Below are 141324 nucleotides of genomic sequence, written 5' to 3' on the forward strand. Positions count from 1 at the left end.
TTTTGAGACTAGTCCCCATTATCTGCCTGCTGTCTGTTTGGAATTAGGTCCGTGTGTCCACTCTTTGTATATATATATATTATATTATATTATATTATATTATATTATATTATATTATATTATATTATATTATATTATATTATATTATATTATTTATCGTCAAATTGGTTTCCATACAACACCCAGTGCACATCCCAAAAGGTGCCCTCCTCAATACTCATCACCCACCCTCCCCTCTCCCGCATCCCTCCATCAACCCTCCGTTTGTTCTCAGTATTTAAGAGTCTCTTATCGTTTGCCTCCCTCCCTCTCTAATTTTTTTTTCTTCCCCTCCCCCATGGTCTTCTGGTAAGTTTCTCAGGATCCACATAAGAGTGAAAACATATGGTATCTGTCTTTCTCTGTATGGCTTATTTCACTTCACATAATACTCTCCAGTTCCATCCACATTGCTAAAAAAGGCCATATTTCATTCTTTCTCATTGCCACATAGTATTCCATTGTGTATATAAACCACAACTTCTTTATCCATTCGTCAGCTGATGGACATTTAGGCTCTTTCCATAATTTGGCTATTGTTGAGAGTGCTGCTATAAACATTGGGGTACAAGTGCCCCTATGCATCAGCACTCCTGTATCCCTTGGGTAAATTCCTAGTAGTGCTATTACTGGGTCACAGGGTAGATCTATTTCTAATTTTTTGAGGAACCTCCACACTGTTTTCCAGAGCGGCTGCACCAGTTTGCATTCCCACCAACAGTGCAAGAGGGTTCCGTTTCTCCACATCCTCACCAGCATCTATAGTCTCCTGATTTGTTCATTTTAGCCACTCTGACTGGCGTGAGGTGGTATCTGAGTGTGGTTTTGATTTGTATTTCCCTGATGAGGAGCGACATTGAGCTTCTTTTCATGTGCCTGTTGGCCATCTGGATGTCTTCTTTGGAAAAGTGCTTGTTTATGTCTTCCGCCCATTTCTTCACTGGATTATTTGTTTTTCGGGTGTGGAGTTTGGTGAATTCTTTATAGATTTTGGATACTATCCCTTTGTCTGATATGTCACTTGCAAATATCTTTTCTCATTCTGTCGGTTGCCTTTTAGTTTTGTCGATTGTTTTCTTTGCAGTGCAGAAGCTTTTTATCTTCATGAGGCCCCAATAGTTCATTTTTGCTTCTCATTTCCTTGCCTTTGGGGATGTGTCAAGCAAGAAATTCCTGCAGCTGAGGTCAGAGAGGTGTTTTCCTGCTTTCTCCTCTAGTGTTTTGATGGTTTCCTGTCTCACACTCTGAACCTTCATCCATTTTGAGTTTATTTTTGTGAATAGTATAAGAAAGTGGTCTAGTTTCATCCATTTGCATGTTGCTCTCCAGTTCTCCCAGCACCATTGGTTAAAGAGACTGTCTTTTTTCCATTGGATATTCTTTCCTGCTTTGTCAAAGATTAGTAGGCCATACATTTGTGGGTCCAATTCTGGGTTCTCTGTTCTATTCCATCGGTCTATGTGTCTGTTTTTGTGCCAATACTGTACTGTCTTGATTATTACAGCTTAGTAGTAGAGCTAAAGTCTGGGATTGTGATGCCTCCCGCTTTGGTCTTCTTCTTCAATATTACTTTGGCTATTTAGGGTCTTTTGTGGCTCCATACAAATTTTAGGATTGCTTGTTCTAGCTTCAAGAAGAATGCTGGTGCAATTTTGATTGGGGTTGCATTGAATGTATAGATTGCTTTGGGTAGTATTGACATTTTGACAATATTTATTCTTCCAATCCATGAGCATGGAATGTTTTTCCATTTCTTTGTACCTTCTTCAATGTCCTTCATAAGCTTTGTATAGTTGTCAGCATACGGATCTTTTACATCTTTGGTCAGGTTTATTCCTAGGTATTTTATGCTTCTTGGTGCAATTGTGAATGGGATCAGTTTCTTTATTTCTCTTTCTTTTGCTTCATTATTGGTATATAAAAATGCAACCGATTTCTGTACATGAATTTTGTATCCTGCGACTTTGCTGAATTCATGTATCATTTCTAGCAGACTTTTGGTGAGTCTGTCGGGTTTTTCATGTAAAGTATCATGTCATCTGCAAAAAGCGAAAGTTTGACTTCATCTTTGCCAATTTGGATGCCTTTTATTTCATTTTGTTGTATGATTGCTGAGGCTAGGACTTCCAACACTATGTCAAACCACAGTGGTGAGAGTGGACATCCCTGTCGTGTTGCTGATCTCAGAAGGAAAGCTCTCAGTTTTTTCCCATCAGGGATAATATTACCTATGGGCTTTTGGGGCACCTGGGTGGCTCAGTCGGTTGAGCATCCGACTTCGGCTCAGGTCATGATCTCGCGGTTCATGAGTTCAAGCCCCGCGCCGGGCTCTGGGCTGACAGCTCAGAGCCTGGAGCCTGTTTCAGATTCTGTGTCTCCCTCTCTCTCTCTGACCCTCCCCCATTCATGCTCTGTCTCTCTCTGTCTCAAAAATAAATAAATGTTAAAAAATTTAAAAATATATATACTACCTATGGGCTTTTTATAAATGGCTTTTACGATGTTTAAGTATGTTCCTTCTATCCCGACTTTCTCGAAGGTTTTTTTAAGAAAGGATACTGAATTTTGTCAAATGCTTTTTCTGCATCAATTGACAGGATCATATGGTTCTTATCTTTTCTTTTATTAATGTGATGTATCCCATTGACTGATTTGCGAATATTGAACCAGGCCTGCAGCCCAGGAATTAATCCCACTTGATCATGGTGAATAACATCCTTTCTTGATAAAAACCCTCAGGAATGTAGGGATAGAAGGATCACACCTCAAGATTATAAAATCCATATATGAAAGACCCACCGCTAATATCATCTCAATGGAGGGAAATTGAGAACTTTCCCCTAAGGTCAGGAAAAGACAGGCATGTCCACTCTCACCACTGTTATTCAACACAGTATTGGAAGTCTTAGCCTCAGCAATCAGACAACACAAAGGAATAAAAGGCATCCAAATTGGCCAGCAGGAAGTCAAACTTTCACTCTTCACAGATGACATGACACTCGATATGGAAACGCCAAAAGATTCCACCAAAACACTTCTAGAACGGATCCGTGAATTCAGCAAAGTCGCAGGATACAAAATCAATGCACAGAAATCAGACGCATTCCTATACACCAATAATGAAGCAACAGTAGGAGCAATCAAGGAATCGATCCCATTTACAATTGCACCAAAAACCATAAAATACCTAGGAATAAACCTAACCAAAGAGGTGAAAAATCTATGCACTGAAAACCATAGAAAGCTTATAAAGATTTGAAGAAGACACAAAGAAATGGAAAAACATTCCACGCTCATGGATTGAAAGAACAATTGTTGTTAAACTGTGGATACTACCCAAAGCAATCTACATATTCAATGCAATCGCTATCAAAATAACACCATCATTCTTTACAGAGCTAGAACAAACAATCCTAAAATTTGTATGGAACCACAAAAGACCCCAAATAGCCAAAGCAATCCTGAAAAAGAAAACCAAAGCTTGAGGCATCATAACCCCAAACTTCAAGATGTATTACAATGTTGTAACCCTCAAGACAGTACGGTACTAGCACAAAAACAGACACTCAGATCAATGGAACAGAATAGAGACCAGAAAAGGACCCACAAAAATATGACCAACTAATCTTTGTCAAAGCAGGAAAGAACATTGAATGGAAAACATGACAGTCTCTTCAGCAAATGGTGCTGGAAAAACTGGACAGTCTCATGCAGAAAAATGAACCTGGACCACTTTCTTACATCATACACAAAAATAAACTCAAAATGGATGAAAGACCTAAACATAAGACAGGAAGCCATCAAAATCCTAGAGGAGAAAGCAGGCAAAAACCTCTTTGACCTTGGCCGGAGCAACATCTTACTCAACACCTCTCCGGAGGCAATGGAAACTAAATGAAGAAAGCAAAAATGAACTATTTGGACCTCATCAAAACAAAAAGCTTCTGCACAGCAAAAGAAACAATCAACAAAGCTAAAAGGCAACCAACGATATGGGAGAAGATATTTGCAAATGACATATCAGATAGAGGATTAGTATCCAAAATTTATAAAGAACTTCTCAAACTCTACACCCCAAAAATAAATAATCCAGTGAAAAAATGCGCAAAAGACATGAATAGACACTTCTCCAAAGAAGACATCCAGATGGTTAACAGAAACATGAACAAATGCTCAGCATCAGTCATCATCAGGGAAATACAAATCCAAACCACAATGAGATACTACCTCACACCTGTCAGAGTGGCTAAAATTAACAATTCAGGCAACAACAGATGCTGACGAGGATGTGGAGAAAGAGGATCTCTTTTATACTGCTGGTGGTAATATAAACTGGTGCAGCCAATCTGGAAAAAAGTATGGAGGCTCCTCAAAAAATTAAAAATAGAACTATCTTACAACCCAGCAATTGCACTACTAGGTATTTATCCAAGGGATACAGCTGTGCTGTTTTGAAGGGGCACATGTACCCCAATGTTTATAGCAGTACTATCAGCAATAGCCAAAGTATGGAAAGAGTCCAAATTTCCATCAACAGATGAATGCATAAAGAAGATGTGAGACACACAATGGAATACTACTTGGTGATTAAAAAGAATGAAATATTTCCATTTGCAATTACATGGATGGAAGTAGAGTATATTATGCTAAGCAAAATTAGTCAGAGAAAAACAAATATATGATTTTGCTCATATGAGGAATTTAAGATACAAAACAGATTAACACAAAGGAAGAGATGCAAAAATAATATAAAAACAAGGAGGGAACAAAACATAAGAGACTCTTAAATACAGAAAAGAAACTGAGGGTTGCTGGAGGGGTTGTGGGTAGGGGGGTGGGCTACATGGGTAAAGGGCATTAAGGACGACACTTGTTGGGATGATCAATGGGTGTTATACACAGGGGACGAATCACTGGAATCTACTCCTGAAATCATTATTGCACTATATGCTAACTAACTTGAATGTAAATTAAAATATAAACAAACAAAAGAATTCCCTATTTTCCTGTCACCTCTTCCACTAATTTACTAAATGTGGCTTCACTATCTTTATATTTTCTTTCACATGGCCTAAAACTATCCTGAACAGACAGTAAAAGTCACCCGTTGCATGTGAAGGGTGGGGAAACATTCCAAAAAGGGACAATGCTGGATGTCAGTCTCTCACATGAAGCCAGAGGGTGCCCCAAAGTAAGCACATGATGAATCTGATTGACAAAATTAATTTTATGCTTCCTGACTCCAGTATTACAAATAAAAATGGAAGACCATATACATAACCAAGGTTCATAGCTCTTTATCAGTTTGGAAAAACAACATTGCATAATATGAGAACATCCAGCCCCAAACCTGAGTGCTAAGTTACTTAGCACTAATAAGTGCAACAAAGAAGGACTCCTCCAAAAAGTAATGAGTAAGTCTGATTTGGAGGAAATAGAAACGTATTCATGAAGTACATGGCACTTGAGCTGAACTTTTCTCTAAATCTGAATTTTGCAGACAATATCCAGGTAGAAAGCCTGTTGCAAAGCCAGGGACATTAAAAAACCAGCATGGATGGTTTCTAGAACAAAGAGTATAAATAAATAGATCCAGGGAATGAAAGAGTGTTGCTACAGGGAGGCAAGATAGAACAATAAATAAATAAATATGTAGGAAATGCCTGCTGTGTGGATGGCGCTATGCAAAAATCATCTCATGCGTTAGAATCTTGTATGGTTAACATTTGGGAAACATTGTTTTTGCTTTATCAAAGAAAGAAATATATTCAACAATATTCTTTCTACTAGAATCTTTCACTAATCAACTAGCTATGGCTGAAAATGAGTACAAACCAGAAAAAAGTAAATCAATGGCCTTTCAATACCACCGAACCCAAACATATATGTGAAACACATTTTATGTAACTTGACATTATATAGTCAGATTGACATGAATTTTCAGGTGTATCTACTTTTTGTTTCTGCAAAGAAAGACAAATATATCTGGTTAGTAGATATATTTCTTAGAAACAGTGTACCACAATAATCATCAGCATACTTAGATAAATGTCAATTAAATTGCTTTAAGTACCAAATATTGAACATGTCAGAAATTTTGACAGATTGGAAATATAAATTTTAAGAAAATTTTCTTCTAAATAATTCCCAACTTGTAGAAGACTTAAATATATGAAGAAATCTGTTAATTTTTTCACTCTGGTCTCACATATATGTCAAAAGATAAATGAGGCTCTTCTCTTCATAAATGAGGAGTATGAAATCTAAAAATTTTTGAAATGGCAATATATTTGGTGTTCAACATAGAGACTGTAGTTGTCCTAAGAAGAATTCTTTCCTATGGAGTGATTTGCAAGAACTTCTCAGTTCCCTACTACAGACCCCTCAGTGATTCATCAAGTTAATTTTTTGTCATTAAGACAGCTTGGAAAGGAAGACAGGTAGATATGTTATCACATATACTGAGCTACCAATGAATAATAAAATGTAAATTTGGGGGAGGAGTTAAATGGAAGAGAAGTAGGGGAACCCTGGGCATCCCACCTCCCTCAAACACAGCTGTAATGGAGTCAGATCACTTGGAACACCCAGGAAACTGATCTGAGGACTCGCAGAAGGATCTCGACAGCTGGAGGGAAACAGCTTGGCATGTGTGAGGTGTGTGGATGTGAGATGGGGAAGAGAATACAGTGGCGTGAAGGAGGGGAGGGAACCTTTTCCAGGTTCCCTGGAAAAGGGAGAGAAAGAGAGGGGTTGAGATAGTGTGGCATCGAGTTAGCACAAGAGGAAAACCTGTCTTGACCACAGACTGGGGAGCAGGAAGTACTGAGTGTCCCAGTTCTTTTTTGCAAACAAGAACTGGAGCTCAAACTCCGAAGTTTTGGAAGTGCATGACTTTCTCTGGAGCAGAGCTATGGCACGCACTCCTGGGGAGGAGGGAGCTGGCTCCAGAATGTATAGCGTGGTGTGACAATCTCCATGGAGCACTGGGAAAGAACAGTCTCCCACCTGGAGTACTTTTGGAAGAGGGTTTATTGTCTCCCCAAGGACAAAAGACCCAGCAGGTGCCAGCCCAATGCCTTTCATCAGCAGGGTGGAGAGGCTCTAATCCAGAGCAGGAGAGCAGAGCTATGCCCTGCCAGGTCCTTTAGGACTTCCGGTTTTAATCCCAGCTGAGAACCAAGAAGGCACAGGATCACTGAGGCCCAGGACAAGCTGACCTCCCTCACTATTCTGTGAGGGCTGATTGAACAGCAAGGGTTGAGATCCCTGTTGTGAGGAGGAGAGATGGGGTGTCGCCATTTTCCCCCCAACATCAACACGGTGGGACTTTAGAGACAACACAGCGGCCCCCAGTGGAGGCAGGACATGCTTACATTGAATCCCTCCCCTCGGAGTCTGGCAACTGCTTTTTTACTGGGGCAAGACTGAAGCTGCCCAAACCAGCCAGTCTCTATCCAGACCCGCCTGGCCACAACCCCCAGGCACCAGTAGACAACACTCTTTTACCTCACTCTTGTTTTTTCCTTTTGGAATCAGGCTCATACTTTCTGATTTGTATTTTGTCATATCATTTTATCCTTTTTTTTAATCAAGCTGTTTTATTCTTTTCTTTTTCCTTCTTTCCTCTTTTCTTCTGCTTTGCCTTTTTTTTTTTTTTTTCATTTCTCTTTTCTGTGAATCAGCCTTACAGTTTTTTTTTTATTGTTTGTTTTTTTTTGTGTTCCCTTTCCTTTTTCTCTTTTTATGGGATGCAGTTTCTTCTGCCCCTCTTTTTTTTTCTCCCCAGGGTTGCTTCAACAAACAAATCAGGCAAACCTAGTTAAGGTCCAAACACTCCATCACTGCAAGCAACAAGGGGCTTTGCAGAGGACTGACCAGTGGGAAAGAGAGGCCAAAATGCAACAGCAGAGGGCACAGTACACCAGAAACACTTCCAGGAGTGCCAGTTCTGGACAGTGTATGACCTCTTTTTAATATAGTAGTACGCTCAGGTGAAGGACACATAACAAGCTTTTGACACACACAAAAGACACAAACTTAGCCAATATGACAAGATGGAGGAATTTTCCCCAAATGAAAATTCAGGAAGAAATCACAGCCAGAGCCTTGTTAAAAACAAATATAAACAATATATCTGATCAAGAATTTAGAGCTACAGCCATAAGTCTACTTGCTGGGCTTAAGAAAAGCTAGAAGATGGGAATGCAAGCTGGTGCAGCCATTCTGGAAAACAGTATGGAGGTTCCTCAAAAAAACTAAAAATAGAACTACCCTATGACCCAGCAATTGCATTACTAGGTATTTATCCAAGGGATACAGGTGTGCTGTTTCGAAGGGACACATGCACCTCCATGTTTATAGCAGCACTATCAACATAGCCAAAGTATGGAAAGAGCCAAAATGTCCATCAAAGGATGAATGAATAAAGAAGATGTGATATGTGTGTGTGTATATATATATATACATATATGTGTGTGTGTGTGTATACACACACACACACACACACACACACACACAACGGGGTATTACTTGGCAATCAAAAGGAATGAAATCTTGCCATTTGCAACTACATGGGTGGAACTGGAGGGTATTGTGCTAAGTGAAATTAGTCAGAGAAAGACAAATATCATTATGACTTCACTCATATGAGGACTTTAAGAGACAAAACAGATGAACATAAGGGAAGGGAAACAAAAATAATATAAAAACAGGGAGGGGGACAAAATAGAAGAGACTTATAAATATGGAGAACAAACAGAGGGTTACTGGAGGGGGAGTGGGCTAAATGGGTAAGGGGCACTAAGGAATCTACTCTTGAAATCATTGTTGCATTATATGCTAACTAATTTGGATGTAAATCTAAAAAAATAATAAAATTATTTCAAAAAAGAAAAGAAAAGCTAGAAGATACCAGAGAAACCCTTGCTACAAAGATCAAAGACCTAAGAAATAGTCAGGACGAATTAAAAATGCTATAACTGAGATGCAAAATAAATTAGATATAGTGACAGCAAGTATTGAAGAAGCAGAGGAGAAAACAGGTGAAATAAAACATAAGATCATGGAAAATAATGAAGCCGACAAGGGAAAAATAATACTAGATCACAAGAGGAGACTTAGAGAACTAAGTGAATCCAGGAAACAAAACAATATCCATATCATAGGCATCCCAGAAGAGTGAGGAAAAGGGGCAGAAGGTTTATTTGCACAAATTATAGCTGAGAATTTACCTAATCTGGGGGAGGAAATGCATCCAAGTCCAAGAGGCCAAAGGAACTCCCTTCAAAATCATCAAAAACATATCACATATGATAGTGAAACTGGCAAAGTACAAATATAATGAGAATTGTATGATGCGAATTCTAAAAAGCAGCTAGGGACAAAAGAACCTTAACCTACAAGGGAGACACATAAGATTGGTAGTAGACGTATCCATTGATCTTGGAAGACCAGAAGGAAGTGGCAGGAAATATTCTATGTGCTGAATAGGAAAACCATGCAGCCCAGAATCTTTTACCCAGCAAGGCTGTCATTCAGAATAGAAGGAAAGATACAGACTCCCAAACAAAAACTAAAGGAGTTCATGACCACTAAACCAGCCCTGAAGAAAATTCTACAGAGAGGACGATCTGAGCAGAGAAAAAAAATAAAGGCCACGGCAGCAAAGACTACAAAGGATCAGAGAACATCACCAGAAACACAAAATCCACAGAGAACATAATGGCTATAAATTCATATCTTTCAATAAACCTCTGAATGTAAATGGACAGAATACCCCAATCAAAAGATACAGCGAGTCAGAACAGATTAAAAAACAAACAAAAACAAAAAACAAAAAACAGGATCTATCTATTTGCTGCCGACAAGAGACTCATTTTTGACCTGAGGACACCTGCAGATTGAAAGTGAAGGGATAGAGAACCATCCATCACGCTAATGGGCATCAAAGAAAGCTGGGGTAGCCATACTTATATCAGACAAACTGGATATTATTTTTTTAATGTTTACTTATTTTGGAGAGAGAGAGAGAGACTCAGAGCATGAGTGGGGAGGGGCAGAGAGAGAGAGGGAGACACAGAAGCCAAACCAGACTCCAGGCTCTGAGCTGTGAGCATAGAGCCCAACATGGGGCTCGAACTCACAAACCATGAGATTGTGACCTGAGCCGAAGTAGACAGCCCAGGCGCCCTGAGACAAACTGGATTTTAAAACAAAGACTGTAATGAGAGATGAAAAAGGGCATTATATCATAATTAAGGGGTTTATGCATCCAGAAGAACTAACAATTGTAAATATTTACGCCCCCAGCTTGAGAGATTTCAAATATAAATATCAATTAACCACAAAATTAAACTCATTGACAATAATACCATTATAGTAGAAAACTTTAACACCCCACTTACAACAATGGACAGATCACCTAAGCAGAAAATCAACAAGGAAATAATGCCTTTGAATGACACACTGACCGGATGGACTTAACAGATATATTCAGAATATTTCATCCTAAGAGGCAAAATGCACATTCTTCTCGAGTGCACATGGAACATTCTCCAGAATACATTACATACTGGGTCACAAAGCAGCCCTCAACAGGTACAAAAAGATAGAGATCATGCCATGCACATTTTCAGATCACAACACTATGAAGCTTGAAATCAACCACAAGAAAAAATTTGGAAAGCCCTCAAATATACAGAGGCTAAAGACATCCTACTAAAGAATGAACAGGCTAACCACAAAAGTAAAGAAGAAATTTAAAAATACATGAAAGCAAATGAAAATGAAAACCCAACAATCCAAACCCTTTGGGATGCAGCAAAGGCAATCCTAAGAGGAAAATACATTACAATTCAGGACTATCTCAAGAAGCAAGAAAGATCCCAAATACACAACCTAGCCTTACACCTAAAGGAGTTAGAAAAGCAGCACCAAATAAATCCCAAAGCCAGCAGAAGGGAAATAATGAAGATTAGAGCAGAAATAAATGATATAGGATCCAAAAAAATAAACGTAGATCAATGAATATAAGAGCTGCTTTTTAAATTCTTTTAACATTTATTTATTATTGAGAGACAGAGACAGAGCATGAGCATGGGAGGGGCAGAGAAAGAGGGGGAGACACAGAATCTGAAGCAGGCTTCAGGCTCTGAGCTGTCAGCACAGAGCCCAACACAGGGCTTGAACTCACGAACTGTGAGATTATGACCTGAGCTGAAGTTGGACGCTTAACTGACTGAGCCACCCAGGTGTCCCTAAGAGGTGCTTTTTAGAAATAATAAACAAAATTGATAAACCTCTAGCCAGAGTTCTCAAAAAGAAAAGAGAGAGGGCACAAACAGATAAAATCATGAATGAAAGAAGAGAAATCACAACCAACACCACACAAATACAAACAATTATAAGACAATTCTATGAAAAATTATATGCCAACAAACTAGACAATCTGGAAGAAATGGACAAATTCCCAGACACCCACACAATTCCAAAACTCAAACAGGAAGAACTAGAAAGTTTGAACAGACCATAACCAAAGAAGAAATTGAATCACTTATCAAAAACCCTCCAACAAATAAGAGTCCTGGGACAGATGGCTTCCCAGGGGAATTCTACTACACATTTAAAGCAGATTTAATACCTGTCCTTCTCAAGCTGTTCCAAAAAACAGAAATGGAAGGAAAGCTTCTGGACTCATTCTATGAAGCAAGCATTACATTGATTCCCAAACCAGACAGAGACTCCACTAAAAAGGAGAATTATAGGCCAATATTCGTGATGAAAATGGATGCAAAATTATCAACAAGATACTACCAAATCTAATTCAACAGTATATTAAAATAATTATTCACCATGACCAACTGGGATTCATTCCTGGGCTGCAGGGATGCTCAATATTTGCAAATCAATCAATGTAATATATCACATTAATAGAAGAAAAAATAAGAACCATATGATCCTGTCAATAGATGCAGAAAAAGCATTTGACAAAATACAGCATCCTTTCTTAATAAAAAAAAAAAAAAACCCTCGAGAAAGTCAGGATACAAGGAACATACCTAAACATCATAAAAGCCATTTATGTAAAGCCCACAGCTAATATCATCCTCAATGGGAAAAAACTGAGAGCTTTCACCCTGAGATCAGGAACACGACAGGGATGTCCACTGTCACCACTGTTGTTTAACATAGGTTGGAAGTCCTACCTTCAGCAATCAGACAACAACATGGAATAAAAGGCATCCAAACTGGCAAAGAAGAAGTCAAACTTTCACTTTTCGCAGATGACATGATACTCTACATGGAAAACCCAAAACCAAAAAGCTACTAGGACTGATAGGTGAATTCAGCAAGATACAAACTCAATGAACAGAAATTAGTTGCATTTCTATATACCAATAATGAAGCAACAGAAAGAGAAATCAAGAAATCAATCCCATTTACAATTACACCAAGAACTATAACATACCAAAGATAAGCCTAACCAAAGATTTAAAAGATCTGTACGTGAAAACTATAGAAAAACTATGAGAGAAATTGAAGAAGACACAAAGAAATGAAAAAACATTCCATGCTGTTAGATTGGAAGAACAAATATTGTTAAAATGTTGATATTACCCAAAAGGTCTACCCATTCAATGAAATCCGAATCAAAATTGTACCAGATTCTTCTCAAAGCTAGAATAAACAATCCTAAAATTTCTATGGAACTGCAAAATACATCGAATAGCCAAAGTAATATTGAAGAAGAAAACCAAAGTGGGAGGCATGACAATCCCAGACTTTAGCCTCTACTACAAAGCTGTAATCATCTAGACAATATGGTACTGTCTCAAAAACAGACACATAAAGCAATGAAACAGAATAAAGAACCCAGAATTGAACCCACAAATGTATGGCCAACTAATCTCTGACGAAGCAGGAAAGAGTATCCAACAGAAAAAAAGATCTTTATCAAATGGTGGTTGGAGAACTGTACAGCAACACACAGAAGAATGAACCCGGACCATTTTCTTACACCATAACACAAAAAAAAACCCAAAACATATGAAAGACCTAAATGTGAGACAAGAAACCATCAAAACCCTAGAGGAGAAAACAGGCAGCAACCTCTTTGACCTCAGTTGTAGCAACTTCTTACTCGACAAGTCTCTGAAGGCAAGGGAAATAAAAGCAAAAATGAACAATTAGGACGTCATCAAGATAAAAAAGGCTTCTGCACTGCAAGAAACAATCAACAAAACTAAAAGGCAACCAATGGAATGGGAGAAGATATTTGCAAATGACATATCAGATAAAGGGTTACTATCCAAAATCTATAAAGAACTTACCAAACTCAACACCCAAAAAACAAATAATCCAGTCAAGAAATGAACAGAAGACATAAATAGACGCTTTTCTAAAGAAGACATCCAGATGGCCAACAGACACATGAAAAGATTCTCAACATCACTCATCATCAGGGAAATACAAATCAAAACCACAATGAGATACCACCTCACACCAGTCAGAGTGGCTAAAATGAACAACTCAGAAAACAACAGATGCTGGGAAGATGTGGAGAAATAGGAATCCTCTTGCACTGTTGGTGAGAATGCAAACTGGTGCAGGCACTCTAGAAAACAGTATGGAGGTTTCTCAAAAAATCAAAAATAGAATCACTCTACAACCCAGCAATAGCACCACTAGGAATTTGTCCAAAGGATACAGGAGTGCTGATCCATAGGGGCACATGTATCCCAATGTGTATAGTATAGTATAGTATAGTATAGTATAGTATAGTATAGTATAGTAAAGTATAGTAGTGCTTTCAACAACAGCCAAATTATGGCAAGAGCCCAAATTTCCACCTACTGATGAAAGGATAAAGATGTGGTTTTTATATACAATGGTATACTACTTGACAATGAGAACAAATGAAATACTGCCATTTGCAACAACATGGATGGAACTGGAAGTATCATGCCCAGTGAAATAAGTCAGTCAGAGAGAGATAACATATGTTTTCACTCATATGTGGAACTTGAGAAACTTAACAGAAGACCATGGGAAGGGGAAGGGGAAAAATAATTTCAAACAGAGAGGGAGGAAAACCATAAGAGACTCTTAAATACAGATAACAAACTGAGGGTTGAAAAACAGGGGTCAGGGAGAGGGGGAAATGGGTGATGGGCATTGACGAGGGCACTTGATGTGATGAGCACTGGGCATTGTATGTAAGTGATGAACTACAGGAATCTACCCCCGAAGCCAAGAGCACAGTGTATACACTGTATGTTAGCCAACTTGACAATAAATCAAATCTTTTTTTTTTCATTTTTTTTTAACATTTATTAATTTATGAGACAGAGAGCACAAGCAGGGTAGAGACAGAGAGAGAGGGAGACACAGAATTGAAGCAGGCTCTAGGCTCCGAGATGTCGGCACAGAGCCTGATGCGGGGCCCAAACTCACAAGCTGTGAGATGATGACCTGAGACGAAGTCGGATGCTCAACCAACTGAGCCACCCAGGCGCCCCTAAATCATATTTTTTTAAAAATTCTAAATAAATTAAAAAGCACTTCCCCAAAACCAATGACTGGGGAGTCATGAGGAACTGACTATTGAAAGTTTTTGCACAGTGGAGCTGAAATTATGAGTTTTTGGAAGTCTGTACAATTTGCTGAAGTAGATCTGGGCAAATGGTGGTGTTCCAGGGGAGAAGTGGGGGTAAGCCCATGGACAGTGGACAGTGAGGTGTGGGGATCCACTGAGTTTCACTGGTAGAGAATGTTCCCCTTCCTGGAGTGCATTTGGAGGAGGTTATATTGCCTCTCCAAGGATAAAAGACCCACTGGCAACATTGAGTGGTCATTCAATAGCAGGGGACAGAGGTGCACACAGGGGCAAATAATGTGGTCGCAGCTTTTCTTGTGCTTCACCACAAACCCCAGGAGCCTGCGTGGTTGTGCAACTGCTCTTCTGGGATAGAACAGTACCAGGCACAGTGCCCTGAGGCTCTCTTCCAGACGGGAACAGGTCTGTGCCTTGCCAGATCCTTTAAGGTTTGGAGTTTTGAATCCCAGTCTTGCACCAGAGAAAAAACACTGGAAGGCTGTCAATGGCTCAGGAACAGAATGGTTGAGAGCAGGGATCTTATGAAACCCTGGGACACAGGAAGAGAGATTGCTTGCTTGTCTGTGAAGGCTACCTGAGCAGTGGTGGGTGTGAGCTACCTTATATGGAACAAGAGTGGGTGATGCCATCTTCCCAATGCAACCCCATGCCCACCAGCACAGTTGGACTTCAATGAGCAACACAGCACCCCCAGTCAAGGCTGAGGCCACTTACTACAACCTCCACTCCCCCTGCACCCTGCAGGAGCACCTTTACTAGGGCCAACACAGTGGGCCTCTCCTCCAGAGGACCAACACAAGCCCCCTCAATGCATGAACCATGTCTACCAATCATAGAGTGTTCCAAAGCATCAGCTTCAGTTTTGGTGGAAATAGGACCAGGATTTGTGGGGTTTTGTTTTGGGGGGAATCAGGCTTAAAGGTTTTTTCAATTTTTTAAAGCTTATTTATTTGTTTTTGAGAGAGACAGAGACCATGTGAGTGGGGGAGAGGCAGAGAGAGAGAGAAAGATTCCCCACCAGGCTCTGTGCTATCAGTGCAGAGCCCAATGTTGGGCTTAAACACACGAAACTATGAGATCATGAAGTTTAACTGACTGAGCCAGCCAGGTGCCCCATGGCTTATAGTTTTGTTTTTTATATATCTTTTAACGTTTATTTATTATTGAGAGACAGAGAGACACAGAGCATGAGCAGGGGATGGGCAGAGAGAGAGGGAGACACAGAATCTGAAGCAGCCTCCAGGCTCTGAGCTGTCAGCACAGAGCCTGATGCGGGGCTTGAACTCACAAACTGTGAGATCATGACCTGAGCTAAAGTGGGACACTTAACTGACTGAGCCACCCAGGTGCCCCATATAGTTTTTTATTCATTTGTTTCTTCATTTCTATTTCTCGTTTTTTGGGATCAACCACCTCCTTCTCCCTGTCTCCCTCCCCCTCCCCCTCTCCTCCTCCTCCTCCCCTTCCTCCTCCTCCTCTTCTTCCTCTTCCTTTTCAGTTTCTTTTTCTTTGAAATCACGCTTATAGTTTTTTGTTTGTCTATTGGTTTTGGGTTTTTTGTTCCTTTTCCTTTTCTCTCTCTTTTTTTTTTTTTTTCAGATTAGCCCTTTTTTAAATCAGGCTTATTTTAACAAACAAATCAAAGCACATCTAGTTAAAGGTCCAAACACTCCCCACTGCAAGGAACTCTGTTGAGGACTGGTCTGGGGAAAAGAACAGCCAAACACAACAGCAGAGTTAAGCATACATCAGAAACACTTCCTGAAGTACCAGGCCTTGGACAGTATATGGCCCCTTTCTAATATAGCAATACTCTCAGGAGCAGGAAACATAAACTAACACTCAACATAACATAACATAACATAACATAACATAACTCAAAAACAGAAACCTAGATAAAATGACAAGATGCAGCAATTCTCCTGCAAAGAAAGATCAAGAAGAAACAGCCAGGGATTTGCTCAAAATAGATATAAGCAATATATCTGAACAAGAATTTAGAACAATAGTCATAAGAATACTAGCTGGGTTTGAAAAAAAAATAGAAGACACCAGAGAAACCCTTGCTGCAGAGATGAAAAAAAAAAAAAAAAAAAAAAAACCTAAAAACTAGTCAGGACATAGTTAAAAAAACATGCTATAAGTGAGATGCAAAACTGACTGGATGTAATCACAATGAGGATGGAAGAAGCAAAGGATCAAATAGGAGATAGAGAAGATAAAATTAAGGAAAATAATAAAGCTGAAAAGGAGAGGTGGGGGGAAGCTATTAGATCATAATATACACTTAGGGAACTTAGTGATACCATACAGCACAACAATATCCATACTATAGCAATCCCAGAAGAAGAAGAGCAGGAAAAGGGGACAGGAGGTTTATTTGAACAAATTATAGCTGAGAACATCCTTAATCTGGGAAAGGAAACAGGCATTCAAGTCCAAAAGGCACAGAAAACTCCCTTCAAAATCAACAAAAACAGGTCAACACTAAGACATATCATAGTGAAACTTGCAAAATACAAAGATAAAAAGAGAATTCTAAAAAGTAGCTTGGAACAAAAGGTCCTTAAACCACAAGGGGACACATATAAGGTTAGCAGCAGACCTGTCCACTGAAACTTGGAAGGTCAAAGGGAGTGGCAGGAAACACTCAATGTGCTGAATAGGAAAAATACACAGCCAAGAATCCTTTATCCAGCAAGGCTGTCATTCAGAACAGAAGGAGAGATAGAGAGTTTCCAAGACAAGCAAAAACTAAAGGAGTTCATGATCACTAAACCAGCCCTTCAAGAATTATTAAAGGGGACCCCTTGAGTGGGAAAAAGAAACCAAATACAACAAAAACTAAAAAGGAATAGAGACAATCTATAGGAACAGCAAATGTGCATGTAATACAATGACACTAAATCCATATCTCTCAACAATTACTCTGAATGTAAATGGACTAAATGCTCCAACCAAAAGACACAGGGTTTTGGAATAGATTAAAAAAAAAAAAAAAAAAAAAAAAAAACAAGGTCCATCAATACACTGCTTACAAAAGACTCATTTTAGACCCAAAGACACCGCCAGATTGTAAGTGAGAGGGTGGAGAACCATTTATCATCCTAATGGACTTCAAACAGAAACTGGAGTAGCCATAGTTATATTAGACAAATTCGATTTTCAACCAAAGACTGTAATAAAAGATGAAAAAGGGCACTATATAAAGGGGATCCATCTAAAAAGAAGATTAACAATTGTAAATATTTATGCCTGCAATTTAGGAGCAGCCAAATATATTAATTAAAAACAAACTTAAAGAGAAGAAGGAAGATGGTGGCATAGGAGGACGCTGGGCTCACCACGTCCTGCTGATTACTTAGATTCCACCCACATCTGCCTAAATAACCCAGAAAACCACCAGAAGACTACCACAATGGATTCTCCAGAGCCAAGCATAGACAAGAGGCCCACAGAAGAGAGTAGGAAGGGCAGAGAGGCGATGCGTGCTACACGGACTGACGGGAGGGAGCCAGGGCAGAGGGGCAGCCCACCGGCCAAGCAGAGCCCCCAAGTCTGGCTTGCAAAAGTGGAGGGGCCAGATGGAGTGTGTTTGGACAGCAAGCGGGACTCAACATCTGGAAGGTTATACGCTAACAGCATTGCACGGAGAGTGGGAGGGCTGGAGGACAACGCGAGGGAGAGTTGTTGAGCCCCGGATGACAGAGCTCAGCTTGGCGGGGAACAAAGGCGCTCACCAGCGCCATCTCCCTTGCCCATCCCCCAGCCAAAATCCCAAAGGGAACCAGTTCCTGTCAGGGAACTTGCTTGCACCACCCAAACACCCAACACTGTGCTTCTGCGGATCCATCCCTCCGGTGGCAAGTGGGACTCCCTCCCGGTCCCGCAGGGCCCCTCCTGAAGCAGATCACTGAAGGAAAAGCAAGCTGAGCCTGCCCCTCCCGCCCCTGTGCACCTTGCCGATCCACCCCAGCTAATACGCCAGATCCCCAGCACCACAAGCCTGGCAGTGTGCAAATAGCCCAGACAGGGGCCACACCACTCCACAGTGAGTCCTGGCCCTGGGAGAGGGGAAGAGGAGGTACACACCAGTCTGACCATGGCCCCAGCAGTGGGCTGGGGGCAGACATCAGGTCTGACTGCGGCCCCGCCCACCAACACAAGTTATTCAAGACAGCACAGGGGAAGTACCCTGCAGCTCCAAACCACTGAGCGACTACCCAAAATGATGAAATGGAAGAATTCCCCTCAAAAGAATCTCCAGGAAATAACAACAGCTAATGAACTTATCAAAAAGGATTTAAACAATATAACAGAAAGTGAATTTAGAATAATAGTCATAAAATTAATCGCTGGGCTTGAAAACAGTATAGAGGACAGCAGAGAATCTATTGCTACAGAGATCAAGGGACTAAGGAACAGCCAGGAGGAGCTTAAAAAATGCTATAAATGAGCTGCAAAATAAAATGGAGATGACCACAGCTCGGATTGAAGAAGCAGAGGAGATTATAGGTGAACTAGAAGATAAAATTATGGAAAAAGAGGAAGCTGAGAAAAAGAAAGATAAAAAAAATCCAGGAGTAAGAAGGAAAAATCAGAGAACTAAGTGATGAACTAAAGAGAAATAGTCTACGCACAATTGGTATTCCAGAGGAGGAAGAAAGAGGGAAAGGTGCTGAAGGTGTACTTGAAGAAATAACAGCTGAGAACTTCCCTGATCGGGGGAAGAAAAAAGGCATTGAAATCCAAGAGGCACAGAGAACTACCTTCAAACGTAACTTGAATCGATCTTCTGAGCAACATATCATAGTGAAACTGGCAAAATACAAGGATAAAGAGAAAATTCTGAAAGCAGCTAGGGATAAACGTACTCTAACATATAAAGGGAGACCGATAAGACTCGTGACGGATCTCTCTACTGAAACTTGGCAGGCCAGAAAGGAATGGCAAAAATCTTCAATGTGATGAACAGAAAAAATATGCAGCTGAGAATCCTTTATCCAGCAAATCTGTCATTTAGAATAAAAGCAGAGATAAAGGTCTTCCCAAACAAACAAAAACTGAAGGAATTCATCACCACTAAACCAGCCCTACAAGAGATCCTAAGGGGGATCCTGTGAGACAAATACCAGAGACATCACTACAAGCATGAAACCTACAGACATCACAATCACTCTAAACTCATCTTTCTACAATAACACTGAACGTAAATGGACTAAATTCGCCAACCAAAAGACATAGGGTATCAGAATGGATAAAAAAACAAGACCCATCTATTTGCTGTCTACAAGAGACTCATTTTAGACCTGAGGACACCTTCAGATTGAAAGTGAGGAGATGGAGAACTATTTATCATGCTACTGGAAATAAAAAGAGAGGTGGAGTAGCCATACTTATATGAGACAAACTGGACTTTAAATTAAAGGCTGTAACAAGAGATGAAGAAGGGCATTATATAATAATTACAGACTCTATCCATCAGGAAGAGCTAACAATTATAAATGTCTATGCGCTGAATATGGGAGCCCCCAAATATATAAAACAGTTAATCACAAACATAAGCAACCTTATTGATAAGAATGTGATAATTGCAGGGGACTTTCATACTCTACTTACAACAATGGATAGATCATCTAGACACAGGATCAATACAGAAACAAGGGCCCTGAATGATACACTGGATCAGGTGGACTTGACAGATATATTTAGAACTCTGCATCCCAAAGCAATAGAATATACTTTCTTCTCGAGTGCACATGGAACATTCTCCAAGATAGATCACATACTGGGTTACAAAACAGCCCTTCATAAGTATACAAGAACTGAGATCATACCATGCATACTTTCAGACCACAATGCTATGAAGCTTGAAATCAGCCACGGGAAAAGTCTGGAAAACCTCCAAAAGCATGGAGGTTAAAGAACATCCTACTAAAGAATGAATGGGTCAACCAGGCAATTAAAGAAGAAATTAAAAAATATATGGAAACAAACAAAAATGAAAATACAACAATCCAAACGCTTTGGGATGTATCAAGGGCAGTCCTGAGAGGAAAATACATTGCAATCCAGGCCTAACTCAAGAAACAAGAAAAATCACAAATACAAAATCTAACACCACACCTAAAGGAAATAGAAGCATGAAACAGCAAAGACACCCCAAACCCAGCAGAAGAAGAGAAATAATAAAGATAAGAGCAGAAATAAACAATACTGAATCTAAAAACCTGTGGAGCAGATCAATGAAACCAAAAGTCTATTTTTTGAAAAATAAACAAAATTGATAAACCTCTAGCCATCTTTCTCAAAAAGAAAAGGGAGATGACCCAAATAGATAAAATCATGAATGAAAATGGAATTATTGCAACCAATCCCTCAGAAATACAAGCAATTATCAGGGAATACTATGAAAAACTATATGCAAACAAACTGGACAACCTGGAAGAAATGGACAAATTCCTAAACACCCACACACTTCCAAAACGCAATCAGGAGGAAATAAAAAGCTTGAACAGACCCATAACCAGCGAAGAAATTGAATCTGTCATCAAAAAATCTCCCAACAATAAAGACTCCAGGACCAGATGGCTTCCCAGGGGAGATCTACCAGACGTTTAAAGCAGAGATAATACCTATCCTTCTCAAGCTATTCCAAAAAATAGAAAGGGAAGGAAAACTTCCAGACTCATTCTATGAAGCCAGTATTACTTTGATTCCCAAACCAGACAGAGACCCAGTAAAAAAAGAGAACTACAGGCCAATATCCCTGATGTATATGGATGCAAAAATTCTCAGTAAGTTACTAGCAAATCGAATTCAACAGCATATAAAAAGAATTATTCACCATGATCAAGTGGGATTCATTCCTGGGATGCAGGGCTGGTTCAACATTCGCAAATCAATCAACATGATACATCACATTAATAAAAGAAAAGATAAGAACCATATGATCCTTTCAATCCATGCAGAAAAATCACTTGACAAAATTCAGCATCCTTTCATAATAAAAACCCTCAACACACTCGGGATACAAGGAACATACTTAAAAATCATAAAAGCCATTTATGAAAAGCCCACAGCTACCATCATCCTCAATGGGGAAAAACTGAGAGCTTTTTCCCTGAGATCAGGAACACGACAGGGATGTCCACTCACACCACTATTGTTTGACATAGTGTTGGAAGTTCTAGCATCAGCAATCAGACAAGAAAAGGAAATCAAAGGCATCCCAATTGGCAAAGATGAAGTCAAGCTTTCACTTTTTGCAGATGACATATTATACATGGAAAACCCAATAGACTCCACCAAAAGTCTGCTAGAACTGATACACGAATTCAGCAAAGTTGCAGGATACAAAATCAATGTACATAAATCAGTTGCATTCTTATACACGAATAATGAAGCAACAGAAAGACAAATAAATAAACTGATCCCATTCACAATTGCACCAAGAAGCATAAAATACCTAGGAATAAATCCAACCAAAGATGTACAAGATCTGTATGCTGAAAACTATAGAAAGCTTATGAAGGAAATTGAAGAAGATATAAACAAATGGAAAAATATTCCGTGCTCATGGGTTGGAAGAATATTGTCAAAATGTCAATACTACCCAACGTATCTACACATTCAATGCAATCCCAATCAAAATTGTACCAGCATTCTTCTCGAAGCTAGAACAAGCAATCCTAAAATTCATATGGAACCACAAAAGGTCCCGAATAGCCAAAGTAATTTTGAAGAAGAAGACCAAAGCGGGAGGCATCACAATCTCAGGCTTTAGCCTCGACTACAAAGCTGTAATCATCAAGACAGCATGGTATTGGCACAAAATCAGACACATAGACCAATGGAATAGAACAGAAACCCCAGAACTAGACCCACAAAAGTATGGCCAACTAATCTTTGACAAAGCAGGAAAGAATATCCAATGGAAAAATACAGTCTTTTTAACAAATGGTGCTGGGAGAACTGGACAGCAACATGCAGAAGGTTGAAACTAGACCACTTTCTTATACTATTCACAAAAATAAACTCAAGATGGATAAAGGACCTGTGTGTGAGACAGGAAACCATAAAAACCCTAGAGGAGAAAACAGGAAAAGACCTCTCTGACCTCAGCCGTAGCAATTTCTTACTTGACACATCCCCAAAGGCAAGGGAATTAAAAGCAAAAATGAATATTGGGACCTCATGAAGATAAAACGCTTCTGCACAGCAAGGAAACAATCAACAAAACTAAAAGGCAACCAACGGAATGGGAAAAGATATTTTGCAAGTGACATATCGGACAAAGGGCTAGTATCCAAAATCTATAAAGAGCTCACCAAACTCCACACCCAAAAAACAAATAATCCAGTGAAGAAATGGGCAGAAAACATGAATAGACACATCTCTAAAGACATCCGGATGACCAACAGGCACATGAAAAGATGCTCAACGTCGCTCCTCATCAGGGAAATACAAATCAAAACCACACTCAGTTATACCTCATGCCAGTCAGAGTGGCCAAAATGAATAAATCAGGAGACTATAGATGCTGGAGAGGATGTGGAGAAACGGGAACCCTCTTGCACTGTTGGTGGGAATGCAAACTGGTGCAGCCGCTCTGGAAAACAGTGTGGAGGTTCCTCACAAAAATTAAAAATAGACCTACCCTATGACCCAGCAGTAGCACTGCTAGGAATTTACCCTAGGGATACAGGAGTACTGATGCATAGGGGCATTTGTACCCCAATGTTTATAGCAGCACTCTCAACAATAGCCAAATTATGGAAAGAGCCTAAATGTCCATCAACTGATGAATGGATAAAGAAATTGTGGTTTATATACACAATGGAGTACTACGTGGCAATGAGAAAGAATGAAATATGGCCCTTTGTAGCAAGGTGGACGGAACTGGAGAGTGTTATGCTAAGTGAAATAAGTCATACAGAGAAATACAGATACCGTATGTTTTCACTCTTATGTGGATCCCGAGAAACTTAACAGGAACCCATGGGGGTGGGGAAGGAAAAAAAAACAAAGAGAGAGAGGTTAGAGTGGGAGAGAGCCAAAGAATAAGAGACTCTTAAAAACTGAGAACAAACTGAGGGCTGATGGGGGGTGGGAAGGAGAGGAGGGTGGGTGATGGGTATTGAAGAGGGCATCTTTTGGGATGAGCACTGGGTGTTGTATGGAAACCAATTTGACAATAAATTTCATATGTTTAAAAAAAAACTTAAAGAAATTCATTGACAATAATATAATAATAGTAAGGCAGAGGTGCCTGGGTGTCTCAGCCACTTAAGTGCCTGAGTCTTGATTTTGGCTAAGGTCATGATCTCATGGTACATGAGATCAAGCCCCACATCAAGATCTGCACTGACCGCATGGAGCGTACTTGAGATTCTCTCTCCCTCTCTTTCTGCCTCTCTCTCTCTCTCTCTCTCTCTCTCTCTCTCTCTCTCTCAGATAAATAAATAAACTTAGAATTTTAAAAATGGTAGGGGACATTAACACCCATCTTACAGCAATGAACAGATTATTAAAAACAGAAGATCAACAAGGAAACGATGGCTCTGAATGACATACTGGACCTGATGGACTTAACAGATCTATTTAGAACATTCCACCCTACAGCAACAGAATATACATTCTTCTCAAATACACATGGAAGATTCTCCAGAATAGATCACATACTGGGTCACAAATCAGGCCTCAACAAGTATAAATAGATTGATATCATACCATGCATATTTTCAGATCACAACACTATGAATGTTAAAGTAAACCAGAAGAAAAAAATTGGAAAGACCTCAAATACATGGAAGTTAAAGAACATCCTACTGAAGAATCAATTGATTAACCAGGAAATTAAAAAGAAATTTAAAAATACATGGAAGCAAGTGAAAATGATATCACGACAGTCCAAAGTCTTTGGGATGCAGCAAAGGCAGTCATAACAGGAAAGTATATACAATACAGGTCTTCCTCAAAAAGCAAGGAAAGGGGGCGCCTGGGTGGTTCAGTCGGTTAAGCATCCAACTTCGGCTTAGGTCATGATCTCACGGTCCGTGAGTTCGAGCCCCGCATCGGGCTCTGTGCTGACAGCTCAGAGCCTGGAGCCTGCCTCAGATTCTGTGTGTCCCTCTCTCTCTGACCCTCTCCCATTCATGCTCTGTCTCTCTCTGTCTCAAAAATAAATAAACATTAAAAAAATTTTTTTTTAAAAAAAGCAAGGAAAGCCTCAAATACACAACCTAACCTTTCACTTGAAGGAGCTGGAAAAAGAACATCAAATGAAGTCCAGCAGAAGAAAGGAAATAATAATATTAGAGCAGAAATAAATGATATAGAAATTAAAAAAAAAAAACCAGAATAGATCAATGAAACTAGAAGCTGATTCTTGAAAATAATTAACAAAATTGATAAGCCCTAGCCAGACTTATCAAAAATAAAAGAGAAAGGAACCAAATAAATAAAATCATGAATCAAAGAGGAGAGATCACAATTGACACCAGATAAATACAATTATAAGAGAATATCATGAGCAATTACATGCCAATAAGTTGGGCAATCTGGAAGAAATGGACAAATTCCTAGAAACATACACTACCAAAACTGAAACAGAAATAGAAAATTTAAACAGACCCATAACCAAAAAATAAATTAAATCATTAGTTTAAAAAAAAACAACAACAAAGGGGGTTCCTGGGTGCTCAGTTGGTTGAGCAGCTCGCTCTTGATTTTGGCTCAGGTCATGATCTCACAGTTTGTGAGTTCAAGCTCTACATCAGGATTGGTGCTATGCGGAGGCTGCTAGGGTCTCTCTCTTTCTCTCACTCTCTCTCTCTGCCCCTCCCCTGCTTGCTCTCTCTCTCTCTCTCTCTCTCAAAATAAATAAACATTAAAGAAAATCTCCCAGGGCATCTGGGTGGCTCAATCAGTTAAGCATCCAACATCAGCTCAGGTCATGATCTCACAGGTTCATGAGTCTCAGCCCTGCCTCAGGCTTTGTGCTGACAGCTTAGAGATTGGAGCCTGCTTCAGATTCTGTGTCTCCCTCTCTCTATGCACCTCCCCTGCTCATACTCTCTCTCTCTGTCTCTCTCTCTCAGTAATAAAACATTTAAAAAAATTAAAGAAAATCTCCCAACAAAGAAGAGTCCAGGGCCTGATGGCTTCCCAGGATAATTCTACCAACCATTTAAAGAATAATTAATAATTATTATAATATACCTATACTATTCAATACCTATTATGCTGAAACTGCTCCAAAAATAACAGAAATGGAAGGAAAACTTCAAAACTCACTCTACAAGGCCAGCATTACCTTCATTTCAAAACCAGACAAAGACCCCTCTAAAAAGAATTACAGACCTATATCCCTGATAAACCTGGATACAAAAATTCTCAACAAGACATTAGCAAACTGAATCCAACAGTATATTAAAAGAATTATTCACCATGATCAGGTGGGATTTATTCCTGTGATGCAGGGCTAGTTCAATATCCACAAATCAATCAACGTGATATACCACATTAATGAAAGGATAAGAACTATATGTTCCTCTCAACAGATGCAGAAAAAGCATTTGACAAAACATGGCATTGTTTTTTTGATAAAACCCTCAAGAAAGTAGGCATAGAAGGAACATATCTTAACATCACATAGGCCATATATGAAAGACCCACAGCTAATACCATCCTCAATGGGGAAAAACTGAGAGCTTTCTCAGTAAGGTCAGAAACATGACAGGATGTCCACTCTTGTCACTGTTGTTCAACATAGTACTGGAAGTCCTAGCCTAAGCAATCCTACAAGAAAAAGAAATAAAAGGCATCCATATCAGTAAGGAAAAACTCAAATGTTCACTCTTGGCAGACGACATGATACTCTATGTGGAAAACCAGAAAGACTCCACCAAAAAATTGCTAGAACTCATACATGAGTTCAGCAAAGTGACAGGATACAAAATCAATGTACAGAAATTGGTTGCATTTCTATACACCAATAATGGAGCAGCAGAAAAAGAAATCAAGGTATCAACCCATTTACAATTACACCAAAAACCCTAAGATATCTAGGAATAAACCTAGCCAAAAAAGGTAAATAATATGTAAATTTATGAAATAAATTGAAGAAAACTCAAAGAAATGGAAAAAAGGGGGCTCCTGGGTGGTTTACTCAGCTGAATGTCCAACTCTTGATTTTGGCTCAGATCATGATCCCAGGATCATGAGATCAAGCCCTGCGTCGGGCTCCATGCTGAGTGTGAAGCCTGCTTGGGACTCTCTCTCTCTCTGCCCCTCTCCCCCACTCACTTTGAAAGAGAGAAAGAAAGAAAGAAAGAAAGAAAGAAAGAAAGAAAGAAAGAAAGAAAGAAAGAAAGAAAGAGAAAAACATCCCATGCTCATCGATTGGAAGAACAAACATTGTTAAAATGTCTATACTACCCAAAGCAATCTACACATTCAACTGAATCTCCACCAAAATACCACCAGCATTCTTCACAGAGCTGGAACAAACAATTATAAAAAAAAAAAAAAAAAACTGTATGGAACCAGAAAAGATCCTGAATAACCAAAGTAATGTTGAAAAAGAAAAGCAAAGTGAGAGGCATCACAACTCCAGACTTCAAGTTATCTTACAAAGCTGTAAGCATCAAGACAGTATGGTATTGGCACAAAAACAGACATACAGATCAGTGGAACAGAATACAGAACCCCGAAATGGACCCACATCTATATGATCAACTCATCTTCAACAAAGCAGGAGAGACTATTCGATGGAAAAAAGACAGTCTCTTCAACAAATGGGTGTTGGGAAAACTGGAAAAGCATGCAGAAGGATGAAACTAGACCACTTTCTTGTATCATTCACAAAAATAAAATTTAAAATGAAGGACTTAAATGTGAGACAGGAAACCACCAAAATCCTAGAGGAGAAAACAGGCAACAACCTGTTTGACCTCAGCCACAGCAACTTCTTACTTGACATGTCTCTGGAGGGAAGGGAAACAGAAGCAAAAATGAACTATTGGTACCTCAGCAAGATTAAAAAAGAAAAAGAAAAAAGAAACCTGCACAGCGAAGGAAACAATCAATAAAAGATATATGCAAATGACATATCAGATAAAGGGTTTCTGTTCTCTCCCTATTCCCCCCCCCCCCGCTAAGTAGAAGCTGGGACAATCTCTCCACACCTTCACCCAGAGGCTTAGATTTTCCCCTGTGCCAGAGTCCTAAGTAGGGGACCCCTGCCTAAGCTAACCTGACAAGCCCAGTAAGGGCCAGCCCTTCCCAGGCCTTTTATGGGGAGAAGGGCTTTAGGGATGATGTCCTGGACAGAGGGCCCCTGCCCTATTTATTGCAAGTAGAAACCAGTCTGCAGGTCCACATACAGGCTCTCCTACCTACGGTCCATGAATAGTTCCAGGTTTTGGGATTTAAGCAAGTTCTGAGGACTCAGGGACTGTGACCCAGGAAGCACCCAAACACTGACCCAAGCTGCAGACTCAAGAGACTGGCCTGCTTGTCCCGCTCTTGACTGATCGTGATGTCCAGAGAGAGCTTTGGGAGTGGGGGAGGGTAAAGACAGAACTATGAAGCCTGGAACTGCTGAGAACAGGAAGTTCAATCTCCATAGCAACTTTTAAGAATGAGGTGTGAAGGGGCACGTGGGTGGCTCAGTCAGGTAAGCGTCCAACTTTGGCTCAGGTCATGATCTCACGGTTCGAGCCCTGTGTGGGGCGCTGTGCTGAGCCTGGAACCTGCTTCAGATTCTGTGTCTCCGTCTCTCTCTGCCCCTCCCCTGCTCATGCTCTTTGTCTCTCAAAAATAAATAAAACATTTAAAAATTAAAAAAAAAAAAAAGAGCGAGGTATGAATCACCCAAAACTGTGAATCACCCAAAAGCCAACACTGATAGTCTGCTAACATTTTCTGTTAAAGAGCCAGATAGCAAATATTTAGAGCACTGCAGGCCATACGGTCTCAAGTCCTACGCATGTGCTCAATCCTGCTGTAGCATGAGAGCAATGCATAAACAAATGAGCCTGGCTATGTTCCAGTGACATTTATGGGCACTGAAATTAGAATTTTCAGGGTGCCTGAGTGGCTCAGTCGGTGGAGCGTCCCACCCTCGGTTTCAGCTCAGGTCATGATCTCACGGTTGTGTGGGTTCGAACCCCAGGTCGGGCTCTGCACTGACAGCACTGCAGAGTCTGCTTGGGATTCTCTCTCCCTCTCTCTCTGACCCTCCCCGACATGCACTGTCTCTGTCTCTCTCAAAATACATAAATAAACTTTAAAAAAAATTTAAGAGCTTTATCATTTTCACATGTCACAAAATACCGTAATTCCTTGGATTTTTGCTCAACCATGTCTACGTCTTTAAGACGCAGAAACCATTCTTAGTTTGGAGACCATATAAAAACAAGCAATGTTTTTCCTGCCCTAGGGAATAGGGCGGCTAGTGTCCAGGTCACAGCAGAGTGGGGGTCCTTCAGGAACAGCGAAGGAGTGGTTTCCAGTCACTTGAGGACAACGCGATGTTCATTCGGGTCTGTTTTTAAACATTTAACGTACAACATCTAAAAATCAGTTCTCGCTGCCATCCTTTGGAAGACTTGCTCTAGCTTCTTTTCTACTAGATTTCCAGAACTCTCCTCATTGGCAGGAGGTTCACCGCCCTCGCCGGACCCAAGGAAATGGGATGACATTTTCAGGCTGGATAACTGGAGAATCCGAGGCTGATGCCAAAATCTGCGGCAGCCCGCTCCACCCGTCCTGGGCGCTGGGGGCACCCGGATGTAGGCACAGCATCACGGGAGAAGAGACTTAGAATTAAAATCCCAGGAGAGATATGAAGGCGCCATCTCACTGGACTAGGGAGGGAAAATCCAATTCTGTTCCATTTGAGCCGAGGACTGTACAGTCCTTCCTACAAACGCAGGCAGCTCCAAGGGCTGTATCAGCACAGTCAGCAGCGGGATTCGGGAAGAACCTCAGCTGGGGGGCTTTGTCACTACCCCCACCCCCACCCCAGGACCACTACCCATTTCACGGTTGGCCTCCTCTCGCCGATTCTTCCCCAAGAAGATCAAGCGGGGGGGAGCCAGGATCCCACATCCAGCCCGGCTCTGTCCAGGCAGCACATCGGGGACCACTTCTCAGGACAGGCCTCCCAGAAGGACCCGAATCTCCGTGAACACCCATCTGAGCCCCGGGGCGGGGGCTGCCCTGCGTGTTCTGCCCACTGGCAGCGTGGCTCTGGACAGCCCTGCAACCCGAGGCTCCGCCTGCATGTCAGGCCGTGGGCCTGCCGGGACCAGCAGGAAGAGGGCCACGTCCACAGGTGCGCGTCACTAAGGAGCGCGTGGCCCCAGGGGAAGCAAAGTGGCAGCGAAAAGGCTAGCTGAGGCTCGGGTCGGAATTGGGGAGGTGAGAACGGCCAGGTGCGGGCGGAGTCGGTCCTGGGGCGACACGGCAGCGCCCACCTGCCCGCTAGGCAGTCTCCTCACCTGTCGGCCAAGAACCGTATTGGGACTGAGGGGCAGGGACGGAGGAAGAGCAGAAGAGGAGCGGCCACACGCACCTGCCACAAGCACCTGCCTCTGGCCCCACGCACCTGCCGCCGGCCTCACGCACCTGCTGCCTGGCCTCACGCACCTGCTGCCTCCAGCGCTTCCCACCCTCACGCACCCGCTGCACCCACGCACCTGCCATAGGCCACACAGCCCGGCCGCCGGCAGCTCCTCCCGCCGCTCCCCACCCCCACCCGAGGCGCCTGCCGCAGAAGTTCGCGCCCATGTCTCCATGGCAACATGGAGCCAGCACTTCCAGGACCACTGGGAGGACCCTGCCAGGTGCTCCCGCACTACAGACCGAGCGGTGCACCGGCTGCGTCCTGCTTGCTGATTTGGGGCTGTCACCGCTCTGAGAACAGATTAGCTGGAGTCTGAAATTTGTCTTCTTCGGTGTGGGAAGAGAGAGAACAAAGAAAGAAAACGGAAGCACGACTTAATCACAATTACTTGAATGTCGCTCCAAACGCAGAGGTCTTGAAATGTTCACTCCTGCATCCCAAGCTCTGGGAACAGGTGCTGAAGAAACACTTGTAAAAGAATGAATTGAAATGGGTCTGAAACAAATTGCTGGAAAGCATCTTTGACTAATATCTGCATTTCCCTCTTCTCAGTAGCTTTATTTAAGAGAACCAGTGTTTCATACATTTAAATGTGCTATCATTCTTAGGATTACGAAGATCCACAGCATACATTATAAGTATGCTGTATTTTCCAAAATATTACATTTCCAGCATATGGTATTTTTCTATATTTTCATTATGTTCTGTTTCAGTGTGATCAGCAGCAGAAACTTGAACAGAACATATTCCACGTATGTAATAAAGTTAAGCCCAAAAGATAAAAGTTTGAGGAAGTAGTAATACTTTATAGATTTTTCTTTCCCACACTAGAATATGAACTTTCTAACATATAAATTATGAGATATTCTATTTTTAGAAGGGGAAATAAAGAAATGTATTTCTAAGTGCCAATATAAACAAAAGAAATCCATAAAATCAAAGCTAAACAAATACTTACCAAAGCTCTGAGTTGAACTGTAAAAGTAATAAGGACAATTAAGAGAATTATTAGAAGGAAAATGAAAAAAGCCTGTGACGGTTGTTAAAATCAAAAACAAACTGGCCAACCTTGAAAATTCCCTGTTCAGATAAAACCAGTTTAGTCACACAAGCAATTACTAGCTTGGCCTGCATCATTTCTTGCTTATGCCTCTGGGAATATAAGCAAAACGTAAACTGTTTCCCAAGGTTGATGTCAGGTAACCACTAACCAATTACCTATCATTTAAGAAAATTATAATATTATAACCAATCCCTGTGAAAAATAATCACTGCTTTCTCACTATGTAAGCTGCTTCATAGCAATGTACCCCTGAGCCTCATTCCATGCTTTCATTTAAGTGCTTCTGGTTTGTAACATGTCTTTTTAACAAACTTTTACTAATTTCTACTGTGGTGATTCATTGGTTTTACTTTGGCTATTTCTTTCCATTTTTTTAAGGTTTATTTATTTTTGAGAGAGAGAGAGACAGAGCACGAGCGGGGAGGGGCAGAGAGAGAGAGAGACACAGAATCCAAAGTAGGCTCCAGGCTCTGAGCTGTCAGCACAGAGCCCAATGCGGGGCTCGAACTCACGGACCGCAAGATAATGACCTGAGCCAAAGTCGGACGCTTAACTGACTGGGCCACCCAGGCGCCCCTACTTTGGCTATTTCTGAACTCTTGCCACAGTTAAAAAGGATGAGCTGAAGCTATATTTCATTAAGGATAAATCTAAAAACCATAAAGTTGAGTACAAAGTATATAGTTACCCCTATGAAGTATTCTTGCCAAAAACATTGAACCTAAATCAAATTCAGCCCTTCAAACTTAAAAGATATGTACAGAGTGAAACTATTTGTATAAACTTTGTAAAACATGTAAATTATACTATATGACATTTGTGGCTATGCACATATGTACTAAAAATATACAAACATGCATGGGAATAATATCAAAATCAGGATAGGAGTTTACCTGAGAAGGAAAGAGGGAGTAACCATGAAGGAGCAGACAAAGGGATTTAATTGTATTTGTAATATTTATAACTTAAGCTGGATGTTGATTATTCCTAATATTATTTTTTGTATGCCTGAAATATTTGTTTTACCCCAAAAGCCCCAAAAGGAAATGAATTTGATAATTTCAACAGATGGCAAATGAGCCATAGAATTACTTAACATCAATCAGGCTTCTATTTCTCCATCAAAGAGCATGACCTTGAAATTGGGAATGGTAAGACAAACATTAATATAAGGAAATTAAATATCAGATAGTAAAGGTATAACTATTTGCCTTGAATGAGTGCAAGTCTTCATACTGAGATAAAATCACTGGAAGGATCCTGAATGTCAGACAGATTGGCAAAGGGACCCCTGGAGGCCACTGTTAAGAAGTTTCACTGATGCGCGACTCAAAGGGGAGGAGCCAAGATAGCAGAACAGCATGGAAGCGTTTTGTGTGTCTCACGTCCATGAAATACAGCCAGACCAACACTACACCATCCTACACACCTAGAAAAATGATTGGAAGATTAACACAACAATGTGCACAACCTGAACCACAGAATTCAGCAGGTACGTGACACAAAGAGCTGAACTTGGGGAGCAAGAAGCCGTGAAAGGTAGGGAACGCCTTTTGTGGGCAGAGAGAGGATGGAGACTGCAGAGAGGGGGAGCATACAGGAAAAGCACCCCTTCCCAAAAGCAGTTGGAGAGAAAGTGGAAAATTGGAAACAGCTGCAGGGACTAAAAGGGAGAAAGGAGAAAGGAGAGGGTTTAAATTCCATTAAGACTGTAAACAAGGGGGGCGCAAAGGCTGCAACTCCACAGCTCCATACCTGGCAGTGCTCTGGTGGGAAAGGTGAATCCCCAGGAACAGAGTGGGGTCCAGGAGGTCCGTGGGCCACATGGGGAAAAGCGGTTCCACTGCTAGAAGGACATTTGGTAGAGACTATTGAAGCCACCTGATCCCAGCAGACCTCACAAGGCGGCCATATTCACTGGTGCTGGGGCAAGGTTGTTGAGGGTGAAGCCTGGTGCCAGATGTGTGTGGTGATTTTCCATAATCCCTGAAACGCTGATGCTACACTGTCTTGTGATCTTTTTCTGGGGCGGGCTGGCACCTGGCCACAGTCTTGGGACACCAGCAACAACAGGGTCCAGCAGGTGTACCTGGGTGCAGCTGACATTCAGCCATTGCTCAGTGAGACCCTCCCGCTGAGGGGCAGAACAGATCAAATCCACAGTCCTTTGGAAGTAAGGGGCTGGGGAAAACAGCCACATCTGAGACAAAACTTGGGAAAGAGGTACTGCCTGGGGCCTGGTCACGGAGAGTGGAAAAGCGGGGAGTGGAAGAGAGCTGAAGACAGAGGACGGGTGCGTGATTGCTGCTCCGGGGGAACAGACTGGGTAGCTGGGTGGCGCCATTTTCACCGTTCCCACGCATGCGCATATGCACCTACCAGCCCCTCAACAATCCACCCCAGTAGGCTAGCAGTGCCATCTAGTGGCAAGCAGAACTGTTACACCGAGCCCCACCCAACTGGGCCAACTTCACTCTTCAAAAACACAAACCTCACCGCCAGCTTAATTTATGGACTATAAAGAACTACATGGACTGACCTCTAGGGGAAAACAAAGCAATTTCAGTCCTACTTCAATCTGCTAGCAGGTTCATCTATTCAATTTTTTCTTTTTTTTTCTTTTTCATTTTTCTCTTTTACAATTCTTTTCTTTTTCATGAATACAGGAAGAGAAAAAACTCATTTTTATTTTCAATTCTTATTAAAAATATGTCTTTAATTTTTATTACTATATTTTTTACTTTTGTGTAAATTTTTTCAAATTCTACTTTAACTTCCATCATTTTTTTAGTCTACTTCAGTGTACTCACCTTTCCAAATTTTCAAACAATTTCCTTTTTTTTCTTTCTTTTCCTTTTTTCTTTTTTTCATTTCTTTTATTTTCCTTGAATGCAGAAAGAGAAAAACTTCATTTTTACTTTCAATTTCTTTTCAAAATATTTTTATTTAATTGTTATTACTATATTTTTTGCTTTTATGTAATTTTTTTCAAATTCTGTCATACTCCCATCATTTTATTTGTCTACTACAGTGTATTCACTTTTTCAAATTTTCAAACGATTTTTTTTCTTTTTTCTTTTTTTATCTTCTTTTTTCATTTCTTTTCTTTCTTCTTACATACAGAAAATGAAAAAATTCATATTTCGTTTTAATTTTTATTAAAAAATATTTCTATAATTTTTTTCTACTATATTCTGTATTTTTGTGTATATTTTTTCAAATTCCATTTTACCCACATCATTTTAGTCTACTTTAGTGTATTAATTTTTTCAAATTTTCAAATGATTTCCTTCACCCCCCCCCTTTTTTTTTCATTTCTCTAATCTGTCAAACAATTTTCAACACCCAGACCAAAACACACCTAGGATCTAGCATCATCTATTCAATTTTTGTCTGTGTGTGTTTTTAATTTTTAATTTTTAATTTTAATATTTTTTTAATTTCAATTTTTCTACCTCATTAATTCCTTTTCTCCCTTCAAAATGACAAAACGAAGGAATTCACCCCAAAAGAAAGAGCACAAAGAAACAACAGCCAGGGATTTAACCAACACAGATACAAGCAAGATGTCTGAACCAGAATTTAGAATCACGATAATAAGAATACTAGCTGGAGTCGAAAATAGATTAGAATCCCTTTCTGCAGAGATAAAAGAAGTAAAAAATAGCCAGAATGAAATGAAAAATGTTATAACTCAGCTGCAATCATGGATGGATGCAGCAGTGGCAAGGATGGACAAGGCAGAACAGAGAATCAGCAATATAGTGGACAAACTTATAGAGAATAACAAAGCAGAAAAAAAGAGGGAGATTAAGGCAAAAGAGCACGATTTAAGAATTAGAGAAATCAGTGATTCATTAAAAAGGAACAACATCAGAATCATAGGGGTCCCAAAGGAGGAAGAGAAGAGAAACAGGGGTAGAAGGATTATGTGAGCAAATCATAGCGGAAAACTTTCCTAACCTCAGGAAGGACACAGACATCAAAATCCAGGAAACACAGAGGACTCCCATTAGATTCAACAAAAACCGACCATCAACAAGGCATATCATAGTCAAATTCACAAAATACTCAGGCAAGGAGAGAATCATGAAAGCAGCAAGGGAAAAAAAGTCCCTAACCTACAAGGGAAGACAGATCAGGTTTGCAGCAGACCTACCCACAGAAACTTGGCAGTCCAGAAAGGAGTGGCAGGATATATTCAGTGTGCTGAATCAGAAAAATATGCAGCCAAGGATTCTTTATTCAGCAAGGCTGTCATGCAAAATATAAAGAGTGATAAAAAGTTTCCCAGACAAACAAAAATTAAAGGAGTTTGTGACCACCAAACCAGCCCTGCAAGAAATTTTGAAGGGGACTCTCTGAGGGAAGAAAACATGAAAATATATATATATAAATAAATAAATACCAAAAGCAACAAAAGATTAGAAAGGACCAGAGAACACCACCAGAAACTCCAAATCTACAAGTATCATAATGGCAATAAATTCATATCTTTCAGTACTCACTCTAAACATCAATGGACTCAATTTGACAATAAACTTCATATATTGAAAAAAATAAAAATAAAAAAAATAAACATCAATGGACTCAATGCTCCAATCAAAAGACATAGGGTAACAGAATGGATAAGAAAACAAGATCCATCTGTATGCTGATTACAAGAGACCAACTTTAGACCTAAAGATGCCTACAGATTGAAAATAAGGGGATGGAGAACCATCTATCATGTTAATGGTCAACAAAAGAAAGCCACAGTAGCCATACTTATATCAGACAATCTAGACTTTAAAATAAAGACTGTATCAAGAGACACAGAAGGGCATTATATCATAATCAAGGGGTCTATCCACCAAGAAGACCTAACAATTATAAACATTTATGCGCCAAATGTGGCAGTTCCCAAATATATAAATCAACTTATCACAAACATAAAGAAACTCATCATAGTTGCCATTTGCAACTACGTGCATGGAACTGGAGGGTGTTATGCTAAGTGAAATTAGTCAGTCAGAGAAAGACAAAAATCATGTGACTTTACTCATATGAGGACTTTAAGAGACAAAACAGATGAACATACAGGAAGGGAAACAAAAGTAATATAAAAACAGGGAGGGGACAAAACATAAGAGACTCATAAATATGGAGAACAAACTGAGGGTTGCTGAAGGGGTGGTGGCAGGGGGGATGGGCTAAATGGGTAAGGGGCATTAAGGAATCTACACCTGAAATAATTGCTTCACTATATGCTAACTAATTTGGATGTAAATTTTAAAAAAGAAAAAAGAAAATTAAAAAAAATAAGTTTCACTGATGCGCAAGACTGGCAAATATCCAAATTTTCAAAAAGTAAAAAAGGTGAACTGTGGAATTAACAGGCTGAAAAGTTTGAAATGAATCCCTGACAAAGTTGTCCTAATTATTTCAGATCATTTATGATCAGTTGGGTTAACCAAGAACAGATAGTGTATATAAACTCTATTTCAATTGCACTATGTTATTAGAGTCCTGTACTAAGGGTCTGCTGTAGAAGTAAAGTATCTTCACATCAGCAAAGGCCATGGCAAATGTACCCTGCTAATATATGTGAATTGGACGTTTAGGACTCTTAAGTAGATTACTATTGGGAAGAATGGACATTCAGCCTGGAGGTTAATAGGCCTCTTAACTATATTACTATCATTAGGAAGAATGGACACTCAGCCTGGAGGTTAACAGGACTGTTAACTAGATTACTATCATCAGGAAGAATGGACACTCAGCCTAGAGTTAAACAGGACTCTTTTTTTTTTTTTAAACAGGACTCTTAACTAGATTACTATCATCAAGAAGAATGGACACTCAGCCTGGAGGTTAATAGGACTGTTAAGTAGATTACTATCATTAGGAAGATTGGACACTCAGCCTGGAGGTTAATAGGACTCTTAACTAGATTACTATCATTAGGAAGAATGGACACTCAGCCTGGAGGTTAACAGGACTGTTAAGTAGATTACTATCATTAGGAAGAATGGACACTCAGCCTGGAGGTTAGTAGGACTGTTAAGTAGATTACTATCATCAGGAAGAATGGACACTCAGCCTAGAGTTAAACAGGACTCTTTTTTTTTTTTTTAAACAGGACTCTTAACTAGATTACTATCATCAAGAAGAATGGACACTCAGCCTGGAGGTTAATAGGACTGTTAAGTAGATTACTATCATTAGGAAGATTGGACACTCAGCCTGGAGGTTAATAGGACTCTTAACTAGATTACTATCATCAGGAAGAATGGACACTCAGCCTGGAGGTCAATAGGACTCTTAAATAGATTACAATAGAGAAGAATGGACACTCAGCCTGGAGGTTAAGTGACCATACAGAGCATCTTTCCTGCACCTCTTACTCAGTACCTTTGTACAGAAGGCCCTGAACTCAATTACAGAATTAGGGACTTCGTCTCTTTAGGAATAAGTCTAATCAAACTCAATTTCCTTTAGAGAAAGAGGATAAAATGTTACTAAATTGGAGGAATCAAGGAAATATTTTTGTACAATGATCTTTATTTAGCAATTATTATGAGCCAGGCATTTTCCTATACAATATATTGCATTTTCATCCTCACAATGAACTTGTGAGTGAAGGGTTTATTGTCACTATTTTATAGATGCAGTAATTGCAATGCTAAGGAGTTAAGTGGCTTGCCAAAAATATCAAGCTAGTGAGTAGCAAAGCCATTAATCAGGTCTTCTAAGATGGTACCATTTCTACAATTTCACTTTATAACCAATATGTCAATTATTTCTAACCTCCTTTGGCTTTAAATAAACAGAAGGTCTGATTGGGCAGGAGAGGCTGTGTTTACATTCAAAATAACCCAGGTTTGAGATCCAAGACTCTGGAGTCATGAGTTTCTTTTCTCTTCTTTATCCTCCTTTGTAGTTTTAAACAAATTGTTGATCTCTTGGGCCCCAGTTTTCTTTTTCTTTTTTTTTATTTTTTTTAATGTTTTATTTTACTTTTGAGAGAGAGAGAGAGAGGGTGCAAGCAGGGGAGGGGCAGACAGAGGGAGACACAGAATCCAAAGCAGGTTCCAGGCTCTGAGCTGTCAGCACAGACCCTGATGCGGGGCCCAAACTCACGAACAGCAAGATCATGACCTGAGCCAAAGTCAGACACTTAACTGACTGAGCCACCCAGGCGCCCCTGGCCTCAGTTTTCTTAAGTGTGAAATGAAGGCATTGTACCCAGTGATAACTATGATATCATCCAGGCTTGCAAATCTATTATCCTAATCATGAAATTTGAGGCCAATGTGTTAAATTATTTCAATATAGTATCTCAGTTAATCATCACAACAACTCCAAAAACTAGGTACTTACACTGGATCTATTTTGCAGATGAGGAAACTGAGGCATGAGGTATAATTGGTTGGGATGTCACACACACATACCAAGTGGATTAACCTGAATTCAATCCCATAATTAAAAAAATTTGATTTCATTTTAATATGCTTTAAATGAAGCTAATTGTAACCATTCACAAAGATATGCAATCATTCACCCCACCAAAAGGAACCAAGACTCTTGGAGTAATGACTGATACCTTGGAGAAATGAAGCAGGAAATATACAAAATAAGCCTGAAGTATCTTGTCCTGCCAGAAAGTAAAAAAATTATCAAAGACTCTTAGAGTTAAATGAAAAGGACACAGGAGACAAAATAAAGGCACTCCCACCTGCCAAATATGGAATGATCTGAACATCAAAAATAAAGACTGCAAATGATTAAAACTCCTTCAGTATTTTTTTTAAAAATTGATGCATTTGTGGCAGGGTGCCAAGATGGCAGAACAGCATGGAAGTTCCTTTTGCATCTCTCATCCCTGAAATTCAGCCAGATCAACACTAAACTATCCTGCACGTAGAAAACTCATATGGAGATTAACACAACAATCTGCATAACCTGAACCACAGAATTTAGCAGGTACACAGTGTGGAGAGGTGAACTAGGGGAGAGAAAAGCCGCAGAGGGTAGGGAGCTGTTTTTGCTTGTGAAGAGAGGACACAGACTAGGGGGAGAATACAGGAAAAGCACCCCCCCAAAGTAGCTGGAGAGAAAATGGAAAAGTGGAAACAGCTGCAGGGAATGAACTAAAAAGGGAGAAAGGAGAAAGGAGAGGGTTTAAATTCCATAAGACTCTATAAATGGGGGAAGCACAGAGTCTGAAATTCTGACGCTCGATACCTGGCGTTGCTCTGGTGGGAAGGGTGGATCCCCAGGAACAGAGTGCTATGGGAGAGGTCCTCAGGCCACAGGGGGAGAGGTGGTTTCACTGCTGGAAGGACACCTGGTAGAGGCTGTGTGGCCTCCCCATACCCAAAGGCCCCAGTGGACCCCAGAGAACAACCATGTTCACTGGTGCTGGAACAAAGATGTTAAGGGGAAGGCTGGTGCCAGATGTATGTTGTGATTTTCCACAATCCCTGAAACACTGCTGCTACACAATTGCATGATCTTTTTCTGGGGCGGGCTGACACCTGGCTTCAGTCTCTGGGCAACATCAGCACGATGGTCCTGCAAACGTTCCTGGGTATGGGCGGGCACCCAGCCATTGTTCAGTGAGACCCTCCCACAGAGGGTCAAAATGGGTTAAAGCTGCAGTCCCTCAGAAGTGAGGGGTTGGGAACCAGCCCATCTGAGATAAAACTCAGGACGGAGGTGCCACCTGGCAACCTGATGGATTGGTCACTGACGGTGTAAAAGCAGAGTAGACAGAAGCCGGACACAAAGGAGGGGTGCGCGATTGCTGATCGGAGAGAACACAGTTCCGATACTAGAGACTGGGTAGCTGGGTGACGCCATTTTCATCCCTCCTGCACATGCGCATACGCACCTACAAGCACCACAACAATCCACCGCAGTAAGCTAAGCAGCGCCATCTAGTGGAGAACGGAGCTGTTACAGTAAACCCTGCCATACTGGGCCAACAGCCCTCTTGGGGAACACCACAAGTCTCTCCACCTACTTACTTTACAGACTATCAATTGCTTCATAGTTTGACAACTAGGGAAAACAGGATGTAATCTCAATCATCTTTCAGTCTGTTCACTGGTCCATCCATTCACTTTTGTTTCCTTTTTCTTTTCCTTTCTTATTCTTGATTATAGAAAAAAAACAAATTTATTTTTATTTTTATTTAATAAAAAACATTTTTCTTTCATTTTTTACCATATTTGTTCACCTTTTTCTAAGCTTTTAAAATTTTATTCTACTTTTATGATTTCATTTTATTCTAATTATACTATTCATTTTTTCCAATTTCCAAATGTTTTCTCTTTTTTTCTTTTTCTTTCTTTACCTTTTTTCTCTATTGTAACAAGCTTTTTTCAACAACCAGACCCAAACACACCTACGATCTAGCATCATTTATTTCATTTTTTTGTGTTGTTTTTAATTTTTTAATTTTTTTTTACTTTAGTAATTCCTTTTCTTCTTTCAAAATGATGAAACGAAGAAATCCACCACAAAAGAAAGAACAGAAAGAAGTGACAGCTAGGGACTCATCACAGACAGCAGCAAGATGTTCTGAATCAGAATTTAGAATCACGAACTAGCTAGAGTTGAAAATAGATTAGAATTCCTTTCTGCAGAGATAAAAGAAGTAAAAGCTAGTCAGGATGAAATTAAAAATACTATAACTGAGCTGCAATCTCGAATGGATGCCACAGCGGAAAGGATGGATGAGGCAGAGCAGCAAATCAGTGATATAGAGCACTAACTTATGGAGAATAATGAAGCAGAAAAACAGAGGGAGACTAAGGCAAAAGAGCATGATATAAGAATTAGAGAAATCAGTGACTCATTAAAAAGGAACAACATCAGAATCATAGGGGTCCCAGATGATGAAGAGAGAGAAAAGGTATAGAAGGTTTATGTGGGCATACATAGCAAAAAACTTTCCTAACCTGAGGAAAGACACAGACATCAAAATCCAGGAATCACGGAGAATTCCCATTAGATTTAACAAAAAAAACCAACCATCAACAAGGCATATCACAGTAAAATTCACAAAATACTCAGGTAAGGGAAGAATCATGAAAGCAGCCAAGGGGAAAAGAGTCCTTAACTTACAAGGGAAGACAGATCAGGTTTGCAGCAGACCTATCCACAGAAACTTGGCTGGCCAGAAAGGAGTGGCAGGATATATTCAATGTGCTGAATCAGAAAAATATGCAGCCAAGAATTCTTTATCCAGCAAGCCTGTCATTCAAAATAGAAGGAGAGATAAAAAGTTTCAAATACAAACAAAAATTAAAGGAGTTTGTGACCACTAAACCAGCCCTGCAAGAAATTTTAAGGGGGACTCTCTGAGAGGAGAAAATACACAAAGAAAAAAAAAGCAACAAAGCCTAGAAAGTACCAGAAAACACCACCAAAAACTCAAACTCTACAGGCAACATAATGGCAATAAATTCATATTTTTCAGTACTCACTCTAAATGTCAATGTACTAAATGCTCCAATCAAAAGACATATGGTAACAGAATGGGTAAGAAAACAAGATCCACCTATATTCTGTTTACAAGAGACTTATTTTAGACCTAAAGACACCTTCAGATTGAAAGTAATAGGATGGAGAACCATCTATCATGCTAATGGTCACCAAAAGAAAGTTGGCATAGTCATACTTATGTCAGACAGCCTAGATTTTAAAATAAAGACTGTAACAAGAGATGAAGAAGGGCATTACATCGTAATTAAGAGGTCTATCCACCAAGATCTAACAATTGTAAACATTTATGCTCCAAAAGTGGGAGTACCCAAATATATAAATCAATTAATAACAAACATAAAGAAACTCATCGATAATAATACCATAATCATAGGGGACTTCAACACCCCACTTACAACAATGGACAGATCATCTAAACAGAATACCAACAAGGAAACAATGGCTTTGAATGACACTCTGAACCAGATGGACTTCACAGATATATTCAGAACATTTCATCCTAAAGCAGCAGAGTACACATTCTTCTCCAGTGCACATGGAACATTCTCCACAATAGATCACATACTGGGACATAAATCAGCCCTCAACAAGTACAAAAAGATCGAGATCAAACCATGCATATTTTCAGACCACAACGTTATGAAAATCAAAATCAACCACAAGAAAAAAATTGGAAAGGTAACAAATACTTGGAGACTAAAGACCATCCTACTAAAGAATAGGGCTATCCACAAAGTTAAAGAGGAAATTTATGGGGCGCCTGGCTGGCTCAGTTGGTTAAGTATCCTACTTAAGCTCAGGTTACGATCTCATGGTCCGTGAGTTCGAGCCCCGCGTCGGGCTCTGGACTGATGGCTCAGAGCCTGGAGCCTGCTTCCAATTCTGTGTCTCCCACTCTCTCTGCCCCTTCCCTGTTCATGCTCTGTCTCTCTCTGTCTCAAAAATAAATAAACATTAAAAAAAAATTTAAAAGGTCATGGAATCCAATGAAAATGATAACACCACAACACAAAACTTCCTGGACACAGGAAAGGTGCTCATAAGAGGAAAGTATATAGCAATCCAGGCCTTCCTAAAGAAGGAATAAAGATCTCAGATACACAACCTAACCTTATGCCTTAAAGAGCTGGAAAAAAAAAACAGCAAAAAAACTCCAAAACCATCAGAAGACAAGAAATAATAAAGATTAGAGAAGAAATCAATGCTACTGAAACCAAAAAAAAAAAAAAAAAAAAAACAGTAGAACAGATCAATGAAACCAGAAGCTGGTTTTTTTAAAGAATTAACAAAATTGATAAACCCCTAGCCAGTTTGATCAAAAAGAAAAGGGAAAGGACCCAAATAAAATCAAGAATGAAAGAAGAGAGATCACAACCAACACAGCAGAAATACAAACAATAATAAGAGAATATTATGAGCAATTATATGCCAATAAAATGGGCAATCTGGAAGAAATGGACAAATTCCTAGAAACATACAAACTACCAAAACTGAAACAAGAAGAAATAGGAAATGTGAACAGACCCATAACCAGTAGAGAAATTAAATCAGTAATCAAAAATCTCCCAACAAACAAGAGTCCAGGGTTGGATGGCTTTCCAGGGGAATTCTACCAAAATTTAAATAGTTAACACCTATTTTTCTGAAGCTATTCCAAAAAATAGAAATGGAAGGAAAACTTCCAAACTAATTCTACAAAGCCAGCATTATCTTGATTCCAAAACTATACAAAGACCCCACTAAAAAGGAGAACTACAGACCAATTTCCATGATGAATATGGATGCAAAAATCCTAAACAAGATACTAGCCAACCAGATCCAACAATACATTAAAAGAATTATTCACCACGACCAAGTGGGATTTATATCTGGGATGCAGGGCTGGTTCAATACCCACAAAACAATTAATGTGATATATGACATCAATAAAAGAAAGGACAAGAACCACATGATCCTCTCAACAGATGCAGAGAAAGCATTGGACAAAATATAGCATCCTTTCTTGATAAAAAAAATGCCCTCAAGAAAGTAGAGATAGAAGAATCATACCTCAAGATCATAAAAGCCATATATGAAAGACCCAACACTAATATCATCCTCAGTGGGGAAAAACTGAGAGCTTCCCCCTAAGATCAGGAACATGACAGGCCTGTCCACTCTCACCACTGTTATTCAACACAGTATTGGAAGTCTTAGCCTAAGCAATCAGAAAACACAAAGGAATAAAAGACATCCAAATTGGCCAGCAGCAAGATTCCACGAAAAACTGCTAGAAGTAATCCATGAATTCAGCAAAGTTACAGGATACAAAATCAATGCACAGAAATCAGTTGCATTCCTATACACCAATAATGAAGCAACAGAAATGACAATCAAGGAATTGATCCCATTTACAATTGCACCAAAAATCATAAAATCCCTAGGAATAAACCTAACCAAAAGGGTGAAAAGCTATACACTGAAAACTATAGAAAGCTTATGAAAGAAATTGAAGAAGACACAAAAAAATGGAAAAACATTCCACACTCATGGATTTGAAGAACAAATGTTAAACTGTCAATACTACCCAAAGCAATCTACATATTCAATGAAATCCCTATCAAAATAACACCAGCATTGTTCACAGAACTAAACCAAACAATCCTAAAATTTGTATGGAACCACAAAAGACCCTGAATAGCCAAAGCAATCTTGAAAAAGAAAACCAAAGCAGGAGGCATCACAATCCCAGACTTCAAGCTATACTACAAAGCTGTAATCATCAAGACATTATGGCACTGGCACAAAAACAGACACTCAGATCAACGGACAGAATAGAGAACCCAGAAATGGACCCACAAATGTATGGCTAACTAATCTCGGACAAAGCAGGAAAGAATACCCAGTGGAATAAAGACAGTTTCTTCTACAGATGGTGCTGGGAAAACTGGACAGCCAAGTGCAGAAAAATGAACCTGGACCACTTTCTTAAACCATACACAAAAATAAACTCAAAATGGATCAAAGTCCTATACATAAGACAGAAAGCTATCAAAATCTGGAGAAGAAAGCAGGCAAAAACATCTTTGAGCTCGATCGCAGCAACTTCTTACTCAACACGTCTCTGGAGGCAAGGGTAACAAAAGCAAAAATGAACTATTGGGACCTCATCAAAATAAAAAGCTTCTCCACATCGAAGGAAACAATCAGCAAAACTAAAAGGCAACCAATGGAATGGGTGAAGATATTTGCATATGACATATCAGATAAAGGGTTAGTATTCAAAATCTGTAAAGAACATCTCAAACTCAACACCCATAAAATAAATAATCCAGTGAAGAAATGGGTAAAAGACATGAATAGACACTTCTCCAAAGAAGACATCCAGATGGGTAACAGACACATGAAAAAATGCTCAACATCACTCATCATCAGGCAAATACAAATCAAAACCACAATGAGATACCACCTGACACCTGTCAGAATGACTAATATTAACAACTCAGGCAACAACACATGTTGGCAAGGATGTGGAGAAAGAGGATCTCTTTTGCACTGCTGGTGGGGACACAAACTGGTGCAGCCACTCTGGAAAACAGTATGAAGTTTCCTCAAAAAACTAAAAATAGAACTGCCTTAGGTAGTTCTATTGCAATTGCACTCCTAGGTATTTATCCAAGGGATACAGGTGTGCTGATTCGAAGGGGCACATGCACCGCAATGTTTATAGCAGCACTATCGACAATAGCCAAAGTATGGAAGGAGCCCAAATGTCCATCAACTGATGATGGATAAAGAAGATGTGGTATATATGTACAACGGAGTATTACTAAGCAATCAAAAAGAATGAAATCCTGCCATTGGCAACTGCGTGGATGGAACTAGAGTGTATTATGCTAAGCGAAATTAGAGAAAGACAAATATCATATGAATTCACTCATATGAGGACTTTAAGACACAGAACAGATGAACACAAGGGAAGGGAAGCAAAAAAAATATAAAAACAGGGAGGGGGACAAAACATAAGAGACTCTTAAATACAGAGAACAAATTGAGGGTTGCTGGAGGGGTTGTGGGAGGGGGGATGGGCTAAATGGGTAAGGGGCATTAAGGAAGACACTTGTTGGGATGAGCACTGGGTGTTATACATAGGGGATGAATCACTGAAATCTACTGCTGAATCCATTATTGCACTATATGCTAACTAACCTGGATGTAAATAATTAACTAATTAATTATGAAGAAAAAAAGAAGAGAAAAAAACCAATGCATTTGTAATGATATTCAAAAAGAGAGAACCAAAAAAAAAAGTAGTTATCAATTGCTGCATAAAGTACCCCCAAAATTCAGAATCAAACATCAAATGTTTATTACCTCACACAGTTTCTGCAGATCAGGAATCTGAGAGCAGCTCAGCTGTTGGCTTTGGGTCTGTGACCTGGGCTGTAGTCATCTGATGGCTAGACTGGGGGCTGGAGGATGCACTTCTAAACTCATTCAAATGGCTGTTGGCAGGGGTTTCATTTCCTCACGACATGGGCCACTCCTCACAATGTGACAGCTGGCCTCCCTCAGAGTGAGTGATCTGAGAGAGAGGGAGAGAGAGATCAAGTTGGAAGCCACAGTCTCTTTTATAACTTAACAAAACATTAGAAGCAACATAACATCACTTCTGCCATATTCAACTGGTAACACAAACCAGTTCTGGTACAATAAGCACGGGAGCTACACAGGAAAAGAATCCTGGAAAGGTTCACTGATAGCCATTTCAAAGGATGGCCAACACATGGTCATGGCACCTAGGGCAAACAACTATTTACTCTGAATACTAGCAGTTAAATTAAAAAGAAAGTATTTATTTTTATTCCTGTATGGTTATTTCAGAATAATCAAATCACCCTGAATTGATAGGCTAATGAGAGAAAATCCTTCTTTTTAAAGAAATTTCTGTTCATAAATGTTGACAAGACCTCTGGACTTAGAAAAATCACAATTCTGCAACCCCTGATGAAATGGTTGATTTAGGAAAAGATCGGTAGGTGAAACCACCAAACGAAAGATTGATAGGGAACTACACATGGACAGACACAACAATCAAGAGCTGCACTCAGTGAACAATCTTAGCATCACAGAGTGTGGAACAAGTCGGACATTATACACCTCCCAATATAAAGCAAAAAGAAGTACATAGCCCCACCTAAAAATAATTCTTACCCATAAAAGTAAACCAAACTTGAACCAAACTTTTAGAGCTAACAGGAAATACAAGGCTAGAGTAATAAATGAAGATACAAATAGACAAAACCAGCAGCATGTGAAACATTTAGGACAAATACCCAATTTGTTCAGGGGGCGGGGGGGAATAGAAAATGGAAGAAGGTACTATTCTAGATCTAAATTAAAAGAAAATTAAAAGAACCAAAAAAAAAAAAAAAGCATGTAGACTTTGGATCTTGATTAAAAAATAAGCATGCTTTACGTATTTGGACAAGTTTAGCATGGACTCAGTATTAAATGGAAACCAGGAACTTGTTAGGTGGGATAATGGCATTGTAGTTGTCAGAAAATGTCCATATTTTTTAAGAAATGCATTCTGAAAGAGAGGGAAACAAACCATAAGAGACTCTTAACCACAGAAAACAAAGAGTTGACGGAGGGAGGTGGGGGATGGGCTAGATGGAGATGGGCATTAAGAAGGGCACTTGTGATGAGCACTGGGTGTGTATGTAAGTAAGTGATTAATCACTGAATTCTCCTGAAACCAATACTACACTGTATATTAACTAACTAGAATTTTAAAATTTGGGGGAGAAATGTATTCTGAAAAGCACAAAATTGAAAAAGCATCTTTGGGTTTTGCTTTAAAATATTTTCGCATGGAAAACGGCAGGGAAACAGACCAAACCAGAATCCGAATCTTATTAAGTCTGAGTGATGAGCCCATTCGGGTTCATTAGTCTTCTCCCAACCTTCTCCAAACTTCCAACTAGGCTTAAATTTTCACAAGGAAGTTTTTAAGTTTTGAAAAAGGGCATTCCATTATTTATCTCGTGATCTGGGTTCCTAATTAAGTGACTTTTTCACCTATTTCTGTCTCCAAATTCCTGCGAAATCACCGCTGTGCGGACGCGCCGGCCACCGCCCAGGTCGCGGCCTCTGAACGCGCGAGGCTCGGGGACGCATGCGCGAGGGGCCCCGCGGGACTCGGAGCCGACTTCCCACCAGCGAGTGGCGCTTCCTAGAAAGTCGCCGGAAGTGGTTCCGGAGGACCAGAAAGCGGAGTTAGCGCAGGTGCCCGGGTCTCTGGGCGCCCGGAGACACCTGGGCGGGGAGAGTGGTGCCTCCACCCCGCGCGGGGCGGGGACGCAGCGGCGGGCTTTCGATCCGCCCCAGGGGCGGCCCCAGGGTTGTGGCCGGGTCGGCGAGTCTCTCCCACACACACCTGCCCCGCCCCGCCCCGCCCCTGGCTCCTGTGGCCCCAGCCGCCCGGCGCTCGTCTTTGTCGCCCGCGCCCCTGCCTGTATTCACTCTCTGAGCCGCGGGCGCGGGTGTAGACCGGGATTCTGCGAGCACGGTGGGCAGAGCTCAGGTGTTAGCGGGGCACGTGGTGTGCGCATCCTAGCCCCGCGCGTCGCGGCGGGATGAAGAGCTGCTGAGCAGGCGAAGACACAGCGAGTGCGGCGTAGGGATCCGGGGAGCACAGGGCTCCGGGGTGTGTCTTCTCGGGATACCTTGGGAAGCTGGGGGGGGGGGGCGGGGGGGGGAGAGGGGGGCGGAGCGCCAGTGCAAAGGCCCTGCGGTGGGAGAGGGTGGACCTGGGAGGGGAGTCGTGAGACCGTGTAGATTACACCGCTTTGTGCGCCGCTGTGTATGAGCAAGGCGGACACTGGACACCAGGGGTTTTAGGCGGAGCGGAACTCAGCCGCCCAGGTTGTAGACAGGCCTCTCTGACTGCGGTACTGAGAAGAGACAGGCGGGAGACCCCGAGAGGCGATGCGGACCAGGCGGGAAGGGAGGAGGCTGGATTCCCGGGCACGCGACATCCCCAGCTGGCCTCCCCGTCCTGAACCCTCAGTGGCTCCCCCTTTTTGCGGTGTTCAGCTTCCTCCCTGTCCCTTGCCCTCGAATACGCAGGGAAACAAGGTACGAGATGACAGCGAGGTCAGTGCTGCTGATAGGCCCCGAGTCCAGGGCAGGTTTTGACGCATGAAGCCCAATAGCAGCTGCCCTGGGGGTCCGCGGGGGCCTCTGGCGGGCACCACCAACACGTGTGTCCCAGAAGGCCGCTGGCGTCCCCCAGGCCACGTCAAACCGTGACGTCCGGGCAAGGCCAGAACTGACGGCGGGAGCCTCGCCCAGCCAGCGAACGACCTGGCCAGCGGTGGAAGACCACAGAAAGCCAGGGAAGGATGCTGGGGGTGAGAAAAGGAGGGTCTGCAGCATGCGGGGGGGGGGGGGGGGGGGTAAGGTTTTCTGCTGTGAAGTATTGCGTTTCCTGGATGGCCTGGCGACCACCTAGGCTTTCCAGTAACAGACAGTAATGGGATGCCCTTTCTGTCTCTCCTCAGGGACGAGTCCCTGAATTCCTCGCCCCTCTTGATATTTCTGGGAGTTGACGTCCACGGACAAACCTTCATAGCTGGCCAGAGCTTTTTCCCCTCCCTCCTAACCTCCCGGAGTGTTTCTGTGCCTTGTGACAGGTGATGCTGTCAGACGGGAGTTCCGGACCACACCAGCGGGCCCCTGATGCCGAGCTCCTGCAGGAAGGAGGTGAGGCGCACAGGAGGCTGTGCCAGGAGCCCTGGCAGCTGAAACGGAGCAGGGGCGTGGTGGGTAGGGTGCTTCCTGGGGCCTGGAAATCTCCTTATTGAGCATTTATTGGAAGCCTTCTATTTTTTCTATACTAGGCTTGGATCCGTATTGAGAGAAACTAAATTATTCAGTTTCTGCCCTCATCTTAAATCAAATTTGGAAAAAATAATAAAAGACTCTACAAAGCCGGAGATGCCTGGGTGGCTCAGTCGGTTAAGTGTCCAACTCTTGATTTCAGCTCAGGTCATGCGTGAGCTCATGGTTTGTGGGATCGAGCCCCACATCGGGCTCTGTGCTGACAGTACTATGGAGCCTGCTTGGGATTGACTCTTTCTCCCTCTCTCTCTGCCCCTCCCCTTCTGTCTCTGTCTCTCTCAAAATAAATAAACTTTTAAAAAAAGTTTTTTAAGGTACTTCAGAGCAGTTTATCAAGGAAATGGAATGCATTCAATCACTTGTTTTATGTACAACTTGACACATATGATAAATAGCATATATGTGTGCATAAAACTTAAATAATTCAGTAACTCCTACCCCACCCACCAGTTTTACCAACGTTTAAATTTTGAGTGTATGTAATTTTACTTCTGTAACCTTTTTGGAACCCTGAGATTTTAAAGGTATAGAATGAGTACCTGGAAACAACTGGCCAAGAAGGAGCAAAGGTCTTGTCGTGAAGCTTTGGGAAAATGCGAGGCTGGGTTTAGAAATGCTCTTTGATGGGACATGTGCAGAGGAAGGTGGACAAAACTGTATAGACGTGGCTGCTGGAAGTAAAACCCAGGGCCTGGCGTTTAGCAATTCTGGAGTCCTACAGGCAGACCCTGAATGGCACCGACTTTTGGACAGAGGACGAGGCACCAGGCACCTCAAAAGTAGGCTTTTAGTATTTATTATCTACAAGGAAAAAAAAAGTATGTTATTGGCACTTCCAAAGGAGAAATCCTGACATTTCTACTGTATAAGGAATCATAAATGAATCAGTCTCATCCCAGATACTATCTGTGCCCAGCTTTAACAAATAGTTTTGTTATGGACTGAACGTGTCCCCTCAAAATGCACATGTCCCTGAACCCCTGTGTGATGATATTGAGAGGTGGGTGGGGCCTTGGGAAGAAATGAGGTTTAGATAAAGTCATAAGGATGGCAATGAAGAGAGTAGTGTCCTTATATGAGGAGGGGCCCAGAACTCTGTCTCCCCCATGTGAGAGGAGAGGGACGGAAGCCAGGAGGGGCCGACACCTGGATCTGAATGTCCAGCCTCCAGAACTGAGAGAAGTGAGCCAGCCAGCCTGGGGTATTTTGTTAGGGCAGCCTGAGCTGACCAAGGTAGTTTCATGTCGTGAGCACACAGCCTGTGTCCCAGATTCATTTTTAACTTGAGGGCAGAAACTGACCTTTCAAAATCTAAAGCTAAAAAAGCCTAAGAATCACTGTGGTGACCAGGGACTGGGGAGGGAGAGACACAGGCAGGTTGTGTGATGCACAGAGAGTTTAAGTTTTGCAGGATGAAAATGTTGTGGAGATGACTCACATTGTGTGTTTTCAACACTGCTGAACCATACACTTAAGAATGCTTACGATGGTAAATTTTGTCACATATTCTTTGCCACAGTTCAAAAAACTTTGGGGGCACCTGGCTGGCCCAGTTGGTGGAGCACATGACTTGGTCTCAGGGTCGTGAGTTCAAGCCTCCCATGGGGCACGGAATCTACTTTTTAAAAAAAACAGCATGATGAACACTTTTTTAAAAGAAGAACCACTATGACTTAATGACTTTCCCAATCTGTGAAGAAGATATAGTCAAAATCCAACGGGGACGTTTCCGGAGAGGACTTTGGGCTAAATAGGGCTGTGCTTTGTCAAAACTCAGCCAATGGTACACTTACGACTTGTGTATCTTACTGTATGTAAATTTACTCAAAAGCAAGAATGTAAACACATACTGAACCCCAGTTAATGATATGTGAGAGAAAGTGTTTTGGGGTAAAGTTGCTCATGTCTTCATTACTTTGAAACTCAGCAAAGACGAGTGGATTAGTAGAGACAGGGCTAGTTAGACAGACAGAGGTTTATTGCAAACATTAATTGTGGAACCTGAGTGGGGAGTATGTGGATGTTTACCAAACAGTTCTTTCAGCTTTTCTGTATATTTGAAAACATTTCACAATAAAATGTGAATTGAGGGGCACCTGGGTGGCTCAGTCGGTTAAGTGTCTGACTGCAGCTCAGGTCATGATCTCACAGGTCATGGGTTTGAGCCCCAAGTCGGACTCTGTGCTGACAGCTCAGAGCCTAGAGCCTGCTTCAGATCCTCTCCGCCCCGCCCCCATTCACGTCCAATCTCTCTCTCTCTCAAAAATAAACATTAAAAAAAAGAAGAAAATAAATAAAATGTGGATTGAACAAAAAACCGAGCTGGGAGGTTACATTTTTGATGTCATGACGATCCTTGCAGAGCAGACCTGCCTCTGCTGTGAGCCCAATGGGTGTGGGACCATGTGCGACCAACAGTCACAGAATGCGTGGGCTTGTAGGTGAGACATGGAACAAGAGAGCAGGACCCATGAGGACTGAGACACAGCCCAGGTCTAAACCAAAGAACAATGTTCTTGGGAAATTTCTCTGGGAAGAAACCAGTTTGCTCCTAAATTGAAGTTTTGGTAAAATTGGAATGAAATTTTGGGGACCTAAGTCCACAGGGTGATCCTAGAGTCTTATCAGTTGGTGACCAATCTCCCTGGTATCTTCTGAAAGAGACTGCTCAGACTCGGATTGGGGATGTGTTGAAGAACTTTCTAGAAAGGTTAGTCACTGCAAACACAAGCTAAGGAAAGGTGGAGCTGGTCCCTGAGGAGTGAATTCAGGCTCCCTAGCCAGCTATGTGGGCCGGCCGAGGTGGAGGGCCGAGGTGACCTACGGGCTGCCCCAGACACCTGGACACCCATGCTGCATACGCTGTGTGCACTGCAGCACGGTGAGGGGACGGTGGCTCCGTGCCAGGAGCTAATGGGAGACTCAGAGTCGGGACACGTGATGCTTCTCTAATAAGAACAAGGGAAAATGGCCCGAGGTAGGCCAGCTAGTAAGTTACCTAAAGGAACAAGCTGTGGGCCAATCCCCATCCATCCCCATCCCTAGTCCTTCTGGAGGAAGTGACCTCAACACTCAGATCCTGGAAGAAGGTCATCGAACCAGCCAGGAGTCAGTGATGTGGGCTTGGGGACAGGCGAGGTTATTCTAGGATGAAGAGCGACCACAGAAAACCATGTTGTAGGTGAGGGAGAGCAAGCATTTACCGTCAGCATGGCTGTGTGCCACGGCCTGCTGCCCAAACTGGAAACAGGCTGGAGAAATGAGGGGAAGGTGTGGTCTGAGACTTGCACGTTAGGGAAGAGGAGGAAAGCACAGGGTCTCGCCAATACCGTGCCAAGTTGACTCATTTCTCTTCCCTCAGCCCTGCGGGCTCCTCAGCATCCTGCCTTTGCCAACGACGGAAGCCATGGAGACCGGCCAAGAGCAAATACCACACCGGTGAGTGGGGCCCAGGTGAGCTGAGGCCCCTCCATCCTTCCTGGAAATACAGCACCATGTCCTGAATACGGCCTCGTTTTCACTCGCTCCCTGACCACCCCCCCCCCATCCAGGCATTCCACTCACAAGGAACATTTTGTTGGATGACACCATTCGTGGATTGTTCCCGGTCATGATTTTCGCTGTGCACAGCCTATGCCCCCTTCCACCGCAACCCCAAATATATGTGGAACAGTAACCACCTTTGATTTCTAGAAACCTCCTGAGAATCCTTTCTTCTGCGTCTGTTTCCTGGGGACTGGGGTTTCCTCCGGGTCAGCGGGAGCGTATCCTTGCAGGACGCGGTGACGTTTGAGGATGTGGCCGTGTGCTTCAGTAGTGGAGAGTGGCAGTGTCTGACCCGCGCCCAGAGGCACCTGTACACCGACGTGATGCTGGAGAACTATGGCAACATGCTGTCGGCTGGTGAGGACACCCCGTGCTTGGCTTAGTCCTTTTTCCTGTCCTTACTCTTTACTTGCTGTCTATTGACGTCTCCGGGCCTCCCAGTGAAAGTCAGAGCCCTCATTCTTGCCTCGCAGCCACAACGGGGAACATACAACCAAGTGACTGCTTCCTGGGGTCTCCTCCTCTGCCCTTCTGAGCGTGACCTTTCTGAGGTCATCCCTACCTGCTTGCTTACACCTTGGCAGACCCCCCCCCCCCGAGTACACCCTTTTCTCCCCACTGCTCACACTCTCCTCTGCGGTGTGAGCAGGAGGGTCAAGGCCGGGTGTTGGGACAGAGGTGATCTGCTATGCACACTGACTTCCCTTCTCCACGAGCAGGCCTTGCCTGCCCTAAGCCACCCCTCATCTCCCATCTGGAGCAAGGGGCCGTGCCCTGCGCTGAGGACCTGCAGGACTGGGGGTTCCTGACCTGCTCCTTCCCAGGTGAGTGACGGGGAAGCTCCAGTCACCAGCCGTGTGCCGTGTGACAGCTGGTTCTGGTACGTTCTTAGTGCTGCGTCATCCATCCTCACCCTCCTGGAGGAAGTCCACTTAGAAAACCCTCATGGAGAGAAAACAAACAGCAGCAAATCGGACAATTATCCTGTCATTAATCGCTTCTGTGCACCCTATCCAACAGGCCCCTGTGCGATGTGGTCCTCTGAAAAGCTCCAAGAATTCGGCTCCCTTCTGTGGATCAGTTACTCCAGGGCCCAGCTTTCCTTCAGGACCTTCCCCGTGTTGGGCTTCTGACCCTTCCTTTCCCTGTCCCCCTCACGCTTCAGCTCTGAGCCCTGAGGTGGATGCACACGGTGCTCACCTGGGTGGTCCGGCCACAGACACATGCAACACCTCCCTTAGGTGTCGGGGGGGGGGGGGGGGGGGGGGGGGGGGGGGGGCCAGGATTTCAGCCCAGGTGCTCCCACTCCAGAGCTGCAGACTCCACCCCCCCCACCCCCCCACCCCCCACCCCCCACCCCCGTCTGTCTGGTTCACTGTGGAGCGCCCCGAATGGAGCTAGGATTTCAGGCTAGATGCTCCCACTCCAGAGCTGCAGGCTTTACCCCCGTCTGTCTGGTTCACTGTGGAGCGCCCCCGAACTATTTTATGCGGAGCAGTGGCGTGATAAGACCTTATTTTCTGAAAGAAGATTTGGGAAGCAGAGTAGAACACAGATGGTGGGGCTGCAGTGAGCAACCCGGAATGAGCTGATGACCCGGCACTAGAAGTAGAGGGCACAGGTCAGGGCGGGGGTCATGGGAAGACTGACCGCAGGAAGAGTTAACCCCTGCTGGCTTCTGTAAACACACACCTACTATCGTACTACTCACACTACTCGTGCTACTTGGGCATGTCAGCCCCCTGTGGGTCTGCCTGCCTCTGTCCCTCCGCCCCTCCCTCCCTGGCCCACTTTCCTTCCCAGTGGCTCAGTCCATGTGCCCACGCCTTCCCTCCCCTGAGCGGCTGGGGCTCTGGATAGAAGTGCGAGCCCAGAGGCTAGGGAGCAGTCCAGGGAGGAGTCCAGGGAGCGCTAGCCCAGAGTCCAGGGAGGAATCCAGGGAGCCCGGCCCAGACGCAAGGGAGGAGTCCAAGGAGCACGGTCCGGAGGCCAGAGAGCAGGCCAGGAGTCCAGGGAGGAGTCCAGGGAGCACGAGCCCGGAGTCCAGGGAGCGGGGGTCCGGCTTGGGTCGGCGCCGGCCCAGACCCCCCCCCCCCTTCCCCGCCCTACCCCAGCAGCAGTCATACCGCAGACAGGCCCCACGGGGGTAACTTGTACAATGTCCGGGAGGGACAGGGTTGAAGGCTGCGTCTCCTGCCTGAGGTGGGCAGGCGTTTGGATTTGCCACTCGCTTCCCTGGAGAGTCTGGGGAGCGAGCAGGTGTGCAAGGATCTTCATCAGGTTTATTCAGTGTGAACAGCGCGGTACTTGGGAACCTGCCACTACCGAACCCGCCCCAGCCTTTGGCGGTCAGATCACCCGGTCCTGACCCGGCTCCACTCGCCCCGGTGTTTGCTTCCTCTTTTCAGTGTCGGCGGACCACACGCGGCCTGAGAACGGGGACCGCCGCGGGCCGGAGGCGAAGCGTGTCCTGGAGCGCGGAGGGGTCTGGGTCCCGGAGCCTGGGTCCCCGAGGAGGTCGCCAGGAGCGGACGCGGGGACTGGCAGGCCCGCAGCGCGCAGCGCCCGCCCAGTCCAGGGCCCCCGGCCATGCGCCCAGTGCGGGAAGAGCTTCCGCGGCCGCTCGGACCTCGTCCTGCACCAGCGCGTGCACTCCGGGGAGAGGCCGCACGCGTGCGCCCAGTGCGGGAAGGCCTTCAGGACCGGCGGACAGCTGGCGGCGCACCTGCTCACGCACACGGGCCAGAAGCCTTTCGGCTGCGCGCAGTGCGGGAAGGCCTTCGGCAGCAGGGCGGCCGCGTGCCGGCACAGGAGGGAGCACGGCGGGGACAGGCCGCACGCGTGCGCGCAGTGCGGGAAGGCCTTCGGCAGCAGGGGCCGCCTGCGCCGGCACGGGCTGGTCCACAGCGCGGAGCGGCCGCACCGGTGCGGCGTGTGCGGGAAGGCCTTCGGCCTCAAGCACTGCCTGACCGCGCACGGCCGGACCCACACCGGGGAGAGGCCGTTCGGCTGCGCGCAGTGCGGCCGCGCCTTCCGCGGGAGCTCCGACCTGGCCAAGCACGCGCGCGTGCACTCAGCTGAGCGCCCGTATACATGCGGCCAGTGCGGCCGGGCCTTCCGCCGCCGCTCGGACCTCCGCAAGCACGCGGGGGTGCACGCGCGCGCGGGGCCGGCCGGGTCCCGGGGGGCCCCCGCCCCGGAGAAGCCCTTCCGGTGCGGCGAGTGCGGCAGGGCCTTCCGGCACGAGTGCCGGCGCCGCGCCCACGAGCGGGGACACCGCGGGGACAGGCCGTACCCGTGCGGGCTGTGCGGAAAGGCCTTCCAGGACCGGCACTGCCTCACCGTGCACCAGCGGGTCCACACCGGGGAGAAGCCGTTCGCCTGCCCCCAGTGCGGGAAGGCCTTCAGCGGCAAGTCCAACCTGACCGCCCACCAGCGGGTCCACACCGGGGAGAAGCCGTTCGCCTGCGACGTGTGCGGGAAGGCCTTCCCCCAGAGCTCCGTGCTCACCCAGCACAGGCGGATCCACACGGGCGAGAGGCCCTACCCCTGCAGCCAGTGCGGCCTAGCTTTCCGCCAGCGCGCGGCCCTGCTCGGGCACCAGCGCGTCCACACCGGCGAGAGGCCCTACGAGTGCGAGCAGTGTGGGAAAGCGTTCCGGGTGAGCGCCAATCTGACCGGACACAAGAAAAGAATCCACCCGGCGCGCAGAACCCACGAGCTGGACGGCACCTTGGGGGCAGCCCTCGCCCCAGGATCGGCCTCGCAGACCCTGTCGGTCGTCGGGGACTGACCACCAGCACCCGGGGTTCCGCGCACTGGTGCCTCCCGGTTCTCGGGGCCCTTCCCTGACTGGGATCCCCGGAGCCCATCCTGACCCGGCTGCTCAGGGACTCGCTTCCAGGGCGTTGCCCAGTAGCCCAAGGCTTTGCCGCGTCAACTCACTTAACCACAGAACTGCCCTGTGGGACGAGGAAGCGAAGGCATGAAAAGAGGACACTCGCTCAGGATCACTTCACCGGGCGGTTCTGCACCAACGCCCCCCCACCCCTCCACGCTCAGACTCGCCCGCACCACGTCTTAGATGCGAAGCCACAACTCAGCTCAGCACCCACCGTGTTCTACCTGATGAAACACTGACCATTTTTTAGCAAGGTTTTTCTGTGTTGTTTTAACTTAAGGGCTGAATGGTACTTCCCATGTGGGGTCAGGATGGGAAAGGAAGGCAGATTTAGAAATCTGACGTAAGCGGGATGCACTGCTCAAGTAACAGTTTACATGGGAAAGAGCACAAAGCCCATCTCACTTTCCTATAAATACATCAAGATGTCAACGTGTTCATTTCTTACAGATTTGCTATATTTATTTGTGATGGATGAAATGCTCTTTCAAGTGTCTTAGAAATTTGTGGCTATTGTTTCACATTTTTCAATATCTCTTTATACTTTTGCCCTTCAAATGCCACAAGTACTTTCTACAAACAGAATTAAGACCCACGGTGAATAAGGCTGTCAGAGACTGAAAATCCTAGAAGATGCTCATGTCAACATAATTAGCATAATGACCATAACTGAGAATTAAATGTAGTTCTAAGTTCCTCAGCTCCTGGGGCGGGCGGGGGGAGGGGACAAGATGAGCAAAGGGCTATCCAACATTTCTCAAAGGTGTTTTACACGTTAAAGTTTTCCAAGTGTATTTTTGAGAGAGACAGCGTGAGTGGGGGAGGGGCAGGGAGCGAGGGAGACAAAATCCCAAGCAGGCTCTGCACTGTCAGCACAGAGCCCAATGTGGGGCTCGAACCCAGGAAACCGTGAGATCATGACCTGAGCCGAAACCAAGAGTCCGACACCTAGGTGACTGAGCCACCCAGGCGCCCCTAAGTTTTTTATTTTTTTTTTTTTATTTTTTTTTAAATTTTTTTTTTTAACGTTTATTTATTTTTGAGACAGAGACAGAGCATGAACAGGGGACAGGCAGAGAGAGAGGGAGACACAGAATCTGAAACAGGCTCCAGGCTCTGAGCGGTCAGCACAGAGCCCGACGCGGGGCTCGAACTCACGGACCGTGAGATCATGACCTGAGCCGAAGTCGGACGCTTAACCAACCAAGCCACCCAGGCGCCCCAGTTTTTTAAAAGAACGACTTTAGGAAAGGCTGGCTAGGGGTGGCTTTTTTAATTAAAGACGTCTCAGTTTATGATATGCTAATATCTTTTCTAAACCTTGAAAGAACAATAAAAAAATTGCTTTCCAAAACTGACCACAGTCCTGTTTGAAGCATTTAGTGGGCTCCTGTATCACAGAAAACGTTTTGGGAAATGGTTACAGGTTATCTAATACTGAAGGACAAAGTGTCCAAGAGATCCAATTTTCTAGTAACGATATGGTTTATTTTTAAAAAGGATGGATTGAAACATTGTTCCTTAGGTTCAGTTTCAACAAAAAATTTCTTTTTATTTGTGTGGCCATTTCTTACATAGTTTATTAGTGAAAGCCAAGATGAAAACATTAAAGACATAACTCAATGACATTGTCTCTATGGAGGAGAAAATTCTGGATACGTGGCTTCTGGGTGAGAAAACATGACCTAAGGACAGAATTCACGGTATGTCTGGAGCACTGGCAGTGGTTTTCCAATAATTTTTTGAGTCTGAGGACCGCTGTTTGATGGTCAACAAATACCAGCAGCACTCTCCCCCACATGTGCACACATGTTGTACTTTAATGCTCGATGGCAAAATATCGTGCTTTCCTAGAAAATCTGAGGTTTTGTTTTTCACAGCAGGTACCTGCTCTTGGAAAATGCATATACATGTTCATAACATTTATTTCTGCAGCCACACGCTACGGTGTACGTTGGGATTTGGGGCTCAAAGTCCTCAGCCCAACTTGAGAACCTGACGGTAACTCCTTCATCTCCCTTCTCCAATGAGTTTTAACAGAATCTGGCAACAGGACAAATCCCGTTTAAGTTCTGGACCGTCCTCGAGCGTGGACGTTTTGTGTTGTTGACTGGAGGGCTACATTTCAGACACCAGTTAACCACAGGGCATGGCCAGCCTGACAATCTGTTGTGAGATTCAGAGGACTCTGTATTGATGAGCCCAAATAGCAGCCTTCTAGACTCACCCTCACCCATCCATCTTCATCATGACTATGTTTTCCTAGAATTCCGCTATGATCCTGACACCTGCTGGAAAGACTCTCAGTCCTGCAGTGAGAAGCTCCCATTACTGGCTTAAACTCCAGGAATCTCCTGGTGTTTCCTGAGCATCAAAATGAATATAGTGAAGAAACACTGAAGAAAGTTCAGATATTTTACCTTTGGGAAAAGTCTGTACATTTAAAAGAGGTCTGCCATAAGGTAGTAGGTTTGGCCTGAATGATGTGGAAGGAATTCAAAGGTGAGCAGCATAGTTGAATAACAAAACATGTTAGTGTTAAAACCCTAAGATTCTTGTAAGCAATTCTGAGGAGTTACCAAAACTAGAGTTATTGATTTAGTTATAATTTACTTAAAAACTCACCAGGTAATAGTTTTTTTAACCTAATTACATTCTAAATGCAAAATCTGAGAAAAATTTCACACTAAACATTGATACAACGAGATTGTTTTCACTTGACCTTCACAAAGGAAGTAGAGAATGCCCACTTCACTCATTTTTCAAAAGGAGTAAGATACAGGTTTCAGATTTAAAATCACCCATGTACAGAAATGTCTTTCTGAAGCTTCTCTTTTTTTTTTTTTTTTTTTTTTTTAGAGAGAGTGAGAATCTTAAGCAGGTTCCACATTGACATGGGGCTCAATCCCACAACCCTGGGATCACGACCTGAGTGAAAATCAAGAGTCAGATGTTCAATCAACTGAGTCTACTCCCAGACACCCCCTCTTTCTGTAGCTTCTACGTGTGGGTGCGGTTCGATGCCCTGGGATCATTACAGAGCAATGTTAACCCACTTCTCACAAGATACCCTTTCAAAATTTTCTTTTTTTGTTAAAAAAATTTTTTTAACGTTTATTTATTTTTGAGACAGAGAGAGACAGAGCATGAACGGGGAGGGTCAGAGAGAGGGAGACACAGAATCTGAAACAGACTCCAGGCTCTGAGCTGTCAGCACAGAGCCCGACGCGGGGCTTAGACTCACGGACCGCGAGATCATGACCTGAGCCGAAGTCGGCCGCTTAACCGACTGAGCCACCCAGGCGCCCCTCAAAGTTTCCAAGACAAATCAAACACTTCTTTTTCCACCAGACAAAATACCTGAAATTTCTTTAGTGCTTTCTCACGAAGTTTATTTTTAAATGTTCAAGAAACCTCAAAAGATTCCTGGAGTTCAAGCCTGGAAGCAGGGTTTCTCACTGCGGGACTGAGAGTCAGCAAAGGATCTTTCAAGCAGGTGGCAGGACCCTAGCAGAATTCTAGGAAGACACAGTCACACTGAAGAGGGGTTTGGGAGGGTTAGGGTCTGGAAGTCTTAGCCTCCCCTTCTGTTCCATTGGTCGACTGCCTATCCTTACACCAATGCCAAACTGGTTAATTACCACAGCTTTATAATATCTTTTCATCTCGTAGACGAAGTCCTATTTCTTTTTCTTCAAGACTGATTTGACTGTTCTTGGCCAAGACTATACTTGTTCATGCATTGGAAGACTCGGTGTTATTAAAATGTCAGTTCCCAAAATTGACCAACACATTCACTGCAACCTAAATAAAAATCCCAAGAGTGCATTTTTGTGGAAAATGGCAAACTGATTCTATAATTTATATTGCAATGTAATTCTCAGCCAAGAATTTGCCTTAGGAAAGGCAAATTTTTATCCTTTTACAAGTAAATTTTGGATAATATTTGTATACCCTCAGGTCAAGAAAAGATTTCTCAAACAAGACACCAAAAAGGTTACTTTTAAAGAAAAATTTCTGATAAATTCAACTAGATTAAAATGAATTTCTTTCATCAAATTCACCATAAAGAAAAGGAAAGTACAATTTTCTCATGAATTGAAAAAACATTTTGAACTCACATACTTGGGCAAATAATTGTCATCCAAAATATTTTAGGGTTAGTCACATGAACTGCCATATTTAGAGGTTGAATAGTGGCAGTTTAATATGGTTTGACCTTATATAAAAACTCCTTTAAATCAATAAGCAAAAGACAACCTCAAAACAGGCAGAAGGCACGAAGAAGTGTTTCACAGGAAACAGAGTGATGACCACACACAAAGGGTGTACAGTCTCGTAACCAGGGACTCTGAGCACAGTGACGGCTGTGAGACTCCGCTAGGTTGAGAAAGATAAAACGGACCTGACCAAGTTTTGGCAAGGACGCGGAGTTGTGGTACTCACTGGCCGCGCTGAAAACTGATGCAGGCACACTGGGAAACAAGCAGGCTCTCCTGTAAAGCTGAACCATGCCCTACAACTCTGTGGTTCCATTCCTAGGAACGCGCCCCAAGAGGGTCCTGCGCGTAAGCACCGAGAGCCACGTGCAAGGATCTTCACAGCACATCTGCTCATAGTAGCAAAACCCCGGGAGCAACCCAGTGTTCACCAACAGTAAGTAGGAAAACAAACGTTGCCAGATTTAAATAATGAGTATGTCACAGAGGTGAACGTGCCCACGAACATGGGTAGAGAGCGGACGTTCTTGTCGAACGGGAAAGGCAAGTCCCATAAGACAACGTGCAGTTTGGTACCATTTTCACAAGGTTCAAAAACATGGAAAACAAAATAATACTCTGATTAGTGATCTATTCATAAGTGTAGATTGTTTGTTTAAGTAAAGGAATGATAAGGAGTCAGTGACAAAAGGAATCAGTGATAGGGTAAGAGAGAGGTTCATAGTTGATGTGAACATCTTAGTAATGTTCTAGCCTGGGCCGGTCCGACAGAGACAATGTGCCAGATCTGTGCTCGCATTCCTAAAACTTACAGTTGAGAAATAAATTCACAAAGCCAAGTTGTCCCAAACATACTTAAAAGTTTTCCAGTAACAGAATGCAGAATTGTCTTTTAAATTTAACTTTTAAATAGTTAGAATTAAAAATTCAGTTCCTCAGTTACACTAGCCACATTTGAAGTGCTCCGTAGCCATAGGTGGCCAGTTGATACTGTGTTGGATGGTTCAATTCTAGATTTTGAGTGACAAGTTCAAAAGTGCTCATTTTAATATTGCACTTCAAAATTTTTATACTTGGGTATCTTTTCTAATGTATAAAATATAATAAAAAGAAAGCACAAAAACCTAGAGGAGCAGTCTGGGGATCCCAGTTAGTAGAAGTTCCAAAACAACAATAAAAACAGACAGGAAATTATCAACATAATCACGTAAGAAAGTTAGTTCCTAGAGAGAAAGCCCTGCCTAGCACACAATTCACTGAACGGCAAAACATCTACACCAGACACACCAATGAGAAATCACAAAATCCTGTGCATAAAAGAAAGACTTCCAGAGTTTTCAGGCAGGAAAAAAAAAAGTCAAATACAAAGGACAAGAAAATAAATTAGCTTGGGAATAAACAAGAGTAGCACTTGAAGATGACAGACCATAGAGCAATGCCTTCAAAATCCTAATGGAACATGTTTTTAACTTCAATTTCTATACTCAAAGGATTAACCCACTAGGAGGTAAAATAGGTATCTTAAAGACAGGAAAGGTCTCAAAAACTTTACCTCACATGCTTATTTTATCATACACTCCACCCAAACAAATCAATAAAATAAATCCATCAATCAAATAAATAAATATCCAAAAAGCAAACTTTGCAAAAGGAAGCAGCCAAGGCAAACCACTGACCCCGGCAGCAGCCGATCCAGATCAGCGAGGCAGAGAAGGCTAAGAGAAAGATCTCCAGGGAAAAATAATAACTGATGCATTGGCTACTTGGGAAAGAATATTTAGGAGTGTCACTGCTATTTTGAAGAATTAGGGGGAAATATCCAATAGTGGCAGGAAACGAATCAGGTGAAAACATAAGGTAACTAACAAATCCAGTATGATCAAATTGCGCGAGATGGCAAATATCAGCTATCTCATCAATGGCATCATCATTTCATACCTGTTTCAGTAGGAGAAAGTGCACAGTACAGAGAGGAAGGAAGACAGAAATCAGCTGTGGGATAGGTGCACAAATTCCAAAGCAGGAAGAAAAGACAAGTGTTTAAAAGGACAAGGATGGAAACAGCAATAGGAGGATGATGACTGTTTGGCTGACCCCTGATGTACTCCTCACATCTGGGTCCTTTCGCAGAACTGTAATCCCTGGATTTGACCTGCAGCTTGTACTTATGTGGTACAATCTAAACACTAACATGTAAAAGTGAAAGCACTAATTTCTCTTTTCTCTGTCGGCTGACAACATGCATCTATCAAGTCTGATAAAGACACAGATTAGCCTGTCGGAGCATCAAGGGTGCGGGCAGAGCACAAGAGATGCAAGAGATGTAAGTTGGGCAAAACTCTACCTCCACTCTCTCGGGATCCTTACCTGGCCCGACATAGGGCAGGAACCAGACAAAAACACACAAACTGACCTCATGGAAGTTTTACACAACACATGAACCCTCCTAAGGAAACGAATATGCAACCAGTGGCAAAACTGAAATGCCTTTACATTAGGTTGAACAGAGAAGCAATTGTGGAGAGGAAACTAAAATAGGTGAGGCTAAAGGAAAAATTATTTTAAGGAGGTCTGTGCAGAATTCTCTCAACTTCAGCCTCCTGCCCTCCATGATAAGAATGCTACTTTTGTGTTGGGATGTAAGGTGGACATCTTCCACATACGGGTTTTATCTGCTTTCCAGAAGAAAAAAGAGAGGGTCAGAACACCACTCTTGCAGCTGTATTTGTAAGTGCCTTTAGCTCAAAATAATTCTCATGGCAAAGAATTATTCTACCACCCTACAGAGGCAAAGGACATTTTATTTCTCACCGTAACAGCAAGAGCCAGGCTCTCAGCCTCTACAGATTCCTCAAGCACCAGCTCCCACACGGGTGACTCAGATGGGCTGAGATGGATGCCTGCACACACAGTGGGTAGCCACCCTGAGCACAGGGAGCTCAGTATGGACGTCTATCCTTTGCACCAGATGGAGACACTATCTCTATCTTCCCAGGCCGTTCTTTATATGAGTATCCTTGAAAGACAGTGCGGGAGAGAGGGCAGTTACTGCTCTGGGGGATAATAAGAAATATATAATTGGTCTTTGCCCCATTTCCTGACATAGGTCCTAAGTCCCTTGGAATTTCCTGGGTGCCAGGAGCCTCTTTTGTTCTAACAAGGCCGTGTTGGTAGGTTTCAGAATGGGACTAGTCGCTAGAAAGACCAAGCCATAGTTAGAAGCCTAGAACTTTCAGCCCCAACCCCCGTCCCCAAGCTTTCCGGGAGGGGAGAGGGGCTAGGGATTATAATCCATCATCCCTACGTGATGAAACCTTCATAAAAACTCCTAAATGACAGAATTAGGAGCACTTCCCAGCTGATGAAGGCCTGGAGGTGCTGGGAAGTGCCCCACCTGGCGAGGGCAGGGCAGCTCCGGATCCCCCCACCCCCTGCCCACCTTGCCCTGTGCATCTCTTCCACTTGGCTGTTTCTGACTTATAGTTGTTTATAACAAACCAGTAAATGAAAGTCAGATGTGGGCCTGAGTTCTGAGCCATTTGAGCAAATTATCAAACCTGAGGAGGGAGTCTCGGGAACCCCCAATTTGTAGCTGGTCAGTCAGCTAGAAGGGAGGTCTGGGACCTGCAAATGGCATCTAAAGCAGGGTACAGTCTTGTGGGCCTTATGGGTGTCTGCAGAAAATCGGAGAATTGGTTGCTGGGGAGTGAAATCGGCACAGATACAATGCACGCAGAAACGGAGAGTCTGGTGAAAAACTGCCTCTTGTCCCAGCAGTAGCCACTGGGAACAGTGTGGTGTGTGTCCTTCCATCCAGCCTGAGCCCCTGCTATTCTCTAACTTCTCTGTTGTCCTAAATCCGGAACTTCAAAGTCCACTCGCGAACTCTCTTTTTAGGTAGACATGTTACCATATTTTCGTAATAACTTATGTAATGCTTGTGAACCCCACTGGACTCTAAGCTTCACGGTGGAGGTGGAGGTTCTCTGAGCTCTTCTCCATATCCCCTCCCTAATAGTAACCCTGTAGCTGATAGGAGGCAGAGGGAGGCCAGGGAAGGCATCCAGGAGAAAACAGCTTCCACACTAAGGACTAGAAGATGAAAAAGAGGCCTGTGTGCATAAGATCTGCTCAGAGCAGGGAGCCCCCAAGCGGCAGCGACGTGCGGCGCAGCTGAGCAGAAGCAGAAAAGCACGCAGAGGGGAGGGGATCGCCTCTAGAAGTAGCACTCGGCGCTGGATGGCACCCGCCGCAGGGGGGCACCCGGCGATGGGGGCACCCGGCACTGGGGGTACCTGACGCTGGGGGGCACCTGCGGCTGCGGGGTACTCGCCACTAGGGAGCACCCAACGCTGGACGGTACCCGACGCTGGGACGCACCGGACGCTAGGGGGCACCTGGCGCTGGGGAGCACCAGGAGCTGGGAGGCACCCGGCGCTGGGACACACCTGTCGCCGGATCGCACCTGGCGCTGGCGGGCGTGTCCGCAGTCATGGGACCAGTACCCCCTCCGCGGGGGTCTCTTGTCGGATCTGCACAGGGTTCCAGACACGAGACAGGCCGCTGCCGGGGCCTCAGGAAGATCCGGGGCCATTCTGGACACATCTTATTCCTTCACAGGCGTCGGAGGATGTGCCTGGAGATACAAAGGGATGCCGGAGTCTGTCGTACGGTCCTTCGTTCGTACTGAGGACCGCGAGAACAAAAGCACCTCCTGGCCGGGCTGCGGCTGTATCCGGAGCAAACACGAGGCAAAGGAGGAGAAAAAGGGGCCTGTCTCAGGATGTGGGGACGGTCCACACTGCGCGTGAAGAAAGAAAAAGAAGCTCTGGCAGCGGTGGGATTCGAACCCACGCCCCCGAAGAGACTGGAGCCTTAATCCAGCGCCTTAGACCGCTCGGCCACGCTACCACTTCCGGCGCAGATGCTCCCTCCCGGCCCCCTAGAGGCGTGAACAGCAGCCGCCGGAGACTTCCGCCTCGCTAGGCCTCCACCCTCTGACCGGCAGCCCGCCTCCCTCACTGCGGGCGGGGACCAGGCAGTCCCTGAGGAGCCGCGCGGCGGTGGCGTAGCAGTCTCTGTGTCGTCACAGAGCAGATCGGCTGCTAAACTGCGCCGCGTCTGCTCTGCGCAGGCGCGGGGCTGCCATGACCCGCACCTTTGACGAAGGCAGTTTGGTCCATACGTGAGAATACGCTGAGGGCATTTTATGTCAGAAATAAGGTCGCAGTAAAGTTAGCTGCAGTTTCTGTTTGATCTGCTTTTATCTTCAAAACTTTCACGGAGTGTGTTTGCGGACATTCCAAGGAAGCCTAGCCTTTGGTACCATTTCCCACACTCGTTCCTGGAACTCACCGCACGTTCCCGCGGCTCCCGTCACTGCCGGAAGCCGCAGACGCGCGTGCTCTCGCGGGGATGCTTGTGCCCTCGCGGTAACGCGCGTGGTCTCGCGGGACATGCGCTGGAGGGGATGCGCATACTCCCGCGGTCCTGGAGGCAGAGCTGTGGTGTCCTCGCGCGCAGGCTCTGGCGGAGGGGGTGGCGCCAGTCCCCTGGTGGCTGCCGGACCCTGGTTGCGGCCACATCCCCCCATCCTCCGAGGTCAGCATCCACGGCTCTCCTCTGTTCACACGGCCTCCGCCTCCTACAGAGGTCACCAGCTGCGCCTTACAGGGTCAAGCTGGAGCACCTCCCAAATAAGCGTGGAGGGCACACTTCACCTCCCCCACAGGAGCCCCAGGGCACCCCTGGAAACACTAGTTATTTTACTGGGGTTTGGCTGGACCGTCATCCTTGAGAGAGACCTGCGTAGACTCGGGTACGACCAGGCAGGTGTAAGGCGCTGAGGTTGTCTTGTGCAGCAATAACGCCCCTTGGAAATGTTGGCCGGATAACCTGCTGACAGAGTCCCAGCAGCCTTCCCAGGTGCGACAGCGCCCACACCTACTGTCCTTGACAACGTGTATCCACCTGGACAGGAATAGAATATTCCAGATGGCGGAATATTCACACCGCGGATGACAGGACCCTCTCCGGCCAGACCCAGGAGCCCCATACTCCCAGCCAGGCACGGGGTGTCTTGTTTTAAGTTGTGGTTAAAAACACATCACGCACAACTGAGCATTTTAACCGTTTATAAGGGTAGAGCTCAGTGGCGTTAGGTACGTTCACATCCCGCTCCTTGCGTTCTCTGTCTCCTTTACATTTTGTAAACAACCCGGGGGATCACAACTCAGAGTCACAATTTGCCCAGAGAGCCCCACCCGGTGTGGGGGTGCCATCCCATCGATGGGGCTGGGTCATGTTTGTCCCTCTTCCTTTCTCCTTTGAATGGAGAGAAGGCGGTGCATGAAACAGCCAGTGACTGTGGAAGGAGGCTGAGGGTTTCCCTTGGGAAGCAGATGGGAGAGGGAGGGCAGGTGGGTGATTGATCAATGAAGTGTTAGTGTGGCTTCAACAAACAAATGTATGTCACAAAGTGATTCACTAGTATCTCCTCATCCTTAGTTGCAATACTCTAGTAATTACCTGCAAAACTTCTTCAGGAAAATGACTAAGAAAAAAGATTATCAAGAGAGCAGAAGCAACATAGTCACCCTCCGAGCTAAAGCCTCCCTTTCCCTAGTCCCACAATATATCCCAAGCTGGGAGCCCCCTTCCTCACCTGTGGTGTCTGCTGCCCTCACCTGGGCTCCCTGTCCAGTGCTCCCTGAATCCCTCACCACTACAGCAGTGTCCTCTCCACCATCAGGACTGTGTACTCCCATGGGTTCTGGATCTCCCGACGCGATGGCCAGAGCTTGGTACAGACCCACCACTTTGTGACCATATTTAATGCTTAGAGACACAGAGCAAGAATACCATCCTGCTACATGTTCATTGATTCAGTGTTTCACCAATTTCACCTTGATCCATCAAAGCACCAATCCAAAAACTGATTTCTCTCTCTAGTGTTTGCATTCCTGCATGATGAACTCAGAGGGGAAAACAGAAGGATGAAGTAAGCTGAGAGAGACTATACCAACAAGTGGACAACGACAGTCTACCCAGTCATTCAGCAAGTATTGACTGCTAGCTACAAAGGATAGTTTGCAGGGAGGGGGACAAAACGTAAGAGACTCTTAAATACAGAGAACAAACTGAGGGTTGCTGGAGGGGTTGTGGGTGAGGGGTGGGCTAAATGAGTAAAGGGCATTAAGGAGGTCCCTTGGGAGGAGCATTGGGTGTTGTATGTAGGGGGTGAATCACTACATTCTACTCCTGAAATCATCATTGCACTATATGCTAACTAACTTGGATGTAAAATTGAAAAAAACTATATATATCTAATATACATATATATATATATATATATATATAATTAGATATATATATCATATATATTAGATATATATTAGATATATATATCATATATATATTAGATATATACATCATATATATATTAGATATATACATCATTAGATATATATCATTAGAAATAAAAAAGTATAGTTTGTCAGCTTCCAGTATATACGAGGCTATTCTGTGTCTTTCTGCCTTATGTTTCACAGGAAATCAGCCCTCTAGGCCTGAAGGTAATTGCTTCCTGAGCAATCTTTTCACATTGTCATATTTTGTCTTCTCTGAAGCAACAATCTTTGCTTCATTTCTTTTTATATCTATTTTTAGGGAGCAGTCTGGGTGGGAGCCCTGAATGTGCTTAATGTCTTTTTTTTTTTTTTTAACTTTTCCACATAAAGCTAATTAGATTAGGGACAAGGGACTCTTCTTTGAAAGCTATATGGTTTTTCTCCTGTTATAAGCTGTTACTTTTTCTCCATGGAGAAAAAAATTTCCCTAATCTGTATCCTAGCACAGTAGGTTCCGTTTACTCTCCAGACTGCTACCTGTGGGTTTTGGTTTTGTATATATAATCAGTGCCAAGCATAGTGCCCAGGTCTATGGTAGACAAACTTATTGGACAACTTGATCTTACATATGTGTCAAACTTTATTAACTGAGGGAGGTATTGGCAGGATGACAAAGGACTGCCACAGCTCACAGAGGTTTGGGGAATTCATGATTTTATATAGAGGGGAAGGGGCGGGAATGTGAAACTAATCAGAAAAAGAGAACTGCTTCATTTAACATGATCATTAAAACATCGTGTCCCCACCTGTTGGTACAGTGAGATCGGGGCACCACGACCTCGTGTGGCAGCAGAGAGGTCACTGTGCATGGAACTCGAGAAATGAGGAGGAAACAAGCACTACAACGTGGCTGCGATCTAGACGAGCCGAGTAAGAAGACTGGTGCCGCCGCGGGACAGACGGGACTTCACCGTCGGCTTCCCCAGGTGTGCGTTCAGGGACGCGGCGACCCCTCGTGCGTCCGTCCCGGCAGTTCCTCGGGCAGCTGTTGCCACCGACGTCCCGGGGAACAGGGCGTCCAGGGGGACAGGGCGTCCCGGGGGTCAGAGCCACGGCGGGGGACAGAGCGTACCGGGGGAGGGGGGCGTCCAGGGTGGCACAGGGCGTCCGGGGGGAGGGCAGGGCGTCCCAGAGTCAGAGCCGCGGCGGAGCAGGCCGTCCAGGGGTCAGAGCCGCAGCGGGGGACAGAGCGTCCAGGGGGGAAGGGCCACGGCGGGGGACAGAGCGTACCGGGGGGGGGGGGGGGGGGGGGAGGGGGGGAAGGCGTCCAGGGGGCCACAGGGCGTCCAGAGGGGCAGGGCGTCCAGGGGTCAGAGCCACGGCGGGGCTGGGTGTCCCGAGTGGCAGGGAGGGGCAGGACGGGCTGCCAGGAAGGCTTGTCCCGGGCCACCCTGCTTGCATCAGCCGCCGCAGTCCTGGGCGCTCGAGGGGGTGGTGGGACACCCCCGCCTGGTGACTTCCCGGCCCCTCCCGGCCTCCTGCCCGTGGTCCAGGTGCTCAGCTCGTTCCAAAGAGCCCAGCAGGTGACCGCTTCCCTCCGAACTTCCCGGCTCCGGAGCCCTCCCGTGGGGTCGGGGCCGCGGGACTCTGGGAACCGCGCGGCGCTGGCAGTGCAGCCGGGTGAGCGTTCTCTCATCGTTTTGTTTACACCACGGAATTATGTTGTCATTTTGCACGTGCAACACCAACACTTGTGGAGGGTTGCAAAGATGCCTCACGTGAAAATGAAAAGTTAGTTCTTGTAGAATTGAATGCCAAGGGTACTTGCTCCTGCCGGCCGGCGCAGGCAGAAAAAGTCACTTTCCCTGACCGGGAATCGAACCCGGGCCGCGGCGGTGAGAGCGCCGAATCCTAACCACTAGACCACCAGGGACGGTGTTGGAAGAGGCTCCGAACAACCCTACAGGCTGGATGCACCTGCCTCCGGCCTGTGAGCCGCTGCGCGACCTCGACTTCGGAGTCTATACCTGCGCGGGGGCGCGCGGGGGGGGGACGGGGGGGGGGGGAATGATTATGTGAACCCCACCCGCAGGGGGGACGAGGGGCATGTGGACTCTATCCTCAGGGGGGACGAGGAGCGTGTGGACCCCACCCGGGCCCCACCCGCAGGGGCGACGGGGCGCATGTGGACCCCACCCGCAGAGGGGACGAGGGGCATGTGGACCCCGCCCGGGGTTCATGGCAGAGCTAAACCAGTCCTTAGGGCGGTCTTCATGGTAGCTACCTGGACTGTCTTCCGTGCCCCTCCTCGTAGATCGCGGAGGGATCCGACACGAAACCGTTCCGTTATCTTTGGTTTCCTCAACATGCTTCAGCGTGCTGAGTACGTAAAGACTCCAGTGATAAAGTCATCTATCTTAGAAGAGGGCCGAGTGGGCGGAGCCGAAATAGCTCAGTTGGGAGAGCGTTAGACTGAAGATCTAAAGGTCCCTGGTTCGATCCCGGGTTTCGGCAAAGAGCTCTCTTTTTTTTTTTTTTTTTTTTTTTTGGAGCCTGTAATAGTTAGAATATTGATTTTGACCCCAACAAGTGTCACAATATCCGTTGAACCGAAAAAAAAAAAAAGAAAAAGGGCGACTTTTTCTGAAAACGTGCAGACCAGGAGGATGGTGCGATAAGGACGCCCTGGGAGAGGCCGGAAGAGAACGTGTAACGGGAGGAGCCAAAAGTGCTCAAGGAAAACCACTTCCCTCCCCTCTTCCCTGCGGCATCTGCTTCTCTGGCTGCAGCTCGGCTCCGCACAAACCCGCCCTCTCTTCCCGCCCGCGGACTCCATCCCTGCACCCGGAGCCCGAGGCAGGAGGCCCGAGGCGCTCCTTTCCGCGTCATGACCCCCTCCCCCACCCCCAGCCCCATTCTCTGCCAAAGGCAGGGACTGCAGGTGTACAGGGGGAAGGGAAGTTTAATAGGAGGAATAGCAATTCCATTTTATTCTCCATTTCACGTCCCTTCAACAAATATTTATTGAGTGAGTGCGCTCCACGCAGCTCTGCAGAGCAAGAGAGGCAGGAAAGGAGAGCACAGGAAAGGTTCCCGGGACAGGGAACTGGCTGAGAATGTACCCCGCCGAGGCGGGGCGGGGCGGGGAGCGCGGCAGAGGGAGCCCAGAGGCTGCCTTAGCCTCCCTAGCCCTCCTGCTGACCTGCCCGCTCTGAGCTGGGCCCAGTCTTTGCCTTGCTTCTCAAAGAACAAGGTTTCCCTCATTTCCAAGGCTGATTAACACTCGTCTGAGCTAATGACCGCTCGGCCCATGCCATGCTGCCCTGGGTCTTGACCTCTCCCTTACCTGCCTCTTTTCACGGTAGGAATGCCTGAATCTCCATCTTCACACACCAAACACACACTTGCCCTCCTGCCTTGCCCTCCGGATTCTTCCCGGACTCCCCTTCACCCACCACCACACCCGTTGGAAGAACAGCATTTGTCTCCACTTCTTTGCCGCATCAGTCCCGCAGTAGCTGAGGTCTGCCCTCAGAGAACATTACCCTGCACTTGCCAGCCTTCAAATGCCTTGGTTCTTTTTTGGCCCTAAATTAATGGTGTGCAGGCTGCACACTGCTGGTGTCCCTCCCTGCCTCCAGCGCCTTCCCTTGGTCCTGGGACTTCCACTCCTGCCATCCTTCTCCCGGCTCTGTCTGCTCCGCTTCTGACTCTCCTCTTCCCCTCCTGTAAGGACCCCTAGAAATGGTTACTTTCCAGGTCCTGACCTCCATCATCTTTGAATTAAATTTTTAATTGTTAGACAACTGTAGATTCACATGCAGTTATAAATAAGGCACTGAGATCCCAACCAGGCACCGTTTACCTGGTTGCCCCCAGTGGTGACATCTTGCAAAACTTGAGTGCAATGTCACTAGCAGGTTGCTGATATGATAAAGTCAAGATACAGAACATTTCCATCAGCACTGGGATGTCGACCTTTTACAGCCACATCCACTTTCCTCCTGCCCCCCACCCCCACATATGTGGCAATCACTAATCTGCTTTCCATATCTGTAATTGTAATTTCAAGAATGGGACATAAATGGAATCACAGAGCATGGAACCTCTTGAGATTGTCTTTTTGCACTCACTATGATAATTCTCTGGAGATTCATCCAGGTTGTTGAATGCATCAATGGTTTATTCCTTTTTCTTACTGAGTAGTATTCTCTAGTGTGAATTTACCACACTTTGTGTGAACTTCCTCCCACTGAAAGACATCTGGGGCATTTCCAGTTTGTTGCTATTATGAATAAAGCTATTACACACCTTTGTGTACAGGTTTTTGTGTAAATATCAGCCTGCATTCCTCTGGAGTAAATACTCAGGACTGAAACTTGGTACTTGCATGTTTGGTTTCTAAAGAAACTGCCAAACTGCTTTTCAGAGTGGCTGTGCCATCACCTGCCCACCAGCCGTGTACACAGCCTCATCAGTCTTTGGTGTGGTCAGTTTTACTCTAGCCATTCTGACAGGTACAGAATGATACCTCGCTGTGGTGGTAATTTGTCTTTCCCTAGCAGCTAATGATGTGGAAACTTTTTTCATCTGCTTATTTGCATTTATGTACCTTCTTTGGTGAAATATCTCTTTAGGTCTTTTGTCCAATCCAGTAAGAACATTTGTGCGCAGGTTTTTGTGTGAGAAGCCGCTGAAAACAACTTGAAGTTCGGACTTGTTACCAACTGCCTTATTATATACTTGTCACAGCGTGCAATTCTTACGCAGCTGTATTTACAAAATGTGATACAGCCTTACTGCTTTGGGAAAGGCCCAGGGCACCATGGAGAAATCCCTGCGATAATAGGCTGGTCAGAAGAGTTTCCTCCAGTCCCAACTGACTGCACCACCCTCCCCTGCATCAAAACCTAAACATCAAGCATAGGATAGTGTTTAAAAAATAATAATAATAAGACAACAGGCCCCAAAAGGAGTGGCTTATGCTAAGCACCATGCACCATGTCACCAAAACAAGACTTAATTAGTTTTGGCTCTTCCAGAGATGGAATCTTAAACCAATCAATCAGGAATTTCCCGATCAGTGTAAGTGAGGTAGCCTGCCTGATAGACACCGCCCCCTCAACAAAAGAAGTTGGTAGCCAAAAAAAAAAAAAAAAGGATTGTTCCGAGCAAGTGAACTTCCCATTGGGTAAGGGGCAGGAGAGTCTTAGGAGGATTACATCAACTTACTTTGTGGGGGGGGCGGGGGGTGTTGAGAAGGCCCAAGTGACAAATTACCTCTTTGGTGCTGATCAGAAAATTCCCAACCGACCTGTTGAGACTTTCACTTCCAGAGGAGGCTGGAACTGCAGTCAAGGTAGGTGTTACGCCCAGGTTTGGTGACTTGGCCTATACAACACCATTTGGGGCCTGTGCTTTCTTTTGAACAATAAGTATATATTTGGTCTTTATTGTGTTCCTGGCACTGAGCTCCCACACCTCATGGAATTTCCTAAATTGGGAGAACTACAGAGGTGTGCTTTGTTATGTTAATGAGGTGACTTTTGGATCCCCAGGGGACAGAGACTGGTTGCCAGGGAAACCAATCAGGAAATGCACCAGTTACTAGTTTAGCTCGAGAGAATCGGAGGTGCACGGGCCAGGCCGTTGGAGGGAAGGTAAGGATGAGGCGGTAACAGGAAGGATGACAGACCCACCTTGTGTAAAAGCCAGTCTCCAAAGACTGACCTGAATGTGGCACATCTGTCACCGACCGCCCTGTGGGCCGGTCCCAGTGAACCTGGGCTGACCTCCTAGAATGTCATTGAAGTGGCCCTGTGATATTTCTGTAAGAAAGGGCGGTTAGTTAGTCTCTAAGAGGAAGCCTGGAGGCCAGCCCGGAGGAGGCTGTGCACAGCGGTGGGGAAGGTCAGAGTCCTGGCCAGGCAGCACTCCCCGAGGACCCCCATCACACTAGACGGGCGAGGTGGCTACAAAGTGGGTCACAGTTCACACTACTCCTTCATTATAGGACATTAACATACCAAAATCTCCTCCCTAAGGGAGCCAGGACAGGAACCCGTAACCAAATAAGGAGGAAAAGAAGCATGTAGCCCTGCTTCCAAGAAAGCCCTGTCCCAAGTAAGAACATTCCAGCCCCTCCTTAACCGCTGTCAGTAAAAAATACAAACCCAACCCCCGGGGCCCGCAGCTCGCTCTAGCATGTTCCCGCGCTCTCTCTCTCTCTCTCTCTCACCTTCTCACATCTCTAGAGTGTACTTTTTGAGGAGGGAGCAAAAGGCAAGCTGACAAGCTGCAAACAGCCCCCCCACCACTACCAACCAGGTGGGACATGTGTGATGTTCCTCGGGCTCTCCTGGATGCCCAAGAACAAAAAAAGGGGGAAAACAGAGGGTTAACTAGAGATCACAGTCCTGCAGGACGGGAGTCTCCATCAGTTTACAAATGCCTTAGTAACTAACAAGAAAAGGCAATCTTATCCATTGTCTAATCTCCAGAAACCTATAGACTCTGTTTCCTGGAGCCCCAACACCACCCTCCCCTCCATAGTGATGTGGGAACAAAGGCAGAAGGAAATGGCAGGTAGAACTAAGTTTCCTTATAACCTGCAGCCCATTGACAAATACTTGAGAGTAAAACGTTTCTCCAGGAACCCCCTACTGTCTCAATGCTAATGCTTTGCTAGAGGGAAAACCACCATACCATGACACTAGCTAGGCCTCCAGTGTCCTGTGAATATTCTCTAGCACATGAAAATCTCGCTTGAAACTTCCCCTGTACTTTATCTGCCTCAACACCATAGTACATAACCAGTCTCTCTTCGTGGTCCTGGGCAACTCTTTCTGCCCACAGGTCCTGTCCCCATGCTTCAATAAAGTCATCTTTTTGCACCAAAGATGTCGTCTTCAGGAATTTTTTCTTGGCCGTCAGCTCCAGACCCCACCATCACCGCAAAAACCTCATCACTCTTCACTTTAATAAACTTAACGTGCTTGCGTCTCTCGTCCACTGCATTGTGTCTACTCTTGAATTCTCTCTCCTGAGGAGACCCAGAGCCTCAGCGATGTCTTTTGGACAGGCCAAGTGGAGGCCTCAGGGCCCAGGGTCTCCCCAGTTCCCCAACAACAGCTCCAGGCCTGAGGCCTGAGCCATAAGAACCCTTGCAGCTTCTCACTTGGTTTCCTGGAAAGCTCCCTCTCAGAACCCGGTAACCAGACTGTGGGAAAGCAGCCAAGTGGCAAGGCCAAGGTGAGGCCCCCCAGGGAGCAGCTTCAGCTGAGTCCTTGTGTTATGGAACCAGGCTGGAAAGCTGGCCTGGCGGAAAAACCAAACAGCACTTGGAGATCTTGGTGGTTTGGAAATTTATTTAACACCGGCGGGCTCAAAGGAGACCATTTCTCCAAAGATCTGAGCCCCGAATGCAAGCGGGAAGGGTAATTTATAGTTGTCAGCCTCCATATCTGTGGAGGTTTTCTCGGGCACAGCAAACAGGGCAAGAAGAACCCGGAAGAGGGGTCTCCAAGCCAGAGACCAGAGCTTGTTTTAGTCCCGTTGGCCATCTTTGGCGAAGTACTTTATTCATTTCTCCAACACTAGTAGATCAGAAGCATCAACTGCCCCTGCCAGTCAGGTGAGTGCGCCCTCGGGGACATCCCAGCCCAATCATGCCTGCTGGGGAGGACTGGAGTTCCTGCTCACATCACATGAAACAATTGCCCAGTCAAGCCCACAAAATCAAGAAAGAGAATAAAATGGGGTTTGTTTTGTTTTGTTTTTGTTTTTAGAAATCATAGCACATTGCCGCAAACTTCATTGGCTTCAAGCAGCACAAATCTTGGACTCCTGTCGCCCCGGAGTCTGATGTGGTCCCACCATGCTGAAATCAAGGTTTTGGCCAGTGCATTTCTTTCTGAGAGGCTTTAGACACTGATGTCTTTGTTTTCTGCTGGCTGTAGGCTAATGGCCATTCGCGACTTCTAAAGGCTCCTAAGAGCCATCAGTGGGGTCCTTCTCAAATCACACCCCATGACCTACTCTCCGCTTCCCCTGCCACTTTTAAGGACTCTTGTGATCAAGGTCCTTGACCTTCATCGTGTCCCCCAAGTCCCTTCTACCATGTAAAATTCACAGGTTCCAGGGATACGTGGATACCTTTGTTGGGGGGCGGGGGGGAGGCATTATTCTTCCTTCCACAAGACTCTATGCTTTGGAACTCTTGTTTACACTTTTATAGATCATCAGAACACATTGTGAGCTGTGTCTTGACAATGCTCCAGACTTTAAACTTGACCTCAAAGACCATGCGGAGACCGAGAAGCGTCCTTCTGGCCAGAGAGGTCGGTGTAACTGGTATTTTTGCAGGCTGGTCCTGCCAGTACTGTGGGAGCTGGGCCACAGCTGACACACAGGTGCCTTTATGCAAATTATGTGACCCACATGGATGGATGAATTACAATAAAGTACCAAACAGGGGAAATGCCAACTCTTTTCAAGGACTCAGGGCTGGGGTCTCTGGGCTCAGCCCAACGTCAGCCGCTATTCACCTTCTCCACAATGGCTTGCAGGACACGTCAAGTGACAGGCCCTGAGTAGAGCACAGAAGAGGGAGAATCCATGGGACCAGGTCACTGGAGGAACATGGCAAGTAAAACAGAACCGGGGGTTGAAAAGGACAGGAACATGATGATGCCATTCACCTGCCATCACAGCAGCTGGTCTCCTCCAAGGCGATGCTTTTCTTATGAAGATGTGAGATTGGAAAACCAGGGTCTAAACAGAACAACAGGCCCAGTCCACACAGGTGGAGAAATGCCATTGTTCACTGCCACATGGGAGTCCCCAGGGTCAGAAGACAAGTTTGGAAGTGAATGAAAGGAAGCCAACAGAGCTGATGAGGACGTGTTGCTGGGAATCATCTCCTTAACATACTTGAGAACTGGCTCAGAACTGAGGGGTCTCAGCAGGTGGGGAGGACAGAGCAGGAGATTGAGGAGAAAAAGGAGGGGAGAAAAGGATAAGAAGACAATGACAGGAAGATATTTCAGGATAAAATCTAGGCTAGACTAATTGTCAAAGAGGGAAAGAAATATTAACAATTCCCTTAATCTGAGAACTGTAGTTTCTTCCCCCTTAAGAATCACAGTTTCAGTAAATTTGCCTGCATGATTCTGTCAGGAGCCAACTTCTATACTTCCACCTTCCTCAGGTACATATGAAACTTGTGAGAAAAAATCCTACCCATGCTCTCTTCTCTTTCCCTGCAGAGAGAGCATACACCACAGCTTCCAAAACCTCGTTGAGCAAATGGGGCCCAGGTGTGCAAGCAGGATGCTGGTTCCCTCAGCCCTTCCTGCCATCCAACCCTCCTCTCTCTAGGCTTTTCACTGCTGAAGGTATTCTCTCCCTCCTCCCCTAGTGTTTCTCAAATTTTTTCTAGTAGGATCCGTAATTAGAAACGCTATTCACATCACAACCCTTACTTATTTGTAATGCATGCTGACATTTTGCAACCTATTCTTTCATCTAAATTGAAATTCTAGGGGCGCCTGGGTGGCGCAGTCGGTTAAGCGTCCGACTTCAGCCAGGTCACGACCTCGCTGTCCATGAGTTCGAGCCCGATGGGGCTCTGGGCTGATGGCTCGGAGCCTGGAGCCTGTTTCCGATTCTGTGTATCCCTCTCTCTCTGCCCGTCCCCCGTTCATGCTCTGTCTCTCTCTGTCCCAAAAATAAATAAAAAATGTTAAAAAAATAAATAAATAAATTGAAATTCTAGTTGTGATCCACTGAAGTGATTCATGGCCCACAAAGGCATCACAACCTGCAATTTGAAAAACTCACCACCTTTGACCTTACACTTAAACTTCAAGTACCAACCCAAGATGTAAATTTCAATTATATCTTATACTGACCACTTCTTGCCTTTCTGGCTCATTTTCTCTTGCCTACTGGCAAATTATTTAACGTGTCTCTTTCCTCCTCACCTCTACACCTCCTTCCATATGCAGCCCAGGTTTCACGGGTAATCATTAGAATTACTAGCAAGGATAGCCTTCATTTCCTTTCCCCACTCCCAGCCCCTGGACAAATCAAAAATGCGCCACCACTTTCTCCAGACTCTGACTATCTGTGGGTCAAGAACACCCCTGACTGTGCTCCTCTTTTTAACCCATTCTAAACCAGACTTCTCCCCCCACTCCACAGAAACCCTCTCGTGTCTCCGCAGACTCTATGCTGAGAAATCCAGTGGTCAATTCTCAATCTTCAGTTTGCCCACTTCTCAGGAGCATTTGGCCCAGTTGATATTTCCTTTTCACAAAAACACATTCTTCACTTTGCTTCCAGAATACCACACCCTCCCAGTTTTCCTTCTACTTAAATGCAGTTCCTTACTTCCTCATCTTCCCAACCTCTAAAATTTGGAGTTCCCCAGGGCTCTGATGTGAGTCCACATACGTTCTGTATGTACACCCGCTGCCTGCCTGAGCTCACCTGATGACGTGACGGTAAGAACCCTCTGCCCTGATGCTTCCCATACTTAGACCTCCAACCCCATTTCCCACCAAGTGTAGTCAGTGATGTGACTGATGTCTCCTCCACTGAATGTCTAAAAGGCATGTGCTCACAGATGCCTTGATCTGCTCTCCAGCCTACAGAGCTGTTCCTTCTGCATTTGTCCTCATCTTGATAAAAACACAGCAGTAATTTGTTTTTCTTTTATTTGTTTATTTATCTTGAAAGACAGCAAGTTGGGGGAGGGCAGAGAGAGAGAGAATCCCAAGCAGGGTCCATTTGCACTGTCAGCGCAGAGCCCGAAAACACAGCAGTAATCTGAACTTGTGAAATAAAACTTGATTTTAAATAAGTTATACTTTTAGTAAATAAATCAAAAAAGTCCTGTTTCACCTGTTTGGCTGCCCTTTCCTGTGAACATTTTCTTTCTTTCCAAAGCAGTGTTATTTCCTGTCAACACGAGTCTGTGTCTGCATGTGTGTGTATAAACTTTTGTCACGATCTACATCATACCATCAAACAATGTTGGAGAAAGAGCATATAAATTTCTGTTTTATTGTGGTCCTTTTCGCTACTCTCACCCTCAAAGTGTTTCCAAATTAGAGGATATTCTATCTCACACTTTGAAAGTGAAGGTTTGACAGGAAGCCAGCGGTTTGACATTTTTTCCTATGGCAGATGGTACACAATAGCCATCTGGGAGGCACATGCCTCGGTCCATTTCTATGAAGTCGGAAATCTCATTCAGTTCTTCTGCACATTTTGAAGAAACTACACAGTGACCATAAAGCTCCAAAAACCACAACAGCCTCAATATCACGAGGAAACAAACACAATTATTTTTTAGCAGTGCTGTGTACAAGGTGTGCAGAACACTTACCAGATAATATCTTTTCATTTGCTTTGGTAAAAAGTTTGTAGGCTAAATAGAATTTGTCAAAATTTACATTTGTGCTTTTTGCCAAATATACAGATAGGCGGGCAAGGTCTAGTTTGTATTTGAACAAGATACCAACAACCATTTGTTTTATGTATCTGGTAATTTCGTTAAATCTACATACTGACCGAGAAGAAGGTTTTCAATGCCATGATGCAAATAAAAGGCATAGGGGCTGGGGGAAATCTTCTGTCTTGCTGCTGTATTTTGACGCATGACTTAAAGTGATAGCACATGGCAGACAGCAAGGTCCTCTGAGGAATCAGCTCCAGGCTACCAGGGGCCAGCACGTGGTACTAACGTGTCCTCTCTAGCTCATGCACCTGCTGCAACCTCTGATCAGGAAAGAGAGCAACCAATAACATCATGCCTGTTTTTTCCTAGTATTAGACCCCATGCCATTTTCAACTGTTAGTGTCATTTGGGAGGTGAAAGATCTTTGGTTAGAACGTCATCGGACTTGTGGACTCAGTGTCCCTGTGCAGGTCCACACCTCCTCCTCCCCCGTGGGGGGTTCCAGATCCACTTCTCTAGTGAAGTTCTCCCTGTTTTGATTACCTGGCTCAACCAGTTGTACCTGCTTTTTCATTTTAGAGCTTTTCACGATGTCTGGGTCGCACTGGGGCTCATACGGCAATCATTCTCGTTTTCATTACCGGATCTCTTAGAAAATGTGGTCACACTATTCACAGTCTTAAAAATCACACTAGCATGAGAATGAACAAGTCACTGGGTGAAAGGCACAGCCCCGGGGAATCAGCCCATGACATTGCACTAGCCTGGCCTGGGGACCGATGGTGGCTGCACCCGTGCTGAGCACAGCAGAGGGTACAGACTTGCCTGGTCGCTGTGTTGCACGCCTGAAACGAGCACCTGTGTGTGTCAACTATGCTTCAATTAACAGTACTTAAACTGCAGAATTTGATTCAAAGCACGCGAGTTAAGCTACAGGCAGAACACAGCTGCTCCAAAAATGCTCACTTGGCCTATTGAAGTCATTCAGAGGGCGTGTCTCTAGAATCCCAAACTACAGCTTGCAGACAGGCAGGGGGACACGGACTCAGGAGCAGGAGTCGGACGGACGACAGGGGCGGGGGGGGGGGGGGGGGGCAGGCACTCAGGTGCTGGAGTCGGACGGACGACAGGGGCGGGGGTGGGACAGGGACTCAGGTGCGGAAGTCGGACGCGCCGCAGCCACCCCTCCCCGGACGCCTCAGCGTCTGGACCGCGCGGCCGGGGGTGGGGGGAGGCCGAGAACGCGCGGGACCTGGGGCTCCTCCTGACACTGGGGGCCGCAGTCGTGTGTGTGCAAGGTGGTCCCGCGGGCGGGCGGGGTCCCCGAGGGAGTTCGGGACAAGCTGGGGCGGGGGGCGCGCGTCCGGGTCCTGGGCCTCGGCCTCGTAGGCCTGAGGGTTTGGCAGCTCCGGCCGGAGGGGGTTTTCTGCCCGGGGCGGGGACGGCGCGAAGCTGGGCCACGTGCAATCTGGGTAAAACCGTGCGCCGAGGGCGCCTTGCCACCTGCCTCCTTAGCGCAGTAGGCAGCGCGTCAGTCTCATAATCTGAAGGTCCTGAGTTCGAACCTCAGAGGGGGCAGCTCACTTTTGCGCCCTGGCGGGTGGACCCGAAGTCCCGGGGCCAGGGAGAGGGAGCGGGTCTCAGTTTTCTGGCTCCTGGGCCGTCTACACCCGCCGCGACTTATCCTCACCTCTTCCCAAGAGCCAGATCTTGCATCGGAGTCCCTCTGATTTCCGTTCTTCCTTGGGGCAGTGGCCTTTACCGGTGCCACTCAGTGTGTTGCAAACAAGATGGGACGAGGAAACGAAAACCTGACGTTCAGTTTTCCCAGCGAGGCCTGTGGCCTCCTCTCACATACACCGCAGGTCCTGGCCGCGGCCTCCGGTGTAACCCGGCCCTGACTACTTTCCCACCTACACGCACCGCGCTGGCCCGTGCTCCACAGACATGCGTGTCCGGCGTTGCTGAGACCACCCCGCGCGGGGAAGACACAAGGAAGGGTTCTTCCCCAGGACCTTCAGAGGGAGCGCAGCTCTGTCAATACCTTGATTTTGGACTCTAGCCTCCAAAACGTAATTAATCACTTGATTTCTGCGAATAGAAAATTAAGCTCTAATTGTGTTAAGCCACACAGTTGGTGGTGATTCGAGCCTGCAGCCCTAGAAAATTAACACACCACGCCTTCTCGGCCTCTAACCTCCCAATACATCAGAGCACCTGTGTTCTTGTCTTCACAGCACTTACTGCTGACCTGCCTCGTCCTTTTATTCAACACGCTTACTATCACCCACCCATGCCCTTACCCTGTACACTCCACGAGGGTCCTCCCGATGTGTTTTGTCCACTCCTGTAGCTCCGGTGCGTATACCTCACTACCTGACCATGAGCCCTCGTCAAATAAATCCATGAGTTAATTAACATTTTAACTCTTTCTGTCTTCCTTCCATATTCCCTACCACTCTCTTACTCCAGGCAATCAACATCTCAAATTTGGATCTTTGCAAAACTGCTCACAGGGGACACACCTACTGAAACCCATCCTGCAGGCCACACCTCTCTGGCTTAGTGCTGGGAAAAGACAGGGCAAGACTTGGATTGTTCCCGCAAAACGTCTGGGCCTCCGAGACTTTGCATTTTGGGAGAGCTCTCTCAACAGGCCGCCGGGATGCAGACTCAACACGGCACATCTCAGTGTCTTCAGGCCCCTCAGCCTCTGGTTCCAGAAGCCTGTATCCCCACAGCTTAACGGATGCACTTAAAGATTTGGGAGACACCAGAGGGCTGGATGGGCTAGATCTTCAGGCAGTTCCTTAGAGAATGATCCTTCCTGGTGCCATCGCTGTTCAGAATCTGTTCCTCTCCTTTGCAGAAACAGAAACCATGTTAATTCACCCCAGAGTTTTTCAGGCCTGGAGGACAGACACACTGTAACCAAATGTCAGAGACATTCCAAGCCAGGGTGTGAACGTATTTCAGCCACATCTGTAGTCGATTAGCATAATCTCATCTATGTAAAGCAGACTGCAGTGGAAATCAAGTACATTGGAAGGTTGCTCCATGCATCGGTGATACAAATCAAATATCAATGAGTATGATATCAGGCAATGATGGTCTTGGCCCATGTGGTTGGCCCCAGGGCAGACATGGAAACCCTGAGTTCTGATCATAGCATGCTATTTTCTTAAGCAAGTTTACAATATTACCACACCCTTACAGAATAGTGTACAATACAAGGCTACATGAGAGTTCTGTTTAATTTGTATCCTTGTTACCCTTACTGAACTTGAACTGAATATCCAGAAACCTTCCTCAGCCCTTCACTTACAAACCAACTCTTAAAGACACCCGTGCCTCACTCAGAAATCCTACAAACAGCCAACCACATCCTTTACAAAGTGGGTGTAGTAACTACTCCAGCCTTTTTTTTTTTTTTTTTTTTTTCCACTTAAATGAGACTAATAGGCAAAGATTATGATCCTGGTGCTATGTTCATGTTAGTTCCATTCACAAAGATCTCAGCTGTCTACATTAGTAGAAATCCCAGGTATTCCTACTATCTTTACTTTGTATGGGAGTCACTTACCCATTTTGTTAGCTGAAATATTTGACCCTTGGGGGTGTTGCGATTTACCTAATCTGTCCCTGTTTCTGCACAAAACATCGCCTTCACAAAGGTGGAGCCTGACACCAGCAGACACGCCCGAACAGGGACTTGAACCCTGGACCCTCAGATTAAAAGTCTGATGCTCTGCCGACTGAGCTATTCGGGCCCCTGCTACAGTGTGTTTCCTCCATGTCCTAGTGTGAAATAAGTGTTTTGTCCAGAGTGCAAATGTCTTCCTTTTTGTTCATTCACTTATTATTTCTAACCCTTCCCTTTAAATTCTGTCCATGTTCCTTTTCCTTATTCCCAACCCTATCTTCACTCCTTTGAACATGGCTCCAGGCTATTTGTGGCCCCAGGTCACTGGGGAAAAGTAACTTACCAATCATCCACCAAAGACTGTCCTGTGGCTCATTTCTAGGTATGTGTTTATTCATGCCACCATTTAAAGCAGATTTGCCGTGGTCTTCACAACTTCACTATGATAACATGAAGTGGAAAATGTTAATGGACTTAAATTAGAATAAAGGAATAGAGGCAGAAAATTAAGAAAAAAGTATGCTCACTGTACACAGAGCCCCCCACCCTACCCACATCTCCAGTTCAGCCGACGGTAAAGGGACGGCACCTTTTCAAGGGGTAAGAGGACACTTCTCCCGGAAGTGTTGTCTAAACAGAGAATCGGAGGGTTGGTATAAGACGCTGGACAAAAATGTGGCTCCCGCATCCCAGGAAGAGGGAAGAGCACAGCACCTTCAAAGAACTGAAAGCAGAGCTGAGGTGCTGGCAGGCAGGGCGGGTAGATGGTGGGGGAAGAAGGCAGGGACACACCCGAGAGGACAGGTCCTGAGGTTATGGCAGGAGTGTAGACTGGAGACCTCACCCCTGCAGCAATGCCTAGGTACTGGGCATTTCAGGCAGGGAGAAACAACCTGATCAGAGATGATCCTGGAAAGCGTATGCTGGCTTCACATAAAGAATGGGCCAGAAGGGGGCGAGAGGTGATGGGGACCCACGGAGGCCGTGCAGATTTGGCCTGGTGGCTCTGAGGCAGTAGCCGAACGGTGCAGAGCACGTCCTAGGCCCAGGACTCCAACATGTTGTTCACCTGACTGCATTGAGGTCTCCTGGCAAAGGGGTGGGACCTGTGGGAAGGGCAGAGGCCCAGCCCCAGCATCACAGCACAGAGAGCACAAGGATGGGCTTGAAAGCTGAGAGGGAATGGATTCACAGGGAAGGAAGGACACAGCTTTGCCTGGCACATGGTAGGCCCTCAGTAAACACCTGTTGAATATTTCCTACACAATAGGCTGAGAGGCTAAGAGCAAGATACTAAATTTCAGTCGTGTTCATTTTTGTGTGAGTTGGGTGCTTATCTTGACTCTCGAAATATCACTTCAGTGTGTTCGCTTCTTGTCTCTCTGTGGGTGACTTAGAGTCCAGTAAAGGGTAAAAGAGCAGGAGAAGGGGACAATGTGGTGAGACTGGGGGCGGAGTGGGTACGGATTCCCTGTCTTGTGGGATGTCCCTGGTGACCTAAGCAATTCCAGAAGAATGGTGAGAGAGGACCAATCGGTAATTAATAACAAAGGATTGCACCCCATGGTACACCCCCCCCCCAAACAGCCCTCCCTCCGCGCCTCCTCTCTGGGCCCCAGAGCCAGTAGGTTTCTTGACCCTGGTGTTTTTGTAACAAAAACAATTGCCAGGCCTATCTGAAAGGCATTTAAATAATGTCCTGGCTGTGTCTGAAGTTGGTATAAAAAACAACCGTTAGAATTTTGGAGCATTTGGTTCTCGGTGGAAAGTCACTATTTTGTAACTGAGCGTCACATGGCCCCGTTACACAACAGTGAATTAATTGTCCGCCAGTCTTACCCGGCGATTCCCGCGGTTGAAAAAGTACACTTGTGGGAGAAAGGGATGGAGAAAGAAGGCAGACTCGTCCCCCACCCCATCCCCCGCATTGTCGTGGGGTCGGGGGAAAAATACGTGCCCCCTCTGAGGTTCGAACTCAGGACCTTCAGATTATGAGACTGACGCGCTGCCTACTGCGCTAAGGAGGCGCCTGTTCTTTTCTTTTGCGCACACTCCTACAAACACACCGCAGGACCCAGCTCCTGGGTGGGTCGGGGTCGTGGCTGCGCCGGACAGGGAGGGGCGGGGGTCACGCTGCGGCCGCCCCGGGGCACCTCGTCCGGGCGCGATCTGGGCTTGCGCTCCTTCCTTGGCTGCTGCTGCTGCTGCTGCTTCTCCGCAGCGGCTCCGGGGCCGGACCCGGACGGCGGGACTTGCTCGCTCCTGAGGCCGGGGGGCTCACTCTCTGCCGGCGCCTGGCTCCCGCGCGGGTGAAGATCGGACAACGCCAGGAAGCCGAGTGCGCGGGTCGAGCGCGCGACCTGGGGCGGACGGAGGGGGCGAGGGGCACGCGGGAGGGCGGGACCTGCGCGACCTTGAGGTCGGGGAAGCGCGGGCAGCCCGAACCCTCAGGGCGGTAGCGTGGCCGAGCGGTCTAAGGCGCTGGATTAAGGCTCCAGTCTCTTCGGGGGCGTGGGTTCGAATCCCACCGCTGCCAGGATGCTTTTACTGCTCTGTCCACGTACCTGCCCGCTCCTTCACTCCCCGCTCTCGCCAGAGTCCCCCAACAGGGCATCGGCCCCCAGTCCATGATGACAGTGAGCGAGCCGCACATCGGCTGTGCGGGGTGGTGACCCCCCGATCCCGAGTACCCAACGTGTGGCACACCTCCACTTTACTGCTTTATTTTAGAAATACTTGGGTGCCTTCTTCGTGCGCTGCGTCCTCGCGGGGGCTCCCTCCGCTCCTGCGCGGTCCACTTGCTTCTGCCCTCAAGGTCTCGGCTTGGAAGGCGCTTTCCCCAGGAAGCCTTCCTTGATCTGTCCCTCCAGAATTCCAGCCAGTCAACGAAGGCACGTGAGGAACGGGAGTGAGGCTCCCTGCGCCGGTGCCTAGGAGGGGGACAAGCATTAGACACTTAATGGCCCCTGGATGACACAACTTCCGCAGAGAATGAGCTGAGTGACATTCTAGATCTGCTATCAGGACAAAGAATGTAATCGAACATACGACCGCACAAGGTACAGGGAAGGACCTTTCAGGGGCTCACAGTGTCAGAGGAGAGACAAGGGGGGGAGGGACTTGTTAGAGTGAGTTCTTGTGTGTCTCATGAATCGAATAAGCGGATTCCTGAATTTATGAATGAACTTTTAAAACCCCAATGTGGTAAACACAGTAAAGGAGCAACGCAGCGTGCTGGGGAGGACGCAGCAGGCCCGGGCGTGGCCAGCCTTTCCGCGGCCGGCTTCCCTCATTTGCGCCTCGCGTTTGGTGGCCCGCTCCCGTGGGCACGCCCGGGGCTCTTGGTGGCACACTGTGGGCACTTGGTGGCCCACTCCTGTGCGCACGCCCCAGGCACGCTCCGCTGTCGCTCAGTCGGTCTCTTGGTATTTACCAGAACTTTCGGAAACTTTTGTGTAGTTGTCTGCTTTTCCTCATGTGTCATAAGCTTCGTCAGATTACACAACCACATTTCTCTTGCTTCCCCATGTCATGAAAACTACGTACACGTTTGTGTTAAATTCCACTGAATAAATATATGAGAGAATAACTTGCTAATTTGTGAGGAGAGCAGGGTATACAGAGCTGAGGACCCAGCTCTGGCAGGGCCATGTGTCCCGAAGGCCCGTTTCTACAGGACACCCCTGGTGAACTGGGTTGTGGGCGGCTGATTACACCACACTGACCTGATCCTTGGGGGTTCGCTCTGCTACCAGGTAACTGCAAGCCATTCTTGTTTAGGTCACCAGGGACCAGCTTGTTTCTGGACTGTGGGGCCCAATCATCTCTCCCCTTCCCCAGGTAGCTCCCCCTCTGTGTCTTCATTTGTTTGCTTCTGCCCTGCAGTATTTGTTAGCCACGCACGGGCAATCCAAGGAAAGGGTGCAGCCTTTTAAATTCCACACTCAAAAATAAACCAACCCCTTGCCTTCTTTTCCAGGTCTTACCCACTGTCCTTGCCTAGGGAATAAATGTGCTAAGGTTGAAAACCCAATCATTCCTACCCCTCCCCTTGCCTATCCTCAGAATATTCTGGCATCCTTTCAAAACGAGTGGACACTTTCTTTTTCTTTAAGAAATAAGGATGTAGCTCATCCAAAAAATAAAAACAAATAAATAAATAAATACAGGATGCCCCCTGAACTGGGAAAAAAAGACGGGAATTATTGGATCTAAGCTAGCTTAGACCATCTTTTAAAGACAGAGAACTCATGAAGAGGGAGAGTTATATGTGTGGACACTTACAAGAACTTTACAGTCACCTGGCCAAAAGTCCTTGGGTTTCACTGCTTCTCTCTACACCATATTTAATAAGCAGCTATTTTGTGACAGGCGCCTTGCTTGGCTGGAGATCGAGCAACAGGATGAATTACAGAAAATGACTCAGGGATTCCTTAGCAACTCAGCCTTGGGAGACTACCAGAGGCACATTGAGAACATGACCAATACTTAATATTTAGGTTGAATAAAGAGTAATTTGTACCTGAATATTTCATGCTGTATATGTGATCTCTTTGTTATGTGTTGTTCTTACAGTTACTAGGTAAATAATCATGGTATCTTAACAAAGTTAAGATTTTGAAAAATAAGTGAGTATGTCTAGCACAATCATGTCCTTCCGGTCTTGGTCACCAACGCCTGAGGACGCCTGTGTAGGGGTCCACATGAACACTGGAGTGTCCACTGGGAGCCGTGACCTGGCCAGCACAAAAACCAAGCAAAACCAAACCAAATATGCATCAGTCATCCCCTTTAGGCTTGTAAGATTTAGCCTATGGAGGAATGGGAAAGGAAACCCTCCCGAAAGTCTAACCCTGGGCTATCCCTCTGAGCAGTCATGCTTGCATCCTTTCGTCTACACCTTCAAGCAACAAGAACTGATGAGACTTCTATGCCCTAGCAGACTTGGGGCATCAAAGAGGAACGAGACCGGGTCCGACACTTAAGACATTTTGCAGTGGGAGGACACATGTTCAAATTCCGAGCCCATGATTACAGCTGAGCAGGGAGGTGCCAAGAAAGTCTAAGGTTGCTCCAAAGGCCTTGGCAGGTATTTTGAATAAATAACTGAGGCTATAGAAAGGAGATGTTATATTTTTCTTTTCTCCCTTTTGAACTGTGAGATGAAAATCCAATTTATTTTTGCATGGATCAGAAATGAAGGCAAACTCAAAACCACCAGAAGTAAGAATATCCTTAGGACTCCGTGCTTCCCCTGACATCGAGGGTAAGAAACCTGGGGGTTCGGCCCAGTGGAAGGTCAGTGCAAGCCCCCTCCCACCACCTGCCCCCCATCTGCCTCTCTTGTATTTGTCTTTTCCATCGCCTTCAGGCTGGAAAGTGTAGGAATTTTTCCATCTGCCAGAAAATGCCTTCATAAATGTAAAAAAGAAGGAAGGAAAGAAAGAAAGAAAGAAAGAAAGAAAGAAAGAAAGAAAGAAAGAAAAAGGAAGAAAGAAAGAAAGAAAGAAAGAAAGAAAGAAAGAAAGAAAAAGAAAGAAAGAAAGAAAAAGAAAGAAAGAAAGAAATTAGGAGGAAGAGGCAGAGCTTTTGTTTAAAGTGGTGCTTGATTCCTTAAAAAACTACCCTAGACCCAGCAATAGCACCACTAGGTATTTATCCGAAGGATACAGGAGTGCTGATTTGAAGGGGCACAAACAGACACCCCAATGTTTATAGCAGCACCATCAACAATAGCCAAAGTATGGAGTCTAAATGTCCATCAACTGATGAATGAATAAAGAAGACGTGGTTTATATACACAATGAAATACTAGTTGGCAATGAGAAAGAATGAAATCCTGCCATTTTCAGCAACGTGGATGGAACTGGAGGGCATTATGCTGAGTGAAATAAGTCAGGCAGAGAAAGACAGATATCATATGTTTTCATTCATATGTGAAATTTAAGAAACAAAACAGAGGAACATGGGGGAAGGGAAGGAAAAATAAGATAAAAACAGAGAGGGAGACCAACCATAAGAGACTCCTAAAAACAGAACAAACTGGGGTTACTGGAGAGGACGTGGGGGGAGGGGCTAGATGGGTGATGGGCATTAAGGAGGACACCTGTTGGGATGAGCACTGGGTGTGTATGTAAGGGATGAATTCCTGGGTTCTACTCATAAACTCTACGCTGGGTGCTAAGTAACTAGGATTTAAATCAAAACAAACAAAACTGGTGAAATGGTGTCTCATTTTCAATCGTTAGGACAAGGCCACAGAAGGAAGGTCTCAGATGGATGGTGCACAAGGTCTTTTTCACGTGGGGTTCCATGGTGTAATGGTTAGCACTCTGGACTCTGAATCCAGCGATCCGAGTTCAAATCTCGGTGGAACCTTCCTATTTCCGGTCCTTTTACATGACTTCGCTCCCAGGCCTGGACTTTTGCGTTGCTGCGTGGCCAGCCCAGGCACTCAGGGAAGGCCGTGCCCACCCAACAAAAAGCACGCCGAGGGCAGCGAGGTCGCGGGGACAGTAACCAGCACTGGGGAGTGGGTAAGGGGGTGGGCGGGAATGGGGGAAGTGGATGGGGGGGGAGGGGAAGGGAGGGGAGGGGATAGTAAGCGGACAGACTTCACGGGCCGCAGAAGGAAAGCGCAGCTCAAACCGAGGACAAAAACGGGGGGGAAAAAAGCATGTGTCAGAAGTGGGATTCGAACCCACGCCTCCACACGGAGACCAGAACCCTCGAACCGAGGAAGCGAAGCTTGAGTCTGGCGCCTTAGACCACTCGGCCATCCTGACACCCGGGGGTGCGCTCTGCGCGCGAACAGACTCTTTCGTCGTCTCCAGCGCGCGCCCCGTGCGCGCCCCCGGGGTTCAGTGCTGTGTGGGGTGGGTCCCTGGAGTGGAGGCGCTGTGCCCTTTCCTCGGCGGGTCGGAAACTCCGAGCTCCGGTGCTTTGCTCCCCGCCGAGGCTACGATTGGGGTCCCTCCCCGCGCTCTGCCCTCCCTGCCCCGTGGGTACCCCAGGGCGCAGGACGCTGGCACCCGGAACGACCCCAACTAGCCCTGGAGAAGCCGTTCGTCTACCAGCAGCGCAGAACGGGCGGAGCTCAGCGCGGGCGGGCGAGCGGGTGTAGACCCGGGGAGAACAGCGGCGGTCGGTGTAGACTGCAGCGGGGAGGGGCGGGGCGGGGAAGGTCTAGAACCGCCGGTAGCTTCGCGCGCGGACGCGGGAACCCGGAGCGGCAAGGAGTCGCGCCGCTGGGCTCTGGCGCCCCCTGCCCGCAGATCCCAGAGCCCGGGGACAATCCTGTTCTCCCAGAGCCCCGGGGACTTCCCTGTCCTCTCGGAGCCCCGGGGACGGTCCTGTCTTCCCAGAGCCCCGGGGACTGTCCTGTCCTCTCGGAGCCCCGGGGACGGTCCAGTTCTCCCAGAACCCTGGGGACTGTCCTGTCCTCCCAGAGCCCTGGGGGATGGTCCTCCCGGAGCCCCGGGGACTGTTCTCCTGAAGCCTGGGGACTTTCCTGTCTTCCCACAGCCCCCGGGGATGGTCCTCCCAGAGCCGCGAGGACAGTCCTCTCGGGGCCGCAGGGACGATCCTCCCAAAGCCTGGGGACTGTCCTTCCAGAGCCCCGGGGACTGTCCTCTGCATCTGCCTGGGGCCGGGGCTGGGCTGGGCTGTGCTGGCATCACGGAACAGACCCAGACCCTTGACCCTTGGAGGCCCCGCACCCACGCGGCCAGGTCCCCACATCAACCTTCTCCACCCCAGGGATTCCGCAGCTGGGCTCGTAGTCCTCACTTCAAACAGGAACCATCAGATGTCTGTGAAAATATTTCTGGAATAAAGACAAAACCAACAGGCAGGAGGTGGGACGAGAACTAAGGCGAAAGAAACACCTTCGGGAAACTGGATTTTAAAACCGTAACTAAGTCCCGAGTGACGTAGGAAACAACATTTATGAAACACGGCGAGAAGGGGAGGCGGGAAAAAAATTTAGCGTAGTGATTTCAAAGCAAGGTTGTGGAAAGCCCTGGAAGAGTGTGGTGCACGTGGAAAGCAGGAGAGGCTCCAGAAGGAAGTAGAAGGGTGTCTGCCAGCAGGTGTCAAAACCTGGGTTGCTGAGGGAGGAAAGGAAAAGATGAAGGGAAGCAGATAAAAAGGAAACACAAGGTTCTTTTCCAGAACGGAAGACTGAAATCTGAGATAAAAAGGGGCCCCCGAATGGCCTGGGTCCGGCGAGAGGAGAGCCCACAGCACAGAGCAGCATCACTAAGTACAGCAGCGTCCTCCTGTCCCACCACCGCCGGGCCTGCGGTGGGGCCTGGGCGGTGGCTGGACGTCACCCCCTGATGCCTTAACTATTACTGCTCTCACTGCCAGCCACAAAGGGGCTGAGGGGGCTGGAAACCATACACTGAGACAGGAGACTTTTAAATTTGGGGGGGAAAGTCTGAGGACACTTCTTGGCTTGTAACCCTTTGGTCTCTTGCCTGGCTCCCTAAAATCCCTCTCTTCTCAAAACTGTTAAGTTGTCTCTACTGTATTATCTGCCTACAAAATAACAGATGCTTGCAGTCAAAATAAAACACATCGCAGAAAAATGGAAGTTAGAAAGCAGACATCAGTCAGCATCTATGCCTCCTTCCAGTCCTGCTGACACGTCACACCCTTATTAATTGGGGTTAAATTTCCCTACGTATTTCTTTAGTGTGTGCACGTGTGCGCTATTCTCTTATAAAAAATTAATTCATTCCACACAATGTACCACAACTTCTTTCTAACATAGCAACTACCAGGGATGTCTTTCCACGTCGGTACACGCATGCTTTTTAACGACAGAACAACATCGAGCATGCACCGTAATTTTTAAACTAATACATTTTTGATGATTTTTTTCTGTGCTGCTTTCTTTTTAACTATTTTGGTTCTCCCTTTCTCACTAGACAAAAAAAACACAAACAAACAAGCTAGATTTGAGTAGTAAAATAAACCTGAAAATAGCAAGATACATGCTGTCTTAGAAGGGAAGTGTTCAGACTCTGAGGAATGCACAAACTGTTATCTCCGAATGAAACATCTCAGGCTTCTTTTACTGTTAGAAGAGATTCCAGAGCCTGTTTGTAAATGGACCAGTATCTCTCAAAATCAAAGCGTAAATTTCTGGAACAAAACTCACTCCTTTATTCAGGCAAAACCATCACTGAAGTTTGAAGTTTAGAATAGAATACCCATTTCTCTGTGCTGAAAGGGTGCTTCACATGCTTGAGAATTCATTCGTGTCCTTAATACAACTTTTTTTAATTTGCCTTGGATAAGGAAGGTGTGCACGTGGTACAAAACTCAAAAGCTACAGAGGACTTTTCACCCCAACGCAGAAAGGCCCCCGGGTTCCTGGGAGTCTGATCGCGTCTCTGCAGGGATTTTTGTGGGCCTGGCCAGCCCCCCACCGTGCTGTTCGCACCCCTCCCGGCCCCTCTACATCAGCATGAGGGCAAAGGACAGAAGGCGAAGAGGGCCGTTCCTCATGTGTCACTTTTACACGCTGCCCTGAAGTGCTCACCCAAGATGAGTGGTGGCAGTGCAGTACTGGACTTGAGACACTTGGAATATTTCTGTTTTCCTCATCTTGTGTTCACGGTCGTTGTGCAGTAAGGAATCTGGCCTCACCTAAGGAGAGGTCTGGCCCTCATCTTCTCCTGGAAGTAAGCTGTAAACATATGAGGTTCCCCTAGGGACAGCAGCCCCTGTGGTCCCTGTGGGCCCCTCCCAGCACCTGCGACAGACAGACAGACAGACTCAGCCCGTGGCCCACACACTCCTTGGGTTCTCTGCACAGGCACTCCTGGCTTCAGGATGCGGGAAGGTGTTGGAAAATGAAGACACAAGGACAAGACAGGCCCAGGGAGGGTTTGGCCGCAGCCATGTTTCACGTGCTATTCGGAGTGACTTCAGAGAGATGGGTGAAAGGCAAGAGGTTTCATAAAACTCTGAAATCGGGTCACAGACATTGCTAAATCAGGGCTGGTGACAGAAACTGCCAACAGCCATTTTCACCTTCCTCCTTCTTTGCCTAGGAACACAGATGTTTATGTTGGGTCAGCAAATGTGCCCAGGAAACATTGCACCTCCCAGCCTCCTTTTGCAGGTGCCCAAGACATTTCAGTGAAAGTTGCTGTGGAGAAGAGCATTGGGAGTAGGATCCTCGAAGACCCTGTGATGATTTGTCTCAGTTTATCTGGGATGATGTGATGCGGTGTTGGGGTCTGGGAGCAAATAGTCAAGAAAGAAAGAATCTTGAACCATTTTCAGTACAAAAAGGTGGTTTTATGAAAGCACGAGGACAGGACCCATGGGCGGTTGTGGGGTTGTGAGGAGTGACAGGTTACATACCCTCAGGTTGGGAGGGGGTCAGGGACAGCGTGAGTCTGTAAGGAATTTGGGAGCAAGGTTCCCAGGGCCTTGAGGGGCTAGCTGCTGTTAGGTCACTGACTACAGTGGAGCGAAACCTGGGTCCTGAGACCCTTCCGCTGTGTATCAGCAGCCATAAGCCTGGAGGATGATTGCAGGCATATACCTTGGGGGGGGGGGGGGTGGAGGTAAAGGAGGTTCCCAAAGGAATTTTATATGTCAAAGTGGATGTTGGCTGATGTCCAGCTAAGGTTGCCTTTTGCCTCCAGCAAAGTGGGAACCTGGGGGCCGCTGAGCTTCCAGAGGAAGGTGGCTGTTTCAAGTACTTGTCGATGGGCTGCAATTGTAAGGAAGTTTAATTTTTCTGCATGTCTTTTGCCTTTGTTCTCCACATCCTGGGACACTTCCTATTTGAATAATGCTTTGTGCAGATTTTTGTGTGAATGTAAGTTCTCATTTCTCTGAGATAAATTCGCAATAACAGACACATTTGAGACTCCAAACTGTAGCAGCCGTTTGGTTCCCTCATAGGGGAGGCGCCCCCTGACTGCTCTGTATAAAATAACACCCCCATCACTGCTCCCTCCGCATCCTGACTCCTTTTTCATGGCATCTTCCACACGCTGCATTTATTTCTTGGTTTGCTTTTTGTCCATCTTTCTTTCTAGAAGGCAACTCTGAGCACAGAACTTTATTTTGTTCCCTGCAGTATCCTGGAGTCTGGAAGACAGTCAGGCACATCCTGGCCACTCAATAAATATTTGTTGAATGAATGAATGAGTGAATGAATGAATGAATGAATCTCAGACATCTTTCCATATTCGTGTACTAAGATGTAACTCATTCCTTTGGGTACATACATAGTATTCCATGGCGGGTGTGCATTCAGTGTCTTCCATCAACCCATCCCCTCATGAAGCCTATTTATGTCGGTTCCAATGTTTTACAAACCCAAACAATGTTCGAATTATAGTCCTTATATAATCCATCATCTCTGTGCAGAGGGGGCAGAAGTGGACTGGATAGTTCAAAGAGTACGTGTATTAAGATTTTTTTAGCCATTGCCAAATTGTTCTCAACAATGTTCTCCCAGCTTACACCCCGTGTCATCCTCGAATGCCTCATTCTCACCAATACCCAGTATTGCAGTTTTCTAATCTTTACTAATCTCATAGATACAAAGCATCACATTTCATCTCATTAACTTTGAGCTGAACTTTTCACATGTTTATGAACCAGTTGTTCTTCTTCCTACACTGTCTTCTCAGCGTTTTCTTTTTGTCTCTTCTTACTTATATTTGTGAAAGTATTTTGTCTCTCAAGGAAATTCATCCTTTGTGTTATTTGCTAAAAGTACTTTTTCCTAATTTTCCTTCATTATTTGACTATTTGCTTGAGAGGAGGGAGAGGGGCAGAAAGGGAGACAGAATCCCAAGCAGGCTCTGCGCTGTCAGCACAGAGCCCGACCTTGGGACTCAAACCCACAGACTGGAAGGTCATGACCTGAGTTGAGATCAAGAGTCAGACACTTAACTGACCGAGCCACCCAGGGACCCTGATTGCTCAGCTGTTTAAAGGTACTTTCCTGGGGGTGCCTGGGTGGCTCAGTCGGTTAAGCGTCCGACTTCAGCTCAGGTCACGATCTCGCATCTCGCGGTCTGCGAGTTTGAGCCCCTCGTCGGGCTCTGGGCTTGATGGCTCAGAGCCTGGAGCCTGCTTCAGATTCTGTGTCTCCCTCTCTCTCTGCCCCTCCCCCGTTCATGCTCTGTCTCTCTCTGTCTCAAAAATAAATAAACGTTAAAAAAAAATAAATAAAGTTACTTTCCTGTACAGAAGTCAGTCGATTTTTACTTTTATGTAACCAAATGTATCCATTTGATGGATGGCTTCTGGGTTTGTGGTCCTATTTAGAAAGACCTTCCTCTAGACAACATTTTTTTAAATCTTTTTTTTTAAAAGAGCTTTCATTGATTTGTTTTTTAAAATTTAAATCTTTCACTGATCTGAAATATAATTTGGTGTAATAAGAAGATGAGATTTTCCCCCCAAACAGGATCATTTGTTGAAGGTAGGACACCAGTCTGAACTTTCCCTTTTATCCAAACTGAACTCTTACTCTGATTTGGGTCCACAGGCCAGCTTCTATTTTGTCCCATTGATCTGGCCATCTATTCCTTAATTATCCTAGCCTTGTGTTTCTCCTGACTGGTCTTTATTTTTATTTTCCAGACTAACTTTGGCGTCACATGCTGAAGGCAGATAAGAGGAGCGGAGGAAGCAGAAATACCTTAGGCATCACCAGGCCCTACTCAGTTTGGAGCCCAGAGAAAGAGCAATCCAAGAAGGGAAGGGGTCAACCCTGTCAGATGCCTCAAAACCTGTAAGGTAAAGACTGAGGTGTCCTCTGGGTTTAGCTAATATTAGGAGCTCATATTTAGCAGCTAGATTGAGTAAAGAGAGTAGGTAGGAATTTATTTTAAAATAAAATAGCTTAGGGGCACCCAGGTGGTCCAGTCTAATACGCATCTGACTCTTGATTTCGTGCTTAGGTCAGGATCTCACAGTTCGTGAGTTTGAGCCCCCACATCTGGCTCTGTACTGACTGGTCCTCCCCTGCTGGCTCCTGCTTGCGAGCATGCTCTCTCTCTCTCTCTCTGTCCCTCTTTCCCTCAAAATAGAGAAAAAAAGAAAAAGAAAATTGTTTATTAATAAAAACTGTATATTATTACTTAGGGTTGGTTTTAGTTGCATATGCAGACAGTCCAAGTAAGTGGCTTCAATAAGACAGTGGCTTTAGCGGACCATGAAGTCTGCTGTAGACACTCTGTAGTGTGTAAGGACCCAGGCTTAGTCGCCTTTCCACTACACCCTCCTAGTCGGCTTCTGGTGTTCCAGATTGCTTCCTGGTCCAGGACAGCCGCTCAAGCTCCTATCATCTCGTGCACATTCCAGGCTGGAAGAAGGAAGGACAAAGGTTAATCCCAGGGTCACAGTGCAGTTCGTTAGGCTCTAAGGGGAAGCCTGGAGGCCAGCACAGAGGAGGCCATGCCCAGCTGTGGGGAGGGTCAGAGGCCTGTCTGCCGCACTCCTTGAGAAGCCCCCGGTGGCACACCAGGACAGGAAGCTCCTGGTCAAATAAGGAAGGGAGCCCCCAAACCCTGCTTCCAAGAATCCCTGCCCCAAGCAAGGGATTCTCCACAGCCTTGTTAACAACTGTCAATAAAAGGCAGAAACCCAACCCCAGGGCGTGCAGCTAACAGGCTTGCACCCTGTGTCCTCTGGCTCTCTCCCTACAGGCAGCTCTCTCCATCCATCCCTGTCTCCGGCTCTCCCAACTCTGTCTTCAATAAACTTTCCTGCTGTGTTGCTCGTCCACTGTGTTGCCTCTGCCCTTGAATTCTTTCTCCTGATGAGACCAAGAACCTTTGGTGACATCTTTGGGCGGGGCTGGGTTGAGGCCCCAGGGCCTGGAGTCTCCCCGGTTCACCTGATAACAACATATCCATAACCAGTTGGACAAGGTAACTCTGCCTTCAGGAGGTACTTTCGCACTGGCAGCAAAGGGCCCAGGAAGTGTCTTTTATTGAGCATATTGAGCAATCTGGAATAAAATTGGAAGGTACGAGTGGAGACTGGCTGTAAAATATTATTCTGTTCAGACAGAAAGGCACTTATTAAAATAAATATGTGTACCAGAGCCCCAAACTGGAGACCAGGAGGTCAGTTTCTTCTGCAGAGATATTTTTACAATCTTTAGTTTTCAACACTTAAAAGTCATTAAAGTTTCATATAAAACTCTAGATTCCTGCCTTCTCTTGAGCTAAAACTTTGGCAGTATGCTGGGCCCGCATTTTCAACGGCAATCTTTAGTGAGAGAGGAGAGTATCTGCCTCTTGGAAGGGACATCTGTCCTACAGTTAGTCACTGTCCCCATTTTGCCTATTGGTTCCTGGTCTGGGCTGCCTAGTAAATTCCCCTCTTGCCTCTGGGCGCCTGGGTGGCTCAGTCCATTAGGCATCTGACTCTTGATTTCCACTCAGGTCATGGTCTTGTGGTTCATGGGACGGAGCCCCACGTCCGGCTCTGTGCTGAGCATGGGGCCTGCTTAAGATTGTCTCTCTCTGCCCCCCCCCCCCCAACTCACACTCTCTCTCCTTTCTTTCTCTCTCCAAATAAAATAATAATTTTTTTAAAAGTCTCCCTTTTGCCTCTAATAGGCATGTGTGTTTGAATGCTGGTCACTTTACAACGGAATAAATAACAAATTATTTTTAGTCTGATTAGAGCAAGTCGAAATAGAGAGCATAGACAGTCTGGAGAGGACTCTCCTCTTTGAAGTACTTTAGCGTCTGGTATCAGTTTCCTATTTATGAAGTATGTTGGGCTGTGTGAGGGCTAAAGTCACTTCCTACTTTAAAAGTATGCTTAGGGGGTAAAATGGGGAAACATTGGGCGGGGGGATGAAAAAAGAAAGAAAGAAAAAAGTATGTCCTGCTTTAGAACTTTGATAGAGAGGTGACGGTTCCATGCAAGGGAGCTGAAGTCTCTGCCTAGAAAACAGCCAAGTGCTCAGAATCTGAGGTTCCGCGTGAACTTGGGAGACTCACAGGGGAAGAGAGCCGTCAGTGTGCTGTTTGCTTAGGTTACACTCTGAGGAGGGGTAGGATCGGTGAGCAGGCCTGCAGAGGGCTGTGGTGGGCACCGCCTAAGCCCTAAGAAGCTGGGTTGGGGTTGTGGCTTCCTGAGAGGACAGTGAAGGTGTTAGTCTGCAGTGGAGGCCAGAGCGCTCCCTGGAACCTGGTGCTCAACGGTGTGGACAATGTCCGGGAGGCAAAAAAAAAAAAGGGTAGCTTTGAAGATTTGAGTGAGAAGTGACAGAATGAAAGGGGCATTTGGGGGCTTTTCTAAGGAGGAGTCCCATCCTGGCGGTGTCAGTAGGGAAATTACTGGAAACGCTCAGTCACCTGGCTACTAACTCACCTTAAAACGTCTGCAATCTGACAGTGTTGAAATAACTTCGGTCAAGGTGTAACAACGGAAATTAAAATAAAGAGAGGCCTGTAGAGAGAGAAAGCAAGGCGAGACTGTCCGGATTGAATGAAACCAAGAGGATGAGGACAGTAGTGAGGAAACAGCAAAGGAGACCAGGAAATCCCAAGGTGGGCGCACTTGTCCAGTGGTGACCAGGAAGGGGCAGGCTTGCGGGTTTCTAGCCGATTCTGTGCCCGGTGAGCACTTTCGGTGTAATGGATAAACACCCTTATGGCTAAAACACTAAACGGGGTGGGCTCCCTCCTTGTTGGGCTGTAGTGATCATTCCCATTTCTCCGGAGAGGATGCTGAGGCTCTGGCGGTAAACCCGCTGGCTTGGGAACAGTGGGAAGGAGCCGAGCTGCATGGTTCTGATTCTGTGTTACAGAAATGTTGCCAGCACACAGGTAAGACGTCCTTTCTGGAAACAAAATTGCGAGGGTTCCGGCTGCTCGCATGCTCCAGTCTCCTGGAAACGCCACAACTGTCCTCGCCAACCCCACCCCCCCACCCCCGCCCCCCACAACTAGGCTGAGGCGGGGGGCCGGGCAGAGACCCTGAGCAAAGCCCGGGTGAAGGTGGGGGGATCCAGGCTCAGGGAGGGGAGGTCCAGGCCCGGGGAGGTGGAGGGGCGGTCCAGGGCTGGGGAGGTGGTGGTGGTGGGGTCCAAACGTGGGGAGGTGGGTGGAGGTCCAGACTCGGGGAGATGCGGGGGTGGGTGTCCAGGCCCGGGGAGGTGGAGGCGGGGTCCAGGCCTGGGGGGAGGGGGGACTAGGCCCCGGGAGGTGGAGGGGTGTCCAGGCCCGGGTAGGTGGGTCCAGGCTCAGGGAAGTGGGGGGAGTTCCAGGCCCGGGGAGGTGGATGGGGAGGGAGGTGGATGGGGAGGGAGGTCCAGGCCCGGAGAGGTGTGTGGGGGCGATCCAGGCCCGGGGACGCGGGAGGCGAGGCGCGCACAAACCCGGGGCGGTGAAGGCGCGCGGGATCCCGGCCCAAACCCCGCCCCCGGGCCGCCCCTTCCGCTCGCGCCGGGATCCGCTCGGACGCGGCCACGTCGTCCTGCGCGCCCCGAGCGCCGGCCGCGCGAGTCCGGCCCGCGGCGCCCCTCGGCGGCCCCTCCCGCCCCTCGCGCAGCCGCGGGACCCCCGCCCCCCCCCTTCCGGCCCCCCGGCCCCACGCCCGCTCGGCCCCGGGGGCGCGCCGCGGCGCAGGGAAGGCGCGGCGCAGGCGGGGGAGGCCCAGCGCGCGCGCGCCCCGGGGTCCCGGCCCGGGAGGCGCCGCCCGGAAGCGGGAGTGGGGCCGCGCCATGGCCTCCGGGAGCGTGGCCGAGTGCCTGCAGCAGGAGACCAGCTGCCCCGTGTGCCTGCAGTACTTCGCCGAGCCCATGATGCTCGACTGCGGCCACAACATCTGCTGCGCGTGCCTCACCCGCTGCTGGGGCGCGGCGGAGACCGACGTGTCGTGCCCGCAGTGCCGGGAGACCTTCCCGCAGCGCCACATGCGGCCCAACCGGCACCTGGCCAACGTGACCCAGCTGGTGAAGCAGCTGCGCACCGAGCGGCCGTCGGGGCCCGGCGGCGAGATGGGCGCGTGCGAGAAGCACCGCGAGCCGCTCAAGCTGTACTGCGAGGAGGACCAGATGCCCATCTGCGTGGTGTGCGACCGCTCCCGCGAGCACCGCGGCCACAGCGTGCTGCCGCTCGAGGAGGCGGTGGAGGGCTTCAAGGTGAGGGCCGCGCGGCGCGCGGACAAAGGCGGGCGGGGGGCGGGGGCGGGGGGCTTCCTCCTCCCCGCCTAGAAAATGGCTGAGCCGGACGCGGGCGCCGCAGCCGTCATTTCCTCCGCGGAGCCCCGGCGCCCGCGTGCGGGGGAAGCCGGGGGTCTCTCCGTCCCCCCCACCCCCGGGCACTTCCCCGCGGACACCCGCCCCCCCTCCCTGGACCGAGCGCAGGATGCGCGTCAGACCGCGCGCTCCGCACACGGATCGCTCGCGCGGAGCACACGCGCACGGTGACCGGCAGGTGCTCGTGTCCCGCAGGTGCGCGTGCCTCCGTCCGCGCGCGTTTCCCCGGCCCTGGCCTGGGCTCCGGCCTGTTCTGGAAGCTCACGGAAGGCAGCGGGGTCCTTTCTTGCTGGAGGCAGTTAGGAGCCCCGAGGCTCCGGAGTCAGCAGCTACTATGAAGGTTGAACGAAACAAACAGCACGAGTGGGTGGCCCTTGTGAAGCGTCGAGCCAGCACGCTGGCACAGCCAAACAGCCACATGGAAACAGAGTGTTGAGTGTGACAGTTGTCAGGCTATGTGTGGGGAACGCATGTGCTGTTGTCCGTGTGTTTGAGGGCTGCGGGAAAGGCACACGAGCAATGGCCTGTGTGTGTAGGTGAAAGTGACTACATTCATGCATAATTAGTCACGTAGCCTTTACGGTGCTTTCAGGTACATTATTTTATGCTGGCGATAACCTTTGAGGAGGCTGCGAAGGTAGTGGTCAGGGCATTTTCTCAGTGTGCGCCTCTGAAGAGCCCCCGCTTACCCCTAAGCCTCCACTCACCTTTTCACTGAAGGATGCCTTCCTGGGATAGGCAGGCCACCCGCAGGTTTAAGACACACACACTGACTGCCAAAGAGAGGAGTGACCCCCTGTGCCCTGGGGATGGCGGTGCGGTCCCAGGACAGGCTCTAACCAGGGAATGTGATCTCGCGTGGGTAATAGGCACAATGGCCATGCTGAGGTCTGCCTAATTTCCAACTGTGCAACTTTTTGCTTTTGCCAGGAGCAAATCCAGAACCAGCTGGACCATCTGAAAAGAGTGAAAGACTTAAAGAAGAGGCGTCGGGCACAGGGGGAGCAGGCCCGAGCTGAACTCTTGGTAAGGGAACTCGGAATTCACTGCTGATCTCGCCACTGCTGATCTCGCCACTGCTGGTCACTCTGTCTTGTGTGAGGCTGTTACTTCCCTTAACGTATCCAGTCAAGGCATCCAGAACTTCTAGATGCAGATGAAACAACCCCACGTGGCAGTTGGGGACTCACCTGGAGAACCGAGGGGTTCCCACATTTGGGAAGAGCTGAGGTTGGGACCCCTGGAGATCCGACCTTTCAAAAGTGTAACCTGTTAGTTTCGTGTACTTGGGGTTGATCCTTGACAACACTGATACCCGTGAAATTCTTGGCCATGGTTAGCTTCCTTTGGTGCCATTCTGCTGACAGTGCCTTATGAAGTAGCCTCAGCAAGTGACTCATGTCCTAATTTGTGATCGAGGTGTGTGTGTGTGTGTGTGTGTGTGTGTGTGTGTGTGTGTGTGTATTTTTTAACAGCCAAAACAAAATAAACTAGAAGTACAGACTTTTTTTTTTTTTTTTTTTAATATTTACTTAGTTTTGAGACAGAGCACAAGCAGGGGAGGATCACAGGGAGAGCAAGACACAGAATCAGAAGCAGGCTCCAGGCCCCAAGCTGTCAGAGCCCATTGTGGGCTCGGGGCTCGAACTCCCAAACGGTGAGATCATGACCTGAGCTGAAGTTGCTTAACCGATGGAGCAAACCAGGTGCCCCCATAGACTTTTATGATATATACTTATGTATCCACCATATAGGTGCTTGAGTAATTTTTTAAAATAGCAAATAAAATATTAGAAATTTCCTTGGGGTTGCCTGGGTCGCTCCGTCGGTTAAGCGTCCGACTTTGGCTCAGGTCGTGATCTCGCGGTGTGTCGTTTTGAGCCCTGTGTCGGGCTCCGTGCCGACAGCTTGGAGCCTGGAGCCTGTTTCAGATTCTGTGTCTCCCTCTCTCTTTGCCCGTCCCTGCTCACGCTGTGTCTCTCTTTCAAAAATACATAAAACAATTAAAAAAAATTTTTTTTTAAGAAATTCCCTAGAGGTGCTTACATCTGAAAGGCAAGTCTTAGACTAGTAGAGTCTGGCACCATCTTGTGAAATTCTGTCAGTCCTGGACAGGGAACTTCTCAGGATGCCTGCAGACACCGCCGTTTCCTCTGCCCACACAATCCTCTGAGACCTTAGCTCGCCTTGCTTGAAAATAGTTCTGATGGATGGAGAGTGTCCTAGTGAGCCTGAGTGGACTCAAGTCACCATGCACACAGCCATTGTGTCCCCTGGGGGACGGTTGTCAGAGGGGAGGAAGACCCATCTCTGAGAACCAGGACTCTTGCACATGCTTCTTGGCCCTGACACTAGCCAGTTGGGTAGATGGAGAGTGATACGCCCTCCCTGGACCGGTCTGCTCCTCTGTGAAATGGGTAGGCTGGCCTCGTGGTTTTTCAGCAAGGCTAGTACTGCTCTCTCCTTCCCTCCAGTGCTGTGTGGTTTGGTTGTCACTTGAGGAACTGAGTGACTGGGGAGGGGAGGGCAGAGATCCTGAATGTCCTGCAACGGGACAACAGGGTCATGCCAGGCAAACTTGTCCCCCCCACCAGAGTGCCAGTAACAACCCCTTTGAGAAGCACTGAGTCAATTGCTCTTTAAGGTCTCTTTCAGCTTTAATTTTCCATTTCTAAGATTACACTGTATCCTTTATATCTTTAAAAAACTCAATGTAGCTAAGGAGAGGTGTGACCTTGTGGGAAGGATTTAAAACAAGTGTGTGAGCATCACTGTCCCACAGTGAGTGCTTAGGAAGGGCGGTTAGTCGGATGCTTCACGAAGGGATATCCTCAGGAGTCTAGCTTAGAAAGCTTCTGTAAAGGGCCAGATACTAAGTATTTTTGGCTCTGTGGGCCGCATCATCTCTGTCACAACTGCTCAACTCTTGTAACTTGATGACAGCTAAGTACAATATGTGAACGATGGGTGTGGTTGTGTCCCAATAAAACTTTACTCCACAGGAGTAAACAAAGGGAGTTGAGCACAGAGCTTTAAGGGAGGCCTGTCATTGGGAGGTGGGGTAGAGAAGGGAGGGCGGACTGGCTTTGGCAAACAGGTCTGCACCAGGAGGGAACACACCCAGAGCCAGGGAGGGGGTAGTTGATGAATACCCCTGAAGGACACAAAGAAGGTACGGGTGACATGGGAAGGGCCTCAGTGACGTGGCCAGGGTCATGATGCAAGGAATAAGTGTTCCAGTCCGTCCCCCGTACCTGACCCGTCACTTCCTGGCAGTCTTTCATGCCTCCCAGCCCCCTGCCAGGCAGGTATGTTCTTCTCTCTTACCTTCTGTGGCTTCTCTGTCACTGCGTGTGCTCCGCGAGAACACTGGGATGGGATGATGGGGGGGGGGGGGGGGGTGACAGTCCAGGACAAACACAAAGGGCGCTAGAAGAGAGCCTTCCCTCTCCTCAGTGCCCCGCCTGTCCCCTGCGCAGAGCCTGACCCAGATGGAGAGGGAGAAGATTGTCTGGGAGTTTGAGCAGCTCTATCACTCCTTGAAGGAGCATGAGTACCGCCTCCTGGCCCGTCTGGAGGAGCTGGACCTGGCCATCTACAACAGCATCAATGGCGCCATCACCCAGTTCTCCTGCAACATCTCCCACTTGAGTGGCCTGATTGCCCAGCTGGAGGAGAAGCAGCAGCAGCCCACCAGGGAGCTACTGCAGGTAAGCGTCAGTGCACCTGTCCACACGGCCCGCAGGGAGCTCAGTGGGTAAGGGTCCTGCGTGGGCAAGTGCTGTGATCACAGGCAAGGTTCTTGGCTTCTCTGGGCCTCAGTGACCCGATCTCCTGGTGTAAGGAGGGGTTGGGCCCACATGCCATGTAAAGACCACCTCCGTGCAGTATCTCATCATTTTAACATGCACACATGTGTGAGCACAGCCAGCAAACGGTCAGCACTGGAGCCGGGGTCATTGGCCCAAGCCGCCCTGGGAGTCAAGCCTGGGGTAGGGCCTGTGATACGGCTGGGTGGCCCCCCAACCCAGCCAGACCAGGACAGAGCTGGTGTTCACTCAGTGCGTGTGGATAGTCTGCTCTGGGTCAGGCACTGGTCCAGGCACAGGGTGAATGGTGCAGAGGCTCTGCTGAAATTCATCTCGTGTGGAGGTCGGACAACAAAGGAGTGAACAGCGATAGAAGACATGTTGATAAATGCCGTTAAAAGGGAGATGATGGCCAAGGTCAAGGGTCAGCAAAGTGCTCCCCTCCTGTTTTTCTGTGGCCTGCGGGCCCAGTGTGGTTTTTACACTTGTAAGTGATTGGAAACCATCAGAATTTTATTTTGTGGAACGTGAAATTATATAAAATTCTAACTCTGTCGTGTGCGTGTTGTTGGCACGAAGGCCACACAGTGCATCATTGCTTTTCCACTGTCAGAGCAGAGGGTGCACCTGTGAGACCCACACGGCTCGCAAAAGCAGAACAACGTGCTGTGTGGCCTTTGAGAGCTAGTGTCTGACTCCTGCTTTAGGATAAGAAGGCCTAGCCTTGAACCTTAATGAGCACCGGTATTTCATTGCCAGGGAGCAAAGGAGGACTTTGCAGAGGGAACACGTGGCCAGAGTGTGTGGCAGAACGTGACCAGGAGGAGGGAGGGGGACAATAGGGTCCCACGCAGTCGAGGGCTGACATCCACTTGGTTTAAAGCCGTGGGCACCACAGATGCTCTTCTGTAGGAACGCTGAACAGTGTGGGGCAGGACCCACGTTGGGGACAGTGGTCACTGGCAGGGTGAGGGACACCACAGGGCGGGTGAGTATGTCGAGGAGTAAGACCATAAGGAGATGCAAGGAAGTACTCGGAGGTGGGGTGGGGTCGTGGGGCTTTGCGGGGAGGGGATGCTTAAAGAAACGAGGTAAACAGAAGCAGAGTCTGCTGTAAGGATGCGGGTCGGGAACATCACTGAGGCTGTAAATCACTGCTGTCTGCCTGAGAGGGAGGGCAGAAGGGAAGGAGGACCGACGTGTGCATAGGAGTTAGTTGAGGAAGATCTTTGGGGGGACAGGAGGGTGAGGGGAGGATGCAGGCAGGGTGAGGCTGGGCAGGCGACCCTGGTGTCTCTTGTTCTCTTGACTTTGGAAAGCAGGATCGTCTATTGTTACCGAGCAGGAGTTCGGGAAAATGTGGGCTTTGGAGAATGGGGGGAAGGTTTTAAATAATTGTTTCAGAGTCTGGGAAGACCAGGTGCTTTGTGAGACGTGGGAGGGTCACTCGGTCAGGGAACGTCAGTTTATCCTGGGGCCAGTCTGCCCTGTCGTGTGACTTTCTCTGAGACCACGACTGCTGGGGTACAGGCCCAGGGGAAGCTGGAATTTGCGTGTATCCAGGATTAGGGCTTTATTAGGTGGAGTGGAGAGGTTTTTTTCATTTTATTGGGAGAAAATTTACATAAGTTCATCATTTCAACCATTTCTTTTTTTTTAGTTTTTTTAATTTTTAATGCGTATTTATTTTTGAGAGAGCGACAGAGTGTGAGTGGAGGACAGGCAGAGAGAGAGAAACACAGAATCTGAAGCAGGGTCCAGGCTCTGAGCTGTCAGCACAGAGCCCGACGCAGGGCTCGAACCCACAGACTGTGAGATCATGACCTGAGCTTAACAGAGTCACCCAGGCGCCCCCATTTCAACCACTTCCGAGTGTAGGACTCACGGGGGCACCTGGGTGGCTCAGTTGGTCGAGGATCTGACTCTTGGTTTCAGCTCAGATCATGATCTCAGGGTCATAGGATCAAGCCCTGCATCAGGCTGAGTGTGGAGCCTGCTTGGGATTCTCCCTCCTCCCCCCCCCCCCCCCCCCCTTTCTCTCTCCCCTCCTCCTCCTCCTCCACTGCTTGCACTCTCTCTCAAAAAAAAAAAAAAAAAAAAAAAAACGTACATTCAGCAGTATTTAGTAAACTCACAGTATTGTTGGGTCATCACAACTCTGTAGTTCGGGAAGGCTTTCATCATCTCAGGAGGAAACCTTGTATCTATCCGTTGAACAGTCACTCGCTGGGTTCTACCCACTGGCGACCGCTAGTCGGCTACACGTCTCACGGGTTTGCCTGTTAGAGTCCGGCACCTGGAGGCCTTTTGTCTGACTCCTTTCACTTGCAAACCTTGTTCTGGGTTCAGCTGTGTCAGTGCTGCATTTGCTTTGGCGGCTGCGTAACGTTCCCCTGTGTGGATACGCAGCGTGTTTTGTTTCCTCGTGTGGCATTCCGCAAACGTGAGTTGGCGGACGTTTGGCGATTGTGAATGGCGCTCTGAGCGCCGGACTCGCTTCCCGCCTGGTTGCGTCACGTGGTCAGGGGCCACGTTCCGGTCTGAGTGGATGTGCTGCCAAAGCGAGCGCTCGGGGTTTTAAAAATTATTACTTCTTAAGGTGGATGATACTTGCGAGGACGTTTTCGAAAGGGTGGATCTGTTGAAGAAAAGGGGCTGTGGACGTGGAGGAGGGAGAGGGTCTTGATCACGACCAGAGTGGCTATGGTGGACAGCGTGGGAAAAGCGGGCTGAATCTTACTTCACAGGGAACTATCAGAAGCATTCCCCCTGAGGTCAGGGACAGGACAAGATGCCCGCTGTTGCCTGCCTCTACTTAACATTGTATTGGAGGCTTTTGTTGGTTTTCTCACAATTTTTAAAATGTTTTGTTTATGTATTTTATTAACTTTTTTTATGTTTATTTTTGAGACAGAGAGAGAGAGAGAGAGACAGAGTGTGAGTAGAGGAGGGGCAGAGAGGGAGACACAGAATCCGAAGCAGGCTCCAGGCTCCAAGCCGTCAGCACAGAGCCCGACGCGGGGCTCGAACTCACAAACCGCGAGGTCATGACCTGAGCTGAAGTTGGACGCCCCACCGACTGAGCCACCCAGGCGCCCCTAAAATGTTTTATTTTAGTGTTCATTTATTTTTGATAGAGACAGCACAAGCGGGGGAGGGGCAGAGAGAGAGAAGGAGACACAGAATCCGACAGAGTCTCCAGGCTCTCAGCTGTCAGCACAGAGCCTGATGCAGGGCTCGAACTCCCAAACTGTGAGAACATGACCTGAACGGAAACCAAGAATCGGATGCTTAACCCACGGAGACAGCCAGGTGCTCCCAGAGTAGCAAAATTTTCCTAATTCGATATGCTGTTAGCAAAGATGTGGGAGAGAGAACTCCTATGCTGGTGGGAAGACCAAGTGTTTGGCAGTATTTAACAAAGTATGTGTGCAATTAGACCTGTACCAAGGGTCCTTGCAGGAATTTACCTAAGTATGAAAATGGGTACAAAAATGCATACACACAAAGTTACATGATGTAACATTGTAATAGCAAAGTACTGGGAAAAACCCACCTTCCAGACTCAGATTGGTTGAATCAATTCTGCATGTGTACACGCTATGGGATAGTAGGCAGCTGTACGGAAGAGGAAGGAAGATACCCATGAGACCCATGCACTGATGCAGTATGTCCAGGAATGTGTTAAGTGAAAAAGTGCAAAATGCAGCCTATGCTACTTTCTGTGGCAGAAAAAAGATAATTGAAAATCATGTATCTGCTTATTTTTGCAGAGGAAACCATGGAAGGATAAACCAGGTGGGGGAAATGGATGGAAAGGGATGAGGTAAAAAGTGACAGAGACTCTGGCCAAGTCTCAGTTTTTAGCACCAAAATAAATAAGAACAGTGATGGATTATAGCCTATTAAAGTAAGAATATACGAGTCCATACTAATAATAAATAGGAGGAAACTACTCTTTCCAGGAGAATGTCGATTAAGTGATATGGGAGGAATTTGGGGGCGCCTGGGTGGCTCAGTTGGTTGAGTGTCCGGCTTCATCTCAGGTCATGATCTCAGGTTTGTGAGCTTGGGCCCCGCGTCCCGCTCGCTGCTGTCAGCACAGAGCCCGCTTCAGATCCTCTGTTTCTCTCTCTCTCTACCCCTCCCCCACTCGCACTCTTTCTCTCAAAAATAAACAAACATGTAAAAAATAAAATGAACTTTGAAGCTAGAAAAGGACCACTTAACAACCATCATAGAAGTTAATTCAGACAGTCGTTATCAGTGGATGTTAAATCTAAGGGAGGAAGTTTGAGAAAGGTTGGAATAGTAACACAATTTCAAAGTATCACTTTCACAATACTTACTAGTTACAAGAGGAAACACAGTACCTAGCCAGTGATCAAAATATCGCCAGTAAGGGGCCAGGGAATATCATGTGTCTTTAGGAGGATGTACCATACACTCCTCAAGGGGATACAGCCTAGATTTAATCATGAGGGGAGTGTCTGAAAGACTGCGAAGGACAGGAGACATTCTGGCGTAACAACCAGTGTCAATGTCGTGAAAGCAATGCTGGGGAGCCACTCCAGATGGAAGGTAGTGTCAGGATAGCTGAATGCGGCGAATGGTCCTGGGTTACTAGGGGGAGGGGACCAGCTGTGAGGAACTTGGTTAAGATGAACAGTTGGGGCACCTGGGTGGCTCAGTTGAGTGTCTGACTTCGGCTCAGGTCATGAACTCCTGGTTCCTGGGTTCGAGCCCTGCGTCGGGCTCTGTGCGGACAGCTCGGAGCCTGGAGCTGCTTCGGATTCTGTGTCTCCCTCTCTCTCTGCCCCTCCCCGGCTCATTCATATTCTCTCTCTCTCTCTCTCTCTCTCTCAAAAATAAATAATAAAGATTAAAAAAGAGAAAAGATGATTGGTTAAAGAAAATATGGACTGTGGGTTAGATAATTGTTGCATCCATGTTCATTTTCTTGGGCTTGATTACTGCGATTGTGTAAGAAAACATGCTTGTCCTTAGGAAGTACACACACAAGTATGAAGGGGTAAAGGATATAATGTAAAGAGTGATCTTAAATGGTTCTGAACATAAACGTGTTCATAGTGATTTGGTGACAAGTATACACGAGCTACGTACTAGCAGTTTTTCTGTGTATTTGAAATTATGTCACGATAAAAAGTCAAAGCAAGTTGGACAAGTGAACAGTTGGGGTGCACGGGTGGGGTACTTGACTTGGGAAATTTGATCAAGAGGTCCTTGGCCGGTGGGGCGGGAGCCGGACACAGGAAATGCTGGGACAGCAAATCGTGTGCCTCCTGGTTTCCTTGGCCCGATTTTTAGCCTCTTGACTGGGTTGTGTCCACATCTCCCTGGCTTCTCACAGGAGGGCCAGCCCATGGTTGGGTTTTCAACAGACATCCCTGAAAGAAAAGCGAACTTACAGCTTCTCACAGTTACCCTTCTCCTTTCTCTCGTAGGACATCGGGGACACGTTGAGCAGGTACAGTGTTCTCTCCCCCCAGTGTCCAATCGAGTGCAGGACGGCATGTCCCTCACACTCCTAAGTCCCGAAAGGAGCCCAGAGCCTCGGAAGGATATCTTCCCCAAGTGACATGTCCTGCCCGTCTCTGGACTGAGTCACTGTGTGCAGAGAGCCACATGGACCATGGATCTTCTCAGTAAAACTCAGGAATTACTGACAAATTGTGAGGGTGAAGGATGGAATTGTGCTTGTGGTTTGTGAGGACACGTCTGGGGACCTAGTGAAGGCTCCCAGGGGCCCAGTCACCTCTTACGGGTTGCAGAGTCCTGTCCCCGCCACCCCTCCTGGTTCCATAATGGGGAGAAGAGAATGGCTCAGGGTTACATAATTACTGCCCCGTTCCGGGGATCCCGGCCTTGTCCTCATTACTCCTGGGCTGTGTCCGCGATGGGGAGTGAGGGACAGCTCCCTGGATGCCGGGCCAGGAACGAGCAGGGGCACCCCCGTGTGGGCAGGTGTTTGCAGGGCAGACAGTGAGGGCCAGTGGGATGGGCCTCGGGGACACGCTATTTGGTGCAGGGGCAGAGACTGACTTTGAAGGAGCCGGACGCTGAAGCTGCTTGACATGCTGAACGGTGAAAACCTCTGGGGGGCTGCAGCTGGGCCATGAGGGAGCACTCCCCAGGGGCCCTGAGGGAGCACCCCAAGAGCTGGGGCAGGGCCTCGTGCATCCGTGGAGTGACTTGGCTGGGAGGCCATGTGGATAGAATTATGTTGGTAAAATTGCGGGTTTTGAGGAGACGGATTAGAACGCGTCCAGTCCCAGCCACGTGGCCCCAGTGATTACGACCCTTACTTGTTGCTTGTGCTGTTTGGTGCCACAGTCCATCCTGGCCCCACCTAGGGAGAGCAGGTCCTTCAGAGCCCAGCACCTCGTGACGTTCGTGTTTGGGTTTGGCCATGGGAAGTAGGGAACCCAATATCTCGTTGGCTTAGGGCTTAAACATGATGCGACGTGTGTCGCCGTGTAAGAGACGTGCAGGTAGGTGGCCCGGGGCTCGTCTGCTGGTTTCCTTGCCTTCGCTCTTCTGTGGTGCCCGAGTTGTGGTCCTGGATCTTACAGTCTAAGGTGGTTGCTGGACCGCTAGCCAGCCACACTCCTCTTAAAGCAGGCTTCTCAATGGGCACAAGACCCTTCTTCCGTCTCATTGGTCAGAACTCAGCCACAAGGTCACATCTAGACCGGGCAGCCAGGAACCCAGGAAAGCTCGGAAGATGGGAGAAGGGGTATCCGGGAGGCAGTTGGCAATCGGTTTTCACCATAGACCCACCCCACCCCCAACCCCCACAAGCAGGGAGCAGAGTGGGCACCTCTCTGAAGATGTTCTCCCCGTGTTTGGGAACCTGAGGACACTGGGTCATTGTCCACCGTGAAGCTCAGGTCTTGGATGGAATCTGGTGCTTTCTGGCAAGTCAGCCTTATGTTCAGTTCAGGTGAACCTTCCTGAGGACAGGCCATTTGAAAATCCCTGAGCTACGTGCTGTGGGGGGTTTGGAATGAGCAAGATGTTTCTTCTGCTCTTGTTGAGAGGATCACGGTCTAGGAGGGGAGCAGGGAAAGAGTTGTGGTGGCTGCTTTTAAAGACTGTTTGCCAATGTAACCCAGGCTTTGTCTGGGATCCTGAAGTTGTGGGGTTGGGGGACGTATTTACTCATTGTTTTGTTTTGTTTTTTTAACTTAGAGCTGAAAGAATCCGGATCCCTGAACCTTGGATCACGCCTCCAGATCTGCAAGAGAAAATCCACATTTTTGCACAAAAATGTCTGTTCTTGACAGAGAGTCTGAAGCAGTTCACAGGTAATGCAAACAGAGAGATCCACTGGGGGAAATGGATTCGTGCTCTGAACATCTGCATATTGCCTGAGGGGAAGATCGATATTCCAGCCAGCTGTGGGATGCAAACTGAATGTCTCCTTTTCTCCCCTTAGAAAAAATGCAGTCGGATATGGAGAAAATCCAAGGTAAATATGTACCTTTACTGGGCTTTTGATGTTGAAGTTTCCTGGGAAGATGAACATCTACTTAAAAAAAATTTTGTTTTAATGTTTGTTTATTTTTGAGAGAATGAGAGACAGAGCACGAGCAGGGGTGGGCAGAGAGAGAGGGAGACACAGAATCCGAAGCAGGCTCCAGTTTCTGACCTGTCAGCACAGAGCCCCACACGGGGCTTGAACTCACAGACCAGATATCATGACCTGAGCCCAAGTCGGATGCTTAACCGACTGAGCCACCCAGGTGTCCCATTTAATAATTTTTTTTTTTTTTTTTTTAATTTGAGAAAAAGAATGAACAGAAACTATGCCAGTTGTACTTGATGTGAGCCGGTATTTAACATTATAACTTCTGCCCGTGGGCACTGGTGCTGACCAGGACGGGGGGTCACGCAGCACCTGCAGGGCAATGGCGGGAACAGGGTTTCAGGAGTCAGGCCACCCAGGGCCCAGCTCTGGCACTTAGGAAGGATTCCACACTGTAGTTTCCTTGTCTGTAACGTGAGGAAGATAGTTCTCACCTCACAAGGCTGTAGAACTAAGTTAGCTACCATTTCTAAAGCCTTTAGAATGGGGCCTGACACATGATAAATCCTATATTTTTGTTTATTAGATAAAGTGTTTTAGGTATTTAAGAGAAGCCCCTTTAAATGTAAAATTTTCTGGTCACGAGCCACATTCAATTAGGAGTTGAGTTTATCCTAAATGCTAAAGTTCCTAGGTGGTCTTGTGGGATCCGAAACCCTTATATGGAAGTAAACCCTTTTCTTGTTTATTACAGCTTACAGATCCCCATACTCTCTGGTGGTTTCCTGTATGACGTATGCTAAGACCTTGTTTGCATTTTATCTTTCCAGATACATACTCTTTTGGCATCTTAGCAACACTTAGGTAGGGGACACCCAATGTCTTCCACAAGCAGACAGATAGGGAGAAACTGTACCAGAGACTGGATGATCCCAGAAGTGGTCAGTTCAGTGGTCAGTGCAGACCTGACCTTCCTTGGTGTGGCTCTCCTGCCACTTAAAAGGCTCGTGAGAGCTCATTTGTGAACATGCTTTGTCCACTGGGAAGTGCCTTTCAAGTGAGTGGTCCTGTTTTCCCAGCACGGTAGCGGCTGTCACCCAGCCCCTAGAGCAGAGGCGGCTTGTGGAAGCCAAGAATTCTGTACTGTGTGAACATGGAGCCCAGTTTCCCCCTGCAGAGCCAGCTGGCCCACTTTGGGGTGGGGTCCTTGATCTGGGCTCAGTTTGGCCCCGTTTGCTACCAGCCTCAGGCACGTGGTTATCCTTCCCACATACAGTTCCCAGCCCCCCTTCCCCTCGGATTCTTGCTTGAACGATGGAGTCACGTGCCCTGTAGAGAACTCTGTGCATGATGGCAGCAGGGATTCTGGGCTGTGTAATGAGGCCACGGCTTGATGGCGCCGGTGACCAGAGCCCCTTCTGTTAGGCATTTCTTGGAAATACTCACATGACGTCCGTAACTTCTTCTCTCTTGTTCTTTCAGAATTGAGAGAGGCTCAGTTATACTCAGGTAGGTGATGGAGACAAAACTGTACGGAAACAGGAGTAAAAATCCTAAAGCCCAAACTACTGTCGTGAATGATTTGAGAAATTGCCTAAATTTGGGCTCTTCAGGTTATGTGTGTAAAAGTGATAAACACAACCAGATAAAAACCATTGTCTCTATGTGTTTGCAACGTGTTTGCTTCCTAAAACGCCCCAAAGCCGAAGCCAGTGGAGGAAGTGGAGGCCGGGAGCTTGAGGAGAAGCCTCTCCCCCTTCCCACCATGCCCTGTGGCTCTGCAGCCCAGCCTCAGGACCGCCGTGGGCTTCCACTTAGTGAGCTCAGCTTTTGTTCTCAGCTGGGGGTCCAGGAATGTCGGGTCCTCCCATCTCTGGGCGGGAACTGAACGAAGCCCCCTCCCCGTGACCGTCACTGTCACCCAAGAGTCGGGACTGGGTCCCAAGGACCCAGAGGCACTACCTCATGGGTGTGTGCTGTCTGCAGTCGTGTGCACCCCCCGTCATGAAGACCGGTCTCTGAGCACAGCAGGTCTACGTCCGTTGGTGTTGGCCACTGTGATCCGTATTCTACTGTTTAAGCAGGTGCTAAGCGCATGCCTCGCGTGTGTCCTGCCCTGTCTGACACTGAGCAGGGTGCCGTAGAGGGAACAAAAGAGCGGGAGACGCTGTTCTGCCCTGGAGTTTAGTGTCTGCTGGGAGGTTCCAGGCACACCCACGGCACGGCAGGCAGATGACTGCGCACAGATTGTTGGACCACGAACCCAGTGTGGGCCCAGGTCACCCCCGCGGTTGCCCATCATGAAGCTTTCACGGGAGTCCTTCAGCCTGCCTGGGCTGTGGTTTGGAGTTTTCCTCCCGAGCAGGGTTTGACAGGCGCGTGAGAGCCCCCGGCAGTTCAAAGCGGGAAGTCCCCGCACGTTGGCAAGGTGCACCCAGGGGTGTGTCGTGGGCGATAAATCGTGTCGGGCCTAAGGGAGGGAGAGGGTGCTGGCACGGCTGGCTAACAGCAACTCTTTGATGAAGACGTGGGTCTTGCACTGGACGTTAAAAAGAGATGAGTGGGGTTGTTTGCACGGTCGAGTAAGGATACAAAAGAGTGATTTGAAAGGCGGGCAAATTGATAACAGGATTGCAGTCCCTTATTCACATACCTCGGATCCCAAAAGCTGTCTGGGAGATTCAGCCGATAATGGGTAATGTGGCTTAAGATGTAGAAGAAAGGGAATGGAGGTAAAACGTCGGCACTGTCGACCTATCTGGGCTTGGAAAGGTGATGAGCTAATCCGGAGTCATCTTGGGGATGTGGAGTCCAGGATGAATTTGAGGTGAAGGCGGCCTACAGGGGGCGCTCGTATTGTCCCCTTGGGGAGGTGGGGGAGAGGCCAGGAGCCCTCCAGGCGCTCTCCGGGCCCTTGGCTCACCTGCCCCTCGCCTCCCCTCTGTCTACGCAGTGGACGTGACTCTGGACCCGGACACGGCCTACCCCAGCCTCATCCTCTCCGATAACCTCCGGCAAGTGCGATACAGCTACCTGCAACAGGACCTACCTGACAACCCCGAGCGCTTCAATCTGTTCCCCTGTGTCTTGGGCTCTCCGTGCTTCATCGCTGGGAGACACTACTGGGAGGTGGAGGTGGGAGACAAAGCCAAGTGGACCATCGGCGTCTGCGAAGACTCGGTGTGCAGGAAAGGTGGCGTGACCTCGGCCCCCCAGAATGGATTCTGGGCCGTGTCCTTGTGGTACGGGAAAGAGTACTGGGCTCTCACCTCCCCAATGACTGCCCTCCCCCTACGGACCCCTCTCCAGCGGGTGGGGGTCTTCTTGGACTATGACGCTGGCGAGGTGTCCTTCTACAACGTGACTGAGCGGTGTCACACTTTCACTTTTTCTCATGCTACCTTCTGCGGGCCCGTGCGGCCCTACTTCAGCCTGAGCTACTCGGGGGGGAAGAGTGCGGCCCCACTCATCATCTGCCCCATGAGCGGGATCGATGGGTTTTCCGGCCATGTTGGCGACCATACTCATTCCATGGAGACTTCCCCTTGAGGAGGTGAACTCAGGCCACCGGGGCTGGCGGCCGCGATCCCACCCCGGGCGGCAGGCGGCTTGCTGCCTCGCCGCTTCTGTTGTCTCAGCTGGACGCCCTTAGGCTCCCCAGGTCCTGCAGCGGGACGCGGGGTGTCCACGTTCTCTACCCTCTCCCCCTTCCCGTGCAGATTGTGAGATGTAATGACACGTGCCAGAGTGCCCAGAAATAAAAACCGGATGTCCGCCTCCGTTCAGCCCGTCCTGGAGGGGAGAGAGTGTGGACGGCCCTTGGAGAGCCGCTGGGGACACTTCACCGGGGCTCCGCCCGGCACCCTCTGTTTTGGCCCCACAAAGTGGTCACGGATGTTTGCTGTTTTCTGGGCTGAGGCTCCTTTTTAAGAACCTGGACAGGAACCACAGGGCCCTGCCAGCATGGCTCCCTCGATCCCGGGTTCTCCTTGGGGAGTCGTACCTCTACCCCATTCCCATTCTGCCGTAGTTTTATTAACTCCATTAAAGAGGCCTCTGTGTGTTTTGATTAGTTACAGTTATTTTACAGTAACGGTGGGAAATGGCGCCACCTCTGTTATGAGATAATGTTCTAATCAATGTGCTCTTTGCCTCTGTTCCGAGGGCTTTGTCTGCTCCCTCCATTCTGACCGGTGCACATCATCCAGGATAATTTCCTGCCAACACTCTCCACTGTCCCCAGGTCCCCCTCACACTCCTATTTGTGGACTGACGGTCAGTCATACCCCATCCCTGGAGTGATTCTGAGGCACTATTCCAGGGATTCATTGACTTTTTGCCTCCTTTTCTCCATTTCCTGTGGGGAATGACCTTTCTAGTACGTGTACCATTGAGGGGCAGCTCTATCCCCATAGCCGTCGGGTCACGAGGCTAAACAGATCACTTCAGCAGGCCCCCACGATGGCTCTTCGTCCTCCTTTCCTTTGGGTATATGCCCCTCTGTTTGAAAATAAAGTGACCATGGATGTTGTTTACATTGTTGTTGCTTTCCGGGTCTTGGTAGGATTGGGTTTAGATGTTGGGGCGGGGTTGAAGGGGTTAGCTCTCGGTGAGTTCCCTATGGGTCCGAATCCTGGTCTGGCCAGTGTTTTACTTCCACCTGGATGATAAAACAGGTTTGGGTGCCACGTTCCTGCTTTCTAACGGTGCCGAGAGAGCAGTGTCAGCTGTTCACTGTCTTGTAAGTTCACCAGGAAAGGGTTCTCAAGTCCTTCTCTTTTAAGTTTATTTATTTTGAAAGAGAATGTGAGCAGGGGAGGGGCAGAGAGGAGAGACAATCTCAAGCGGGCTCCGCACTGTCAGTGCAGAGCCCAATGCGGGGCTTGAGTTCACGAACCATGAGATCATGACCCAAGCCAATACCAAGAGTCGGACGCTTAACTGACTGAGCCACCCAGGTGTCCTTCCCAAGTCCTTTTTATAGCTGGCGGTGGGATAATGCAGCAATGCTTGGCATAGATCAGAGGGCCCAGAACCACCAACCTAAGCCCTTGGGGGTACAAAGGTCACCACGTACTGAGGAGGAAAGATCTGGCTGAGAGAATAGCTTTGTTCCAGGGATTTGGATCATTTTTGCTTCTGGACACGGCCTCGAGAAGACAAGACCTTATGGTCTGTACTCAGTCCCGTTCCCAGCGTTGTTTGGGAAATCATATAACTAGGGCCTACAGAGAGGGGCTTCGATGAGGGTGTAGGGTATGTATGTGGAGCACCACGAACTAGACAGACCAATACACACATAGTTCTTGAATGTTCCTAACAACCCTACAAAGTGGGTGCTATTGCCCTTACTGTACAGATGCAGAAACCGAGGCACGGGGTGAATGGCTTACCCCAGACACAGCTGGGAAGCCGTGGAACCGGGACTCACACTAAGATGGAACGCTCGACCGCACACACCTGATCGCAGCCCTCCGCACATGTGGATTCTGCTTTCCCGCGTGGGAAACAGAGCGTTGAACAGAGGCCTTGATGGCGCTGGTCCGTCGACCCGGGGCACCTGCCTTCAGCAGGAAGGGTCTGCAGCTGGGAAGCTGGGTGGGGTCCCCATCAAAATTGCATTCCAGTGTCACTTAATTTAGTCCACTGGGGAGAGGAGGAATACAGGCACGCAAAGAGGGCACCTTGTGGGTGTCCAAGAAAGAGTGTCTCTGGGGTGGACGGCGGTCCTCACAGCCAGTGCTGGGGCTGTCTGAGGGGCTCGCAGTGGGTCTCATTGGTCCCCAGTAGACCCAGAGCTCCAGGAGCAGCGTCGCGATGCGTTTTTGTTAGCAGCAGCAGCCAGAGCAGTGCTAAGTCTGTCCGATTCAACAAAGCTACTTCCCATGTGAATGTAGATGTGCCCCAAGAGTCAATGGTCCTAACCATGCTGGGTGAGGATGTGTCTGAAGACCAGATACCTTACGATTGATTCCCATCTTGTAATGTGAACAAAAGGACCGTGGGAGGATACCACAGAGGTGGAGGCTTAGGTTGATATGTGTTACTGGTTACCTTCCGTTCCTTGTGGTGGGTTCATACGTATTTAAAAATTACTTAAATTCTTACTTAAACAACAACAACAATCCTGCCATTTTGGATAAGGTTGAATGAATCTGCAGATGAGTCTAAATGTACTCATCTGCAGAAAGGTGAGCAAAACTTGAATTCAGTGAATCAGGATTTGGGGCCCAGTAGCATCCTTTTGGCTCCTATCTGGTTCTTTCCTCAGAACATCCCAAGTTAACTACACATTAGGATTCCAACAGCCCAGTCTTTAGAGCTTTTGCTGCTCCAGGGTGTTACTGTGTCTGCCTTCAGCTGCTTCTTTTTTCTTTTTTTTAAAAAAAATATTTACTGTATATTTATTTGAGCGAGAATGAGGGAGAGAGCATGCGAGCAGGAGAGGGGGCAGAGGGAGAGAGTCAAGCAGGCTCCACACTCCGCGCAGAGCCCAACATGGGGCTTGATCCCACGACCCTGGGATCTTGACCCCATCAGAAATCAAGTGTCAGTCGCTCTACCAGCCGAGCCCCCCAGGTGCTCCTCTAAGGTTCCGTGATCCTGGCCTGGCAGGCCGAGAAGAGCATCTTCCCCAAGAGCAGAAGGGCCTGCAAGAGCCCAGTTTGGAGAATAAAAGGAAAGTGTGCCTGGCCCCTGCCCTCCAGGATGTGCAGTTGAGAAGATGAGAAATACTTGGGGTGATTACTGCCTAACACTTAAAGGAGCCATGAAACTGAAAGCAAATCTCTGTCCTCACAGTAAATGAGCCACTTGTCAGGGCAGTTATCTGTGGTCCAAACCCAAGACGCGACGGAAATCACACATCTCTTCCCAGCAAAGAAAAAACTGAAAAGGTTCTTTCTTCGTGTACTAATGGTGGGTGCATTGCCTCTTCACAAACGAAGGACAAAGATTCTTTGATTCAAACGGCACAATCACCCAGTGTTGGGTACCCTGGCTGAACTGGACTCCCCAGGAAGACACAAGAGAACGTGGCTTCTGTAATAAAGTCAGTTAAGAGGAGAAAAAATAACACGATAAAGAAGTAGAAAGCAACAAAAGCTGATTTGTGGGTGAGGGGACCGAGCGCTGCAGACCTCCCTGTGCAGCCCTGGGGTCCGAGGTGGCCGAAATCCTAGGGCTCCACTTCCTAGTGGCCCCTTTTCTGGAGGCGGACAGGCTGGTATTCACTAGCTGAGGGCTGCAATACAATTCTACCTGACCGTGCAATCAGATCACTAAACCTGTGCGCCTCCTTCAGCCCGGGAGTGCCCCCTCCACGCGGCCTCGGTGAGGAAGAGCAAGGAAGCCAAACCAGTGTAGGTTACTGGGGACCTTTGCTAGGGTGTTCATGGAGTAGCTGGGTTTCAAACCACAAACTATAATGGTATTGGCCCAGTTACATTTCCTTGTTCTCCATTGAAGAGAAAAGCGGCTTATTTGCTGGCTTAATTTTACATTTGAAGTCTGAAGTGTAGCCAAGGCATGTGAAGGTATCTTTTTGAGGTATACTCCTCTCTCCCTGGTTCCTCATTCAGAACACACAGGATTTGTCTGGATAATAGTGGGGGAACAACTGCCAGACCCACTTTGGGGTTTGGATGCACAACAAGAATGTAATAGAAAAAGAAGATAATTTATTTTAGGGTAGAGATTTCACATTTTTCAACCTACACATTAAAAAAAACCCCAAAAAACTGGAGCAAAATATGCCAAAGTATTAACAGATGCTTTTGATGAGGTTATAGGTGATTCTCATCCCCACCCCCCATATTGAACTCTTCACTATGGAAACCTTTAAGCACACACAAAAAGTGAGGAAAATACACACAGAACTCCCCATGATACCTCCTAGCTTCAACAACTATCAATTTACGGCCAATCCCATTTCCAATATAGCCTCTTCTGCATTCCTACCCCCATCCCTGTTACTTTAAAGTAATTCTCGGACATGATAATCAGAGAATCAGATGTGTTTACCAGCGTCACATAAAACACTCATTTTGAGGATGGGAATTAAATTCCATTTTTCAGATTGGTGTAGACCACCACCATCAGATTTTCTTTTTAGTTCCCTCCACCCTTTAAACTTTTCAGGTCTTTCAAAGTCCCTCTTGTGGAAGATGTTTTCATAAAAATTTAGGGGGGCACCTGGGTGGCTCAGTCAGTTAAGCATCCCACTTTGGCTCAGGTCATGATCTCCTGGTTTGTGAGTTCGAGCCCCACATAACGCTCTGTGCTGACGGCTCGGAGCCTGGAGCCGGCTTGGGATTCTGCATCTCTCCATCTCTCGGCCTCTCCGCTGCTCATGCTCTGTGTCTCTCTGTCTCTCAATAATAAATAAACGTTAAAAAAGATTTAAAAATTAAAAAAATAAATATTTAGGATGGGGGAGTCCTATTGCACGATAATTATTAGTAAATAGTAAAAATATTTACATGTTTAATTATACCTCACCTTATTCCAGAAAGGACTTCAAGCCATTTAAAAACCAAAATCAAGGTAGCAGCGGTTTAACATGCCATAAAAGAAGGAAGAGAGATAAGGATGGGACAAAAGTGACCAGAAATAAAAGTAAATGTATAGCATGATAAAAAGGACCTTAAATATGGACCAGAGTTCGATTTTTAAAGATTGATAAGGGAACCCTGTTAATTGTATGACTCATAGTTGGCTGAATGTTTAAGGGACTTAATGAGATTAAAAGGTAAAATATAGTGAAAGATAGGAATTTCTGCCTGGGTTCTTGATAAATAGAAACTGTCACAAGGGTTTATGTTTCTTATAGTGAGTTTTGCAAATCAATACGGAGAGATGAACACTTCAGTTTGTTAAGCAATGTGAGAACCATTCAAACACGAACCTTGAACCTCACTCAGAGTTGCAGAATGATGTCCTGTCACCTTTCACCCGTTAAAATGTTTTGTTGTTTAATCAACCCTTTGTTGGCCAGGTTTGCGATATCCAGATGGCTTCAAATTTTCTGGTGGCGGCTGGACAGCATGTATCAAAAACTTTTAAGACTGGATAAACTTTAATCTAGGGACTCCACTTCTAGAAATGTAAGGAAATAATTATGGGTATTTGAAAATATTCATCTACACAGGAATGTTCCTTGAAGCGTTTGCTGACGAGAGTGAAAAATTAGAAATAACCCAACGTTGGACAGCACCCGGTTTGACCAGGTATCTGCAGGACCTTGCAATTAGGAAACCAGTAACAATCCCAGCTTTTTAAGAGGTTACAACTGCCACGCCTACCACGTCTAGAATCACTTGTGGGATGACTTCCTTCCCACGGAACTACAGCTTCTTAAAGTACAGCAAACCTCACACCTTGCAGAGAGGGAAATTAGGAAACCATGTACTTCTCACTCCCATTTTCTCTTTCACTGTCAAAAACAGGTGTGAGACCAAGAGAGTCTGGGAATCTAAAACAGGGCCTATTAAACCTCAAATTAGTTCTTCTTCGTGAAGAAAAGAGTAACCTGTGCCTCCCAGAAAGAAAAACGTTTGTGTGTTAATACAGAAAATAACCCATCGGGACAAAATGTACTGAACACTCTCAAATCTGTCCCTACTCCCTGAGCTTAGCCCGAAGCGGAGCTGCAGAAACAAGGGTCAGATCCGTTTATTGGGGCCCTACTTTGCACTCGGGCACCGTCCTGGACCCGCATCGGGCCTGCCAGGGTTTCTCCGCACAGTTTACCACACCCCCAGGGTCTCTCAGTCCAGCTGCTGGAAAGGGTTTTCGAGCTTGTGGTGCAGGCCCGGAGCTCAGATTACTCCGAGCAAAGCGGAGAAAGCGGGAAAGCCTGCGTACGGAGGCGTGGCGCTGCTGTCCCCCACCTGGCAGCAGACGCGTGGGGCTCAGATCCCAGCATCCGGGAGCAGCCCGAGGGCGGGGAGGGGCTCCTGCACCCACACCTGCATCGGCTCCCGAACCAACACTCTCATCTGCACCCGCACCAATACCCTTATCTGCACCCGTACAGGCACCCGCACCAACACTCTCACCTGCACAGACACCCGCACTGTTACACCTGCACCCACACAGGCACCCGCACAGGCACCCGCACCTGCACCCTCACCCGCACAGGTACTTACACCTACACCCGCACAGGCACCCCCGCACCTGCACAGGGGGGCGCAGGCACTTTCGGAGCCCAACAAACTCCCCGGCGCGTGCGAGCACTATTGGGGAGGAAGAGGCCGCGCCGCGGAACTGAGGTGTTTTGTACGTTGGTTGTTGTTCCTCCCTCTCCTGAAAAGAAAACCAGCAGCGCGCCGGGAGGCTGGGACCGGGCCGGGGGCTCGGGACGCTCCGGCCGGCCGGCGCCCCAGCCGCGTTTACCAGAACAGCTCCTCGCCTCTCGCCCGCTTCCTCTCCCGGCCACAGGTGGCTCTCTGCTCTTCCAGCTGCTGCGGGCACCTCTGACGTCAGCGCTGCCTCCGGCACAAGCGTGTGCGTCACAGAAGCGCCCGGCCTGGACATCTACTTCAGTAGAAAATCTCTCCCTTTTCGCAGGGTGTCAGGATGGCCGAGTGGTCTAAGGCGCCAGACTCAAGCTCCGCTTCCCCGCGCTGGGGATTCTGGTCTCCGAATGGAGGCGTGGGTTCGAATCCCACTTCTGACACATCGTTTTTCTCCTCCTGTAATTTTCTACGCAAGGGCATCGACTTGAGAATTATGCATGGAGCTCTCAGAGACATACAGTATTAAAAATTGACTTAAAATTTTCTCACAGAGGCCGTTAAAACACCGAAAATAGCGAAGGCGAAAGTATCGCGATACTTCTTGAAAGCCGAGTGATTTGGGAGCGGAGACCGCCAGACGTTGCAGCCGCTGAGGCATCGCGATATAGCGGGAACCCGCGAGATTTGGTCCGCGTAGCTGCCGGCGCTGCGGCGCGGGGAGGAGGGCGGTGATGGTGGGTGTGTGTCCTCTTACCCGGTCCCACACCCGGCGCTGCCCGGCGCGCGAGGCCCGTGGACTGCCGCCCGTGCAGCCGCACACGGGTGCTTCGTGCTGCCCTGCGCTTTCCAGTCGTGGAGCTAGTCTCACGGGTGGACGACGCGTGCGCCCGCGGTCAGGGCTGTGTGCCCTCGGTGCCCTGGGCGCCGCGGCAGCCACACCGCCGTCCCCACCGCGCTCCTGCATCCCCACTCTGTCCGTACTTGCTCGCGTGCCTGCACCTGTGTTCCCGCGGAAACGCGGTCACCGCGCACACTCCCGCGTCCCACTTCACGGACTGCGTGTGAAGTCCGCCCCCTCACGATCGGGGTGCTGCGGGTCTCTGCGTGGCACGGACCCGTCCTGCTGCCTCTACCATCCGTCCAACAAGTGTTTAATGAATGCCTACTGTGTGCCAGGGGATGCAGCCCTGGTTGGGCCAGTGAAAATACAACATAGGATGGGACAGGGTGGGATAGGATGGGTGGGGCTAGGATAGGATAGCATAGGGTAGGGTTGGTAGGGTAGGGTGGGTGGAGCGGGGTAGGGTAGGGTTAGGTAGAGTGCGATAGGATAGGGTAGAGTAGGGTGGGGTAGGACAGGAGAAGATAATTTAGAAATAATAAAATTAATTTCTGCCCTTGTGCTTATATTACAGTTAAATAACTTTTGGTTTTGCCTCAGGAACACATTCCAGCCTTGCCTTATCACTCAGGATAAGAAGTAAGTCCTGAATGTTGAGGTTAAATGTTTAATGCCAGGTCTAGAGGATTCATGTCTGAATGGCCATGTGTGTTCCTGTCATTGTGACCACTCATGACTGGACTCATCACATTGATTTTATGCTCATCAGTCAAAATGTGAGAGGCGGTGCAGGTGTAAAGAAAGCTGTTTTTGTGCAACAATAGGATTCCCAGGACATGCTCATCATGGACAGGATCCAGCGTTCCCATTTGGAGGGCCATGTTCTGAATGCACATAGCGGGAACCACATGGTTCAAGTACTACAAGACAGGCTCACTCCCTGCAGTATGAAATCAACTGTGGTCAAGAGAAATAGGTAATGAAATATAAAAGCTTAAGGGGGGGGGGGAATGAAACTAATTCTGGCAAGGTGTCTCCTGATTAAATACATACACATACAGCACATCATGTATCTTACGCACGTATAACCACTGCCCTCATAAAATTATTTTTTGCAGGAGGAGACAAATGGATTTCTAAAGACTTTGGAAGAATTTGTAACTTCTGATAGAAAAGTGGGTGACTTAGAAAAGGACGGGAAGATAATGTGAGGGGGAGGAGATAGTAGCTGGAAATCTCTAGAAGGAAAAAAAATGATGCTGTTCTCATAAATGACTTTTTATATGCCTAGTATATTGGATCTTAAAAGTTTGATTTTAGTATGATTGCGTGCACCTTCACAGAGCTGCTGGGTGAGTGTGTCTACTGGGTTCCAGGTGTAGACATGAGAAGAAGGAGTAGAGAAAGCCCTTCTTCTAGTTTCAGATCTAAACCATGCTCTTTAGTCTGCATTTGCCAGCCACAAGTTGGTATTTTGTTTCTGCCTTTGGTGTATACCCCCTGTTTCCAAATTGTTAAAAGACTGTGTTCTTAAAAGAAGGTAAAATTGTAACTCTCATCCAAATAAAAAGGAGTATGTGTCAGTGTAACAACCAGTAAGAAAATTTGAAGTACTACATATTTATAAGCAATCTGGAATGCTGAAGTAAATTTATGAATAGATTTACTTTTTTTTACCTGTCAGTTTCTAGGGCAATGATCTCCTGCATTCCACTGGACGCGATTCATTTGCATTTCTGTGAATGAAAATCATTTGCACTGTTAGCAGTTTGCTACAACTGGAAGAGTTGTAAGGTAGCTGCAAATATATGACAATCTCTGTTATGGACTGAATGTTTGTGCCCCTCCAAAATCCCTATGTTGAAACCCTACCCCCTAACGTCATGGCATTAGGAGGTGGGATCTGTGGAGGTAATTAGGATTAAGATGTCATAAGGGTAGAACCCTCCAGAATGGGATTAGGGTCTTGGTAAAGAATCCTGAGAAACCTGCTTCCTCACTGTGCTCTTCAGCCATGCGTGGACACAATGGAAAGACTGCCTTCCAAACACAGGAAGGGGCCCTCACCAGAACCCAGCCTCTCGGACCACCCTGATGTGGGACTTTACACCTTCTGGAACCAGAAGATACAAACTTTGGTTAGACAGACCACCTGGTTTGTGACATTTTGCTACAGGAGCCTTGCTAAGACAGGTGTTCTACTCAAGTATCTTGAAAACTTTGTCTCCTCCATTTCAAACTCCTTTCAAAACAGAACACATCCTTCCTTAGCTCGCTAGTACACTCACGTGGAATTGGGTTTTACAGCTGCATTTATTAAAGTGGAAATAGGCATTTATTCACCACATCTCAGCAAGCACCTCCAATTTGCAATAACTCTGTAGACAACCAATGTAATTATTTTTAAGATTTTATTTTTAAGGAATCTCTACATCCATTTTGGGGCTTGAATTTTACAACCCCAAGATCAAGAATCTCATTTTCTACCAACCGAGCCAGCCAGGCACCCCAATGTCCTTCTTTTTTGTATGCAATAATAGATGTTTACTGAGCAATTCTACAAAATTTACATTATGTTACATGCAAGTGCTTTATATATGTTTTTCAGGTAGCTTTGTTTCCATTTACACAAGGTAGCCATGTTGTCAGGTGCCCTAGGAAGACCCCAAGCCCAGAGGCCTCTGCCCAGCTGGTCCCAGGGATGTTGCCGGAGGATCCGGGTCTTGTCGCAACAAATAATTTAAGGACAGACCAGACACAATAGTTGAACGATGCAAGTAGGAATGTTTATTAAACTGAGCACACCCTCAAGATGTCAGAGCGGGTGAGCTCAAGGAAAGCCGTATGCCTCAGGCTGGGGTTTTGATCTCTTACTGACAGTTGTTGGCTGGGGGGTGGAGTATTTATTACTGGGGGAGGGGGTTTGGGGGCAGCTTTCCCCACCTGTTCTCCCTTAGTCGGTCAGGGTTTGCACCTCCTTTGTCTTGGGTGCGTCTGGTTTGATCTGGCTTCTTGTGGATTTGTTGTGGGGTGCTGCCAGACCAGTCTTGGACTTCCCCACAGCCGGGCACCACTACCCCTTGGCTGGCCTCCAGGCACCCTGTTAGAGCCTAACCTATTGCCTACTCTAACAGTGAAAACAAAGAAAAGGAGAACGGGAGGAGAAATGACTAGGACTTTCATCTAATTCAATCATTCAAGGTTTGAAGTCTTTTTTAATTACTTAGTTAATTTTTGAGAGAGAGAAAGCATGAATCAGGGAGGGGCAGAGGGAGAGAGAGAATCCCGAGCAGGCCCCGCACTGTCAGAGCAGAGCCCAACTCAGGGCTCGAACCCACAAACCATGAAATCATGACTAAGCCCAAGTAGGAAGCTCAACTGACAGAGCCACCCAGGCGCTTGAAGTATTAGCTCCACACTAGATGAACTTGGGCTAACAATTTCCTCCATGAAACTTCTGTTTCTCGATTCCTTCCCTCCTGTCCCCTTCCTTTTTCTGCCAGACCCCTGTTAACTCTGGAATCCTGGACACCTCTTGCATACTTCACCTCCTCAAAACTATCTTCCCCAACAAGAAAAATGAAGAGCAGATTAAATAAAGGAAAGGAGATTCAAAATTCCTTGCAAAGGAATGGGTATGGAGGAGGATGTGGTTTCTTATCCAGAATCCGTCTTATATGCCTGGATCTACTCTACTCCCTGTGATGTTCCAGTTTCTGATTCTTGCACGGAATGAGAATTATTCTCAGAAAAGCTTTCACAAAACTTAAAGAATCTCCCACTTGTCATACCCCTCCGTTTGCAAAGTAAAATGGCATTTAATCTACGAGGTAGGACACAGGGAATGCCTGTTAAATGTCTTTTCTTCAGAAACCTCCAAAGAGCCCCCTCCTCCCAATGTTAATGTGACTCCTTGAGAAAACATAAGATAAACTCCTTGAGACAAGGAACCCAGGATGCAGTTGTACTACAGTGTGATGAGTGCTGGAGGAGCTCGAAGAGAAAGCTTTCTTGAAGTGCTGTGTAAGTGAAGACCTCAGTATAAGGCAGGGAAAGCCTGAAAAGGATCTCAGGGAGTCCGATTTTAGCAGAGGGAACAACATGTACAAAGGCCCAGAGGGACCCAGAGTACTTCAAAATGGTATTTGTGAAGTGTTTGCTGCAAGGATGTGGTGGGGAAAAAAGTTGGGGAGATTAACAGGGACCAAATCATAAAAGAAATCTCTACACCCACTGTGGGGCTCAAACTCACAACCCCGAGATCAAGAGTCCCACTCTCTACTGACCAAGCCAGCCAGGTGCTCCCAGAAGGCTTAATTTTGTAGTCTGGACTTTGCAATACTGAGGATCTCAGTCTCCATGCTGGGGCTGGGTGGGGTCATCTATGTCTATAGTCTGTTATCAGTTGAAAGAATCTGAAAGTGGAATTAGAAGTAAAGTAAGTATGTAGTTCCTGAGCTGGAGAAACGTGTTAGAGAGCAGAGTTTGATCTGGACAGCTCAAGGAAGATGTCCTTACATGTTATGAAGGGAATGGGTATAAGATGGATATTCCTTCCTTTCAGATCAAGACATTATCATCAGGAAAGGGATCAGAATAAAGCATGGGTTTGAACGGCAGCAAAATATACTTTTTTTGGCATAAGGATTACTTTGAGAAATAGCAGACACAGGAGAAGCCCAGAAAAGAGTACAAGTTACCCTTTTGTAAGGATGTCTTGCTCTCTGTGAAGAAGAGAAGGTCGACCCCGAGTCACAAGAAACAAGAAGGCACTAACAAACCTTACTCCTGTTCATACCTTTCCTGGTTAGCTCCCACACCTGGTCTCCCTTGCACGCTCTTTGTTCTGTCTTTAGCTGAAGGTGAGATTCCAGCCTGAATTCTCAGCCACCTCTGAGAGTCACTCATTTTTCCCTAGGTCTCTCCCACGTGTACGTGAGATATACACATTAATAAACTTGTGTTTCCCCCTCCTTAATCTGTCCTTAATCTGTTTTACCGGGACGCCAGCCAAGAAGTTAGAAGGGTCGAGGGAAAATTGTGTTTTCCTCCCTTACAAGCGTCAAAATTCTACACGAGCGTTTTCTGGGTGTGTCATCCACTGATTCATGTACTGGACACTAGGGGAAGCAATGAACATTTATTCAGGTTTCAGAGCCCACGCGAGCCTGGAGAGGGTGTGGAATACGAGATAGACCATCAAGGTGTCAGACTGCAGAACCCGCCCATCGTGGGGCTGGGACAGCACGGCGTCTGGGCACAACTGGAGATTTCTGGCAATAAGCTAAGGTTCTCCCAGCTTCCTGCCTTATTTCCAGCATCAGGGTGCATGCCTCTTCCCAGCACAAAAAAGGGGGTCTGCAGGCGCTCTGGGCCGTGTTGGTGGGAGAAGCAAACAACCCTGAAAGGACGGGCGCACGGTTGACAGCTGCGAGGCCTGGGGGCGCTCTGGGTGCAGCAAACGCAGACTACGGCACCACCGAGAGCGGGAGGCCGCCCGCGTCCTAGAGAGCCCTCCGAACCTCTAGGTTTTCCCTTGCCGGCTGCTCTAGGACCCACCTCGGCCAGACCCGGGGGCCGCTGATATTTACTTCCGGCTCCGCGGCGCGCGGCCCGGCTTCCGGTGGGAGGGGCTCTGCCGGCTAAAGGGGAGGGGAGCCTGCGCGGAGGGCGCGGCCGGAGGGATGCAGAGGCCGGATTGGGGCCTCGCGGGCGCGCCCTTCCGCTCTGAAAGTCGCGTCCAGGCGGGCCACCGCCCCCTCCTCCAGGCAGGCCGCCCCCCCTACCCTCCAGGAAGACCTTTCCCCCCACTTCTCCAGGCCATCTCCCCCACCCCTCCCGGTAGGCCCCTCCGCCCTGCTCCAGGCCATCTTCCCCCCTCCTCCAGGCAGGCCACCCCCTCCTCTTCCAGGCGAGCTGCTCTCCCCCTGCTCTAGGCAGGCCATCCTCTCCTCCTCCAGGCAGGCCGCCCCCCTACCTTCCAGGCAGGCCACACCCCGTCCTCCAGGCGGGCCACCCCCTCCTGCTCCAGGCGGGCCGCCGTCCGCCCCTCCCCCCCCCCCCCCCCCCCGCTCCAGGCAGGCCACCCCCTCCAGTGGGGCTCCCGAGTCTATCGGTTGTGTCGCACGGAAGACGCGTGAACCCGAGACCTTCCTGTTTCCCCCGGAGAACAGGGGCCCGGAGTTACTTGGAATTACTGATCATCTGTCTTCTGAGCTCCCAGCCTGTTGGGCTGTGACGTCACGGACGTGGGGGGAGGGGGAGGGCCTGGGCCCGGGTCCCCTCGACCCTCCCCACACGGTCCCCGTCGGGGAAGAGAACTGCCCGCCTCCAGCACACCCTGCAGGAACGCGGACGCGGGTGGCCACAGGCTGGCCGACCCCGGACCAAAGCCGTCTGCACCCGGAGGGGCCCCAGCGCTGACCTCCCCCCTCTCCCCTCATTGTAACAGTAAATGTCACACCCGGGGTGGAGATCACAGCCAGGGCCCCCCCGCCTCCGCGCGCTCGCTCTTCACCCCTCTCCCGCCCACCTGTCCTGGGGTGAGCCCACCGTCCGTCCGGCCGCCTCCGGGATGCGGGGCAGCAGCCCCAACTCAGGCGAGCCCGACGCTCCTGGTGGGCCGCGCGGGTCAGCTCCTGCTGCGGGGCGAGCCTAGGGCCCTGCTGGGCAGCAGGAGCGCGTCAGAACCTGAGGGTGTACCTGTGCTGTTGTTGCGTAGACGGGGAGCTCAGCCCCTACACGGAGGTAGGCGTGCAGAGGGTCAGTCCCAAAGCGCAGGTGAGCAAATCCCTGGGGGGTCACAGAGGGAGGGCAGCTAGTTCACGGGGGCAGGAACAGCAAGAATCTCAGTGTGGGGAGTTCCAGCGTGTGGCCCCTCGTCTCTGACAAGCTTTCTTTGCTTAGGACAGCCCCTCTGGAAATGTTTTTGGTAGCATGCAAGTAATTTTAGCATTTATTTTCTAACTATTTCCGCGGTGTTTCCTGAGTTAGCATGTATCTGGCTGGCATCGAGCTCGTCCCGTTCGGAGCGTTTCCTGCTTCCTCGCAGCTGGAAAGAACCTCGAGGGAAATCTCTCAAGGAGAGTGTAACGGGCCCTGTGTGGGGGTGTCTCAGTGCAGCAGATCATGAAATGAAGCCAAGCGCGGCTGGAGCTTTGACCCCAAGTTCCAGAGGAGCCCGTGGGCCTTGTGACCCTGAAGGTGAAGGATGAACATGTGTGGAAACAGAATCCAGCATCGGAAGGAAGGAACCTCATTCAGGCAGTTCTGCTACCAAGAGGCGCCTGGGCCCCGGGAGGCGCTGCACCGGCTCCGCGAGCTGAGCCGCCAGTGGCTGAGCCCAGAAACGCACACCAAGGAGCAGATCCTGGAGCTGCTGGTGCTGGAGCAGTTCCTGACCATCCTGCCCGCGGAGCTCCAGGCCTGGGTGCGGGGACAGCACCCGGAGAGCGGAGAGGAGGCGGTGACCGTACTGTAAGGTCTGGAGCGGGAGCTGGACTGCATGAGGCCGGCCAACAGGTGGGGGAGAATGTGAACTATCCTGGGGGGGGGGGGGGGGGAAGGGCAGGGGGGGTAGTCTCTGCTCTGGGGGAGGCATCTACCCAGCAGTTGCAGGGTGAACAGGTTTCAGTTTTCTCTAGACAAATGCAGGGCTGCTAGCTTCAGGTTTTGTTCTTGTGCTGCCAGTGTTTTCTGGGATTTTTCTCTAACGTCCAAGATTCTTCACTCTAACCAAAGCCCTCCGAAGACAGTCGCAGAGTGCAGCGTTGCTTGGGCAAATACCTAGCTGCCAAAAGGAATACAGAAAGTGACCTTTTCAGCCTAGAAATGAACCTTTCCGTTCCAAGTTCAGCTTTCTGAATAGAGGGTTCTGGTGCCCAGTAATGCCTAGAATGTGTGCAGGGACAGAGGCTCGGATTTGGTGCAGTTAGGAGGGACAGAGTGTGGAGCCAGAGGATCAGTCACACAAACCCTCACTAGGACTTCTACACAGAGAAACCAGGCATGGATGGTGGCTTGCGTTTCTTGCTTTTGTTGTGTTTTTTTTTTTTTTTCTTTTGAAGTTTATTTTGAAAGAGAAAGAGAGCAGCGGAGGGGCAGAAAGAGAGAGAGAGAGAGAGAGAGAGAGAGAGAGGGAGAATCCTAAGCAGGCTCCAAGCCCCACGCTGTCAGCACAGAGCCCATGTGGGGCTCGAACCCATGAACTATGAGATCGTGGACTGAGCTGAAGTCAGATGCTTAAGCCACTGAGCCACCCAGGTGCCCCTGTTTTTATTTTATTTTTTTAAGGTTTACTTATTTATTTTGAGAAAGACAGAGAGAGAGGGAGAGCGAGCATGTGCCAGTGGGGGAAGGGCAGAGAGAGAGGGAGAGAGGATCCCAAGCAGTCTCCTCCCACTCACTGTCAGTGCTGAGCCTGATGTGGGCCTCGAGCCCACGAACTATGACATCATGACCTGAGCTGAAGTCGAGAGTGGGATGCTTAATGGACTGAGCCACCCAGACGCCCCATGTAATTTTTTTTTAATCTAAGTTTTGTAGTTTTCTTCATATAGATGTTGCACATAGTGTATTAGATTTATACTGAAGTATTTCATTATTTTGGTGTCAATGTAAACGGTATTGTGTTTTTAATTTCAAATTCCAGTGGTCGTTGCTGATATACAGGAAAGCAAGTGACCTTCGTTTATGGACCTTGATCTGTCAACCTTGCTATCTATAGTCACCTTTTAGTTCCTGGAGTAGATTTCTTTTTCTTGACTTTCTGAGACTTTGTGTATAGATTATCATGTCCTCTGCGAACAAAGACAGTTTTATTCCTTTCTTCCCAACCTCTATACCTTTAATGTCCTTTTCTTGTCTTGTTGCATTAGTTAGGACGGCATTGAATGGGAGTGTTAACAGGGGACGTCCTTGCCTTCTTCCCTATCTTAGTGGGAAAGCTCCTAGCTTCTCACCATTATTTAGATGGAAGCTCTAGGGTGTTTAAAAATATTAGTTATCGTCCTGAGAAAGTTCCCTTCTCTTCCTAGTTTGCTGAGAGTGGTTATCATGGAAGAGGGTTGGGCTTTTTCAAATGCTTTTTCTGTTCATCTTCTCTAGCCTGTTGGTGTGATCAATTATACTGATTCATCTTCAAATGTTAGACCAGCCTTGTATACCTGGAAGGAAGCCTATTTGGTGATGGTGTACAATTCTTTTTATACACTAATGGGTTTGGTTTGCTGGTATTTTGTTGAGAATTTTTGCATTTGTGTTCACGAAAGACATTGTAGTTTTCCTTTCTATAATGTCTTCATCCGATTGTGGTATTAGGGTGATGCTAGCCTCTTGGAATGAATTAGGAAGTATACCCTCTGCTTCTGTCTTCTGGAGGAGAGTATGGGGAATTGGTACCATTTATTCCTAAAACTTTTGCTAGAATTCACCAGTGAAACTGTCTGGGCCTAGTGCTTTCTTTTTGGAAGGTTATTAATTATTGATTCACTTTCTTTAATAGTTATAGGCCTGTTCAGGTGATCTTTCTCCTCGTGTGAGGTTAGGTGGATTGTGTCCTGGGATTGGATCAGGCTTCTGGTTCCTCCCATCCTGGGAGTTCATTCCCTGCGATCTCCTTCCTATGTTTTGGCCACGGGATCCTTCTGCAGCCCATATACCTAGCTGCTTTCAGGTTCCACTGTTCAAGTCCAGTCCTTTGAGACGCAACCCAGGAGCTCCTCCACACGAGGCGGCAGCGGGGGGGCCGGGGTGGGGGGTACCTGCGGAGCAAGCTGAGGGCAGTGGGAGTGTCCTCGGCTGCAAGCATGTGCCAGCTGCAGGGTTCCAACTGGTTCTGTTCCTCATCGTTGTTCAGTAGAGCTGCGGCATACAATGCAGAGTTTAGTGGGTTAAGTCGTGTATTAACAATTCCCAACTGAGTGTCCGACTCTTGATTTCGGCTCAGGTCATGATCCCAGGGTCATGGAATCGAGCCCCTCATCAGGCTCTGTGCTGAGTGTGGAGCCTGCTTAAGATTCTCTCATTCCCTCTGCCCCCTCCCCCGCTTGAGCTCTCTCAAAAGCCTAAAACATTACAAATAATCCCAGTGTGGGGGTGCCTGGCTCCCTCAGGTGGTAGAACACATGACTCTTGACCTCGAGGTCATGAGTTCACGCGCCATGTCGGTGTAGAATCTACTTAAAAAAATGCACTCGATTGTTCTTACAATAATCATGTAGTAAATAAAAATACATTAAAAAAAATCTCAGTGTAAACATCAACAAGTCAGTCTCTTGTCCAGGCAAATTATTTGCATTATCACGAATCCTGCTTTGATGTTCTTGCTGACTACATGGTCACGCGCTCCCTCTCTTTCATTCTGCTGTTTGTTGACATTGCTACTTTCTTCACCCTTTTCCAACCTGACAACCAAGCACAAGCTTCAGGGGAAGACGGTTGAAAGCAAACTTGCTAAATTTTCTCACAACTCAAGAGAATAGCTCTCTTTTAATCTAAACCAGCTCCTTTTTCCAAGTTCTCTATTTCTGTCAGTGATGTTCTTGGTCCTCCAGGCTCCCAACCCAGAGGCTTTCCTTAACTCAGTTCAGTCCAACAGATGTCTGTTCAACTTTGTTGAATGTTTGAGACCCTGTGCTTCAGGAGAGGGTGATCATGACTGCGTCCCTGCCCTCCTAGCCCTGATTTGCAGTCAGACTGGCATGGGATGCCAGCTATGAATTTTCGTCACAGATCAGCAAAATGGTTAAGTGGCAAAAATAAGTCAACAAATAGTGGGTTAAGAATCTAAGATCTTCAGTGGCTTCAAGTTTGGAGCTATTGCAAAGACTACCACTAGGAATATCCGTTTGGTGTGCATGTATATGCACCTCTGGCTGTGCACCTGATGGTGGGAGGGCTGGTCCCTGATTATAGTAGTACTTGTTGAATAATCTTCCAAAATGGTTCTATTACCAGCAGATGGTTCTACTTTCTCTACAGCCTTATCACTACTCAGTTTTGTCAATCTTTTTACCTTTAGCCACTCCCATGGGTATCTAGTATTATCTCTTTATAGTTATCATACATGTTTTCTTGATGACTAATGAGGATGAGCACATTTTCATGTATCTACTGGACCTTTGGATGTCTCTTCTTGTAGCATGTGTATCTGGCTCTTTTGCCCATTTTTTCTGTTAGATTATTTGTCCACAGCTTTTTTAAGTGTCATATACATCATTTAATTCTTTAGTTTGTCTCTAAAAACTGTAAGGGCTGATAAGTTTTTATTAGTCTGTCTTATTATTTTTTCTAAGAGTAAGATTTCCAGTTTCTAAACCTGTTTGGACAGTAGCCAGGTCAAAGGAGAGAGTTTTATGTTCTGGGTCTTCTGGGCTCTCAGGAAAATCCCAAGAAATGCCTGTACAAGAGCTGTGTTCAGCACAGTGACCTCAGGGCTTGGGGGGGGGGGGTGGGAAGAGGCGTGAGGGTACTTGCTCCTGTAGAGAAGAGAGAGTGTTGCCATCTTCGTAGGGGTCACTGCTATCTAAAGACTCTGGCATGTGAACTAGAGGCAGGGAACATTGGTTGTTAGTGTAGAAAAGTAGATAAAAAGCCCTTAGAGCCAGGGACGTCTTCAAGGAAGATAGATTTTTGAAGAAAATGCACTGTAGCTAACCAAGGCTTTGGGAGAGTGGCAAGTGTAATAACAGCACAAAATCACTCTCCTACTCTTTAATCACCCTTCCTGTTCTCAGAGATCACTCTAGCTTTGTCTCTGAACATGATTCCTGTACACGTTGCTGTCAGAGATGAGATGCCCCAGGGACCCAGGCTTCCTCAACAGCTGTCTCATCTTCCCCATGTTACAGAAACGAGTCTACTTTTGACCCTACTCATTTTGTGATTTGTGTATGTCCAAGAGTTTGAACCTAGGAAAGACCAAAAGCAAGGATTTCCAGCCATAAGGTGCAAGAAGGGGTAGTTCCATCTCCAAAGGAAAAGTTGAGAAAAGAGGCTGATTTGGGAAAATATGATCACTGGGTTTTGAACAGGGAGAAGGAAACGGAATGTCCTAGTGAAACTGAGCTTTTGACCTCTGCCAAAGTACAAAACTTGAGCTTAAGCAACATTAGGGCTATATGTGAATATATAGGCAAGAAAGATTAAGCTGTAAGATTTGCAAGCCAGTCAAGTCAACGTAAAGAGAAGGGTAGTGGGGTACGGGCTGCCAGAACACAGCAAGAGACAAGAGACATAAAAGGGAAACCAGTCCTCTGGTTAGAAGCAGGACAGTCACTTCCTGGGAGCTTGTACATCTCATCTGGTCCTTGTAGCCAGCGGGTCAGTAAGTTCTACCCGACTCCCTTCAAATGTTTACACTCATCTCTGCCTCCTTTGATCTTGAATCACCACCTCCTTGGAGCCCTCCTACATTGTTCATGTGGCCTTGGAACCAGTGTCCCTGTCTCCAGCCCTACCCCCATCCACCTGTTGTGTGGGGGTCCATCTTCCACACCATCACCACAGCGACGGTCGTAAAACCCAGAGCCAATATCATGTACCACCTCAGCATCTGCCGACGGCTCGAGACTCTTCATGTCCAGCCTCCTCTTCCAGCCTCGTTGCCTTTCCCTTTCCTACTCAGTCTGTACATCTGAGGTCCCAAAGGACCATTTCCAGAATGCCCTGGTAACTGTGCATACGTTCCATCTGGAAGGCTCTTATGTCCCATGTCTAACCATCCGTACTCATGTTTTAAGACAGCCCAATCAGACTGTGCTTCATGGAGCTTTGCGGTCGATTGTCTCAGAGTCAGATCCCTCAAGGGCTCTAACCCTCCCCTTCGTCAGAGCACCCGCCATATCGCGTTGCACCTGCATACTTACCTGTGTGTCTCGTCCCTCCCAGAGCATCTTCTTGTTTCCTCAGGTACACAGCAAGGAACAGTGCAGCCTTGGTGCAAGCCACTATTCAGGTGTAATACAAATAATTGTGGCATCCTAAAAATCAAGAGAGTTTCTAGAAATATCGAGTAACATTCTTAATCTTTTCTAACGTTTTGCTTACAGCACCAGGCGGGTCGTGTGAGGATTCAGCTAACTGCTGGGTGGTGTTGGACAAACACACACCAGGGCACCAGAGAGTGAATCCCTCCTTACATTGTGTACCCTAAGTGCCTCACTTGCCTCACCCCTGCTCTGATCCTGATATGAGTTGAATTTCTGAAGGATGAATGAGAGCTGAGAAAGCAGAGAAAACAAATATGGAAAGGCACGGTCGAGGGGGTTGCGATGCTTTCCTGAAACTGGAGGTCTCTGAATGTGACTAGAAAGGGGGGGAGGGGCGGAGAGTCAGAGATGAAGCACCAGAGAGGCTGAGTAAGGGCTGAGCTGGGGGTGCCCGGCTGCTCAGTCGGGAGAGCATGCGACTCTTGATCTGCAGGTGTGAGTTCAGGCCCCACGTTGGGCCCAGAGCTTCCTGAAAGAAGAATTGCATTGTAAGGGCCAAGCTAGAGTCTTGTCAGCCAGCAAAGCAGGCTGGAGATAGGATGGCAATTGATATTCTGTGTCTGACTTGGTAGTGACAGGTAGAGCTTGTGGCAAACACAAAAAGACATGCTCCATTCACGATCAACGTCACCCCCCCCCCCCAAGAAAAGACAAACAGAAAAAGAAAAAGCACCCACTGGTGTGTGGGCCAGAGCTTCCCTGAAGCCTTCCACAATTATGTTCCTGGTGTTCGCCGTCGGTGCCTCTGAAGGCCGGTCACCGGGGACCCTTGAGGTTTTATACGAAGTCCTCAATTGCGTCCTTTCCTCTCCCTGACGTGTTCTCATGTCTAAGAAGGTTTGCACAATCATGGAAGCTTTACCACTCTCATTGTGTTCACAGCGGCCTCTCCGTGTTGTGGATTTGCTCATGTCAAACACACAGGAGCATGCATGTGCCTCGTGAGCCGGTGTCTAGAGAGCGCCGTTCTGTCCTCACAGTCGTCACAGTCCCGGCCCCCGGGGGGGGGGGGGGGGGGCATCATGACCCTGCCCACACGGGACGATTTGTTACCACAGTAACAGATTATTAAGCGCACAGTACTTGTTAATGTAACTATTCTGTTCTATATAAAACTATGATACGGTGTTGAATTTCTCAAGGTTACCTCTCTCCAGGAGATACAGTCAATGTGCTCAACTTCTTTGTGAAATGACCTTTTTTCACTTTTTTCACTTTACTGCGCTTCTTTTATTTATTTATTTTTTAATCTTTATTTTTGAGGGAGTGGGAGTGGGGGAGGGGCAGAGGGACAGGGAGAAACAGAATCCCATGCAGGCTGCATGCTGTCGGCACAGAGCCTGCCACGGGGCTCAAACCCACAAACCGTGAGAAATGACCTGGGCTGAAGTCGGACGGAGGCTCCAGTGACTGAGCCACCCAGGCTCCCCGGGCTGCTGCTTTTAAAAGAAGCTAAGAGGGGCGCCTGGGCGGTTCAGTCGGTTGGGCGCCGACTTTGGCTCAGGTCATGATCTCGCGGTCCATGAGTTCGAGCCCCGTGTCGGGCTCTGTGCTGACAGCTCAGAGCCCGGAGCCTGTTTCAGATTCTGTGTCTCCCTGTCTCTCTGACCTTCCCCCATTCATGCTCTGTCTCTCTCTCTCTCTGTCTCAAAAAACGAATAAACGTTAAAAAAAAAATTTAAAAGAAGCTAAGAAATATGAATCTCGCTTCCAAAAGGGAATCAACTTTTAATTAAAAGGAAACTGCAGAGCCAGTCACATGAAACAAAACACTTTGTTTCTTCAAGCAGTAAATCGGCCGCCTCTGTGCTAACATTCAGAGCATTGCCACCTTCTCGTCTGTTTATTTGGGGCATGTTTTGGTTGTCACAGTGACTGGGCTGTGCCACTTAGGTTTCGTGGGTGGGGTCCAGAAATTCTTCACGTTACGGTATCTTATCTGCCACGTATTGTGTACTGTACCGGCAGTTGTACACAGGAAGAATTTTTCCACCCAAAAGGCTACCTCTGGTCCCTTTGGAAAACACTGAAGTAAAGAGTGGGCGTATTTCCAACGCAGGGAGACAAAGGTTTGCTCCTTAAACTAAGGTCAAGTTACAAGTAAGCTTAACTGTGCTCTCTTCTTTACCAAAAGTGACGCAGTGCTTTTAATGCCACATAGTGGGACGAATCCATTAGAGACGGACACGACAGACACCACGAGGCTGACGTGGCCCCGATGCCGTGGTGGCTGTGTAAGTAAACCCGAGTGTAAGCCCGTCGGTGCCTCCTCACTTTGCTGCTGCTCTGGTCCGCGGCCCTCCTCAGCTGCTGGGGGCCTTCCTGGCTGCCTCCGGCCTCGTGCCGCCTGAGTCAATCCAGTTGTGCTTCAATAAAGTCTTAAAATGTTTAATACGCCTCCGTTTGTCCATTGTCCGGCGCGAAGAGAAGATCACATGTGTTCTGCACCTGAAATGCAGACCCGTTGTGTCTGCAGAGAGATCACGGCTTGTGACAAGTGTGGAAAGTCACAGCCTCGGTGCTGGTTGTTGTCCATCGTGGGAGTGTGGTCAGTCAGCCGTCACTGACGCTGGTTTTCTCTTCGATGAAACTCAAGCTGAAATGAATTTACTGAGGCAGCTGTTCACTTGTTTTCCAGGCAAAGCCGCCTCCTGGTTTCACCCCCGCGTTTTCAGACGGCACAGCTCCTGGTGTTAGACTTCGGCTGCACGCCCCCCCCCCCCCCCCCCCGCAGCGGTGAAACTAAAGGTGGTCTGGACACACTCCAAACTCATACACCACACGCAGCGTTGCTTAGAGCCCGTCGTCCTGTCACCCCTGCGAGCCTTTCCTGGGGTCCCCCACGGCCAGGCCCCGTGCTCCGCTGGCCTGGGGACAGAGAAGCATGTGGACACGGACAAATGGGGGAGGGTGAGTCTCTTCGCTCTGCCTGCTGGCGTGTGGGGACCGTGTGCAAGTCCTCCGGGAGACCGCTGCAGAAATAGCCCTCCTGCACTCCCCGCCTGTTGTGCGTGTCTGTGCACGAGGGTGCAAGATGCCGCTGTCAGTCTCTCACACACACCCTGACCCGCAAGCCCCTTCTGCACCCTCCGGTCTCCCCCATAGCACCCTGTGGATGTTACCGTCATAAGTTCCCTGGGCTCTGTTCCTCTGTAGGTTAACGTCCTTGAAGAAGGAATCATGTCTTTCATTCATCTGCAAATTCTCAGCGCTGAGCATATGACCCAGAAAATGGTACCGATACACGTTCACGTTTCCTGCCCTGCGTCTAACTGGTCCTGAGGTTTACTCTCTCCTGGTGCTTGGATCTGTCTCCTCCCCGCACCCCCCACCCCGGCAGGGGGGGTGGGGTCACAAGATCCCTGTTTAGCTCCAATTTCAATGTCGATTCCTCTCAGCTCCCGTACCTCATTGTCCCCAGCTCGTTGGCACACTGAGCTGTCGTCCTCTTAGACACCTGTTCTAAATCTTTGGAAATTTATTCTAACCTGTTTGTCTGAAATATGACCCTTCCAGCTTAACTATAATTTCATTCAGTACAAACTTATTACAAATAAAACTTCCCCTCCCACAGCAAAGCTCAGTCTAGTTCACTCAGGGTAGACTCAGTGTTGTCTAAGTAGCAAAATGCAGTTACGTGTAATATTTTATTTACAATACTCCGTGTGGACATTGGAAAGACAAATATTGGACAGTACTTGAAGTCATCTTATATGATGAAAATCCCCAAAAGGGCAGAAGGCTGGGCCCTTAGTTTTTACTCCAAGTGACCTTTGTTGTGAATGCTTTTTGTTCTGTGTGATCTGAGACTACTTTGCAACCAGTTATTTTGAATAGGATTTGATACGTTTTAGTTAAATATAAAGCTGTTGGTCGGAAGTACACCTGTTTTTATTATAATCATGAACATCTAAAGTATCAAAGCAAAAGAAAAAGCATTTTAAATATCAGAACTGGAAAGCACATGACCAAGAATAAAAACCCTTAAACTAAGTATATCTAATTTTGTGGAAACTTGTTGCATGGTCTGCTTTTTTCTCCTTTCCTTACAGATGCATGAAAACATCATCACATGCATTTTTGGTGTTTATATTGAAAAACCAGTGTCCTCTGCTGATAGAGCCTTTCAGCTTTCTTCTGTCTCGCCCCTTCCTCATTCTCTTTATGTATGTATGTATGTATGTATGTATGTATGTATGTATCTACCTACCCACCTACCTACCTACCTACTTAGTAGCCTCTGGCACACAACATGGCACTTAAACCCACAATCCCAAGATCAAGAGTCACACACTTTCCCACTGAGCCAGCAAGGGGCCCCTCTTTATCCTTTAGAAGAATAGACCTCTTGGCAGAATGAAAATTTAGAAAAACTATGAACTGGGGTGGACAGGGCTTTAGGACAGCCCATGGATTTTGAAAGAAATAGTAGTCATTCTCTCTGGGGGCCATCAGTGTTCCCAGCATTCAACCCCAGATCAGTTCTCTATATTTCCTTGGGTCTTTACACAGAGCAACTTGCCTGTAAATTAATCCAGTGGACTTGGGCAAAGCCACGTGGTTGTTGAGTGAGCGTAAACAAAGTAGGTGAGCTCAGGCAGTGGAAGACTCCTGGGAAAACCACAGTACAAGCGTCCAAACTTGATCTCTCTCTGGGTCATTAGGCCAGATTTCTTTCTTTCTCTGTCTCTTTTTCTTGCTTTCTTTCTTAGTTTCTTTCTTCCTTCCTTCCTTCCTTCCTTCCTTCCTTCCTTCCTTCTTTTCCTCCTTCC

At 47.2% G+C, this 141324-nt stretch overlaps 2 protein-coding genes, 8 long non-coding RNA genes and 10 other non-coding genes across 25 annotated transcripts; 10 read left to right on the forward strand and 10 right to left on the reverse strand.

Moving 5' to 3' along the window:
- Window positions 1-34134: 34134 nt before the first annotated feature.
- On the reverse strand, window positions 34135-48000 carry LOC144616232 (uncharacterized). Its single transcript, XR_013555373.1, has 3 exons — window positions 47911-48000; window positions 46201-46411; window positions 34135-34237 (listed from the first exon to the last, which is right to left on the reverse strand). It is a non-coding gene; the product is annotated as an uncharacterized LOC144616232 (long non-coding RNA).
- Window positions 48001-48081: 81 nt separating this feature from the next.
- Window positions 48082-58168, forward strand: ZNF311 (zinc finger protein 311). Of its 4 annotated transcripts, none has more exons than XM_078446482.2 (7): window positions 48082-48538; window positions 48961-49244; window positions 49527-49596; window positions 53096-53172; window positions 53511-53637; window positions 54000-54104; window positions 55689-58168. In XM_078446482.2, exons 2-7 carry the CDS (start codon window positions 49236-49238, stop codon window positions 57071-57073), a joined length of 1773 nt encoding a protein of 590 aa, XP_078302608.2. In that variant the 5' UTR covers window positions 48082-48538; window positions 48961-49235; the 3' UTR covers window positions 57074-58168. The 4 variants fall into 4 exon arrangements, with proteins under 4 accessions (XP_078302608.2, XP_078302610.2, XP_078302609.2 ...); XM_078446484.2 differs by having other exon boundaries at window positions 49106-49244; XM_078446483.2 differs by having other exon boundaries at window positions 49127-49244.
- On the reverse strand, window positions 51692-66548 carry LOC132666257 (uncharacterized). Its single transcript, XR_013555444.2, has 4 exons — window positions 65850-66548; window positions 54091-54222; window positions 53415-53634; window positions 51692-53212 (listed from the first exon to the last, which is right to left on the reverse strand). It is a non-coding gene; the product is annotated as an uncharacterized LOC132666257 (long non-coding RNA).
- TRNAL-AAG (transfer RNA leucine (anticodon AAG)) lies at window positions 66231-66312 on the reverse strand. Its single transcript has one exon. It is a non-coding gene; the product is annotated as a tRNA-Leu (tRNA).
- Window positions 66549-66863: 315 nt separating the features above from the next.
- On the forward strand, window positions 66864-73066 carry LOC132666256 (uncharacterized). The gene is made up of 6 exons (XR_014137677.1): window positions 66864-67002; window positions 68353-68511; window positions 69569-69736; window positions 70304-70430; window positions 70547-70740; window positions 71317-73066. It is a non-coding gene; the product is annotated as an uncharacterized LOC132666256 (long non-coding RNA).
- Window positions 70612-70683, reverse strand: TRNAE-CUC (transfer RNA glutamic acid (anticodon CUC)). The gene has a single exon. It is a non-coding gene; the product is annotated as a tRNA-Glu (tRNA).
- On the forward strand, window positions 71192-71264 carry TRNAF-GAA (transfer RNA phenylalanine (anticodon GAA)). Its single transcript has one exon. It is a non-coding gene; the product is annotated as a tRNA-Phe (tRNA).
- An 8653-nt stretch (window positions 73067-81719) lies between the features above and the next one.
- On the forward strand, window positions 81720-81792 carry TRNAM-CAU (transfer RNA methionine (anticodon CAU)). Its single transcript has one exon. It is a non-coding gene; the product is annotated as a tRNA-Met (tRNA).
- Window positions 81793-83911: 2119 nt separating this feature from the next.
- TRNAK-UUU (transfer RNA lysine (anticodon UUU)) lies at window positions 83912-83984 on the reverse strand. The gene has a single exon. It is a non-coding gene; the product is annotated as a tRNA-Lys (tRNA).
- A 1827-nt stretch (window positions 83985-85811) lies between these two features.
- TRNAM-CAU (transfer RNA methionine (anticodon CAU)) lies at window positions 85812-85884 on the reverse strand. The gene has a single exon. It is a non-coding gene; the product is annotated as a tRNA-Met (tRNA).
- A 427-nt stretch (window positions 85885-86311) lies between these two features.
- TRNAL-AAG (transfer RNA leucine (anticodon AAG)) lies at window positions 86312-86393 on the forward strand. Its single transcript has one exon. It is a non-coding gene; the product is annotated as a tRNA-Leu (tRNA).
- Window positions 86394-90163: 3770 nt separating this feature from the next.
- TRNAQ-CUG (transfer RNA glutamine (anticodon CUG)) lies at window positions 90164-90235 on the forward strand. Its single transcript has one exon. It is a non-coding gene; the product is annotated as a tRNA-Gln (tRNA).
- A 301-nt stretch (window positions 90236-90536) lies between these two features.
- TRNAL-CAA (transfer RNA leucine (anticodon CAA)) lies at window positions 90537-90642 on the reverse strand. Its single transcript has 2 exons — window positions 90605-90642; window positions 90537-90582 (listed from the first exon to the last, which is right to left on the reverse strand). It is a non-coding gene; the product is annotated as a tRNA-Leu (tRNA).
- A 5667-nt stretch (window positions 90643-96309) lies between these two features.
- LOC132666265 (uncharacterized) lies at window positions 96310-99938 on the reverse strand. The gene is made up of 3 exons (XR_009604591.3): window positions 99236-99938; window positions 97524-97742; window positions 96310-97208 (listed from the first exon to the last, which is right to left on the reverse strand). It is a non-coding gene; the product is annotated as an uncharacterized LOC132666265 (long non-coding RNA).
- Window positions 99939-100321: 383 nt separating this feature from the next.
- Window positions 100322-117019, forward strand: TRIM27 (tripartite motif containing 27). The gene is made up of 8 exons (XM_060614172.3): window positions 100322-101009; window positions 102057-102152; window positions 104606-104836; window positions 110401-110423; window positions 112148-112263; window positions 112395-112427; window positions 113967-113993; window positions 115438-117019. The coding sequence occupies exons 1-8, from the start codon at window positions 100590-100592 to the stop codon at window positions 116031-116033; spliced, it is 1542 nt and encodes a 513-aa protein (XP_060470155.2). The 5' UTR covers window positions 100322-100589; the 3' UTR covers window positions 116034-117019.
- A 5788-nt stretch (window positions 117020-122807) lies between these two features.
- LOC132666259 (uncharacterized) lies at window positions 122808-126118 on the forward strand. 2 transcript variants are annotated; one of them, XR_014137678.1, is made up of 3 exons: window positions 122808-124202; window positions 124388-124539; window positions 125248-126118. It is a non-coding gene; the product is annotated as an uncharacterized LOC132666259 (long non-coding RNA). The 2 variants fall into 2 exon arrangements; XR_009604581.3 differs by having other exon boundaries at window positions 125255-126118.
- TRNAL-CAA (transfer RNA leucine (anticodon CAA)) lies at window positions 123057-123162 on the forward strand. The gene is made up of 2 exons: window positions 123057-123094; window positions 123117-123162. It is a non-coding gene; the product is annotated as a tRNA-Leu (tRNA).
- A 209-nt stretch (window positions 126119-126327) lies between the features above and the next one.
- LOC132666264 (uncharacterized) lies at window positions 126328-130186 on the reverse strand. Its single transcript, XR_013555447.2, has 3 exons — window positions 130096-130186; window positions 129751-129903; window positions 126328-128964 (listed from the first exon to the last, which is right to left on the reverse strand). It is a non-coding gene; the product is annotated as an uncharacterized LOC132666264 (long non-coding RNA).
- LOC132666258 (uncharacterized) lies at window positions 130167-138944 on the forward strand. 2 transcript variants are annotated; one of them, XR_013555446.2, is made up of 3 exons: window positions 130167-130343; window positions 130557-131084; window positions 138687-138944. It is a non-coding gene; the product is annotated as an uncharacterized LOC132666258 (long non-coding RNA). The 2 variants fall into 2 exon arrangements; XR_013555445.2 differs by having other exon boundaries at window positions 130167-131084.
- On the reverse strand, window positions 130530-138621 carry LOC144616307 (uncharacterized). Its single transcript, XR_013555448.2, has 2 exons — window positions 138527-138621; window positions 130530-131106 (listed from the first exon to the last, which is right to left on the reverse strand). It is a non-coding gene; the product is annotated as an uncharacterized LOC144616307 (long non-coding RNA).
- Window positions 138945-141324: the final 2380 nt, after the last annotated feature.

This window comes from Panthera onca, chromosome B2, assembly GCF_046562875.1.
Source record: "Panthera onca isolate mPanOnc1 chromosome B2, mPanOnc1 haplotype 2, whole genome shotgun sequence".
NCBI lineage: Eukaryota > Metazoa > Chordata > Mammalia > Carnivora > Felidae > Panthera > Panthera onca.

What these genes read in the sequence shown, in the direction of transcription:
- ZNF311 (XM_078446482.2), top strand. An exon ending in CGAGCTCCTGCAGGAAGGAG is followed by an intron (nt 49,597 to 53,095) that starts GTGAGGCGCACA and finishes CTCTTCCCTCAG; the next exon opens with CCCTGCGGGCTCCTCAGCAT. An exon ending in CCTGACCTGCTCCTTCCCAG is followed by an intron (nt 54,105 to 55,688) that starts GTGAGTGACGGG and finishes TCCTCTTTTCAG; the next exon opens with TGTCGGCGGACCACACGCGG.
- TRIM27 (XM_060614172.3), top strand. Translation starts at nt 100,590, where the DNA reads ATGGCCTCCGGGAGCGTGGCCGAGTGCCTGCAGCAGGAGACCAGCTGC. An exon ending in AGGCGGTGGAGGGCTTCAAG is followed by an intron (nt 101,010 to 102,056) that starts GTGAGGGCCGCG and finishes TGCTTTTGCCAG; the next exon opens with GAGCAAATCCAGAACCAGCT. An exon ending in GGATATGGAGAAAATCCAAG is followed by an intron (nt 112,428 to 113,966) that starts GTAAATATGTAC and finishes TTGTTCTTTCAG; the next exon opens with AATTGAGAGAGGCTCAGTTA.